A 121,896-nucleotide genomic window follows, 5' to 3' on the forward strand; every position below is an offset into this window, starting at 1 on the left:
TTCGGAATTCTTCCCATTTAATTGACTCACCACATTCACATGTAAGGGGATCACATAACTAAGAAAATATATGGACTAGTTCTCATGAGTTAATCTGATCTTAATAGAACATATTTTTTTCTTTTTATTATGTGAATGTCACATTAAAATTGCCCTTTGAACTGTTTACCACACACAATTTATTTAGCTACTTTTCAAATGCATTTTATGTATTGATTTAAATGTTGTGAAAGATAGCCTTTTAATCTTAAACTATGAAAATCCATCATTTAAAAAAAGGGAATTAGGGTGAATTCGGGTAAATTGGGACTGTTTTTTGCCAGTTATCCTGAATTAACAGGTTTAAAACTATGGTAATCTCAACAAAGAATGAAATTATATGTTTATAATAATTTGGAATTTGGACCCGAAACAGTTTTCTTACATCATGACTTAACAAGCGAGTTGACTGATTGATTGATTTTAAGGTATCTTTATTGCCGCCAGAAAGGGAAATTAATGGGTTAATCCAGTAATCTCTACAGATCATGAGAGCACTTTGAGTTTAAGCTCTCTTGACCATTTAACCTTGTTATACAAGTGTTGTGGTCACATCATCTGGATGAGGAAGCTGCTGTGACTCACGTTGAGGGACGAGGAGGACAATTTTCTGCTTTACTGCCCCTGACTATCCGCTAGCAATGAATAAATCTGCTGATGTCAAAACCTCAAATAGATTAGAGGGGAAATGATGTGGAAACTGTCGATTCTATTAATTTTCAATCTTTATTGTTTCAGCCTATTCAGTGTGATGGAATAGTGTGGTGATGGAATAGTGTGGTGGTGTAGTGTGTGGGTTCATCATGCCCACATTATCATCTGTTTCTAGCAAGCTGATGCCTATACAGGGGAACATGTACACTGTAAAAAATGATTTTATGTCAAAGTAAATAAAACAGGAAAAATCATGTATCTTTTGCTAAGAATAATTTTGTAAAAATGAAAACTTTAGTATATTAAGTAAATCCTAATTATATACTAATTTTTTACTTGTAAATATTAGACATCCAACAGACAAGTGAAATTGACTTCTGACTCTCTGGCATATTTACATGCATTAATTAAGTACTTGAAGCAAATTTTAAAAAATCAAGTAAAATTTAGTCCTTGAAGAAAGGAATCTGCGCATGCGCAGAAAGAAGAAAACACGCGATGATTGAGAGATTTCGAATCTCCACTCCAACGGCTCTCGACAGGTAAGCAACAGTAAAAAACTGCATTATATTACGGATTTATAATGATTTTTTGATTAATTCAACGATTGTCTTGTCATCACTTCATGCTATACATTTGAAAAGTTTAGTGTTCTTAAGTTTAGAGACGTGCTCCAGAAAAAAGTTAAGGGAGAGGCAGAGGCAGAAAGCACCCTGTTTATTTTCTTTATTTTACAAAAGCACAATGTTTTATTTCGATTGAAAGTGGAAAAAGTAGACATTTAACAGTTTATTTTTTTCATATTTCTTAAGTCTGTAATCTTTATGACCAAAAATGACGGAGTATAAGTCTAATTTGCTGCTACGCGCGGGCGCTTTTGCCGACTCAAGAGGGTTAATGACGAGTTAACTTTGTAGACGTTAGCCATATTTTTTTTCTCAGTTTTAAACTTTACGTTTTACACGATTTATCAGTAATTACGCCTAAAATCCATGAATATGTCACTTAAATCATGATCTTTTTGTTTAATATTTATTTTGTGTGCAATTTTCTTTATAGATGACAAATATTGGCCACGAATTAACAATAGGCCTAAGTGAGAAGGTTCTCGTTCCCTCATCGTGCACAATATAATTCATTTCCTCATTCATTTGCTAAATCGTGCATAGCCTACTATCTATTAAATGGTCCCTGCTTTTACTAAATCGTAACCACGTTGTAAATGACAATAATTCGTACTCCCAAATTCCTAATTCGTAGCCTTGATATCTGCTGTGTGTCACATGTTAGCATTAATGTGTGTAAATTGACTATGAGAGTAAGGTCATGCAGGATGTTTTTAATGATTTGGTTTAAATGAAATGAATAATGTGAATGCAAATTAATTAACTTTTAATTTAAAAGTATTAGCTGTTTACTGATTATTGTTTTTTTCTCTCTCTCTTTTCTTAATTTCAGGATATTTCTCAAATGCATTCAGCCCTTTGTGCCTCCGTTGCTGTAAACCGGTTGAGAGGGACAAAGAGAGAGACCGAACACACTGAATTGTTATTATTGTCATTATAGGTTTCTGTATATGCTTATTTCTTAATAAATTACTCTTAACTGCACATTGTCACAGTATTATTTTGTCACATTATAAGAGTAACATTTAATTTAATTTAAAATAATTAGCAGCACTGCATAAAACAAGTAAAATGTATTTAAAATATCAAGTGGTTTTACTTAATTATATTAATTATATCAGATTTGTAAGTAAAAATTACTCAATATAATTTAACAGGCCAAGTTATATGTACTTATTCACTTTGTGAATTTTACTCGGCTTAGTTAAGTAGATTTACTTAATTTCCATCAATGTGAAATTTACTTGAAAAAAATTTGTGCAAAAACTTGCCTTATAAAAATTGAGTAAATTCTACTTATTGTTTTTCTCAGTGTAGGAGACAAAAGGGTTAGATGTCAAATTGAAAAATCTCGCTAAAGTTATTTCTTAAAGTTATAAGTAAATATAAAGCTTTGATTCAAAAGTCATATTAAAATAAAGTACCATTAAAGTAAAGTATGTTTGCCATAGTTTTTGAGTAAAAAGGGTTAAAAACACAAAATAATAAAAACATACTGCAATACATTTTGACAAGAAGCAGCTATATAATGAAGTTATATTTTACATGAAAGGTTGAAAAAATTGAATTTTTCATAAATTGATATTTTTATTTTATGAGTGGTCACATGTTTCAGTTTGTACAATTTTGCCCAAAAAAAGTTTATTTAATATTTTTGCACATTACCTTTTACATGTTAGCTTTTCTAAAATAATTAAAACTTTGCTGTATTAGCAATTTGATGATTTGTTCATTTAATGGACAAATTACACATATTGTGTGACAACAAGCCCTGCTTGTCAGGGGTTTGTGTTGATAATCCAATAATAGAGATGCCGTGAAGCAGAATGAATTAAGAAATATCTTTTAATAAACACCAGGAATGAAAGAAAACTAAACAAATGAATAACAAACACAAGACCCAGAGGAGAACTGAAGGCTTAAATACACTGGAGGAAGGCAATCAACAGGGAACAGGTAAGAACTAATGAGAAACAAAGACAACTAATGAATGACATGAGCTGTGTTCTAAATCGCCCTCTATACCCTCATTTACTATTCCCTATATAGTAATAGTCCACTAATACTCCACTAGTGCACTTTAAGAACTTAATGAAAATGTAATTGCACCATAGTTGGTGCTTGCTGTTTAATAATCATTTGAAACTTAGCAAACTGGCAGCTCCAATAATAATGAAAATATTAATCTTGAACTCTGTCATGGAAACTATAGCAAGTATAGACCTTAAATAAACTATTTAATAATCAGTTACAAAGGAATTTATACGATATTACGCTGTAGCACGGATGGGTGATGAAAATGGATGGGTGGATGATTCACCAGCGGGCGCTATTTTCTGGTGAGAAGTGGAAATTCATTCGACTTGACCCTCACAGTGCATTATGGGTATTCTCTAACGGTTGAGCGCATACGATAATGTCTACTATGGTTTCGGACACCACTACAAATGGCTGTCCCCTCAAACAGTGCAAATAGCTGTCCCCTCAAACAGCCTACTCAAATGGTGACAATGAAAATTATGACTAGGAAGAAACTTGGCAATGCTAATGTGTAAACATTGTGCACTGTAGCGTCTGGATAAAATCATGATGACTTGTTCATTCTAAGCTTCAGAAAGCTTTTAACCTCTTGGACTCATTCTTGTAAATTACAGGCCTAGCGCAGATGAGTCTGGATCAAATTGCCCCATTGTCACTTTAGTGGCATGGCAGAGGTTAAACAGAAACACCTCCAAACTCCATCTTGAGCTTCAAAAAGATATGAAAGCTTGACCGTAGTTCTGCCGGGAAGACTCAATTGTTACGTCACTTATTACCTTCTCATCTATCCAATCATGTTCTAATACTTGTTGTATAAAAGATCAGTACTTACACATGTCTGAGTTCGCAGATGCTGACGCCTACATTCCCCTCCATCCTCCCCACCACCACCAGGATGGCCTTTCCCATACCTCCCAGGGGGTCGGCTGCGCCCCTGCCTTCGTCTTCAAGCAGGAAATGCAGATTCCGTACCCTTGGGTTGCGAGTTATGGTCACCAAAAGAACTTTATATCATAATATTGCTTGCTGGGCTGTTAATAAATGTAAACTTGTTTCGGTATTTTGCCTCCCGAATCTTTCTGGTAGAACTTTATCAACTCAACTCCCCTCCCGCTGCAGGCACTGAGGCAAGGTGGCATGGATAGACATGCACCAATATACATACACAAACCTTCTTACACAAACTCATGATATGTCATTCCAAAATGCATAATATTCCTGTGTGTATGTATGTTTCCCACCTCATTTATGACTTTCTATTTGTGTTAGTTGAACTCTAAGGGCTTATAATCAAGTGTAAGAATGTATCTCTACTTTTGTATCTTCCAGCCATAGTAGATTACGATAAACTATGTTTGCCATCCTTTGGAGTAAAAATCATAGACAGTATATAAACTGGACACAGCGACCCCATAGGTTTCAACGGAGAAAAGTGAAGCAAATTAGAAACACTCACTTCCTGATGGCTGAGCGTACTGCGCAGACTCAAACTGAGCTTGACGACGTAGATGTGACGTGAGCAACCTGTCTGACAGTTGTAAGTCTTCTAGTAGCTGTGCCAAGAGAAATCTGAATCATTCCCTTCCGAATCTTACAGAGACGGAGAGCGTGAGTAGGAGGTGTCCATGAGCTAGGAGCAGGAGCAACTTTATGACTCTCTATGGGCTTCTCCCTTGACTTTATGCCTCCACTTCCCCCCGATTGACTGCGAGCTTCTCTTCCTGTCTCTACGGTAATTTCCAGAGAGTCATGTGGTTATGACGCAATCGTTAGCCTATTTTTACAAAAACTGCTTCTACGGGGACATAACGTAAGATACAAGGTAATGGAGCCTTTTATACATTGTCGTGTTTCTTTAGAAATAAACAATGGACAAATGGAGTCTTTAAACGCCTCAGATGTAAAGTTATTCGCTGTCAAAGTGACGCCAAAATGAATGGGAGTCAATGGAATTGCTTACAGCAGGTGATGGCTTGTTAGCCAATGGCGGAACCCGGGGATGGTACGGAATTCGAGAGCTCGATTACCCCCCTGGTAAAAATGGGGGTTAATCGTTAAACCATCATAAAACATGCAAATCAGGCTGTCAGAAGGAGGCAAAGAAACTCTCTCCCGCTAAAAGTTTGACAACAACTATTGGTCAGTTCACCCAAAATAGGTGTGGACTAAGTTTTTCCTAAAAGGATGATGACGATGTCTTAGTTTTATGTTCTTAGTCTTATTCTGTAATCTCTCGTTCTTTTGTGTTTTATTCTTAGTCTCGTGCTCATTCATTTCTATTTTTCACATTATAGTGAATTTCGTGAAAATTCTACCGCACTGATAATGGAAATGTTCAATATATACTCTATTGATATGTTATGTAGTAGGCTACAACTACTTTAGATCCTGCAGTGCATCTCATCCTCATGGACTGATTTGTCAGCTGTTGCTGTGAGATGTTACTCCACTCTTCCACCAAGGCATTTGCAAGTTCTTGAACACATCTGTGGGGGGACTCATGGTTACACATGGTTTGGCACTGCAAGGACGACCAGCTGTCCTTCCCTTGTTCACATCTGCAGTCCTCATGTCTCCTGCAGCAGGACTGTGGCATGTTCATGTTGTGATCGAGACCCTGGCCATCTTTCTCCTGGTGTTTATCAGAGTCAGTAGAAAGCTCTCTTTAGTGTCCCACGTTATTGTAACTGGGACCATACACTGTAAAAAAAAAATTACATCCCCAAGTCAAAAATTTCAAGTGACCGATAACATCTAAATTTTTCAATTAGTCTGACGTATTATTTCTCATTGAGCCAATGTTAACAGACTATTGCAACAAGAATTTCACTTGGGCCAATTGAAAAATTTAGATGTTATCGGTCACTTGAAATTTTTGATTTGGGAGGGTTAGAAATTTTTTACAGTGTAATTGTTCACCGCCTGTAAACTGTTAGTGTCTTAAGGACTGGTCCACAGGTGCATGTCCAATAATTGTTTATGGTTCATTGAACAAGCATGAAAACAATTGTTTAAACACTTTCCAATGAAGATCTGTAAAACGTACGTGGATTTTACAAAATCATCTTTAAAATACAGTATCCTGAAAAAGGGACATTTCTTATTTTGCTAAGTGTGTATTCAAAATGTCAAAATATAGCCCCAGTCTCCCCCACATGAATGGCAAATTACTAAACCCCAACTGAAGCTGAGCTTTGAGCTTTGACATTTGCGCAGGTGACGTTCAATTTGACTCTCTTTCAAAATAATAATTGAAAATGTTAACCGAATTTACATAAGAATTCGGACTCATCTGAGCTAAACTGTTCATTTTAAATAATTCATGCGGAAAACATGCGGAAGACAGCCCATATGCCGTTTGTCAAAGTAGCACTGAATAATTCTCCAATCGTGAGCAAATAGATTCTTCTCGGATGATCACTTGGCTAATACTGTCCCTGTCACATCGCAATTCGGAAGCTGGTCAGGAGGATTGAGGGCACAAAGAACTGAGCCAAAACAGACAGGCACTTGAGGAAAACTTCCTCCAGAGCCAACTATAGACGTCAGAAGTCCTTCAGCTAAACAACAAGCCCTGCCACACAGAGTTTCAAATGCTGAACCACTTATAGATGCCCAGCAAAAGCCTGAACTTGAACCTTTCTATTTTAAGACATTTAGCACATACTCATTGGACAAAACTTGTTTAGGACTTTAGGTCTATAGCAAAATTAAACATGATTGTACAATAAAGCTGCTGGGCTCAATTACAGTGACCATAGTAATATATTCACATATCTGTTGAGCTGTGAAGAGATCCTGGAAAGCTTGCTTTGTGTCCAACATGAAATAAATGTCTCTCTCAAAAGTGACCTCTCAAAGCACTAGGTTTTCCTTTGCTTGTGCTGAAGTGCTGGAGAGTTTCCAAAACACTGTCAGCCTAACAAGCTTCCTTTTAGGGTTATTAAACACCATAAAGATTGCTCCATTTTGTTGTAACGAACTTTGAGCGATGTGCCGTCAATTATTATTGCAGACAAGGTGAGTTTCTTTTTCCTGCATTCAAAATTTGATTATTTATTCATTTATTCAACTGATTCTTTCTTCTCCTTGTGAAAAAGAAATGCACTTTAGCATACTTTTAAGTAACGTATTATGGTAGCCTACTTATTATGGAAATTATAGTAGAGTATACTTAAGTGCAAACTGAATGTAATGTTTTATTAAATGTATATTACATTGAAATTAGTTGAACATAAGACTGAAATTAGACTGCACATTGAAAGGTGTTTGGATTAGGTTTGTTTTAAAACTGGACAAAAAGAAACGTTTTAGGTTTTTGAAGAAGCAAAAATGAAAGCAAAGACAAGTTAAACGAAGAAGAAATAATCAAGGTTCTATCTATCTGGGGCTGCAGTGGCTCAGTGGTTCATGTAGGTTGTCTACAAACCGGAAAGGTGGTTCAATCCCCGGTTCCACCTGACCAAGTGTCGAGGTGTCCATGAGCAAGACACCTAACCCCAGCTGCTCCCGACGACCTGGATGGCGCCTTGCATGGCTGACACCGCTGTTGGTGTATGAATGAGTGAGTGAATGGGTGAATGTGAGGCTATATGTAAAGCGCTTTGGTGGCCATAGGTCTGTGAAAGCGCTATATAAATGCAGTCCATTTACCATTTATCTACACTATTTTCTAGGTCACTAATCAAATGTAAGCAAATTTGTGACATTGAGCGTGTGAACTCCTTTGAACAAAAAATAGATTTCCTTTCTTCTTTGGAGCATTTTCAGATCATGCTGGAATCATGCATGGATCATCATGCATGGATCATCAGGTTTTGTACAAACTTGTGGAGTCTCATGCAAGTTTAAAGGATGCTGTCATTAATTAAAGGCGCAATAGGCGATTCTTTACAGAAACATTTTTTGTTATGCTGGTTGAAAGTCTACTCATATCCTGATAGCAATATATGTTAAGCAGTCTAAATGTATTTTTATGATGTCCTCTCTGTGGAAGGTGTAGGACCATAAAATGTTCGTTTAGTCATTGCACAGTCCGAATGAAATGATAACATGTGTTCCCTGTCAGTTAATGTGTGTTTACATACCACTGAACAGCCTGCAGTGTTCACGCAGACATCATACGTCATCAGCGCGTTCACGTACACTGTGCAGACAAAGCAAGAATGGCAGGCCACAGGCAAACATTTGTTTACATTCATTATTGTAGTACTGTTACGCATTGTACTGTAAAGTCTTCTCACAGTAAACGACACATGATGTAATCCAATAATGTTGTCTCTGGTCGACTCGCTTCTGGTCTGTGCTCGTTCACCTGTTTTGGAGGAGGCGTGGCTTTGGACGGCGATTTGTAGGGAGGGTGGGATTGTATGCTTTCAATGCTAGCAGGCTAAAGTTAGCATTACCCAGATCACCTATTGCACCTTTAAAGTAATAGTTGGACATAAAAAATACTAAGATTAGTTAGTTCCCCAATTAAAATAAAGCATTACATTTAAAAAAAATAACTAGGGCATGAATTAAAGGGATAGTTCACCCAAAAGAGAAAATTACCCCATGATTTACTCACCCTCAAGCCATCCTATGTGTATATGACGTTCTTCTTTCTGACAAATACAATTTGGAGTTATATTAAAAATTGTCCTGGCTAGCGTAAGCTTTGACGCTCTCGTAGTTCAAACAAACAGGGCTGGGCAACAAACTCAAGCTCCTCTGACATTTCACTTTAAAAATTCTCGTTGACTTCTAATTCGTGAATGGTGTTTTGTTTTGCTCTTTCCTCTGCGCTTCCGCGTTCGTCATTACGTTGTGCATCAGGTCAAGGGTTACTCTTTCGGCGTAAATCAATGCGTATGGGCATCTGCCGGCTGCTAGTTATTTTAGACGATAAAAATATGGATATTTTTCTTACACAAACGCATCGCTTCGCTTCAGAAGGCCTTTATTAACCCCCCAGAGCCGTGTGGAGCACTTTTATCATGGATGGATGCACTTTGATGAACTTCAAAACAGAAAGCGTCCATTCACTGCCATTATAAAGCTTGGAAGAGCCAAGATGTTTTTTAATATAATTCCGATTGTATTTGTCTGAAAGAAGAATGTCATTTACACATGATGGCTTGAGGATGAGTAAATCATGGAGCTAATTTTCATTTTTGGGTGAACTATCCCTTTAAAGTAGACTATTGTTCTTGCCGGTGAACGACTACGTAGTGCGATTGCATTAATAGTGAAATATTACACACTGACAGTTCCAGTTATAGTGCATAGAGAAAAGACTGTGACGGTACTTTAAAGGTCATCCATCTCACTATAAGTAGGAGGGGATTGTGTGGAGAGAGTTAGGAGAGAGAATCTGTATATGTAGTATTTCTCTTCATTGCTTTATAGTCAGATTGCTCCACGCCACCACATCTGCTGGAGAAGGAGGAACTGAGAGGCAGGACAGTCATGAGTAGCCTACCAGTCCTTTAGGAATACCCCTCTGAGATACACTTTCAACAAGATTTTGCTCAGGTATGTTTGCTTTTCTTTCATCTTGTCTATCCAAGAATGACATATAATTTCTAGACATTGTTTGTTATTGCAAAAAATAAAGGTGCAGTTTTTCTATAACGTACATAACACTAACGCAGACATTTAAAAAAAAAAAAAAATCCAAGATTCTCATTTTGGCTAAAATGTAAACATTACATTGTAAATAGAAATGTTACAATTTTTACTCAGAATTAACTGTGCTTTAGACTGCAGTTGTTTGTTATTGTAAGAAGCTTTTTGTCATACAAATGACTAATATTAATATAAGTTGTATTAAGTTGTATCTGCTCATCTTATTTGTTTATTAATCCTAGTTTATTGATATATAAATTAGACAGTTGTGATTTATTTACTATAAGTGTCAACTACTGCAATTCTTATTAGATTATTAACTACATTAATTATAGATGTGATAACAATAACATTTAAACATCTGCCACCAAAAGTGTTTATCTAGGCTCATGTATTACCAATCAATTTATTTACAACATAAAAATGCATTCCTGCTTAGGGGAGTCTCTCTATTTTTTTAATCATATTATTCAAACACTTTTTCTAATGACTTATCATTGGTTATTCTACGGTATTACAAATGCTGTTTAATATGTTTAATAATTGTTGTGTGTATGCATTTATTGATAGATCTTTGTGTTCTGTTCTGCACTAGTTGTACTCCTACAACATAAAGTTGAAAGTGACATTATGTTTTCTAAGAAGCAAAATATCAAATAATGTAAAATGATACAAACTGAAAACAAAGGAAGAAAAAGGTTGACTTTAAAGGTTTTTCAGCCTACAATCAAAACTTCTAAAGACTATTAAACAATAATAACCTTAACGTCTCCAGCAGTGGTCCTGAAAACCTCTTAGACAGACTGTCTTAATTATTACAGTGATAACCAGAAAAACAAACATCTTTAAGCAGCAGCCTGAACAAACTAAAAGTGTGTAAGACTGAATTATGGAAATTAGATCTCCAGAAGCACCACAGATTAAACATCTCATACCATGAATTAATATGTTTATTCCGTTTTGTTTGGGTCTGTTTACTGTTCTTTTAAATGAAAAGTACACAAGAGACATAGTTGTTACTGTTCAGAATATACACAGTTAGAGTGGGCGACACTATCGCACAGCTGTAGCGTACATGCTGTGGAACAACGGTATTCACTCCAAAGACACGCAGGACTGGGGTCTGACTGACTCTGTGAAACTCTATCAATTTGCTGTGTTTTATGTTCACATTAACTGACCTCCCAATCAAATGGTAGACTTTTAGAGGTGGGTTATAGTGGGTTTCAGAGATTAGAGAATATAAATTATAATATTAAATATATAAACAATGTGTGTGTTATTTACAGTTGTAATCAAAATTATTCAACGCCCATTGCAAATCAGGTTTATTGGCAAAATTGTCAGACTTTCAGCTGTTTGCAATGAACAAATCAATTATTTAAATAGCTCAGTGTTTCCCCAAATTCAACTGAAAATGCAACTTTTAATGACTTCTGCAGTCTCAAAATTATTCAACCCCCTGAATAAAGTCCCTCAGAATGGCACAAATCTGCAAAACAGGTGTTGTCTCAAGCACACCTGATGCAACTAATCAAGGGCTTCATTAGTTGCACCAGGTGTGCTTGAGCTAGAACACATTAAATATCTGAACTAGCTAGGTTTGTTGAGTGTCATGTTTGGCTGCATGTTAGAAATATGGCTATATATATATAGAAATAAGTCAAAATAATGGTCCAAAAAGTAAAGAGAAGATATCATCGCCCTTCACAAGCAAGGAACAGGATACAAAAAAATAGCGAAGGCACTAAAAGTTCCTAGAGACACTATTGGAAGCATAGTTCGCAAGATTAAAGTTAAAGGAACAGTGGTTACACTACCTGGACGGGGCAGATAAAGGAAGCTATTAAACGGCTAATGTGTTGCCAAAGCGCATACCAGAGCTCCAAGAGGTACACCACTACTGACCCAAAAGCACAAGAAAAGTACTCAAAATCATATAAATAAGCCACAGAAGTTTTGGGATTCTGTTCTGTGGAACGATGAAACAAAACTGGAACTTTTCAGCCCTATGGATCAGCTGTATGTCAGGAGGAAGAAGAATGAAGCATATGCTGAAAAGAACACTCTGTCTACAGTTAAGCATGGTGGGGCTCGGTGATGCTCTGGGGCTGCTTTGCATCCTCTGGCACTGGAAACCTGCAGCGTGTGGAAGGCAAGATGGATTTATTGAAGTATCGGGAAATCCTAGGAGAAAAAAATCATGCCGTCAGTGAGGAAGCTGAAGCTTGGGCATCATTGGACCTTCCAACGGGATGTAACGACTGAGACAAGTCAGACACAAGTATTTGTTATAGGTTAACAAATGATACTTAGGACTCACTCTGGGATCTGTGGCCCCATCCCCCCAAACAGGGCAAGAAGGTCTTAGTTACCATGACCACGATCAGATAAGTTGGTTTTATGACTCTTAGCAATGTGAACAAGGCCCCTGCTCACAAGAAATACAGACATCAGAACAGACTTTCCTGCATTCATTTATCGATGAACTGATTAACATGAAATTAACATGCATTCCAGAACATTTTGTGAATGATTTACTGTCTTGTGTTGTGTCTTTTAATACTATTATCTGTTGATACTATTATCTCTTTGATACTATGTATTTTATTATAGAATACATCAGTCAACGTAACCTCACGTATACCATGTTTGGTCTCTATAAATTGGTACTTTGAAGATCGAAATGATTGTGTAAACATGTATCTAATTTTCCTTTTATGTGGTTTGGCTTTTGTATTCTTGTAAACTCTATTGGGTTAATGTTTCAGACTTTGTTGCATACTATGGTTAACCAAAATCATCATATGTGTGGCATGTTTGGTCTCTATAAACTCCAATCTTCGTCCCCGATTTGTTAATTTACATTACATTTTGCTAACTTTGTGACACATTAGTATTATAAGAATCTTGAAGATTCTTTTCTTAAACACCCAATGAAATTACATTGCTTAGAACAAAATGGGTCGTAAAATTTCCCTCCAAAGGGAAATCTCCTCATTGGCTCACACACCTCCAGAGGGTGTGACATCTTCACGCTTTAAAAATCACAAGATCAGCCTCTTAGCTCTCTTTTCTTCTGGCCTCAACTGCTGCTTCTTCAGGTTGATCCTGTGGGGACTCCCCCCACGGGGGCCCAAGGACCCCAGCAGGCCGTGAACACCACCTGCCATCCTTTCACTCTCCCAAAAGGGAGTCAGACTGCCTTTTCTTAAATCCAACCAAGAAGAAAACTATAACCTTACCATCACTTTTGCAACGATCAACTCTTGGCTTCTTGGCACGTTCAAGATGCCGTGCTGTCCAGCGTGGCCTCAGCAGGCCCCCGGGCAGCAGGCTTCGACTCACAACAGCCATGTGCTCACTCAGGAGAGAGAGGACTCTCTCAACCACAACAGCATCAAGGACAACCTCAGGAGTTCAATGTCTTCATTCAATGCGGACGAAGTCCATCGCAACTCCCGCCATTTGCTCTGCTGTGTCCTGCCGGCCCAGAGCCTGCAGGCCACAATCTGCCCTCCAGCCATGAGAACAGCGTCGAAATAACCATGCAAGTTCATCATATCTTCTCCATCCAGCAGAGAAGAAAACGATTGCAACTTGTACAGTGACATTTGACACTCACGGACCCATCAACGAACAAAATTTTCAACCACTTCAAGAATTGTCCACTGCACAGACCATGCAAGTATCAATTTAATGAGGTGCTCTGAAAATGATAAGCTGATGGTTATTTTCATAGTTAAATAGATCTTTTCCATAGTTCCATTTCCTGCTTCCGGTTCCATATCACTCACCATTTTACCTATGCATGTATTTATGTATGTGTGTTTGTTTAGTTTAGTTATGTTTGTGATTTAGTTAATACAACTTGTGCACAATATGTATTTGGTTCTGATTCTCTGCTTGCAACAAAGTCCATTTTACGATCTTGATCTTGTTACATGCTCTAAGCGCTGTACATGCTAAGAAATAATTATTTTTCGGTGGCCATGAAAGATATGCTTTTCTTAGAATAAATGAATAATCAAAAGAGTTCGTTGGAACTGATTAATTGATTGTAATATTAATTTAGCTACCTTAATCCAATTAACTGACCCAAATATTAATAATTAATCATAACTGACAATTATGAGTTATTATTCATATTTCCCCTTTGAGCTAACTTGTTACAGGGATGAGGAACCCAATCATACCTTAAATTCCACCAAGGTTTGGTTTCAGAAGAAGTCCTGGTAGATTGTACAGTGGCCATCACAGTCACAGTCACCTGACTTGAACCAAAATCTCTGGTGGATTTGAAGAAGGCGGTTGCAGCAGGTTAACACAAGAATATTACTGGACTGGAGGCCATTGCTTATGAGGAATAGGCTAAGATTCCTCAGAAACGCTGCTGGTGTCTGGTTATACATCTCATTTGCAGCAGGTCATAAAAACAATAGGGTGTCCTACTAAGTAAAGATGCTTGCCAAGAAGGGGTTGAATAATTTTGAGACTGCAAAAGTCCTTAAAGTTACATTTTTAGTTGAATTTGGGGAAAACACTTGAAACATTTGTTTTGTTGAGCTATTTCAATTACTTTTGTTTGATTGATTCATTGCAAACAGCTGAAAGTCTGTAAATGTTGCCAATAAACCTGATTTGCAATGGGGGTTGAATAATTTTTATTACAACTATTATATTTAATAATGTATAATTAATAAATGATTAATACCTTTAATAATTTGATAAGGTATTAATGACTTTAAAAAATATATTACTTGACCTTTTTCTTTGGTTTTAGTGAGAAACAGCCACAGTGGATGTGAGATGAATGAATACACAGCAACACACACACTCACACACACACTGGGGCCTTAATGCTGTTATGCTCACAAACATATACAGTATTCATCCAAACAACCAGCAAGTACACATAAACACATCCACAAACACAAAGACACATATATTGTACTCAGATTCACCCACTACAACCAACAAAAAGTATCAAACGTTTATTTTTTGACATTTCATATAATCTTACCATTTTTCTACATTATTATTGCATTGCTCATTCTTACAGAATGTGTGTTTTTTTATTTATTTTTCAATCTTCAACACTATTTCAACACTAGTTTACAAATTCAAATTCATAAGTATGGTTAAAATATGAGGATTTTTCTGTTGCTTCAGTAATGGTAGGCTATCCATTGCAGTGAACATATAAATAAATGAGTTGGCAAAAATGTTGTTTTTTAGATTCATTTCTAAGTAAGTAAGTAAGTAAACTTTATTTATATAGCACCTATCACAGATAAAATCACAAAGTGCTTTACATATAGCAAGTTAACAAATTTAACAATTAAGAAACATCATACAAACCATAAAACGTAATAGCTCAGTCAACTGAAAGCTTGACTGAATAGAAGTGTCTTCAGCTGTTTTTTAAAAGAATCAACAGAATCGGCACACGCAGCGACAGTGGCAGGGCATTCCACAGTTTGGGAGCAACTGCTTGAAAGGAGCGGTCTCCCCGAGTTTTAAGGCGGGTTTTAGGGACAATCAGGAGATTTTGACCTGAGGAACGAAGAGTGCGGAAGGAAGAATAAGGGGTCAACATGTCTGCGATATATTGAGGGGTCTGTCCATGTAGTGCTCTAAAAGTTAAAACTAAAATTTTATAATCAATTCTAAATTTTACTGCAAGCCAGTGGAGAATAAATAAAATCGGAGTAATGTGTGCCCTTCTGTTGGTTCCTGTTAATAGCCTGGCTGCTGCGTTTTGCACCAGTTGGAGACGGTTCAGAGAAACTTTGTTAAAACAAGTAAAAAGAGAATTACAATAATCTAACCTTGAAGAAAAAAAAGCATGAATGATCATCTCCATGGTAGCTTTGGGCAGTATTGTTCTCAGTTTAGAGATATTTCTCAAATGATAAAAACAGTTTCTGACCAACTGTCTAGAATGACCATCCAGAGACAACGATTGGTCGAACAAAACGTCAAGGTTTCTTAGGCTCAACTGGACGGATGAGTCCAAGGAACAGAGGTGTTGTTTAATTTGGGGGATTTTTTGTTCTGGAGCAATGATCAAAGTTTCAGTTTTTTTTGTATTCAGTTGTAAATAATTGTTGTATAACCAAGTCTTAATGCATGACAGGCATTCCAATAAATCAGTTAATTTACCTAACTCTGACTCTTTGAATGAGCAGTACTGAAAGTCATCAGCATAAAAGTGATAAGACACATTATTAAAATTACGAATAATTTCACCAAGAGGGCTAATATAAAATAAAAACAAAATAGGACCTAAAACCGAACCCTGAGGAACTCCATATGACAGAGGGGTCATTTCTGACCAAATGTTATTAATAGACACACAAAATGATCTATCACTCAAGTAAGAGGTGAACCATTTTAGAACAGACCCAGAGAACCCCATTTCATTACGTAGCCGATTTATCAATACTGTATGGTCCAATGTATCAAATGCAGACGATAGGTCAAGTAAAATCAATACAGTGTAGAGTGTACTGTCCAGAGTCAGCAGCCATCAAAATGTAACTTGATACTTTAAGAAGCGCAGTCTCAGTTGAATGGCATTTGCGAAAACCTGACTGAAATTTATCAAACACATTTTTTCCATCAAGAAATGAAGTCAGCTGCCCCGCCACCACTCTCTCTAGGATTTAAGATAAAATAGGCAGTTTAGATATAGGCCTGTAGTTAGTTGGTTCAAAAGAATCCAAATTAGGTTTCTTCAGTATGGGGCTGACAACTGCTTGTTTAAAATGGCTAGGCACAGAACCGGTTAAAAGGGAAAGGTTAATCAGTCTAACAACATACGGTCCGACTAAATCAAACACATTTAGTAGCAATGAAGTCGGCAATACATCAAGCGGGCTTGAGGATGGTTTCACTTTACTTAATAAACCCTTAATATCCTCGCAAGTGACAGGTGAAAAAGTATCCCAAGAGTATGAGGAAGCTAAACCATAGGATATAGTCTCAAGAGATGGGTTTATAGTAGCTCTAATATCTTGCACCTTGTTTACAAAAGCGTGTAAAAACCTGTTACAATCCGACTTTGAGTGCACAGGCACTTGGGGAGCAAGGGGAGAGACAATCTTAGATATAGTATCAAACAGGATTTTAGGATTTTTCTTGTTCAGAGTTACAAGATTAGCAAAATAGTCTGACCTGGCCTGTTTTATCATAACATTAAGCAATGTGTTAAGCTCCTTCAAATGCAGTCTATGTACTTCCAGACTTGTGGATTTCCACAAACGTTGAACTTTACGGCAGTTTCTCCTGAAAGACATTATTTCTTCATTCACCCAAGGGCAAGGATTCTTAGGGAATGTGCTTTTACTTTTCGGGGAGCAACATTATTTAAAACAGACAGACAATGATTGTTAAAAGACTGAAGAAAAGATTCAGCATCACTACAATCAATAAAAGAACTAGGGTCAAATGACTCAGAAAATTTCTCAGCTGTAGTTTGACTAATAATGCGTCTTAGCAATGTTGCAAAGACAGTCAACATTAGAAGACAGGTTGAAAAATATGCAACTGTGGTCTGTCACATTTATGTCCATAACACTCAATTGGTCAATGTTCAGGCCTAAAGAAAAAACAAGGTCCAGAGTATGGCCTTTTATATGTGTAGGACCAGAAACACACTGTTTAAAATGAAATGATTCAGTGAGTGTTAAGAACTCAGATGCCTCAGTACATGAAGAGTCATCAATATGGAAGTTAAAATCCTCGAGTATCAGAACATTTTCAAACTTCACAAGTAGCACAGGTATATTTGTGGCAATAGCCAACAATCCATTGTATGGGTCAAAATTATCGGATGATTTTTCAGATTTTCAGACTTTCATGTATAAATCTCATGTGACTGGTTTTGTGGTCCAGGGTCACAAATATCATGAAGAAGGTTAAAAAATTTGCTCAGTGGAAAAAATTCAGGTCTGAGGGGGTTAACCCTGTCTGTCTTTGTTGTAACCTCTGCAGGTGATTTCCTCCTGGTAACCAATGATCCAGTTCAACTGCTCCTCTCCAGACTCCCTCTACGCGGCTGTGAATGCATCATGGTGCTCCGCCAAAGAGGAAGAATGTCAAAACAGAACAGTGAACCAGTCAGACCTCTGTCTGAGCCTCGCCGCTTACCTGGAGGAGAAACTCGGCCCTTGCCGTTCACCCTTCTTCCTGCCCATGTGTGTCACCTACATGCTCATCTTCCTAGTTGGCGTGCTGGGCAACGGTCTGACTTGTATTGTCATTGCCCGTCACCGTGTTATGCGCACAACGACAAACTACTACCTGTTCAGCTTGGCCATTTCTGACCTCCTCGTGCTGTTGCTCGGCCTCCCTCTGGAGCTTTACGAGCTCTGGAGCAACTACCCTTTTCTGTTAGGCGTTGCTGGCTGCTACTTCAAAACCTGCCTGTTTGAGACGGTCTGCTTTGCCTCTGTGCTCAACGTGACTGCTTTGAGTGCTGAGCGCTACAGAGCAGTGGTGCATCCCCTGCAAGCCAAACACACGGCCACGCATGCTCATGCCAAGCGCGTTATCCTCGTGTTATGGGCCGTCTCTCTGTTGTGTGCCTTGCCCAATACCAGTCTGCATGGCGTGAAGACGTTAGGGCCCCTTTTTGGACTCACTTTCCCAGATTCGGGGGTGTGTACCCTGGTGCATGATAGATGGATCTACAACTTGCTGGTGCAAGTGACAGCGCTGCTGTTCTTCGTGCTGCCAATGCTGACCATCACTGTGCTGTATGTGCTGATCGGCCTGCAGCTGCATCGGGAAAGGGAGTGTTTCGATTCTAAGATTGGGCTCAATCAGGATGGGGTGAATCAGAGGGCACGTCATCGGCAAGTCACAAAAATGCTCTGTGAGTCCCGTGCCAGTGCTTACCTCTGCTGTTGGTATCTGTATGCCAGTAACAGTTAGATTCAACACGAAACAGCATTCACAGTTTTCATAATGTGACATGTTTCCAAATGAAAAAGGATATTCTTTCTGAAACAAAATCTAGGGAACTTGAATTATGATTTTATAGATTTGGGCTTGATTGGATGATGAAAAGTTGGGATGAAGTAAGAAAGGATTGAAAAGTACAGTGTAAAAAGTGTAAACATGTAATTGTTACCTTGAGGAGCTACTTATTGTACCTTATATAACTCAATTACATTTGTTGGTATAATCACTTATTCTCAACCTGGAGGCCAGTGCCCACAAGGGGGCATCAGAAAACTTCCACAGGGCATCAAGATTAACTAAAATTATGTAAAATAAGACTAAACTAACATTAAAATATGCTAAAGCCATGGTATTTGTTAATTCAAATTTTTAATTTAGTTCAAAAACTATTTTATGGAACTAGAGTTCCCCCAGTATTGGAAAACCTTGATGTCTAAGGTAGCATTGTGTAATATATAAATAATCACAATAAGACCAGGAATATGTATTAGGAAGGTTACAAGGGTCAATTTTGAAGCCACTTTTAACCCTGGGTTGAGGAACATCTTGAATTTGGGTTAGATAATATAGCGTGTCACGTATCATGCAAGGTTTGACGTAAATAAATTCGCAGTTGCTTTTGACCTATTTACATAGCACATATTTTCCTTTAAAATATTTAAAGTAAATTTATTTTGCAGGTTCATCACACATTCTTGTCCAGTCAGTGTTATTCCGTGTTGGGGGTAACTCATTACAAGTAATGAGTTACGTAATCAGATTACTTTTTTTCGAAAGTAACTAGTAAAGTAACCTGTTAATTTTAAACAAAATTAATCTTACAACAAAATATCTTTTTCAAATAAGTAACGCAACTTTGTTTTCCGATTTATTGACTGACAGCTCTTCTGAGAGAAATCATGAGTAAGATGCAGAGGTGTTGTGAGTAAACATGATGGTTATTGAGTTATATGTCAATGTCAGAATATTACGCAAATCTGTAACATAAATAACACAGATATATAGGATACTTTATGTATTTAATCTCACTTTATTACCCAATGACCTTCAATGATCCAACACAACCATATAGACAAAAATGACTTTAGTTAAACATCACATTTGTTTAATTTTTGATATTTGTTTTTATTGCTGAAGTAAGAGTGTTGAACTTCTGCGTGAGAAAAGGTAATGCAAAAGGAACGTAACATTGCTTTCCATAAAAAGTAGCAAAATTAGTTTAAGTTTTTTTTAGGAAGAAACACAATATTGTAACACATTACTTTTGAAAGTAACTTTCCCCAATGCTGATGTTATTGATATTGTATGAAAAATTAATGTTAACCAAGGGTTTACAAATCACAAAATTCATCAGTGTTGGCAGTGAAAGATTGTTAATAAGAAAGTTCCAGAGTTCATTATTCAAACTGAAAAACTCAAGTATTCTTTTCTAAATATTATTTTTATAAAACGAAAGAAATAGTCAAATCCTGCTCTTTTAGCCATGGCACATTCTTGTCCTGTGCGTAGGGTTTTACAGTTGAGGAATCCTCATGGGCCTTTGTTGAGAATAATTTGTCCTGATAAACAGAAAATACTCATCTGTGTTTTTTCAGCCTCTTGTCATGTTATTGTAAATACAAAGGGGATCTGATTTAGGAATAGCGTCAGTCTACATCTGGCTTATTGTAATTGCTGGTCAGCACTTGCTCTGTGTGGCCATCCTCAAAAAATGTCAACATATACTTTGATACTGAGATACAAACAAAATACTCCAGATTTAGTCAAGAACATAAATACTGTTAGTAGCACAGACGCGTGCCAAGAGTAACAGTTTGTTTTATAGATTTAAACACATTCTAAGTGTATCTGGACACTTCAAATGTGCGAATGACATTGCTTAATAGATGACAATAGTGTGCAAACAGTGAAATTTTCTCAGAACTAACGTCACTTTCCATATTAACTGGTGTTTTGGTGATTTTTGGTGGATGTATGAAGTCAATTCTCCTCAAGTTCACACACACTGATAAAAATTATTCTGTGGTGAAGTAAATACTACAGAAAAAACATGTAATATATACTGAATAAGTTCAGGCAAGAATTTAAAAAACAAAGTCAATTCTACATTAGTACTCATTTGAAGCTTGTCATAAATATTTTTATAAAATTAAATTTGTAAAACCTACTCAACTTTCTGATGTTCCCATCATGCACTGGGGCATGAATAATTAATAATGTTGCATTTTTCACAGTTTTCCAGCTGTTTTTTCAGTTGCTACTCAAAATGACACATTCATACTCAAAAATTATCCAACGAAAGTTACCGTTATTGTGTATTGTGTTCCAATTATTGAGGTCTCTGTGTTCGGGTGGGTACCACATTACTTCTAGATGTGTTGTCTATACTCTACACAATATCTACAGTATATTTTGGATGTTTTAAGTAACATACACTGTACACTGTTATATTGTTTACTGGAACAGAATTTTGCAAAGTAAACTTCAACTAAGTAGAAAATTAAATTACTCAACAAACTTTAACTGGTCAAGTTAAAGTTACCTTTTTTCTGTTTTAATTTAACTTAACTCAGTTAAGTAGATTTTACTTAATTCCATAATGTGAAATTTACATTAAAAATGTGCGTGCAAAAGAAAAACTAAGTAAATTTTACTTTTTTTTCGTGCAGGTAAAGTTCATCGCATTAACTAAAATGATCCACTAACGTTTGAGAGCCACAATATATTATAATGCAATGTAATGTAATATAATTAAACTATAATAATAATTTATAATACTTAATGCGTTCTCTGTTTTAATATCTCACAGGTGCATTGGTGATTGTGTTTGGAATCTGCTGGGCTCCTTTTCACATTGATCGTGTCATGTGGAGCTTCATTAATAACTGGACTGCAGAGAACCACCATGTCTTTGAGTATGTGCATCTTCTCTCTGGTGTCTTCTTCTACTTGAGTTCAGTGGTCAATCCCATCCTCTATAACCTCATGTCTTCACGCTTCAGAGAAATGTTCCGTGAGGTGGTGTGTCAAAAAGAGCATCGTCGGCTCTCAATAAGTAAGGTCACATTACGTAGTGTTGTTTCTGCCTCTTTTTCTGCCTCCAATTCTGTTTCATATTCTGTAAAATTCAATCCTCGTGGGCAGCCACAGACTCTCTAGAAAATACAGGGGATTCTGTTCAAGTTATTTGATCCAAATACTATATTGGTTGCGCTGTCAAAGTATTCAATAGTCTATTTTGTAATAAAAACATAAAGCAGCAATAACATTAGTGAGTGCATTTACACGCTAAATTGCTTACACTAACTATGCCTTATAACCTGACAGCATGAAAAATCATGTACACTATATCGTTCAAAGATTTGGGGTTAGATTTTTTCAGTTTTTGAAAGAAGTCTCTTATGTTCACCAAAGCTGCATTATAGTTTGATCAAAAATACAGTAAAAACAGTAAGATTAAACAGATTAAATAAGATTAACAGTAAGATAAAATATTATTACAATTTAAAAGAACTGTTTTCTGTTTTAAAATGTAATTTATTCCTGAATTTTCAGCATCATTACTCCAGTCTTCAGTGTCACATGATTCTTCAGAAATCAAACTATGATGATTTGCTGCTCAAGAAAAATGTATTGTTATTATCATGGTTGAAAACAGTTGTGCTGCTTAATATTAATTGTGGAAACCTTTTTTCAGGATTCTTTGATAAACAGAATGTTCAAAAGAACAGAATTTATTGGAAATAGAAATATTTTCCTAACATTATTCCTGTACTGACTTTTGATCAATTTAATGCATTGTTGAATAAATGTAGGCTATTCATTTCTTTCAACAACAACAATAAAAAAAATCTTTCAGGCCCCAAATTTTTTGAAAAACTAGATTACAAAACAGTATAATTTCAAATCTCATATAAAACATATTTTCTTGCATTGCTGAATTTTTTGAAGAAGCAGATTTTTGAATGTTATCAGTGTTTCGTTGTGTAAGTAAACTCACTTTGTGACAACATCAAATATAATCTGATTTAATGTAAAAAGGAAAAAAGGAGAAAAAAAAGTTATTTATATTGAGTAACTCACAGTTTTTCACAAGAAATTGGTAATGAAAGTAGTCAGTGCTGTAGTTGCTATAGATGCCGCTGTGTCTCTCGAGACTAAACTGAGTTTGAGTCTTGGCTCACGGTCCTCTTGCTTTCTCAATGTTTCCTGTCTCTCCTCCTTCTGTCCTGTCTTATAGAAGCCAAAAATATAACTTTAAAATAAATTGGTCAGTTAGTGCGTATATTTCTTCTCCGGCAACGAAAATAGTTGCAAAAGAAGCCAACGCATCAAGTTTTGCGTGTCACCAGGCAACAGCACAAAAACTGAAAGCCGGACTGGAAACACGTATACGAGTGATTGATTGATTGATTGATTGATTAATTATGTTTATTTCATTCATGGATATTTTTCCAACAAAACTTACTTCATCATCCTCATATATATAATTTATAAAACCATGATGAAAAGGAGGCAGGGTGAAGAATATCTTATATTTCCTGCCCCCTCAACAAAAATAAAATAAAATAAATAAATAAACATATCAAAAAACTCAACATATCAAGTCCCCATCAATGCATCAGTGGAGCGGAGTGAAGTGAGATTGCCCATTTCCCACTGAAAAACACTGATACTCTGACTTCCAAATAAAATGGCTGCTGGCTCCAGTGAAATGTGCACTTGCACAAAGAGGCTGGAACACTGTGGAATAGTGACACACTGTCATACTCACTAATCTTGGAGTGACACACATAATTGCCAGTCAAATTTAAGGACTGGAACTGTATAAATGACAGAATTTTAAATTAACCAACGTTTCTATATAGATATAAAGTTGGTAGATGAAGTTACACCACATTCTATATATATATATATATATATATTTTCTTTTTTTTTTTTTTTTTTCAAGGATTCTTTGAATAATACAAGGTTCAAAACAAACTGCATTTCTGTCATGGCAACTCTCTGAGTGTTTGGCATGGTAATGGATATGACAATGTTGATATGTTGTTATGATATGGCTGCTGCTGTACAATATAGCGTACATGAATTACCTGTAGCAGATCTATACAGGTGGAGCTGGGGAAGGTGGAGGGAGGGTTTCTGAAAGCGCGCTGCACTCATTGGCTCATTGCCTATACTGATACAGCAGGAACCAATCAGCTGTGCCCTATAGAGATGATGTGATTGCAAGCAGAGTTAAGAAGCCCGAGCCATGCAGAACTTTATATATATTTGAAATATAAATATTTTGTAACACTATAAATGTCATTTTTTTATCAATTGAATGCATCCTTATAAAATAATAAATCATGTCTTGTTAAATACAGCTGCATATGATGCAGACAGCATTTGTAAATCTTGAATGATTCCAGTAACTAAGTAAGTTTCCAAACATTTTTACTGATACAAATCTACTTTACATTATTTTGGACTTTGGAATGTATTATGACGGTAGATTGTCCAACACTGTGGTGATGTGGTGAGGTTTTCATCATAGCCTATATGTTTATATTTCTTATAAGTTGTGTTCTACAACTTCTGTTCTGTAGGAATATAGTAATGATGTGAAATATTCAAAATATATTCTATAAATGAATGATTTACTAAAAATGAGCTATAGATTCATTTATAGCGATAGATTGTGATTTCGCAGATGTCTGTACAGTGAGTTGTTGTATGTGCATGAGGTAACGTGTCTTTACTCAAGGGTGAACTGCTGAAACCTTCACCTTTACTTTACCATCTTTATCTATATGCTTCTACACAGAGCCCAATACATCAGCTGTCAAATCTAAGATGATAAAAAGTGCTTGTATTTCATTGATTGTAGTCCCCAGAGACTTTGTCAATTGCATAATGTGCTAAATAATATTTTTGGGGGAAGCTACATATTCCAAATAGCCAAATCTGGAGGGCAAGTTCAAAATACTTTGGATCATGTGTCATTATAGTTGATTTCATAGGCTGTTGTTTAGTTCCTGATTGTACATGCTTTTTCATATTGTTTTCAATGTCCTTTGCCTTTTTATTAAATAAATATAAATTCACTTGTATTCCAACATGGAATCCAAATGTATATTTTAATGCTTTTTAATTATTCCCGTAAATACTTGTTTCTATTCATTTCAGTTTAACTTCATGTTGAACTTTTGGCTAAAACACTTTCTAAGAATATGGGTGACACTTTACAATAAGGTTTCATTTGTTAACATTAGTTAGTTAACATGAACTAGCAATGAACAATACTTCTACAGCATTTATTAATATTACTTAATGTTAATCTCAACATTTACTAACACATTACTGAGATCGAAAGTTGTATCTGGTAAGTTCATGTTGTGAACTAAACATTTTATTTTACTGCATTTATTTAATCAAAAATACAGTAAAAACAGAAGCATTTATTAACAAATGTTCATGTTAGTTAATGCATTAACTAATGTTAACAAATGAGACCTTATTGTAAAGTGTTAAAATATGTATAAAAAAATATCAGAACTAGCATTTTAATGGCATGCTCCTTTAAAAATCATTGAAAAGCTGACAGTGTCACTCTGATCGTATTAAAATGTTTATATTGTTTACATGGAGTTTCTTCATTTTTATAACATGCTATGAAATATGAAATATCTGTCTGACATTCCATATAGGATAGTTAAATCAAGATTGTAATTCGATACATCTGAATGGATACATTGCAAGTATAATTCATCCATTTAAAATATCTATAGTCTTATTACAAATACCTTCATTTCACCATTGATGGCGACAAAACGGAAATAAAGAAACGGGACGTGTCTTCAAATTAAATTATAAATTTCTCCTGGTTTGAAAGTTGTTGGAAACAGTCGGGATAATGCAAGTACACAACTAAAAAATATATATAACATAGATATAGTGATTTTTGCTATTTTTAAAGCAAAAAAGTTACATATTGTGCCTTTAAAGAAATTGCTCTTCTGGCATTTTGTTGTTATTGAAATTATATATATATAAAAAAAAATTACTGTAGGCTACATCTTGATTTTTTTTTTTTTAGTTAGATTTTTTAAATCTAAATCAATTGAAATCATTTTAAAGCGTCCTATGGCCCTCTTAGAAGTGCGCTGATGCCCCCTAGTGAGACGTTTGTTGATAACCACTGTTTTAGATGCTCAATGTGAGCTTAAAAGGCACAGTATTGTAGCACAATATCAGAGATATTTGTAAGAAAAAAATAATGTTTTATTGTTGGGTGGAATTATTCTTCTACCACTTCACATAAAAAGGTACAATGTCTGTACACTGCATTTCTGAAGTCTACGATGCATCACCCTACAGCACATACAGCCACAGTTGTAGGTCCACTGATCAGAAGTAATACAAGTAAACACAAGACTTAAAACAATAGCCCTTAAACCACCAAACCAAATAACAAATATAGCATCTTATTAATAAACTTCACCTCACTAGAGAAATTTTTTTTGCCAGAAAACCTTTAAAGCAGAAATTTGAGTAGAATTGAATTACACAGATGTCTTGGTGTCTTTTTTGGAGATCTCCTTTATAGCAGCGTACTTCCTCTCAAACTGCGCCACATCAAACTTCCTCTTGCAGCCAGCATAGTTCATAAAGCGAATTTTCCCAAAGATGGGCCTCTCTGCCCAGCCCTGGTCATGGATGCCACAGATGGACCACATGCATCCTGTGAAGAATATTAAAGAACAATTCATTTATATAATTACGTATGAAGACATTTTGGAAAGAATAATGACCCTGTTGAAAAATAGGTTAGTGTTTTTGAGAGAAGAGTCTCTAATGCTCATCAAAGCTGCATTTATTTAATCAAAAAAACAGTAAAAACAGTAATACTGTGAAATATTATTATAATTCAAAATAACTAATATATTTTATTCCTGTGACGCAAAACTGAATTTTCAGCATCATTACTCTCTTCAGTGTCACATGATCCTTCAGAAATCATTCTGATATGATGATTTCCTGCTCAAGAAACATTTATTAATATTATCAATGTTGAAAACAGTTGTGCTGCTTAATATTTAAAGGAACACTCCACCGTTTTTTGAAATAGGGCTTATTCACCTTCTTTCCTACATTTAGATAGGTGGGCAAATGTATTTTTGTCTCAGTGCATGCATTGTTTTAGTTTGAAAGGGTCGGCGCTAGCTTAGCTTAGCAAAATGAATGGAATCCTTTGTTGCCAGCTAGCATGTCCTGAGTAAAAGTGATATAAAAAATAAAAAAACCCATCTAATTACTTCTTGTGGCCTGCGTATTCACAACGAGTACAAATAGCGATGCAGATTAACACTAGGCGATTTCCTAGGCAGATATTGACTTATATATTAAGGACTATATTAGGGGGAAGCACAGGCGAAGCACTGATACTTGGGCGTGCATGCACTGAGACAAAAATGCATTTGCTACATGCATTTTAAACTACATCTAAATGTAGGAAAGAAGGTGAATAAGCCCTATTTCAAAAAACGGTGGAGTGTTCCTTTAAGTGGAAACCGTGATACTTTGTTTTAAGGATTATTTGATGTATAGAAAGTAATAATAAAAAAATGCATTTATTTGAATGCTGAATAAAAATCTTTTGTGGCATTATAAAAGTCTTTACTGTCGGTTTTGATTCATTAAAAACTTTTGAACAGTAGTGTACTTTTTCCATATTCATATGCATTAATGCCTATATAATTTATTGCAAGACAATATTTGATGCAGCTAGAGCAAACAAAACATCATTATGCCGCTCACCCACGTATCCATTGGGATCGCAGCCGTCTAAAGATAAACGGTCATTCAGATATATAGCGATAGAGAGGGCTTCTTCAGGGGATGCAGTCCATTCCAGGATCTTCTTTGCCCAGTACATGCGCAGGAACCCATGCATCTTCCCTTCTGACACCAGCTGACACTACAACAGACCAGCAACATTCACTGGTTTTGCCATTTCAACAGTGATTATAAAACAAACAAAAAAGGTACTTGAGTTAAAGTGTAGAGTAAAACTGTTGTTTAGTTACCTGAGCGGCGTTCCACAGCGGATCGTGGGTCTTGCCGTTCTCCAGCTGCTCTTTTGTGTAAAGGTACTGTCTGCTGTCCTTAGAGTGCTCCTGCAAAGTCTTCTTCGCCCAATCGTACGCACCTGTGCAGAGAAGTATTTAAACAAAGCAAAGGCCAAGACAGTCTTGATATCTGTATGACTGAAGCGAGTGACGGAGCAGCACTCACCTGAAACATCATCGTATTTGTGGTTGTAGAAGCAGAAGTTGTCGGCGAGCTCCCTGCGCACCACCAGTTCCTCAGTAAAAGACGCCACGGACTCGCTGGCGTTCTTTTCTCGCTTGACCTGCCTCACGACGCGCTGAGCAGACAGCTGACCTTCAGGAGAAAACATGCCATACACACTCATTATAACCTCTTAACTGCATCTAGATGACATTGGAAGCCATTTACTTTAATTGCATAAACAAAAGAAAACACACAGACTGACCGGTGTGGAGCCAGGGGGAGAGATGGCTGAGGGCGTCACAGTTGGGATTGTTCCTGTGGGTGGCAAAGAAACGCAGGCGTTGATCAATGAAGGACTCCAACATGGCCATGCCAGCAGAGGTGCCAGGCTGAGCCCAGTCCACCTCGCCAACACCACGGTCCACCTCAAGAGACGACAGCACCTCCTCCCAGTCTATCGGCTGAAACAGAGGGATTTTGACATGAAGAGGATGGGAAACACCCTGATAAGTAGAATGAGGATTTACTGTCGTCATGCATATGAGAATGGCAACAATAAACAATTCACACACACACACACACACACACACAAAAAAGGAAAACCTGATTTCCCCCATTAAGTTTGACTATACAACAACAACAACAACAGTAACATAAAAAAGAATATTATTGTTGTTTTTGTTATTATCGTTTTATATATATATATATAAAATTATAATATGTGGTGTTATTCTGATCAGTTTAATTATTAATAATAAATGCAATATTAATATTAATATTTAAATTATAATTACACAAATGAAAGATTATATTACCACTGTTTATATTTTAGTGTAAAATAAATATTATATAAAAAATGTAAAATTATTATTGTTGTTGTTATTGAAATAATTATTATTCATAATAATTGCATTAATAATAATACAGTAGTCATCATTTGAAGTGAATCAAAACCTTTCATCAAAGTTATACATGAATTTTGAACAATACCTGTTCTTGTCTTAGGATAACTTTGATTAACTTTTTTGATCCACTTCAAATGGTAGAATACAGTAATAATAACCAGTAACACCAGTTAACAATCATATTTATTATTATTATTCAAAATAATATTTGCATTATTATTTAAATTATAAACAAATGTGTCAAATAAAAAATGAGTATTAAATAATAATAACAATTATTATTATTATTACTACTACTATTGCATGTATTTCACATTTATTAAATACATGTATTTTTCCTCAGATTTACGCAATTCACGTAGGTCATAATTCATGTCAGAAAATCCAGAAATTCATATAAATATGGAAAAATCACATCTCTGCTACAACTACTATAAAATTCTTCATCAAACCTTTGCTGTTTGAGAAGCGGCGTGTGGATGTGTGTCCACGAGCGGAATCTCTGTGAGGAATTCTGGGAGAAGTTTAGTGATTTTGCCCCTTATTGTCCTGGCTCCATATTCCAGCTTCTCAGACGCTTCCCAGCACGGCACCACATTATGTGCATCAACCTGGATTTGAAGTGGCATGAAAAAGTAACGTGGTTTCAAATCAGTGTGCACTGAGAGAAATAAGCATTACAGTAGTGATGATGACACGGCATGCAAGTGCACAAGACTGTAAAGCTAAAGATGATTGGCACACCTGAATGAAAGGGATGTCAGACGGAAGGTGTTTCTTAACAGTCTCAGTCCACTGGAGGGGGATCCTGAGAGGGTTGAAGTCAGTGACAACTGCTCCAAAGTTAAATTTTTTAACAAAGGTTGGCAGATTTTGCCCAGGTTCCCCTGACAGCAGATGGAACTGAATATCCAGGCTTTTGCATTCCTGTAACAAGAGACAATACATTACATTTGATTAAAATACCACACATTAAAGGGGACATATCATGCCAAATGCACTTTTTTAGCCCTTAAATGCATTTTGTTGTATATTTGGAGTGTTTAGAAGTACAGAAAATATGAAATTATTCTCTTCAGGTGCTTCGTTGATATCTTTATATTCTGTTTTGGTCATATTTTTCAACCTGTTCCGATTTTTCTGTTATCTATGACGTTTTTTGAACTATTACGTCACAGTATTTGCGGCGGAACTGCCAAATAAGGACATTGACTTCCGGCCCATCACTTCGAGCCATTTTTATTTCTCGCTGCAATTTTGTAGTCCAAGCTAAAGGATGCAGAAGTTACGAGAGGGTAAGTTAAAATGTTCGGTTGTTGGATGTAGTAACCCACACGCTTCATTACACCGTTTAATGTAGATGAACTGCTGCGCGTGACAGGGCGCATGTTTAACTGAAAGAACGAGCAGAGAGAGAGACCCGGTCGCGCGCGCGCACTCCCTCTCTTCAGAGCCAGGCGAAAGTGTAAACAAGACATCACCGTCTCCAAACTAGACGCTGTCTTGCTCTCTCTCCCTCGCACATATTAATCAAAATAAATCGACACGGTGGTAAAAGGTCGGAAGACCAAAGTTTCATGTGTAAATACAGTACACACCATTGCGATACATCCATATGAAGACGTTGTTCTACAGGTTCGTCGTCTTCATTTTCATCTCGCTCCGGCTCCGACTCTGGCTCGAACATGTAAGGCTGGCTGGACAAGTCTTCCGTTGTTGACATTTTGTTAATAACGTGTGAATAAAAAGTTTCTGTGCCGCTAGATAATCGTATCTCTGCTATCAAACTACAAAAATGGCCGAACGGGGTGGAGTTGAACCGAGTGTGGGCGGGGTATGTATTTAAAGAGACCGCACCAAAACGAGTTGCTCTCAGACGCACATCAGAAAAGGGGTAGAAAAGGGGACTGTGGAGCTATAATAATGAGGAATTCATACCCAAGCATTGCAGTTCCGCTTTATATAGACTACAAATGTATGATTTATATGTAAAAAGGAACAATTTAAAAGCATGATATGTCTCCTTTAAATCTCACTACTACCAAGGTGTGCGTCCCCAGCCAATCAGAAACTTTTTAACAAATAACGCCTTTCCCAAGCCAGAAACTCCATGACAGACCCAGACAAATGCAAATGATGTCTCTAATTTGAGTCATGATGCAATATATTTGTACCTTTGACACTTCTTGCAGTCCTTTTAGCATAAAGGCGTACTGTCTGTACGCTGCATCCAAATACCGAGGCACCAAGCAGAAGCAGATGTGCAGAGGAAGTTTCTCAGCCAAGGCCAGCAGCTGAGCATAGATCAGTGCCCAGTTATCTGCAACACAAACAGCATAAGTGTGTACACTACTGCTCAAAAGTTTGGGGTCAAATTAATGCTTTTATTCAGCAGAGATGCATTAAACTGATCAAAAGTGACAGTAAAGACTTTATCATGTTATAAAAGATTTCTATTTTAAATGAATTTCTAAAAAATAAACTCATGGTTTCCAGAAAAATATTAAGCAGCACAACCGTTTTCAAAATAGACAATAATAAGAAATGTTTCTTGAGCAGCAGCAAATCATCATATCAGAATGATTTCTGAAGAATCACGACACTGAAGACTGGAGTAATGATGCTGAAAATTCAGCTTTGCCATTACAGGAATACATTACATATATTAAAATATGAAACAGTTCTTTTACATTGTAATAATATTTCACATTACGTTTTACTGTATTCTGGTCAAATAAATGCCTTCGTGAGAATAAGAGACTTTCAAAAACATTAGACCTCTAGGCTATCTTTTGAACGGTAGTGTAACTGACTCTTTCTCGGTGTATTTTACCTTGGACTCTTTGGTCGCGAGACATCCAGTAGAGGAGCCCATCGGAGCCCTGTTTGATTTTCTGGGTGCTTGATAGGTAGCGGAGGCGCTTTTTGTTGAACTCGCACCCCTTTGCGTCTCTGCGGAGCTCAGACACTTCCTCCAGCAGCCAGCCGGACTCTCTCCCTCTCTCCCCTGCGGGCTTCGGCTGTTTCCCACCGGACTCTCTCCCTCTCTCCCCTGCGGGCTTCGGCTGTTTCCCACCGGACTCTTTCCCTCTCTCCCCTGCGGGCTTCGGCTGTTTCGCCCCGGCGCTCGCGGACTCTCTCTGGCGCTTCAGGCTGCGCTTGTTTGCAGACATGCTGCTGATGTAATGTTGTGGAGTTGTGTTTGACTCGCTGATGGCTCGGAGCAGCGCTATTCTGCTGTATCTGATCGACAAGCACGTAGAAAACAAACTACACATACATACACAGAGAGACGTCAGGTAAAAACAGCAAGGTAATTTGCATGTGATGGACGATGCATTACGAAAATAGAACCTAACAGAAAAATCGAACAAATGAAACAATCGGCAATTTCTGAAGCCTGCACCCTTTCCCTCACGTGTAGATAGTTTTGTAACACCAGAAACACCGCTCATTGACCAATGACTGTCATTGGGGCGGGGCTTACGCGTCTGCATTTCCAACCATTCATTTTTAGTTGGGTAACATTAGCATTACGAAAATAAAAATATGTATGTATTATGTATGTATATTGATATATTGGTGCATATATAATATACAAAATATATATTATTGTACTGTTTAAATATATATATATATATATATATATATATATATATATATATATATATATATATATATATATATATATATATTTAAACAATACAATAATATATATAATCGAAAATAAAGTAGGCCTACTGTTTTTGCCATATTTTACAAAAAATACAAGTATTCATCATATGTGGAAAGTATTGCTCCACTTTATTCTACATGAAAACAAGTCCTTGGTATTTCCAGAATAAACTCCATTTCCCAAGAGCCTCAGCTCTAAGTGCGTAGATCGGCGCATGCGCAGACGTTTTGAGCGCTCAGTGAAAGCTGGCTAATTTGCTAGGCTCAGTTTGTTCACCTGGGCTGTTTGGATCGTGAAGGCAGTGTGTAGTTTGTTTCTTCGTATCTAATCGAGCGAACGGCATTATTATGAGCAAATCTAGTTTTCAATCGTTTGGCGGCGGAAGTACAGATGGTCCCGATAAGGTTGACATGTCTTTAGGTAATGCCACAGATAAAACTAGCCTAGCGTGTTTAGCATTTTGATATTTTACATTTTATTTATCACAGCTTGATTCGGCGTTAACATAGCGATAACGTTACACCTTTGTCAATATTTTATTGAATCATAACCACGTTTTGAGTGATAGCTTGACTGCGATTAGCTACATTTCCTGAGTATAGTTTAACCAGAATGCTAATTAGCTGCTAGTGTTTTTTCAATACATATTCAATGAATGTTTTATTGAATTCATCTTCTTGTATCATAATTGTGTGGGTTTTTTTATATGTGCTGCTTACTGTTATTTTTAGTGTTAAATTGAACAACCCAACACTTTGCATGATGTGACTTATATAGTTTGCTTTGCTCAGATTTATTGCTTCTTATTCCACAGATGATATTATCAGGCTGAATAAGAAGCAGAAACAAATCCAGTCCCAGAAGGCAAAGCACAGACTCCCTGTGAAAGGCCGCTTCACCCAGGGGAAGAAAACCGTGTCAAGACCCGGAGTGCCATCTAAAAGAGGTCAGAATGTGACACTGTATTTTATTGCTTTATCACAGTCTAATTTTATGGAAGCTTATTTCCGGCATGTAATAAAAAAAATCTTGCAATTGCAAGAAAAGAAGTCAGAATTGTGATATAAAAAGTACAACTACCTTTTTGTTTAAAACATTTCTGTTGAAACAAGATTCCTTAATATCAGTTCTGCCAAATCTGATTGAGCATTTGCAACTTTTGTTTTGGCCAGTTGTTGGAGGTGTGGCGAACAAACGTTTTGGTCAAAACCGCAAGCTTCCGCCCGCGGTGGCCAGGCGTCGTGGGCAGGGGGTCATCACTGGTTTAGCAGCGAGAAAAAATGCTGCTCTTTTTAAAGGGATCAGTCCGCTCAACCGACCTGCCCAGAACAGACCAGCTCAGAACCGGCCCATGCCGAACCGGCCCATGCCCAACCATGCAGCTTTTAACCAGGTGTGGAAACTGATCTTGCACTGGAGGGTGATAATGGGAATTAGTTTGGAGATGGTCACACTTTGGGCTTAGAAGGTGTTTTTGTTTTCCCTTGTCTCAGAGGTCTCAGCCATTTGTCCAGCGGCGTGACACCCAGCGGCGACAGATGCCGTTTCAGAGGAGACCAAACAGACAGATGGACTCCCAGAAGCCTCAGGGCCCAGTTCCTCACAGACCTTTTCAGCTTCGCAGAAAATGGTGAGTTTTTTTTTTTCTTCTTTTTTTTTTTCTTTTTTTCTTTTTTTTTTCTGAGAGAAAATCTGTGGAAGCTGTGTGGTTGCTATGTGCAGTGCTTATGAAAGCAGACGTGAAAACATGGTGCATAAGAAGCCACAACTCCATGTGAAAAGGCACATCTTGAATTTACCATAAATATGTAGCTCATAAACGGCTTGGGGTTTTTTCTTTTCTTTTTTTCTCCTCAAAATTAACAATTTAAATAATGAGTCAATACATCATCAATCCTTCTTCCAAAACGTGATTTTTGTTTTACCCTGATTCACTATGGTAAGCCTATTATATGTGTTTATATATTAGCCCCTTTTCGTGGGAAATTGTGTACATTCGTCATTCGCCTGTTCGTGTCTCGTCATATCTGTAAATAGAGAAACGTTTCTCCGGCTACTTTGACGTGTGTTGGTGTAGAAGTGTCATAGGTTAGTTGTCACAACGAGTGAGAAAGATAGACATGGAGCAGCTAAATCTCCAACTTCTGGGAATCACCCGTTTTAAACAAACGCCGAACAGAGAGAGTCTGCTTGCACAAAGAGAACGCGACAGAGCTCGTAATAAAACAAGAATCAACATCGGCTTGGCTTTTTGAGGGTGGCGAGAACTGAGGGATTTGAAATGTTGTGAAAGAGACGCGGAGATGCAGTTTTTATTACTCAACAGATAAATTGCCATTATTGTAGCTCTCTAACAGAGTTCATTGTAAAGCATCATTTATTCTGAAGGGTCATATTCCAGAGCCGAAGCACAACCAAAATAATGTTCTTCTGTTTTTAACCATTAGAGGGCCAAAAGTCACATAGTGGTCCTTTTAAATTATAGCTTCTGAAACATGCATGAAATAAAAAATAAAATGGGTGAAATGTCAATGTTAGATTTGTAATTCATTGAAACTAAGAATTTCAAGTGAACAAAATCCACAATGCTTGCATGATGTGATGTTATTCTTATTGATTACCATGCTTTACTTAGAAAAAAAGTAAGTAAAGGTGGGACTTAATATCATAGGAAATTGTGACATTGTGGGAAGGGTTGAATAATGATGTCATTCCTTCATTCATGGTCTTTTCTTTTTTTCTCCAAGTTGCCTCAGTGATGTGTAAATGTTTGTCTTCTGTTGATCATCTGCTCTCTACAGGAATGCTCCATCTGCCCAGCAAACACAGAGAGAAGCACGACAGGCCACCTTCCTCTTCAGAAGAGGACTTAAAGTAAGAAGCAAATTATCTTCCGGCTCAGATCTCTCAGAAGCTGTTAACTTGATCATTTGTTGTCACTAGTGCATGCATGGAAAAATTCCTTCTGGCAAAAAGCTGAATAAATGGTTTCTGATCATGTGACCTCTTCAAATTTTAAAGAGCCTTTTGTTTCACTTAAATGTGTAACATATGTTAAGCCTGTATGCAAACCGTTTAAGGACAAGTACTCAATAACGGTTGCTATGTTTATGCATTTATACATGTGTGTTCACAAAATGATGTGTAGCTTTGAACTCATTTTCTTTGCACCTGTCAGCTTAAGTGTATCTGTAACACATTGGCTCTTGGGACTGCCGGGTCACACTCACATCTCACTGTAACATGTTTAAATTAGAAACTGGTCCTTAGAGTTTGTGTATTAATTGAATAACAATTTAATGAGTATTTAATGAATCACACATGCACATTAAACTCACAGGCTATCATTTCAAATCAGTCTGACAAATCCTTCACTGAATAAACTCTCTGTATCAAAGTCTCATTGAATTGTTAGTTCAGAGTTGTAAGTTGTTGTTTTTTAGTGACATTACTGATTCGATGTTCATAAAGAAATGTAGGTAAAATACTCATTTTAATTCTGAATTAAAACTCAAGATGGGATTGTACTGGTTTGACTCCCTCTTTCATACAATTTTACCTTTTTTTTTTTTTTAATAGGTTCATGCACAAGTTCAGAAGACACAATCTGCTCCACCCACACAGAGAACTCGCTCGTGAGTAAACACCATTCTTCAAGTTTGATTTTTTTTATTTTTTTTCTACGCAATCACTTTTCAGTGATATTGCTGCTTAATTATATTTTATAAATATTGCTGCAGTTGTTACACTATTATTTTATTGGGTCCAATTATCATGTTAGAATGATTTCTGAAGGATCAAGTGACACTGAAGACTTGAGTAATGATGCTGAAAATTCAGCTTTGCAATCACAGGAATAAATTACACTTTGAATGGAAAATGGTTATTTAGAATTGCAATAATATTTAACAATATTAGTTTTTTTTCTGTGTTTTTACTGATCAAATAAATGCAGCTGAGCAAAAGTTACTTCTTTCAAAAGTCCCTTACTGATTTCTGCCCACCTTTTCCACCAGGTGGCGCACTCCTACAAACAACAGTGGCATCCTCACAGTGTCAATAGAAAACCCCACAGCTAGAACACAGCCTGAGTATGATTACATTTTATTACACTCGGATGCAGAATTTCATAACGCATACACCATTTGTCATTCAGATATTTTGATGTGTTTTTGTTTTTGAAATGATACTCCTTAAAGGGTTAGTTCACCCAAAAATGAAAATTCTGTCAGTAATTACTCACCCTCATGTTGTTCCAACCCTGTAAGACTTTCGTTCTTCTTCAGAACACAAATTAAGATATTTTTGATTAAATCTGACAGCTGGATCACTCCTCCATAGGCTTCTAAGGCACTATAACTTGCTGGCCCAGAAAATGTATTAAGGAGATCGTTAATGTAGTCCAAGTGACTACAGTGGCTCAATCTTAAGTTTATAAAGCGACCAGAATACTTTTTGTGCGCAAAAAACAACCAAAATAACGACTTATTCAACCATCTCTTAGTGAGCCTACATTCTGACGTACAACCCAGAAGCGTTACACTACGTGAACTCACTCAGGCCCACACAGAAGAAAATGTATAGTTGAATAAAGTCGTTGTTTTTTGCGCACAAAAAGTGTTCTCGTCACTCAATAAACTTAAGGTTGAGCCACTTTAGTCACTTGGACTATTTTAACAATGTCTTTACTAACTTTTCTGGGCTCTCAGATTTCATCAAAAATATCTTAATTTGTGTTCTGAAGAAGAACGAAGGCCTTACGGGGTTGGAACGACATGAGGGTGAGTAATTACTGACAGAATTTTCATTTTTGGGTGAACTAACCCTTGAAGATGTTCAGCTGTCTATTTTCTTTAACAAGCCCCACATATTTCAAAACCACATCCATTAGTTTTGTCTTGTCATTTTAGTTTGACCGGTTTAACTTTTGAGGCTCTTTTTGGCATGTTGTGAATGCTTTGAAGAGTTTTGAAGCGCATAACTAATGATGTTCGTTCTTTCCCCCCCGTTGCAGACCTGCTCAGTCCTGGTCGCTGCACCCCGTGACTTCAACAAGCTCGTCACCTCCACCTAAAGAAGAGCCGGAGAGGAAACCTCCCAAAGGTGTCGCCCTGCAGTTTGATATCAACAGTGTTGGAAAGCAGGTGGGACAAATCACAATTATATTTATTGTCGAGCCACTGAAACACTAAACTAATATAAGATAACCCTGTTGTAATGCCTATTTTTGCATAGTTCAGTCAGTAAATTTTCACTTAATTGTTTACTGAAACCAAAATGATTACCTCACTTGATTGCGTTCCCAAACAACAGGAATCTGAGCACAAGATAACATGACCGTTTATTGCGTTTCGTCTGCATGCTTTGAGACGTCATTCATGATGTTTGGACTGCGTCCAAAATCGCAGTCACTTGAATAGGTACGTACTTTGAACAAGTAATTACTTCACAGCCGCAAAAAAAGTACGTTCTATATGTGCATGTGTGTAGTATGAATGTAATCCGGACATACTTCATTCGCCATGTTGTCATTATCATGTGACCTACCCGTGTCAGTTACATCACTTCACTGTGATTCACAAATCCTCTCCCGTGGCCTCATGGGATAGTAAAGTGTCCATCATATGCCATAGCTGCCAACTTTTGAGTTTTGCTTGGAGTGAGATTTATGGGGGTGGGGGGCAAAAATGATTGCATCACAACAAGTGTATTGTGATTGTCAAAACATTTTAGTAACTAAACTGAAATTTTATTAGGTTTAGTGACATGTTACAATGTTTATATGGCACAATTTCTGGTAAGCTACGCTTTTTTATTATTTCAATTCAATTCAATTATTGTGATTTGATTTAATATTGACTCATTTGGATAAATATTAGGTAGGCTACACAAGATAGGCGTTATTTTTTCTCAAGAAAAAAACAACTCACCTAATGCTGTAAACATACAGAGATATATAATGCGTTTTTTTATTATAATAACAACTTTATTTAATGATACAAGTAAAAATATAATAAATATGCTATATAGTACACATATTTAGCAAAATACTCTCTATAGCTCTTTTTTTCTAGCCAACTAACCTGCTATAATAGCCTATATATTATGGTCATCAAATGGCTTTCCTGAGGTAAATGTTATGTGACATAATTGTTCTCCAGCTGTTTTATTGACCCATTTGTTTGATTGATTGGTCGATATTATGTATGAGGAATATACATTTCGGTAAGTTGCACTGTATCTTTCAACATTGTTCATTCGGGTTTAATTTACTAGCTAGAGATGATCGGTTCACGTGCCGTTAGGGATCTGTCACGTCACATTTACGCCAAGCGCCAAAACGGTATTTATTGTTTGAATTTCGTAATAAAAGTGACAGAATCTGAGAGCTGAGAGCTTTTTTTTATATATATTATGTAACCTGCTCTGTCTAGTCTGTCGGTCTCCGTGTCCTCTTTGCTTCGATTTTTCTGTGCGCGAGAAAATGGATGTGTGGCGTGTGAAAAGTGTCAATTGCATGTGTCTCACGGTGAATGCGTGAGAGTTGGCAGCCCTGTATGCACACTTCAGAATCTCACCGGGAGTAGTAGATCATCCGGATACTTGTCTACTTTTTAATGAGTACTGTGAATTCGGACGTACTGCTTTTGTCACACACTGTTTTTCGCCTACTAAATAGAAGGAAAGGATGCGATTTTGGATGCAGCCATATTAGCTTCCCCGATTGCAGGGGAAGCCATTTCTATTACAGATATTTTGCACCAACTTCCCTGAAAATCACAATTTTGTTCTCTTGAACACACGGGATGAAAACAATGCTTTATTTGCAAGTGTTTTATGCTATATTCCAGTTCCAGTTATCCATAACTTTGGTTGGAAACAGCTAAAGTCTAATTTGTCAGTTTTTTTTTTATCTCTATGGTTTTGTTGATCTAATCCACAAAACGGATCTGAATTATTCATTGATGAATAAGACTGATCCAGTTCACTAGTTCAAATCATTTATATCCACTTAAGAAATCTGCTTATAACCTGAATTATTCCACTAAATCCTGAGCTGTAATCTGTGTTTTGCTTTCCTATTAGGAGAAAAAGCAGTCTGTTCCCAAACAGCTCCTGGAAACGCATTTACATCCCGTTATACCAAGATCAATTCTGGTAAACCCGATGGTCACCTTGATTGTTCTGCTTTCCTTTATCAGACCGGAATGACCCTCAACGAGCGGTTTCGCATTCTGAAGGACCAGCGTGTGGCGGCAGCGGAGCAGAGCAGCAAAGGGGGCCGATTCGTCACTGTGGCCTAGAGCTGAACTCAGAGACACTGCTCACGTGTCTCTATTCCTGATCTCACTGAACAGTCCTTCAGGACAGAACAGGCAAACAAGGACCTGAGCTGAACTAACACCGTTCATGAACTCGCATGAAATACCTCTGATGGAAGAGACTTCATCAGAAAGTGGATGCGCTGGCTTTTTTTGGGAAAGTGACTTTTTTTGTTTTTGTTTATTTTTCTAAAAAAAAATGTTCTGTCCTTACAAAGCAAGCGTAAATGTCCTTGAACTTCAGTTAAGTTGTGTCGTCTCATGAACTGCCCTTGATATTTGATGGCGTCCTGTTTTTTTTTATATAATTCTGTTGCAGTTTGAATAATTTAAACGTTTCTGGATAGACTGTTTTTCATAAAGCGGTTGTATGAAGCAGAACACATTCTTTTTGTAGAGCAAAAAAAGAGATGGTTTTAAGATGTTTTATAATATTTCAATTAAAAAACATTGTGCAACAAATGTCTCATTTTTGATCTGTTTGCAGATGATGAATATAAACACTGTTAAATGCTTTCTTTGTAAAAGCCATTTTTAAAACAAATAATATTTTTTTGTACATTATGCACTAAATTAATTTCAGCGTTTGAAACTAAGGGTACGTTTACACGATAACGATATGCTTAAAACGGAGAGAGTTTTCCACGTACAGGCAACACCATTGTCAAAACGATGCCCGTTCACACGGATCCGCGAAAATGCCTAAAAACGCTGTATTCTGCTGCCAGGACATTAGATGGCGATGAAACACTATAGACTGAACATGTAAATACGCAAATGCGTGATGTCATCTTCTTCAGAGATTCGCGTTTTTGTTGTTTACACAGAGATCGTTTTCAAAAACTTACACTTGTTACCCATTTTCAAAAGTTGTCTTTTTTTAAAAACGTTTTTAGTTGAAAGCGGTGACGTGTAAATAGCCCCTAAGGGTACGTTTACACGACAATGATATACTAAAAACGGAGAAGATTTTACTTTTTGTTTATCGTGTACAGACAACTTTATTGTCAGAGGAGCGTTGCCCAAACTGCTGTATTATTCATGCCAGGCCAGTAGTTGGCGATGTCACTTTGTAAAGAACACATTACACACCTTAGACTATTTCAAGGAGATAACAAATGTGTTGCAATGCTACTGCGCATGTCTGGTTTTCACAAATTTGTGTTTCAGTAGTTCACATGGAGATAAGGGTGTTGTTTTCAAAAACTTTGAATCCCATTTTCAAAAGTTTGCATTTTTTAGGCCCCAAAAACACAGTTGTCATGTAAATGAACGGCCAAAACGCTTTCCCTTTTTAGTTGAAACCGGTGTCGTGAAAACGGACCTTAGAATTTTAATATCGGTTCATCTTTAAGTGAGAAGTACTTTATGAAAAAAAAAAAAATACAACCACAATACAATCAACTAATGGTAGAACAGGTTAAATATTACTTGTTCTTGACTGGTTTCATGTGATTCATGGGGGGTCATATCCAGGTCCACCTCAAAATCAAAAAGTCATGAATTTTTGGGTGTGGTGGAAAATTTTCTAAATATGTAAAGAAGTTGCAGAAATTTGTATCCTGCTGTTTTATAGCGAGGCATACACAATCCATGAAGTGCAAACACATTAATCAGATGATGGCTAAAACCTTTCTTGATCTTTTTCTTTATTCAATTTACCCTTCTCAATTAATATGTGGGTCTTTTTTGAGCCTGAAATGTTATATGCTGTATACTTCAACTTCAACAAGTGGTGTGTATCAGCAACCCACACATCAAGGTAAACCCATCAGTCACTGCCTACAGTGCTGTCATGTGAGACTTAAACTGTGAAAATAATCATCATGGTTCATGAAGCATCGCAGACAATTTAACCACCTGTTTATACCAAAATATGCATCAATACAAATATTCCTAAGCACTTTTGTAATTTGAATATTGCATTTATTTAAATACATTAAAATTTGCAATGTAACAAAACTATTGGCATATGAAATTCAAACACCATTTAAATGAACAAAACATGGCTCACTTCATTTTCTGTGGCTAGTGCGTTACACACACTAGTTCATTTTTTTTCTCCTCACCATCACCTCCATATCTCCTTCCACCGCTGACACCATTCACAGACTACTTACAATATGAGTGCCCAATACAAATATGAGGTAAGAAAGTGGTTTGACATTTACAGATAACAGATCATGCAGAACATGCCTAAAAGCAACAAAAAGATTTGTTGTGAGGAACATTTAAAAAAAAAAAGAAAAAAAAAAAAAGTACATAGTGCGCATAACAAAAGAAAAAGAAAAAAATAATTACACAGCTTTGCATCTTTGGTTACAAAGAAGGTTGAACAATTTCACAGTTTTTTTCTTCTTTTAAATCCCCTTCCCAACCCCAAAAACATGAGACATCAGGGTAGCGGGCAGGAGAATATGGCAACTGATTTTTTCCAACATACTAGCAACAGAACTGAAGCATTCTTCATCAGGGTAGATCATTGAGGATTCAGTTTAGATCTTCACCTGTACAAACTTGTTACGCTCTTTTTACTCTTTATACTATACAAAATGTACATTCACGCCAGGTTCACATTCTTTATCCACAGAGAAACTTCGCTGTTAGTGTTTGAACTCTACACACTGTTTATGGTTGCATTGATGATTGATATTGTAAGACTGCTTGCTTGGATTTATGACCAATTACTGTCGGATTTATGAATCGAAAAGGTTCCTCTCGAACTTATCGGCTTCTGTGACATTGTTCCTCTCTGAAAATAGCAGCCCTATAATAAATAACAAACAGTACAATTTAACTTGACAGGTGAATCGAAATCATGTGAAGTACGGTGGCTCTGAAAATAGACTCTCGCTTCTTACAACATGAAAACTGCAATGCTAAAAAATACACCGCTTTCATGGCTGGATTCTCTTTATTAAAAAAATAACTCTCTTCACAAACTCTCCACCTCGTCCAGGGGGGAATGGGCCTTACGGGAGCCCCGATCGAGACCGTGGTCCACAGGCATGCTAGCATGTTGCGCCCGAGCAGAAAACGCCGACATCATGCGCGCTCAGCGAAGTAGTGAACGAGTGCTGTTGTAATGAAATATGCGTCACTCGCACAGGCTTCAGGCGGAGGTGACGTTGGGCTGTGGTTGTCGCGGCATGGAGTCCAGGGTCGTATTGCCGTCTAGCTGAAGGTAAGGCTGAAGTTGGGGCTGGGCTTGGGCCTGGGCCTGGGCCTGACCCGGGACGGACCCGAGCTGGGAGGGAGAGTTGGATGGGTTGGAGTTGGGCTGGACGGTGAGTTGGGAAAGTTGCTCGCTGTTGGCTAGAGATTTGAGCACAGCGTTCTCTCGCTCCAGCACAGAGTTTCTCTCAAAGAGCTCCTTTATCTGCTCCTTCAACACCTCCACCTCCTCCCGCACGGCATACATCAGATGACTTTTCACTAAATCCTAGAGCCAAACATGACATCATTTCAGCATCAGAGCCCATTCAAAAATTGACAAACTATTATTACAGCGAACCTATTATGCCCTTTTACAGTCTTGATTTTGTTTTGGGGTCTACTTGAATAGGTTAATGCTTAAACGTTAAAAAAAAAACATTTTTTTTTACATGTTTGATATTGTTGCACCTCATACAGCACCTCTCTTCCCAGTCTGTCAGTAACACTGTGTTTAGTTCTCTATGTCTCTATGAAGCCCCTCCTTCTGAAAAGCACAGTGTGCTCTGATTGGCCAGTTGGATCAGTAAGGGCTTTCGCACCGGGTAGTTCAAGGAACTTAGTTCTAGGAACTAGCCACCAGGAGGGTTCCCCGAGAGCTAATGGTTCACCTAGGAACATTTTCCTGTTGCATTCGCACCGCCAGTAGGAACTCTGAAGTGACGTAAGCCGCGCTTGTTGTTGGGACTTTTATTTTGGCGACGCTTGAGAACACCAGAGTCTGAGCACACAGTGCTCGCATTCTCCGTGTTCATTAGTTTACGAATTGTCTAACAGTCCTGTCTAATACGTTATTGGATAGAACTGTTATACATAGAAAGTAGAGAGTAAGTTATATGAAAAGTTATTAGTGTATGCAGTGTTGTTAATGTCCAGTGTTGCTAACTGAGTTGCTTTTGCTTGGTCTCCTCAAAGTTGCGTTGGATTTTCTCCTCAGCGTAAAGGTTAAAAGGCCCATCTATCACTGTTTTCCATGTTTGTAGAGTTAGTTTCTGGAGTAAATATATAGGCTATAATCTGTGTGCTTACACAGCTTTTTTTTTTAAATGGCGGGTGCTGGTGTTTCGTGTGTGTTTGGTCAATCAGCGTACACTAACGTCACGGATAGTTCCTATAGTGCTGGTTTAGACCCGACTCTGAAGTAGGAGCTAAATTAGTTCCTCCAAAAAGAGTTCCTAGAAGAAAAATCGTTCCTAGTTCCTGCGGTGAGAACACGCCAAAATCCGGGTAGTTCTGCCAATAGTTCTAGGAACTATGAAAAGGTTCCTCCGGTGTGAAAGGCCCTAGTGTTTTGTGATTGGTCAACCGTTGACCAATTGGTCGAGCAGGTTTCAGAAATGTCAGAAACCGCGAGTTTCAACACACTACTAACGCAACTCAACCAGACTTTGTCCTTTTGTTTTGCATATGTAAATGAAGGATATTGTGTGAGGCGTACTTTCCCGGAAGAAAACTCAAGAACACAATGGAGGCGTTTCAGGGAGTTCAGAAACAGTTAGTAATAGAGAGAATAACTATCTCTGGAGTGACTGTTTTGTAACTTTGCAGACCTTTTTCATTCTCAAACAGCAACATTACATGAAAACTGAAAATGTATCTTTAATCTCTTATGAAATAATATTTTTATTTATATTTTTATATATATAAATAAATGAAAAACTTACCATTGCTTGCTCTATTTTATTATCAATGGCGACCACACTTGCTCCAGAGGCACTGCAATTGGAAAAAAAGTCTTATTTAAAACATCTGCTGCATAAAAACATCATAACCATTTTGCAGACGTTTAAAGCCTGTACATTAAAGAATAACAAACTGCTCCTGTTGCTGCTTCCCTCTCCAAACATAGTGTTGCGTTTCTTCATGTTATATTGTGCCACATGCACACACACATCAATCTTCCAACAAATCGTGCTAAAATCATGAAAATCGAGCCGCTCGTGGAGCAGCCCCTCATAATGACAACTAACCACCGCAAACACCTCTAACAGTAAAGAAGAGTACAAGTGCTATGTGGGCGGCAGCCTCCATCTGATACTCAAACAGAGTTTTGTCCAAAGAGGGTGGAGTGTTAAGATAACTCAGTTAAGACACATGCACAAGAAAACAATCACGTCACTGAACACTGTACACTTTACACAATTACAGTCGATGGATGGATGGATGGATGGATGGATGGATGGATGGATGGATGGATGGATGGATGGATGGATGGATGGATGGATGGATGGATGGATGGATGGATGGATGGATGGATGGATGGATGGATGGATGGATGGATGGATGGATGGATGGATGGATGGATGGATGGATGGATGGATGGATGGATGGATGGATGGATGGATGGATGGATGGATGGATGGATGGATGGATGGATGGATGGATTTTTTTTTAACTGTCTATACATAAAAGAATCCTGAAAAGCTCAACTTTTTCAAATATGAATAATATTTGAATAAATAATATTTGAATATGAATTTGAATAATATTTGCTAATAATATGAATTGCATCTTGTGCATCACATTAGAATTACATTAGAATGATTTCAGAAGGATCATGTGACACTGAAGTCTGGAAGTAATGAAAGTAATGATGCGGAAAATTCAGTTTTACCATCACAGAAATAAATACCATTTTAAAATATATTAAAATAGAAAATAATAATAAGACTAATTTGGAACTATTGTGTCTTATTAATAACAATGTTCTATTTTCGACTGTATATTAGTTAACATTTTTTGTATACATGCTGCCGTTGTTTTTTTGAACCCATCAATCCATCCAATACACTGAAGCAGATCACATGTGTAGAAAGTCAAGACAAGCAATGATGACACTGATTCAGAGACATTCTGTACTTTTCCCTACAATTTACTTTCACAGGAAAAGCAGATTAGCATCAACCATAAAAGGTCCATTTAAGAGACACAATTTGGGAGACTAAATGGCTCTCCATGTTGTTGTAATGATAGTTTTCACAAGCACGTACACATGCATACGTAATTGTTGGAGAAATATACAATCTCAAAAGTAAAGAAAAGTTAAAAAGTGACAAAAAAATGACACGTGGTCAGTGCTGTCTTGCAGTTTCAAGTCGCACAAACATGTACAATGCATCTCATCCTCTCTAATGTCACAGAGTCAAAATATTGACCAAAGATTATTTTAAGCAGAATCTGCACTTAAAAGAAACAGTATGTTGGGGAACTTGTTCGACTGATGAATTAGATCCAGTCTTGCAACATATCCAAGACCACAGCAAAGGCTGCTGATAACCTTGAGCCAAGCAAAGGTATTTAAAGGCTCTCATAAAGCTTTTGCAGGCTTGTCCATACAAACAAAGGATCGCTTGTCTTATGCAACTACTTATTCTTGTCTTTAAAAACAAGATGTCGTGAGTTGAGAATGTAAGCTTAGTGTCGAAAAACCAGGCTGACACAAATAGCCATATTATAGGCAGGGTAGGTGATTTGTTCCAGAATTTTTTTTTGTTATGCTGCTTGAAAGTCTCTTCACATCCTGATAGCGATCACTAGGTGAAGTGGTCTAAATGTATTTATATGTATATATACGTTGACATCACGCCATCAGCGCGTTTCATGCTATGCAGAGTTAGACAGACGTCAGTCACAGAGCACCGCAACCGAAACAGCAGCCGCCTTTTACAGTTCCTCCTGATCCAAAACAACCAGCTTATGCTGCGTTCACGCCATAACTACTGTAATTTGGAAGAGATGTAAACCTGTGACGTTAAACTCGGAGCGGTTCGTGACTTGAATTTATGCGTTTCAGTGGGACAACACTATCAACGCTGAAATGAATCTGCAGCAGTCAGGTGGTACAGGTCAGCGCTCTTTAAGATGTTTATGTTCATTATTACCTTGAATATTAGTACATTTTAGTAAAAGACTACAGTAGTGATATATTTCTGTCATAATTTCTTCAAGTTAAAATTAACTTATTTTGATGGTTTTTATTTTTATTTATGAGTTTCAGTGTGTATTAGTCGATAGTTTATCACAAATGAAACTGTGAAAAGCTTGTGAAGTGACTCTCAAAGCAGCTCTTGAGATGAAGTTCATGTGTTCATGTCCTCGTATATTGAGACGGCAGACGCTGAAAACACTGAGCCTCACGTGTGTGAGTGTGTATCAGACGAAACAGTGCCGCTCATTCACACAGAGACACGCAGAAATCGCTTATCGACATGCACTGACTGCCTGTTGTTGCGTTTATTTCTGCTGAATTTCTGCTTACACCCAGCACTACGGTCAACCACGACTTATGGTAGGCCAGGTTGGGCAACCAGTCGTTGAACAACTGGCTAGTAAATTTAAGGTCTTTAGCTGTGGTGCATTTAATTGGAGATGCTCAAGTCCAGTCAACTAGATGTTCAGAAACTAACCGACTAGCCCAATTATGAACATTTTTGCTTTTGCACATTCCTAAAAACAACAAATTATACTATTGGCATAAATCCTTATCTGCAACTCAACACTGGCTTCAGCTAATTAATTGTGTTAATGGAAAGCAATGCGTTTGAAACACGATTCAGCATCCCATTTTCCCATAGGATTTTCGCCCACATTGATTAATATTGCAATTTGCATATGAGCATTATGAGGTTATGTTTGCGCTGAGCTCCACTGCAGAGAGCACCATTTAAGCCTCAAAGCCATGCCCGCCCCATGCAGCACACTTCAAACGTCATTTGCGTCACACCAGGGTCTGTCCCATTACTGTACCTATCACAGGTCATCTTTGAGTCCTTCAGCCTACTGCCAGACTGGAAAGCTTGGTAGAAAGCTGTGGAGGGATTCCTGCACTCCATCCAGCAGAAAGAGAGAAATAGAAAAAGTTACGTGAGAAATGAAAAGTTCAGGCCAAAGAGGAAATCAAAGGAGGGTTGATTTGTAGTCTGCTCAGACTGTAGTAAAAACATCCAAAAGAACAACTGAGGTTAACTGGGAAATATATCAGATGTTCACTAAATATTTGTTCACTACTGCAAATTAAGCAACATGATTGCAATGATTTTTGTGACCATTAGGTTTCATGATCATGTCATCAGATTAGTTTGAAAATCAATCCTTGTCTCGCCACTTGCAAGTACGAGAACACTAAGATAGGCGTTTTGATTGCATCTCTTATAATCAAAAGTTTGGGGTCAGAGTTCGATTTTTTTTTTTAAATTAGTCTCTTACTATGTTCTCTGATCATTTATATATTTATATATATATATAATATAACTGAATATTTTCAGCAGCATCACTCTAGTCTTCAGTGTCACATGATCCTTCAGAATTTCTAATATGATGATTTGACTAGAAATATTTCATAACACCTGTGCTGCTTAGGCTAATTTTTGTGGGAACCATGAAACTTTTTTGTGATTCTTTGATGAATAGAAAGTTTTTAAAAAACAGCATTTATCTCTCAGCATTTAAGTCTTTATAACATTATAAGTCTTCACTGTAACATAATTAGTCTTTACTGTAACATAATTAGTCTTTACTGTAACATAATTTTATGCATCCTTGCTGAATAAAAGTGCTCCAAATGTTTGAACTGTAGTGTACGTCACTAGATTTTATCTTTAGCTTTAATTATCGCACTATATAGGCTACTTTAAAAAATAATTTGCAGCAATTCTCAAAGTTCCTATTTAAAGACATTTTAGAACAAATACATAAAGATATATATGAAATCTAAATGACAATAAAAATGCAGATACAGATTTTTTATCTATATTGCCAAATAATAGGTAAACAGCATGTATTATAACTTTAAAAAATCTCAATGACACTTAAAGATACAATTATGAATCCTAAGCATCTAAATAAAGATTGGTCACTTCTTGTGATGTCTCGGTGAGGTAGGGGACCACAGACGGCAACCATTAACTCTAAAGTAAAAGGACAGAATGTTCTATATCAGGATGGGAGGGCTACAGCAGTTAGGGAGGAGGAGACCCTCCTCTCCATATAGCCCTCTATATAGGAATGGGAGGGGACAGGAGTAGATTTACCACATGTGTGAATATCTGGACTCTGAGCAAACAGCTTTTCCTAGAATCCGTGGAACACTGGCTGCTCTCCGGTGGGGGCCGAGACCCCACCACCACACTCCTCCAAAGGGCTCTTTTTCTTCTTACTATGCATGTAACCTCATGGGGACGGCAGATTATATCTGGATCCAATAAACATCAGTATCGTTGCTTAGAAAGCATTCAACTACAGCTACGTGTTGAGACAAATATGCATTTTCTGTAGATTCCAACTGTATGGTTAATGTTACACATGAGGTAATCTAAGAAACGAAAAACACACTATATACATGCATCTTGTAAGTTAGGGTAACCATAACAGTGGTTTTAAAAAAAAAAACTGGGTTTCAAGCAAATATTATAATTTCATCACTGAGGTCAGTGTAATAGTACATTTATACCTCTGAAGTGGAACAGAGAAAATGCATTTTCAATTAGAACATGTGAAATGGTTTGAAGAGGAAGATAGACAAGTTGAATCATGACACTGACAACCAAAACAAGGCATTTCAAAAGTCCATCCAATATCGATCTGCCTAAAGGGACGGTCTCACAAGACTGAGATGAGTGAGCACCCTACATAAGCAGCATATTCTGGCTTCATTAGCCGCTTTTCCACTGTCAATCCAGGGCTAACAACGTGTTGGGCGGGGCCAATAGCCTCACAAAATCAAGTTGCGTTCCACTGTCGGGCCAGTAGCCCCGCAGCGCAACCCTCAGACCCACCCTTCACACCTCCATAGATAGCTCGATTATGGCACGAAAAAAAAAAAAAAAAAAAAATCACGATTATTTAACAAGACTATTGGTGGGTGATGTGATCAATGTCTTTAAATTTTGTAATTTTAAATGTCAGTGAAATTTCACAATTATCGATACTTCAGCAAAAACCAATACTAGGTTAATGTAAGTAAAAAGTCCTCAAAACAGTTACAGAAGACAAGTAAACAGTCAGCAATACAATAAGAACAGATTACAATAATTACAAACAAAACAAAAATACAAATGAAATGAACAGTGCTTTAGGTTTTTCAGGAAGATGTACTAACAGTGGTATTCAGATAAGTAATAGCCTACAACAGAAATTGAATATAGTAATCAAATGTAAAATAACACTGCTGCATGTTACATATACACGAATCCTTATTAAAACTACAAAAGTTAACATTCAAGAGCAGTGAGTGATTTTATCTGTGTCTTTTGTTGTTTGATTAACAATAGTGACTGCAGCAGATTTATTAGGCTGCTGTCACTTTAAGAGCTGCACGAATCTAGGCTACACAGTTGCACACAGTAAACGACAACGTGACCACACCTTTAGTCTGCCTGGGCCGTTGTTTCACAGTCAAAAAATTAATTGAGTGGACGGAACAAGAAGAAGAAGAAACGGAGATCACTGGAGGAGCGGACTGAAAGATACTCATCTGGAACTAGAATTCAATTACTAAACTTCTATACTTTAAACCCCCGATGAAAAAGAATGAAATACACAAGGGTGTTGTGCACACACAATCTCTCTTCTCTTTGTCTGCTAAACATTAATAAACTAATAAAGAAAAAAACAGTACTTGTATCGAATTTGCATCAGTATCGGCAGATACTCAAGGTTGCCGTATCGGTATACTTGAAAAAAGGTATTGATATCGATCCATTCTTACAAAAAGTATTTATGACGTATTCAAAATTTGAGTGTGCTGTGTATTTTTTATGCTTAGAGTTTTGTGATGTTAGCTTGGCGAACTTTTGCTCAGTTAGTGCACTTAATATAAGTAGTGCTATTTGTATGATACATGGGGCTGCTGCATACCCAGTGTGCCAAATCAGTCACTTATAAGTGTGACATATTTTGCATGCTTAAAGATTTAGTGCGACTGCCGCTCGCACAACATGAAAGCAGCAGCTTTTATTCTCAAGACAAAACGGAGATCGGAGCTCTACATGAGCAAAGGCCTACAGAAGTTCCCCCACAGGAAGTACATGAAGAGCGTGTTCTGAAGACTGAAGACAGATTGTGAACTGCTTTACAGTCAGCTGTGTTACCTGGGATGGAGGTGTTGAGAGTTTTAAAAGAAAGAGGAAGGGATGCTTGCCAAATACAAAGACGCTTTAAGATTAGAGATTGAGAGAATGGCAAGATTGTGTGAAAGGTACATTCTGACCTGCGCTGGTGTTGAAAGATTGAAACACAGTTGCACAAATAAATCACTGTATGACACATGACAAATGATCTGTACTTACTTATGACTAGTAAAGTAGGTCAAACAATTGTTTTGATCAACAAACAATACTAACGGAGCCCTGAAAGCTGAAGGTAATGCCAACTAAAGGCCGGCTTTAACTTTTTAATGCTAGTCTTCATGTTCAATTGGTCTGCCTTACATAACTGGTTATTTGCCAGGGATGTTATATGCCAGCGCTCATCATCATATCTCAAAAAGGCGGCAAAAGCAGAAGAGGTTCCACATTCTCACCAGCAGATGGGGCAAAATCTGATCTCTTGTTGCACAATGAGCTAATTCATGGAAAACACTTTCAGATGTTAGATTTATAATCCCAAGACTTAGAATGTCAAAACAACATCACATTTGGGACAAAATAATAACCAACTGTTACTTTGGTCTATGTTGTGAATGATCATGTGACACAATCAGTGTATTGTTAGTTGAAACTGATTGGGTGGATTTCACAACACACGTCCATGTCATATTTCACTCCAAAAAAAAAAAAGAAAAGAAAAAAAGTTATATTTTGCTTAAGGAAAATAAAAATGAAAACCTCTATTAAAGCAATGAGAATTGGTGCAAGACATGTTTAACTGTCATGTCATGTCAGGTTCTAAAAAAAATAATTGTGCAAAGTTTAGAGTAGTTTAAAATAAGTCTCTTTTGCTCACCAAGGTTACATTTATCAGTTCAAAAATACAGTAAAAACAATTTTACAATTTAAAAAATGTTTTCTTTTTTTAATGCATTTTGAAACATTATTTATTCCTGTGATTTTCAGCATCATTACTCCAGTCTTCAGTGTCACATTATCCCTCTAATCGTTCTAATATGCTGATTTGATTACTAGAAATGCTTATTATCAAGGTTGCACTGCTTAATATTTTTGTGAAAATGTAAAATTTTTTCAGAATTCTTTGATGAATAGAATTTAAAAGAACAGCATTTATTTACAATATTTTGTAACATTCTAAATGTCTTCACTGCCACTTTTGAGCAACTTAATGTATCCTTGCTGAATAAAAGTAATAATTTCTTTCCAAAAAAAAAAAAAAAAACATATCGACCCCAAACTTTTACTAATTTCTTAAATTTTATTTTTGATTGTAAGATATTGACTGATGTTTAACAAAATTTCTATACATTATTTAAATTAGGGATGCACCAATATGAAAATTTTGGCCGATACCGATAACTCTGTATTTGAAAGCCGATAACCGATATATTGGTCGATACATTTTTTTTTTTTGTTATAATTTTTGAGAGCCTGATAAAAAATTTTAAAAAAAGTCTCACCATTAAAATCCATGACCCAAGCACACAATTTTATGTAGCCTATATGACAGGCTTATGTTGCACTAACCACATTTTCCTTTTTGAAGTGATTTCAATCATATTTCAAGCAATTCAAAAACGTCATAGCGAACCGTGCACACCTGAAGTGTCTCAGCTGAAGGAAATAATTTATTATTTATCGGCCCGATAACATTAAAAATGAACATATATTGGCCGATACCGATATGGTGGCCGATATATTGTGCATCCCTCCCTAATTTAAATCTATAATCAATCTCCAAAAAATTACAAAAACCTAGGCCTAACCTGTGAAGGTGTGAGCTGAGCCAACCAAACCATATTTACAAAGTATAAATCTAACTGCATTAGGCAACTAAAGGAAAACAATAACAGCATCTGCTAGGTGAACGATTTTTAAATACTTTCATGGAGTTTGTTCCCTCAAATATGCAAATATACATGCATGGCATCCACAAAATATTTCAGTAACTCCTGAACAGGAATGCTGTCTTGTGGAAATCACTCGACATGTTATCTGAACAACTGCCTGTCAGATGACCCTTGTGCCCCTATACATTCAGTAAATAATGTGAAAACCATGTCTTTAGAGTCATAAATGAGGAGTGATGGCTGTCTCTGTCTTTCAAAAGAGCAATAAAGAACAGTTTTTAACCATGTAGTAGAGCAACCTTATCTCTGCAAGTAAAACATAGGGGGAGGTCTACTGTTCGCTACGTGATAGGCCTTCGCTATCACAGACCCCCCCTTTGCATATCAGCTACAAAAGGTGTCACCATTTAGTGACAAGCGTCTTTACCCCGCCGGGCTGGGCGAGTGACAGGCACGTAGGAGGCATCAAGCCCTTGAGTTTAAAGGCCACTGCCTGCTCACACTATACTTTGACTAGTACATAAGCTGAAGCCACAGAGTCTTCTAATGCACTTGACAGTTCACCATTTCCTCTCGTGTATGCCAACAAGTTGATATATTGTGTACAAGTTGCAAGGCTGGAACTGAAAGTCGAGCATCTAAGAGGAAGCCAAGCAGCGACACTTCTCAACTGAAACTGTGTCACCAGATATGCACAGTCCCCTTTTTCAATTGAGAAAGCACTGCCATTTCTGGCATTCTTGTGACATCCGGAAGCAAACAAGAAACATTTTTGTTTGCATGCTTGTTTGAGTTCTGTCATACTTGTCATGCTTGTAAACATATCTTTTCTAAATATCAGTAAACGTACAAGCTCACTGTACATTCAAAACAACATCAACCCATGTCTTACATATACACTACTGTTTGGGGGTCAGTACTTTTTTTTTTTCTTTTTTTTTAAAGAAATTTATACTTTTATTCAACAAGGACACATTAAATTGATCAAAAGTAACAGGTAAAATATTCACAATGTTTCAAATAAATTCTGATCTTTTGAACTTCCTCTTCATCAAAGAATCCTGGAAATTAAGCAGCACAACTGTGTTCAACATTGATAAGAAGATATGTTTCTTGAGCAGCAAATCATATCAGAACGATTTCTGGAGGATCATGTGACACTTCAGACTGGAGTAATGATGATGAAAATCCAGCTTTGATCACAGGAAAATACATTTTAAAATATATTCAAATAAAGAGTTATTTTAAATTGTAATATTTCACAACATTACTGTTTTTCTGTATTTTTGATCAAGTAAATGCAGCCTTAAAACCATAATAGTCTTTTTTCAAAAACATTTGAAAAAACATTACTGACCCCAAACATAGTGTATATTAAACTAAATCGACTTCATTACCAACAAATAAAAAAAGAAAAAGAAAAATTAATCAAAATGTTAAATCAACGATTGTGTCCATTGTAAACTACCTGATAAAAAGCATCACAACACATCCTACCGATCAAGTGAATGGTGAAACATTAACGAAATTTTTAAATGGATGCGTCAAGCAGCCGACAAGTGTCCAGCACACAAACTCCTTTAAAAGTTTCTGAATAGCAGGATGTTCCTCATGAAGATGTGATTTCACTAAATAATCCCATTATTTGAATGACTTTTGCTGTTATTCGAAAATGAGAAAAGCTGTAATAATAAAAACGTGGGTGTGTCCAAACGTTTGACTGGCAGTGGAATAGCAAGAGATGGAATAGCAACCCTAATGAGAACAACCACACATCTATCACATGTCACTGCATTCCTCACAACACAACCATTTGCACATTAACGCTAAGCACACTGCATGGAAATTTACCAGGATGAAATGACTAAAGCCTGTTCTCATTGCTTGATTTAAAATCTATGCTACATTTCTTTTCTTCTATCAAACATTTGTTGACACCATTCCCATAACAGGGATAGCTCAACCAAAAATTAAAATTCTGTCATCATTTACTCACCCTCAAGTTGTTCCAAACCTGTATGAGTTTCTTTCTTCTGCTGAACACAAAAGAAGATATTTTGAAGAATGTTGGTAACCAAACAGCTGATGAACCCCATTGACTTTCATTGTATGGGAAAAAAATACTATGGAAGTCAATGGGGTCCATCAACTGTTTGGTTACAACACGGACATTCTTCAAAATATCTTCTTTTGTGTTCAACAGAAAACAAAATTCAAACAGGTTTGGAACAACTTCAGGCCAGGGTGAGTAAATGATGGGTGAACTATCCCTTTATCATCAAACAATCCTTGAAATATTACCTGAGCCTGTGTATGCAATAAAAAAATCAATAAAATAAAAACACTCTCTGGGAAATATAACCTAATAAAACGAAATCAAGATAAAAGGGTTCCCACACCTTTTTACCAAATTCAAAGCTGGTTTTAAGTTTTTTTTTTTATTATTATTAATTTTTATATAAAGATGGCATTCACACAGACTAATTTCTATCTCATGAATTATTGAATTCACTACATAATAATTTGAATGATTTTTCCAGGCCTGGAAATCAATTTTAAAATCCCTTGACATTTCCAGGTCTTCCATGACTGTGGGAACCCTGCATATAAAGTGAAAGTTTAGGCAGTCAAATCCCTTAAATCGCTCAGAACATGAATGGCACCTCACCTGTCCTCCTCCCCATCAATGGGAATAGATATTCCGAAAAGACTGTTGACAGACGGACTGGACAACTGCAGGCCTTCTGTGATTAAGGGCTTCATCATGTCTGTACTGTGAATCTGTGCCGATGCATCAGACATCCTCCGGCTCTCATCCGTCTGACTGAAACCCATGGCAGGAGAGCCGATGCCCACTGCCGTCCCGCTGCGAGGAACCTGGCTGTGTGCAGAGGTATTAAGGTTGGGTACTGTTGCAGACCCTGGCAGAGCAGTGAGCAAACTCGAGGCTGGCACGCCGCCTACTCCGACCGTCCCTGGTGCTGTGGGCATGTTCTGAGTGCTTTGCGGCGGCGTCGACAAGCCTGAGGCCTGGTATTGTCCGGGCACTGGTGATTGCTGAATTGATATAGGGCTGATGCTGCTCAACAGCCCAACATGCTGCACCAGGTTTGGGACCGACGACACCGGCTGGCTCCCTAAGGGAACACCTCCAGGGACTCCGGGGCTTTCTACTGTACCCAGAACCTGCATCCCTCCAGCGGATGGGGTCGGAACGGGGGACGACCCCTGACTGACGGCATGTCCGACAGAAAGGCTTGCTCCGGGGTGAGTCTGGGTGACTGTAGGCATGTTACGCTGGGTGTATTCAGGCTGACCGGCTGATATCAGAGCCGGTTGGCTTTGCAGGTGGTGTGCACTAGACTGGGGTTGATAAAGTTGAGGAGGAGGGATGCTGGGAGATTTCTGAAGGTGGGCTGCCGGGTGTCCTCCATCATGATGGAGACTGTGAGGAACAGCGACATGAGAGTTTCCCAGCACCTGCTGCTGAGAAGACGGAGGCACCGGCTTATTACTAAAGGTCTCGGGTGAACCGGAACCCGGGCCGGTGAAAGATGACCCGTCGCTACCTGCGTCAGGTGCCACCTGAGCCATTACGGAGCCGACGGTGGCCCCGAGACCACTGTCCCTATCCGCTGAGGGCTCCGTCACATTGGTGTGCCTTATACTATCCACAGTCCTGCTCATCACAGAGCCATCCAGGTCTTTCTCATAATACTCCATACAGGTCCACCGGCCCCTCCTGAAGGGCTCTCCGGTGCCATGATCAAGCTTAATGACCCTGAAGCGTGAACTGCAGCTGGTTACGGTCGTCGCGCTTGATGAATTTGAGACTTGAGACGTGCCCGCGGCTTGAGCACTAGAGGCCTGGATGCCCTGGTGACCCAGGTTGTTGCGCGGGACAAACCCACCGTTCATGGGGGCAACAGCGGGCAATTGCCCCTCTGATTCACACACATTATTCAGAGTCTCCTCCGAGGAGCTTATGTCACAGACCTCAGGCTCATAGTCAGTCCTGGACATGTCAAATATCTCGGAGGACACGTCCTCTGTCCGGGACTCATCCGGGTCGTCCAGGCTCTCGGTGTCGTCGGTCGCGCTGTTGGCCGCGACTTGAGCCTGAGTCACACTCGTGATCTGAAAGCAACTCTTCTTCTTGGCCGGCATCTTCGACATGCTGAACAGCTTTTTATGACACCGAGACCCCTTAAAGACGCTGTTGACTTCACAAAACAGCAGATTGTTGCGGCACCGGACCCGAAATTTCAGAGTTTTCCGAGATGATCGTGCGTCATCGGTCTTCCTCTTCTCTCCTGTTGCATTTTCGACGCGTGAACGGCGGACGAAAACAACCTCCACAAGCGGTGTATGAAAGAGGACGTGTTGGTTATTAACTTATCCTCATATGCTGGTGATCCAGAAGGGCGGTGTGTGTGTAAGGCCGCTGTCGTAGATTCAGCTGCGTTCACTCCCCCTGCTGCCTCTCACTTCTCTACCTACATATAAGTATCAAACACATCCTGAACGAGCGCTTTGAAACCCCGCCTCCTATGGCACTAAACTCAGCGACTAAATTCGGGCATACTAACAAAACAACTGCGAAAACGGTTAGAAAATAAAGTGTATGGCTAACTAACTGGCAGACTTCGGAAACAGAAAATCTAAAAATTTCACCTCCCGACAAGATGGCTATATAAATTCGAGATGCATGCTGGGAAACGAGCGCAACAGGCATGACGCGTAAACGGATCGTGAATACGGCTTCCTACGCTCAAACTAACGGCGCAAGTTCATTTACCCTTTCGTTCTAAATATATGCACATTAAAACGGGAAAATAACGAGGTTTGCGTCTCGTTGGGGTAACCAGTCTTTACAACAATTTTAGCATTTAAGATTACATTGAATTTTCACATCACATTCTACACAACATACAGCCTACCCAACAACAATAAGCAAGTTAAAGAAAAGGGAAAAGGGAAAAAAATGTTTTATGAAAGTCATTCTTGCCTACATAAAAGCTACTGGAAGTTTTCACTACTGTCCTGGGAAAATAATAATATTAATATGAATTATAATAATAAGATTTTCACTACATGCTGTAGGCTAAGTTAAGTTACAATGGGAGCCTGTTATGAAATAAACTATTATATTTTAAATTCATATAGGCTACTATATAAAATTACAACACATAAAACACATTTTGACATTCCAGGCATTTATGAGAAAAAATGCTGACTGTTATAGTTGATTCTTGCTTGAATTCATTGTTTTTATTGTGTTCACTTATAGCCAAAATTTTAGGGGTAAAAAATCACACACAAAAATATTCTAATTTACGAGAGAACAGTGAAACCAGTTTAAAGGCTTTAGTGCAACTTGACTGTGTGGCCACAGACTCTCAGTCGCAAAGTGATGTTCAGTTGTTCTATGAAATGCATATATTCTTCTGTATATTTATCCTGAAACTATTTCCACTCTTCCTGCTGCAGTTGTACAGTGCTGTTATCAAATTGATGAATGGGTTTTTATTACACTTATTGTGTAGAATATCAGCTATGACCAGTAGAGGGAGCAATTGCATTCTGCACACACACACACACACACACACACTTCTGATTAGCTTGAACCTTCTGGAATCCTCTATTATTGGCGGTGTTTTATCTGTCTTTTCGGTTCAAAATATATAATAATTGCGTTTTCTACATGCCAAGTGCAATATAGAAATAACACACAGTAAATTCACACGACCATTAACCTACTTTGAGGAAAAGCTTTAGTTCGGCAGTGAGGAGGAGACACCCCTCTGGTGGATTTTTCACAGATTTATTTTATAATAAGTTCTTAAATCTCTAGTTAAACGTTTTGGAAAATTGTGTTCCACAAAGAGTGTAGCAAAATCAGTTTGGTCGTTTTTATGTATATAGGCCTATTATATTCTCTTCAACCACTTTTTTAGTCGTGTATAAAAGCAACTAATCCAAATAATGCAACAATCTTTTTATGTTTTACTATGTTTTATCTTAAGTTGTCTGTTGGATGTAGGGGAGTGACAGGTGATTAGAATAATATTTCTTGGCTTTGTCAAATAAAATTAGTTGAGATAACATAACCATAGTCATGGGCGTGCCTCCCCAATGACTGGCCTGTAAATGTCATGGTTTTGTTGTGTGTCTTGTGTCATTGTTTGCCACACGATCTGTCTTGACATTAATGACAATGGATGTAACCCAGCTGCTGAGATGACTGTAGAAGTCAATGGACTAGGCAAACAAAATTATTGTGGGATTTACATTTAATTTAGTTTGCAAACATATTGCCACAACTCATTTGATCTGAATCAGTCTTGATATATCTCACAAACACGATGTATAAAAATTTAGAAATATCATAGCTGACCGAATGGTCAGGGTTTTAGAACTACTTTCTCCACACTGGACCAACAAGTTACCTATCTGTTGTTCTTTGAATCATCATCCCATGTGTTAGCTCATTGTTTAGTAAGTTTGCCATTTAAAAATAAAAGGCTTCCTTTTTTCTTTCAAAATGGTTACAATGAAATGGGCTGCAGTTGAAGGAAGACAGGGTTGGTATTCAAAACAATTTAATGTGATTAACAAAATAAGTAGCCTGTACATTTAATAACAACATTTAATAACAACATAAATGAATGTACAAAACATATGTTTCCTAGTGTTACACAGGGGAGCCACTGGTTTCTGTGTCTCCTGTAGTTTATTGCCTTCACTGAAGGAAACTGCATTCCGGTTCCCTTCATCGCTGTTTTTTGACCAAGGCCCTGGTGTTACAGCAACCCACCCCACCTATACTATTATACCTCACTGTTGTTGTGGGGTGGGGTGTAACATGAGCACTATTTGTACTTGCCATATAACACCGTTTAGTTAATTGTAGATTTAAAAATGAGTTATTAAAGCAAAAAAAGTTTCTACCCTATATAGCTAAATATCTGTTAAATGATATAGCTTGCTGTTTACATTCTGAGTAAATATTAATTTGATGATATGATATTTAACATTTGCCATATGTAAAAATAAATATTCAAAGGTGAAACTAAATCGGCTTTTACTAGGGGTATAATAAAACAAAATCCCGTTTTCAAAGTGACAATTACTTCACATAAAACTTATGTGACTTAAAGTGATATTTCACCCAAAAATGAAAATCTTTCTTCTGTGGAAATTCAGTGGAATACAGTGTATTTTCCCCTCATGTTATTTCAGTATCATTGAGATATTATTATGCTTTTTATTAATATTGTGAAATAATTATATATTTTAATTTAAAGTTTTAGTACTTGTGTATTTTTGCCATTTTATTTTCAAGTTTAACTAAAGGAAAGTAAGAAATGTTGCATTGGCAACTAGATAAAAAAAGGTATAAGCTACTATTGTAACGGAAATGTTTTTATGGTTTTAGTTTTAGTTAACCAGAATTAGAAGTCATTGGTAGGCTAATCAAAACTGATTTGTTACCATCATTATTCAAAATATTTCATTAGGGCGAATAGCCTAAATTATGACAAAAGTTGTATTTTGGGGTGAACTATCCTTTCAGATAATTGAGACGTTCCTGATATCAGAAAACTTCATGTGGACAGATATGGTAACTAATTCATAAGCCATAAAGGGGGTGAGAAATAATCAATTTAGACATTTTCTGTTAAAAACCTAGCGTTGTGAAACTAATTACATCGTGATGGTCAGATTGAGCTGATGCGACCACATCAGAGGGGGCCTATTTTCGTGCAGCGTCGCAGTGGCGGTGGTGAGTCGTCTGCGCGGAGGGATATAGCACGGGACTACACCCAGGCGCTGTCTCAGTCCGTCGGCTTTCTTTCCTGCCCGAGCTGAGATTTCATACAAGCCAACGAGCCGGACAGCACAGGAGACGCCAAAACCCTTCATCCGTACGACCCTCGCTAGTCCTTCAGCACGTGTAGCGTTAAATCCACTCCAGTGGGTGTAGTACGTCCTATATATCCTTTCAAATCACAGAAAAATGTCTTGGCAAAGCTACGTGGATAACCTGATGGCCGATGGCAGCTGCCAGGATGCCGCCATTGTTGGCTACACGGACGCCAAATATGTTTGGGCATCGTCAGAGGGGGGTACTTTTAGCGGTATAACGGTAAGTTTTTGCTAGATTAGCACCCGCTGTGAGGTTAACACTTCGTTTTGATTTAATTTGGACGGTAATTTGTGTGTTAGGGCGAGCGGACGGATTCGGGTGTTAGCAAGCTAGTCAGCTTTAGCACGCGTGCACGGGGAGCCGGTCTCGTGCCTAGCGCGAGCTAACCATTTCAAGCATATTTTACAATAAAACGAGCTGTTGTTATCGTGTTTAGCATTAGCAAAACGGCAACGGTACACTTCAACCTCATTTTTTTTTCTCTTAAAATTGAAAGAGCGGGAGAGAATTGATGTGTTTCTACTGAATGGGTCGAGGCCCAGATGAAGGCACAGGGCTGTGGCCACGGCCTCTAGTCTTCATTACTCATATCACAATGAACCACTTTATGCTTATCTAAAGAACCTAGTTAAAGTGTAACCGCTGTACAGCCGAACCCATCTAGCACGCTTCCTTTGCATTTTTGAAGAGTGTTATTGGAAGTAAACGGGTCTGGCTCTGATTAAATCACACATTTCCTTTTGCATTATTCAGCATTATCGATTTCAACCATATCCACACGTTGTGCATTTTATTTTTCTATTTTGTAGGCCCTTTATGTGCAGAGATCCCCTCGCTAGATCGGCAATAACCCCGGGATTCATTCAGGGATCGGACTTTGTCTGATCAGTCTTGAGATAAGCTGCAGTCTTAGGCCATGAGAGGAGGAAGTTCAGACAGTGGCGCCTGTGCTTCAAGTTTTTTTCCCCTACAGGAACACAAAGATGGCGTCCTGTCGCCTGTGAATGCTCACTTTTCCCCGCATCTCACTGTTAGTATTAGAACTGGAACTATGCTATTGTCATTGTCATAAAAAAAAGTGGTTGAACCTAAACTGCATTTATTAAACTCCTAGAGTGGGTCAGATTGGCTTCACTCATGCTATGCTGGGAGATCAAATGATCCAATCAGGTTTTCTCCAAGGTTCCCTTAAAGTACAGTCCCTATTTGAATTATTTACAGCGGAGACCTGCATTTTACTAAATTTTAATTGAAGAGAAGACTTTTTTTAAAATATCGTTTTTTTTTCACACTTCATTTTTCAGCCTGATGAAATCGATGTCATTGTTGGCAAAGACCGAGAGGGCTTCTTCACCAGTGGGCTGACTTTAGGGAAAAAGAAGTGCTCTGTGATCAGAGACAGTCTTCCACTGGAAGGGGACTGGACAATGGACATCAGGACAAAGAGTCATAATGGAGAGCCGACATACAATGTTTCCATAGGCAGAGCTGGCAAAGGTAAACTGTACATGTCAAATGTTTAATTTATCCCACAGATATTTTAGGATCACCCCTGACAGGCTCTTTTTATTGATGATTGCCTTTTTATTAGGGTTATTGTGTCTGTTCAAAGTATTAGTGTAGATTATCCAAGCTGTATCTAATTCCTTACAATATTCATATTGTTTTTTTTCAGTAAAGAGTAAAAAGTAATAAAGAAATAAAGTTTTCCATAGCCATTTTAAAATGAATGACCCTTAATGCTAAGATGTGCCCACTCATACAGTCTGCCTTTGTGGTCCTCTTTTTGAATATAAGAAAAACAGACATGGAAGGTATGGTTTCAAACCAGTGCAATCTTCTGTCCCCTACCTCTCCTTTTCTGAAAAAAACAAAACACACACACCCAAGAGCTGGATTTCAGCGCTGTGCATGTACAAGCTTTTCTTGATCTAACAGTTTTCTTAAACCGCGTTTGAGATTTACTTTCACCTTGTCACTGTTTAATGAATTTGGTACTGGGCTATCAATCATCTGGTTATGCGGTAAACACCCCTCCACACCCTGTTATCTCTGCCTATATTAGATAAATCATCAGGGTGCAAGTTGAGTCTCATAGATGCTGATTATTTGCACAATCCTAGAGGTAAAGGTTAGGTTGCTAGTATTAAAGGGATAGTTCATCCAAAAATTACAATTCTGTCTTCATTTACTCTCCATGAAGTTGTTCCAAACCTGTGAGTTTTTCTTCTGCTGAACACAAAGGAAGATATTTTGAAGAATGTCAGTAACCAAACAGTTGATGGACTGACATGGGGGAAAAAATACTACGGAAGTCAGTGGGGTCCATCAACTGTCTGGTTACCAACATTCTTCAAAATATCTTCCTTTGTGTTAACCAGAAGAGAAACACTCCTACAGGTTTGGAACAACTCGAGGGTGAGTAAATGAAGACAGAATTAAACATTCCCTTTAAGCCCAGTGTGTTTAGCATGTCCAATAGACAAAATGTAAAAATGTGCAGATGTGATCCCATGAAAGTCTCTGAGAGATATCTTGGCAAGGTAACTCCATTTCAAAGGGATTTAGGGGGTGTGGAGTGGAGGGGGGGGGGGTCGAAGGTCCTTTGGAATGTGGCAGCGTCAAATTCCTCTTCCTATTTCCTCTTTCCTGTACGCTAAAATGTGTCACTACACAGCTCAAGCAACAAGCTTCAGACCTTATCAAATACTCTGAATCACTTTCCTGTACTTGGTTGCTTTCAATGGTGAAACGCATGTGCATGCAAACACTTCTGATTGCTATTGTGATTCTCTTTCTCCTCTGTTTCATAATGTTCCCTTTTTTTTTCCTTAACCACTGCACTTCTCAACTTTCCCCTTCTCTATTTCTTCTCTTTCAGTCTTGGTTCTTGTAATGGGCAAAGAAGGGGTCCATGGAGGCGGATTGAATAAGAAGGCATACTCAATGGCAAAATACTTGAGGGATTCAGGGTTCTAATGTAATTAAGCTTGTTTAGTTTCACTTGAGGGACAGAAAGAAGAAAGAAGTTTGCTGTTAAGCTTTCTCCTTCAAGCAGTTAATGTCTTGAAAAAATTTAATAGCAATCAAGGAAAGAATGGTGATTATATCCTATAATGTCCCCGTGTCATCGGGGGGAAAGACTTTTTTTTTCTTTTCTTTTTTTTTTTTTTTTCAGTTTTGTTCATTTGTCGTCTTTTTTTCTTTCCTTATGTACTCCAGTGTTGGTTGTAGTCATGGGAAAGGAAGGTACCCACGGAGGATCGCTCAACAAGAAAGCATTTAGCATGGCTGAGTACCTGAGGAAAGTTGGATACTAAAGCAGCCCCTTCCCATCCATCCACACAGCAGCTCACTTTAATACACCGCACCACACTACCCACCCACCCCTACCCTCATCCTTGCCCCCTTTTGTCAACTTGACAACACTACCAGAAACAGTTAGTAGATGCATTGTTGTCTCTCTCCAAATCTATCTGTCCATTTTTTTTATGAAGTTTTCCTTTTGTTTAATGCTCCATGTTCTTTAGTTTTCCAAATTCTGACATCTTTTTTGTGCCACAGTAAATCAAGCATGTTGGTTTTATGAAGGTTCAGTCACAAACACTACTGTACATACCATAGATGTAAAATGAAGAATTGAAGAATTGGACTGCCCAGAATTTGTGTAAGTTCACAAGTAAATTAAGTCACTACATTGTCCAATTTTGTTTCCTTAGGCACTGCTAATGAACCAGCTTAAGATAGATTATGCTTTGAGTCCTTGCTGAGCTCTCATGGTCTTCCTTGTATACAGCATGTCCAGGATGAAGAAAGTGCATGCATATCTTTTAGGTCAATATCATCGTTTTTCCAATAACTAACTACACCACCGTGTCTCAGCTTTGAGAATGAAGTGAACCAGTCACAGAACACTTTCTATTTTATTTTATCGGTTTGATCCTGAATTAATTTAGTAAGCACCTCTGCCCCTGCCCTTGTGAACCGCACCACCCTCGCGACCCAGCTGTACCTTACTTAGTTTTAATACCTTATATCAAATGCTTTTGCTGTTGTATTTGGATGTGGTCTTGTAAGTCATTGGTCTAATGTTGGAATATTTTGAGTGTGGTGGCAGATCAGCATTTACAAGGTTTGGGTTAAATTGTTCCCCAAGAGCCTTTGCATCCCGGACTCTGTATGGACATTCCATCGCTACAATAGCTCAGGCACTTATAATTGTTGTTTGCCAGCTCCTGTAAAATGTTTTTTTCTTTTATGTTTGTCCTTTTTTTTTTTTTTTTTTTTTTAAGACAAAAAGTGCTGCCATCCCAATGTACCTCCTGGTTCTGTCCATTTCACTTTGGGTTCTCCAATAGGACCAATTTTGTGTTGCATCCGAAGGGATTAACAGAATTGCTCCGAACTGTTGTTGTGAAGGATGACTGCTAGCTTCATCTGTTGCTGACTTTATAACACTAAATTTTCAACACCAAGTACACAATGTAACACAAGCTCATTTCTATTAAACACTATTACTGGCTTAACAGTTTGAAATAAAAACCAAGTGTATGATAACTACCTGAGAATTTCTCTCATGAATGTCTTGAATAGATGAAATGGCAGTCTTATTGTTAACATGTCACTTCAAAATTCTTAAACATTTTTGACTTTTAATCTGTTATTTTCAAGAATGAAACCATTTGGAAGTCATTGCCTTGTACACTACTTAATTGCGATGTATCAAACTGTCATAGCACGGTACAAATGCTTCATTAAATAGACAAAAAATATATATACTGAAGTAAACTGTGTACACTAACCTTTTCTGGGATATGGTGGTATTAGTTGGAAAAAGACCACTAGTCGAAGTCAGTTGTATTGTGGAAACTTGTTAAATAAAGCTGTGTATCCTGTGCCATAATGTAGATCTGATCTGTTGCTACTGTGAGATGGATTTTATCTGCTGCCTTGTGAGGAGTCAATTCTTTAGTGGCACCTTTGGGATATTTGGCATAAATTCAAACTCCAGGGCTTGTGGAAAATGTACAGATTAAAAAAAAAAAAAAAAAAAAATTGTCCAATTCTCACCCTTCTTACATCTGACCAGCTCAACTCAATTTGCGTGAAAGGAAAGAAAAAACAAATGCCATGATTTAACCACCTTGTTTACAGACAGATCAAATAAACCTATTCCAACCAGAAATTTCATTTTGTTCATGTGTTTGTCTTCAAGCATCTTTTTATATGTCGAAAATGAAGTCTACCAAAGACGGTGTAGTGCATGGTAGGTATCGGAAAAGGGATTTCCTGCTTGATTATTTTTTCCTTTCTCTCTTAAGATTTTCTATTCAATATGTGAACTACTATGTTGATATTAAAGTGAGCACTTGAAGGAAAAATATACTATGCCTCATTGGTTTGTATTTGACATGGATAAGCCTGAAGAGGTCGCTATAATCACAAACATACAGGTGTTGTACGCAACCTCCGGTTTCGCAGACCAGGCTTAAGCCTAGTCCCAGACTAAAATGCATGTTTTAACTGAAAGCATCTTGCACTGACATCTTAAAATATGCCCTTGTTTTGTTTTTTTCTAAGGAAGGTTTATAAAAGATACTAAAGGGATAGTTCACCCAAAAAATAATAATTTCATCATTTACTCTCCCTCAAGTTGTTCCAAACCTGCATGTATTTATTCTGCTGAACACCAAATATATTTTGAAGAATTGTACGTATGAAGGGCCCCATTGACTTCCATAGATTTTTTTTTCCCCATACAATGGAAGTTAAGGGGTTCTTGGGCCTGTTTGGTTGCCCACATTCTTCAAAATATCTTCATTTGTGTTCAGCAAAGGAAAGAAATTCATACAAGTTTGGAATAACATGAGGGTGAGTATTTTTTTCAATTTTGGGTGAACCATCCCTTTAAATGTCCACTGTAAAAAATGCCTAACCTCAACTCAACATTTTCTAGTGACCTGGTCACATCTAAATTTTTCAGTTGGCCCAAGTGAAATTCTGTAAATTCTAAAATTACATTTACAGAATTTCACTTGGGCCAATTGAAAAATTTAGATGTGACCAGGTCACTAGAAAATGTTGAGTTGAGGAGGTTAGAAATGTTTTACAGTGTCCTAATTGAACTAATACTGACTTAATCAAAGCCCTCTCTGTTGAATCATGCAGGCCTTTGTTTAATTTTATTTCCAGAATTAGCTTGTCTGATGTGAAGAGTTGCAATAGCCTATAGGCTACTATATGTAGCTACATATAATTTGACATGCCATCTAGGGCTGGCAGAGTATAACTAGTAGCCTAAATGTGCCTACTCTCTCACACACACATTCACTCTACTTAAGCTTAGACCAGGGGTAGCCAACGTCAGTCCTGCAGAGTTTGGCTCCAACCCTGAAAAAAACTCACCTTTCTCCTGAAGACATTGATTAGCTTGTTCAGGTGTGTTTGATCAGGATTGGAGCTGCACATCGGCTCTCCTGGACCGACGTTGCCTTGCCTACCTCACATGTGATAGGCTACTCATCCACAACCCTTAATTTCTCTCTCTAGTCTAGGGTGCCTAACAGGTGTCTGATTTGTTGGACGTGCACTAATTGTAGACATAAGATTTTATATATTTTCGGTGCTTGAAAAAAGACGCGTTTTTGCGACACACTACATTGGTGTACCGCGGAGTGTGTGCGCAAAATTGTCATGTCGAATGGCGTTTAAAGGGAAACCGATCCTGAAGTTTTTTCTGTTTATTTGGCTTAGCTTTATTAAAGTTAGTGGTTTTGTGGTATTTAATGAGGTAAAGAAACCTTTTTCACTGGGCTCTTTTCACAATAACGCACGGACAAAGGAGTCATTTGATCGAGGAGACGAGAAGCCGAAATCTGGAGAACCAGTTGGACGCCTTCTCATTTTGCAAGACCAAGCTCCAAAGTCTCATGGTGATGGTAGTGACCGTTTTTCTTCGGATCTCGATCTCGGTCGAGCCGATGACAATTCATACCAGTCAGATGATCCAGGTAAACGATGTACCCGTGATTTATTGAATGCATTTGTAAGGATGATTTAAATCACTAAAAATACTTTTTGATTTTTTTCACTGAGCAAAACAAACAAACAAAAAATGGATAAATGAGTCTTAAAACAAGATTTGTGCAAACTCCATGATTGGATTTGTTTTATTATTAGGCCTATTAGACAATTGATACCCAGAGGCCAGTTGTATAAGCAGCCATTATGATAGTAGCCTACTAAGTTTTTAGTACTAGTATGAACAACTTGCAATTAGTCAAGGGGCAATCAGTCTTACTTTTTGGTTTCAAATTATACCAATCTACGTTTTTATGTAACTGACTTAAAGCAGTTATGAATTATCAGAAAAAGTGATGAATAACTTGAAAGACTAATCTTAGCAGTTTATGCAACCGGCAACTGAATTGATAAAGTCATATTTTAAACTTAAAATACTTATGAACGAGTGTTTAAACCGTATATGAACTAGCATTGAACATATTGAAAGGAGAACACAGGCTACTGTAAGAATGAGCATGGCAATGCAATAAAAATGTAGAAAAAAGGTCAATGATAGGATCAAGTCTCCAAGAACTTGATTGATTATTTTTATTGGTTGCAATAGATGTTTCTGAGTATGTGTGCATGTCTGTGAGTGTCTGTGTGTGCTTGCTGGTTTTGATAGATAAATGATTGTGTGCATAGCATATATGTGTTTGGAGTGTGTGCGTGAGTTGCTGTGTATTCATTCATTTCAGATTTGTTTTTTGCAGTTTTTCACTAAAACTAATGAAAAGCTTAATGATATTTGATGAAACATAAACATAAAATCATATTAATAATATTAGTAATTTTGTCCATTGCGATGGATGTCAATGTTCCACAGCTCTGAAAGATCTTCAAATTACTTTGAATATCACATGATAAATCGAAGAAGGTAAAGGAGCTCCTCTACCTCCTGTCTTGGTGGGTAGCCATGCATGTCTTATTTGATGCCTGAATTTCAATCAGATTAAGTTATGGGCCATATTTTTGTTGTGATTGGTTGATCAGGGACCAATCAGTGATCAGGCAGTATCATATTAAAGAAAACCATTAAAATCTTAGGCTATAGGTTTAACCAAAAAGTGATGTCCATTCCAATGGTCGCAGGGTCTGAAGGGGTTATTTATTGCACCTCCATGCAAAAGCATTTAGTTTTTGTTTGCATGGTGTTAAAGTTGGACTTGTCTTCCAGTTGACCCTGTTTGTATCTTCTGTCAAAAGGCGGGATGAAGTTGCAACCTCTTTGGGGACAGGTTTATGGTCTGAAGACCCTGTATACTCCAACAGTAGAAAGGCTACTTGATATGAAACCCCAAGTAGATTGTGTTGGAGATTTGATGAAACTGACCGTTCATGGACGAGAGGCTTCTTTTGGATCCAGCTTTCTTATTGATCGAGGTTTGCCTCTCCATTGACACTTATTTAAGGCTTCAAACTTTAGCTTTTTGCTTCCCAAAAATGTATTTTTGTCCGTTTGTAGGAAGCAGTCCACCACTTCCATTGTCACAGTTGCCCTCAGAATGTGGTCATAGATTTCTGAGAACATGGAGAGACTTTGTTTTCATTATACCAAATGATGGATGTTACGTATCACATGAGGTTTGCATTTAGATTTCAATGTAAATAGAATTATAGCTTTTATTATCCCTTCTGACCTTACTCCTTGTTCTTTTCAGAGACACACTTTTGTTCTTCCCCTACTTTGGTTTGGATTGCCTGTGAAAATGTCTTGTTCCTCACCAACCTCAGCACAGAGAGCTCCAACTGTCTCCTGCTACACGAATGGCATGATTGTGAAGCTGTATAAAGGAGTCTCTGAGAACCTGAAGATCAAAGGTAACAAGTCCATGTTTGTTTGCATAGGTTGATGTGAGTGTTACAGGTCTAAATTTTGTTAATTATGCTCATAACTTAGTAATGAATGAGTGGGAGCCTCTACTGAAAGCGTCAGCTAGATGTGGATACAGCTTGGTGTCACATGCAGAAAGTGTGGTCCTCCATGCCCCGTACATGCCATGCACTGAGCCAAAGGTATGCAATATACAGTATTTCACATTTGACTAATTTCAGCCAGTTTCTCATCTTGAATAAACTAATCTGCTGCCTTTTACAGGATGGGATGTTCACTCTCAGCATGGCAATGGAGAGCGAGTTTAATCTGTCCTGTCCAGCATTGTCGCTTAATCTTCCTATGAGTCTGCCTGATCTTGCACCTAAAAATTATACACTGACCCAGGCTATCATTTCATCAACAGTCCCTCCCACCACCATTACTACTACCACTAAAACCACTCAGCCAACAAGGGATCCAAGTTTAACGACCTCCACAAGTTCAACAGTTCAGAAGTTGCCTACTCCTCCCCTTCCTTATTACATCCCGGGCCAGCCAAATTTTAAACCTGTTCCTCCTAATTACCCTTTTCTACATTTTCCTCCAAACATACCACCAGAGCTTGTTCCTCTAGATCCCAAAATGATGGGTCTCCCAACTGCTATCACTCAGCAGCCACAAGCACCAGTTTACATAAAACCTCCTCAAACTTGGTACCCTTGGATCCCTAAGCCCAGCTTGGGTCTCACCCCTGTCCCCAGTCTGAATGCAGCTTTGCCATATCCAAGAGAACCTTTGTTGCCTCCTACCAAGGCTCTTAAAATCCCTCTCGCTCCCCTACTAAAACCCACAAGCAGTCCTCAAGATAAGTTGACATCTACAATGCCCATTGTCCCTCCTGTGCAATTGGCACCTATGTTTCCTCCCAGAAACTTAGTGTATCCTTTATATCCTGGAAAACCCGGATTTGCTGATCCCTCCTCAACAGTTTTCCCACTAGACCCATACTGGCCTAATTCCCAAAACCAACCAAGACCCTCTAAACCACATGTTCCACCAAAACCAGAGTCTGCACCACCACCACCTGCCCCTACAAGAAGGGCAGGGCCACAGCTAATGCCTCCTGTTCCTATAAAAGTCTTCCAGAATAATACAGTTTCCACCTCTGGAGCTGTTGCTTCCAGATTAACCACATCAGTTAAGGGTCCTTCTAAGAGCCTAGAGTTTGATTTTGCCCCAAGCCCTGATCCTAGCCCTGATCCTACCCCTTCACTCCCCAAATTTCCTGAAGTTGTTTACACCCCAGCCCCCATAAATGCTTGCCTCACTCCAATTTGTTTGTCACATGCATGTTCTTTTCACTGTCCAACTTTCTGCCCTGGCCCACCTTCAATATCCTACCACCACCACAACAATCACTATTTTGGTTGTCCTCTGTCTAGTTTTGACATTTCTAGTCGGACTAAATTTACAGGCCAAGAACTGTCATCTCCCTTTATATCTGCAGGTTCAACCCCACTTCCTCTTGTTCATGGCATGGGTTATAATTATGGCCCACTTTCTTCACAAGGGGCAATTGTACCACCAGCTTCAGATAGTACAGCAATGCAATATTTGGCGGAGAATCCCACCGTTAAGGGTATCCATGTCCCTCATACTTCAAAGCTTTTGACGGGACCTATTATGAGTCCCTCCATTTTTAGGAATTTGGAGTCACATACTGGCTCTTCATGGCCTACAGTGAAACCTGCAAATGTTGCTCCTGTTCTACACCATTTGGGACCTTCTAAGCTGCCTTTTGGACGCTTACAAAATGGACCAGTTGCTGAGTCTGTTGTCTATTCAAACCAAAGCCCAAAACCTGCAGTTTACCAGGCTGAGAGGGAACAGTATGTTCCACCATGGGGACATCACACGCAGCCAATGTTAGTTGCTCCAAATAATGTTCCCTTTTTTGAGAAAATGGTCCAATCTGACATTCCTTCAAAACCTACAGCTCATGGCAAAAATGTGCATATGAATCCCTGGTATCAAGCTACTTATTCAAATGCTAAGGTCCCAATATCTGACTCTCCAACAAAAGACTCATTTCCTCAGCCATCCAATAATCACAAATCATTTGAACCCTCAACCACGCCACCTCAACCAGAGCAAACTAGTGGTGATAATCTTCCAGTAATGAACCCACAGCAGTATAACTCTCAAAGTGGAGAATCTGTGGTTCCTGATTTTAGGGGCACATATTGGGTTCCTGCTGTTCAATCTAACCAGGATGCATTACTCTCCAATTATCATTTAGATGGTAAGTGAATCAGTTCTGTGAACAAAAATGGTACAGCATAACTACTGTTGAATGTGTGTGTATATAAAATATGCTTTTTTTTTTCTTTTCTTTTTTTTACACATTTAAGGGTTACGAGGCGTCCATCCACAGTAGACCAAGGAATTCGGAGAGCTGGAAACTAACTAATAAAACTGTTTAAGTGACAACTGTTATTGGTTTTTCTTCAAAGAATGTCTGTCCTGCATTGTCCGTTTAGTTAAATTTACAATTTGTATGGAGTTCATGTGAGTCTTTGATTAGGGTAATATAGTTTGTCTTTTACACAAGTTTATAATCTGCTGGTCCTTATGTTCACTTGATTTGTGCTAAATGCAGGATGTCACAACAGTATACAGACTGCAGTTAATTTGGCATCACTCACTTAGAACAAGTGTTTGTTGGGTGGGTGGGCTGTCTAATCCAGTTCGTGCAGAATCCCCTTCCAGCAGAGTTTAGGTCTAGCCCTAATTAAACATGCCAGAGCCAGCTAATCAAGGTCTTCAAGAGTTGTGCTTTGGAGCTAAACTCTGCAGGATGGTGACGTATATAAAATATCCTGTGTCCTTGCCACCATTACCAGAAATCCAAAAGTAAACTTGATTTGATCAAGTTGACAGGTGAGCTAGTTATAGAAAGAATCATTTACATGTACATACTTCCACTTGCCCTACAGTGTTCAGCTGTTTCGTTGTAAAATGACTGGTAATTTTAACTCCCAAACAATAAGAAACCTTACACCATAAAAACTCAAGATAAGAATGTTTATCAAAAATGTGAAGCACAAAATCCCTTTGGAAATGCAGCATTTATAACAAACATTAGATAATCTCTGTCCCACTTATGTCATTGTCATCAATATTTAATGACATCTTGTCAAGGTAAACATTTTATTACAGCACCACAGAATAACAGGAATATCCTTGAATTGTTTTTCTTAACAAGAAGGCTTTTGTTAATACATGTACCGGTTTTGTTAAAAAACATTTACTCCTGACTGATTGCAGTTATAAGTTTGGTGGCAATCTCAGAACTCAACAGGACAAGTCTGGAGACCAAAACAAGTGTGATTTAATCTTATCTACAGTAGTCAACATTTGAAGTGGATCAAAAATGTTTATCAAAGTTATCCTAAGACAAGAATGGGTATTGTTCAAAATTCATGTATAACTTTGATGAAAGGTTTTGATCAACTTCAAATGATGACTACTTTATATGGGTTGGTTTCATGAAATGGGAACAAGTCAGAAATGTTTCTTTTTTCCTGGACAGATCGGAGGGAGGAGGATTTTTGGCACTACTGCTGCATCTACTGCTGGCCCTTCTGGCACTACTGCAGCATCTACTGCTGGCACTACTGCTGGCCCTTCTGGCACTACTGCAGCATCTACTGCTGGCCCTGCTGTCCCTTCTGGCACTACTGCTGCATCTACTGCTGGCCCTTCTGGTGCAGAAACCTCCCTCTTTACAACAGGAGCTTCCTTTGGCGGCACAGTCATCACTACCTCAGCTGATTCTGCAGATTCTGCAGAGAGCAGGCCGCTTGCCGCAGGGTCATGAAGTGCTGTCAGCTTGTGAAGTCTGAGGTCATGGATGGTCGGGTGATGGATGGGTCCAAAGGTGTGTGCATGCAGAAGTTTTTGGATTTGCACTGTGGCATTGCTCGCCGGGTCAACATTTTGGGTCTGTCATGAAAAAAAAAATAGGTCTATTTAAATTCCTCTAATCTCTGCTTGGGGGGAAGGGGGGATGGGGGGATGGGGGGAAGGGGGGATGGGGGGAAGGGGGGATGGGGGGATGGGGGGATGGGGGGATGGGGGGAAGGGGGGACATGAAACCGATTTTATGTTTTGGTGTCACACATGGAACATAAATTACACACTTCACACTTTTTTTTTCAAGATTACATTTTAACAACTTAGTTTGCATTCATTTAACTTGTCCTAATCATTTGTCATGTCTACAAGAAAAATGCTTCACTAAAACTTTAACTAAAATTATATATATATATATATATATATATATACGTTATTAAAAAGTCTCAATTATACAAAAATAACATTAGATTAAAGGCAGCCATTGAAATGACAAGTGTAAAATAAAGAGGTATTTACTGGGCCGAAGATTTTGCAGTCAACATCATTCAGATTGGCAGAACCTTCAGCTAGACAGAGGCCATGAATCTAAAAATAGCCACAAATATGGATTAGACACTTTGAAGTCAACATGAAAGACTGTTCAACCCATTTTGCTTCAGTAATCTGATGTGATTTCTGAGCAAAACAGGATATTCAACAAGAAAGAAATGTAGGACGAGACTTTTATCTGTGGGATTTGACGGGATCATGAAAAGAGGGCATGAAGAATAGAGCCAGGCAGTTTGACTGAGTGGGATTTGAAAAGAGGGCTTAGTGAAATCATCTGAAAAGTAAAGTCGCTTCAAAGGTGGAGCACCAATGTCTTATGCACAATAGATCAGGAAGGTGTGTTAGGTTAATAGGGTCATTTCTGGCTTCATGTTGACTCTTAGTACAAACATTTACACCTGCCAAGCTGAACACTAGCCAAACTCTCTCTCTCTCTCTCAAGATATTTAAATATTCTTACAGCAACAGTGTGATTCTGAGGGAAGCATATATCATCATCATAACTCGTGCAGTTAGTCCCAATAATGGCATATTCTGCAAAGTATTTGGGTCCACTGCTGACAATCTGAAAAAAGTAGAAAACAGTACCATATTATCTATAGGGAGCTTTATTTTCCAATAATAATTTCTAATATTCCATTTACATTACCTGGGATGCCATTCGTCCAATTTCAAGGAGTGCAAACTTAGTGCTTAGCGTATTTTTTTTATTGAAACTATCTAAAGAGTTTTCAATGAGTTTGAGGCCATCTGTGTCATTAAATGGAACGAGGCTAGGGCAGCCTATGCAGTCTTCCTCTGATTCTAGATACAACAACAACAAAAACAAAGGGTCTCCTTTCCAGATCAGATGACAAAAACTGCTTTTGTTTTAACAATGATTTTTTTTTTGTGTGTCCTCTTACCTGTTTCGGTTTTACACTTGAATGCCACAACAGACAGACCTTGAGCTGTATTTGTCAGGGCAAAATCACAATCTGCCTCAACAGCCTAGACGAGGACCAGGTCCTTTTAGATAAATGCAATATACAACATATTTACAATAAAGTTAACTGAACAGATCTCACCACAGTAGGCTTTTGTCTGACTGGACACAGGCTCACTGGTGTTGGATCCAAGACATGACATGTAGTTTCCAGAAAGTCCAACTCCAGAAGATATGTGTCTGTGTGACCTGACTACAAAGAGACTTTTAAATCTTAAAACCCTATTGATACCTGTAATAAAATGTGATATTGACATCCCAAGCGTGCAACAAATAAATATTTATGTTAAACATTTCCAAAAATATCATGGAACTGCACAGGTCTCTTATTCTTAAAAAAGCTCAGTGGATCATGATCATCCATTGACTTACCTTGGAGAGGATCTTGATTTTATCAATTTGATTCAGGGCATATTTGTAACCGTGGGTGTGCTGAGTGTTGAGGAAATCCTGTGCCACCAGAGCCGCTGCTTCAGCCTCCGGGGAATCACAGGGAGGAAAGCTGAAAGTGGGCATCACCCCCTGTGCCCATGAGCCCATTACCAGGAGCCCAAGAACAGCCACTGTAACCCAGAGCTGCATGCTGAACAGCAATAACCTGAACTCCTGAATCAAAGACAATATGCAGATAGAAGGTGGCAGAGTTTGGTTTGTTGTGTATATATATATATATATATACACGCTGTACTTTAGTCTTGACGACATTCCGACTTCAGTTACATAAATGACACCAGTGAACCATCTTTGAGTGCCAATATAAACATAACTGTGCAATTCGAGTGGGTGTTCAAATTAAAGTTTGGTTTGGGGAAGCAGGGGTGCTTTTAAACTTTGATCATGTCCTTGGTGATAAAACTCACATGACCGAAGTCAGTCCAGTCAGCTTCACATCCAGTCACATCCAGAATCCACACCACATGTGCCATGTAAAAAATATAATCAGAAAAGCAAAAGCCTTCTGTTTGACTCACATTTTTGCAAAAGTTTAAATGTCAGATTTCAAGCATTTTTAAAAAGATGCCTCCAAGTGTGTTTTTTGCTGTTTTCTGGTGCTTATCGAACACCCAGCAATGAAAAGCAAACATAACTTAATGTAAACTTGTTTTTCTGAAGTGCCTCTATTTGCCTGAGTATTGCAGAAATCCAGATCAACTACCAGTGGTCAGCAATATGAGGGATGCTTGCAAACACTTTGATCTAGTGAGTAGAAGATTTACTAATATGTTATTTAATGGCCAATGTTGGCCCTTCATTTCCTTTTAAGAAAGATCTTCAAACCATTAACAGTCTCTGTTAATCTCTGTGATATTCTGGTCTCAAAAAAATAAAAAAATAAAATAACAGCCATTCAACAATCAACACAGACATTTAAATACTTTAAATTTATGTTTGAAACCTGTTGTCAATCACGGATTCATAAGCAAAACCAAAACTATAATATACACAGCTGCTGCATAGAAACAACTAAATATTGAATGCTCTTATTTTTGTGATTAGTTTATTAGATTTCAAAACTAAATCTGCTAAATGGGGTAAAACAATGGAAAGCTAATGCAGTCATTTAATCATGGAGATATAAAAGGCTAGGATTGCATATTTACTTCAAAAATAACATTACACATCAAAATAAATTCATAAATCAGAACACCAGTTGATAAAAAAAAAATCATTTAATGATGGAATTAAAAATCATATATTGGTTTTCTCACTAATTGGTTCTTAAACTACATTTGATTCAGAAAACAGACTCATAATGACCTCTAATAATATTTAAAGGGGAGCTATTATGACCATTTTGAAATGCATGATTTTGTTTTTGGTGTCTACTAAAATACGATTTCATGATTGATAAAAAAAATATATATATTTCCACATATTTGACATTGTTGCAGCACCTCTCTTCACAATCTGTCAGTAATGCTCTGGTGCATTTCCCAAAAGCATCGTTAGCCAACTATGTTCGCAAGTTCCGTCATTATCAGCATAGTTCAACGAGTCGGTGTTTCCCGAAACCATAGTTCCAACGAACATTCGCAAACAGCATCGCAAAGTTGTGTGGTTGGAACGACAGCTCTCGACCTGTGGTTAGAAGCATAGTTTCATGTTTTCATGACATGTGGACTCAATCCATATCTTGAGCAAAATAAGCAAGCTGACATTCAGTACAACCCGTGTTTTTTATTTAGAATACATACAAATATCATTTACGTCTTTTAGTTTGTCAAGAGATTTAAAGTAAGAGACTTTACTATGTAAGAACAAGCCTATGATTGAGTCTGGAAATAAAGCAAAATACCTGAGAAAAATGAGAAATACTCCTCAGATGCCATGTATGTAATTTATATCAAAACATCTAGCGTTAATTCGATCTCAAACAGTTTCATTAAAAGAAGTTATTACTCCACCACATGCGCGACGTCATAAACCACCACTTTGCGACAATATGGTTTCGGGAAAGAGTCGTGACTAGCTAGTTGATTTCTCCAACGATGCATCAAACTATGGTAGTGAACCAGCGAGTTACGTCATTGTACGGGAAACGCACCCCAGTTCAGTTCCTGTCTCTATGAAGCCCCTCCTTCTGAAAAGCACAATGTGCTGTGATTGGTGGGCTGGAACAGTGTGTTGTGGTTGGTCAACCGCTTAGAGTGTGTTTCGCAAATGTCACACACCTTACCATAACCACTAGTTTCAAAACACAAGTAAGGCAACAGGCCACCCCCCAATTGTTTTATTTTTTTGCTTATACTGTACCTTGGCCAGAAATTATTTAAATGAGGAATATTGTGAGGTGTACTTTCCCGTAAGAAAACTCAAGACTACAATGGAGGCGTTTCAGGGATTTCAGAAACAGTGCGCACTGATACAGAGAATAACTCCCTTTGGAGTGACTTTGTGTTTTGTAACTTTTCAGACCTTTTTCATTCTCAAACAGCAACATTACACACTAGAAAGTTGAAAATAAAGAAGCATACTAGGACCCCTTTAAAGGCCTTCGCGTATTTGTGTCCATTCAACATCACGCCACATCTTCCTCAAGAGTCCTCAGAGTGCCTGAGAAGGAACTGTTTTTAGTCCTAGTCATCATTGGCTGCGTTCCATTCAACCTCTGGGTCATCATCTAAACGCAAAATGAGGTATGACAACAGCTGGAAGATATTCTGCCACAGGAGCAGGAACACATAGACGTAGAAGTCACTGACGTCAATCTGACAGTGGTCACCTGCAAAGCTCATCTCGCACACACACTGGAACCTGTTGATCAGGTTACGGCAGAAGCCTCCGTTAAGGCAGGGGTCAGATGCACATTCATCCACCTCCAGCTCGCACCTGTCAAAGAAAATCAGTCATCTCAGATGGAGAGATTGACACAGTGAAGAGCCATCTTATGGCACATTATAAACAGTAGGTTTGCCATTAAGTATGATCGCTGAGAGAAAAAAATAGCACACTTCTCATCAATAGGTTTTCACCCATTCACGTGCTATCACATAAATTGAACCTCTGTGGTTTAATATTTTTACCATTGTCCAGCGAATCCAGGTAGACATTCACAAGTATCCTCTACAGAGGAGCAATTCCCACCATTGAAGCAACTGTAGTTCCATCTCTCATTCCCACAGAAAGACACAGGAAGTTTAGGGTATCTAGAGAAAAATATGATAAAAGGATGAGGCTTGGTACATACTTCATTTTTGACTTACTACAGTTCTGTTCTATTAATACTCCAGGCCCGTTCACACCAAGAATGATAACTATAAAGATAACTGTATTAGCATCCAAACCAACGCACAATATTATTATAAGTGCACGCTGCAGTTAAGTTGTCTGCCTCTTTAAATGCTCAAGCTCTTTAAAGCAGAATGGATTCTGAATGGCTGATCAATGTTTTTATCTTTTTAATCAACTGGAACATATTGCTGTGAAAGTGATTCCAACAATATTGTTACTCTGTGCCATTATTGTTATAGGACTCTGCTATACTTTTACATTTAGAGAGATGAGTGATTTTGAAACTATCATTCACCCGATCATTCACCTGGTGCAAAGTGGCGCCAGGCGCGACGCAAGTGTTTTTTGCTAGTTTCAGCCCGACGCAGTTATCATTTTCACGTCCTGCGCCACGTTGTTTAAATAGCAAATGCATTTGCGCCCATTTGTGCTATTTTTAGGCAACTGAAATAGACTGCATCATTGACCAACAAAAACCTGGTCTAAAGTCAATAGTAGTATTTATTTTTTTGTTATTTATCCTCGCGCGCGAGCAGATCCGTTTCCTCTCTGGAGACGCGTTCAGTTTTTCCGCTTGCAAATTCCGCCATGTAAATAGTGAATCCGCCATGGCGTAAGCACAACTGGCTTTTAAAGGGAATGGGAGATGAGACTCTGATTGGTTTATTTCACGTTACGCCCAAACACACCCATTGCTCATTAGGTGAATAGGGACAACGCTTTTAGACCATGCGCCGGGCGCACCGACCATTTTTCCCGTCGTTAAACTAGCAAAAGTGGATTCGGACACGCCCTAAGTGCACTTGCACCCTGCGCTTTAGACCAGGGATGGGCAACTTCGGTCCTGGAGGGCCAGTGTCCTACAGAGTTTAGCTTCAACCTTATTCAAACACACCTGAACAAGCTAATCAAGGTCCTCAGGATTACTAGAAAATTACAGGCAGGTGATTTTTTCAGCGTTGGAGCTAAACTCTGTAGGACAGTGGCCCTCCAGGACCAAAGTTGCCCATCCCTGCTTTAGACCATACGCTTAGATCGTTAAAATAGGGCCCTATATTTCTAAAGATAAGTCAAAAAGTAACAATTTTGAGCAGCCAACCTTAACATATAGCCTACTCTAATTGTTTATTTTAATTTACACATTAAACTAGCAGACACATCACTGAAATAGATGTGTTAAATAGAAAACTGTGAATGCAAAAAAATAGAGTCAGAATTTTTTTTCTAGCCAATCAGAAACGCCCTCTGTCGTCAATACTTTGCTTTTTCGGGCTGGCTAATATTGGTTGGCTGGGGTTTTCAAACGTGAATGCCAAGGACCTCAAATATGATCACTCCCTTGTGAAGGACCATTTCTAACATGTAAAGGCTTTGGCTTACAGCACCTTTAATGCATATTGTAAGAAGTCAAACTCACGGAAACCTGTCGATATACCATGGAAGTTCTGGAACTCTCTCCCTGAAATAGAAATGGAATTTAACACGCAAATATCTAAGAATGTCAAAATTTCAAGACATTGCAGAAGAACTTGTGTGTCGAGAGATGCATTGGAGGGGTGAGCATGGGAAACATCTTCACCTGCAGAAAGGTCCAGTCGTGTTTCTCGGACAGAGACATGCGTAGCGTTTCAGTCCTCTTAGGCATATTCCACCATTGCTGCACTTGTGGTTGGCGCATACGTCCACCACCATTTCACAGTGTCGGCCGGTGTAGCCCACATCACACGAGCACTCGTATCCTGCTGACACCCTTCTGCAGGCTCCGTGGACACAAGGGTTTGAGGCACAAGTGTCTAGAGTCAGTTCACAGAGTTGGCCATCCCAATCAGATGGGCAAATGCACTTGAAAAGGTCGAACAGATCTTCACAAACCCCACCATTTTGGCATGGGTCAGGCTCACAGACATTAGATCCCCAGCAGCCAAAGTAGGGAGTGGCAGAGGTTCTCAGAAAGTGCTCTTCCTGGGGCCTGGGAAGGTTCATCTCCATGTCGCTGTAATATGGCAATGCAAGGCCACCAATCTCCACCAAACCAAGACAGCCAGCGAAATTGCCCTCCGAATTGGGTCCCAACCCCCCCAAGATGATGTCCACATCTTCTCTCAGGAAATCCAGATCTTCTGAGGCTGTAATTGAGATGGAGGGTTTCTCCCAGTGCTCATCCAGAACCAGTCTCCATCTGGATGACTGTAAGGCTGGGTTGTCCATGCTGAAGTCTGCCCTGTGCCACTGTCCATCACTAACCAGGTCCAGACTGTGTATATACGAAGATTGTTCTTCTCCCTGCAGCTCTAAAACCACGTGTCCGTCTTGGATAGAAATGGTAATAAATTGAGCATCCCGCTCAGCATGTAGTAGAGTCGCGTTCTGTTGCCTGGTACGGAAATGTATTGAAATGCTGCTGAGATATCGCTTTATTTTTCCATTGCCACGATAGGTGATTATGTGGCTGTCACTTCGGAGGCTGACATTGACCACACCTGCAAAACGAGCAGGAAAGAAGCATCAATCAACTCTTTACTAAAGATTATCTATTTCTCCAAAACTCTTTTATTGCAAATATATAAATATATTTAACCAGAATTTACATATACATCCATAATTATGTTTCCATAAGCGACTACATATCTTATTTGCCTTTAGAAGCTGTTTACAGTGTTTCACACTTTTTACATTAATGTTTACTTACTTTAAAATGGATTAAACAACTTTTTTTGGCAATGTTTTGTCTAGCAATAGCAATTTAGACAGTACCAGTGTTATTTTAGTATCATTAAGATACTATCATTGTTTATATACAGTATATATATATATATAAATATATATATATATATATATATATATATATATATATATATATATACACAATTTTGTTTTATTTTATTTCAGTAAATGTTAATTCTATTTCAAGTAAGGTTTTCATTAACATATATAATTATTATTATTAGCAGTATTATTATTACTACTACTACTAATAATAATTGTATAAAATCAAATATAACAAAACTGAATATTTCTAAATAGTTATAATTATTAATATTATTGTTGTTGTTGTTGTTAATGATAACAATAATAATAATAATAACAATATCAAATAAAATAGCTGAACAACAAGCTGTAACAAAACAAAACAATATATATATAAAGTTTTCATAGTTTCTTTATGGGAATACTTATAAAGAATATACATTAAGTTATGCCAAGCCCTAAAATACTTTATCTAGTAGAAATTATGTGAGTAAAAATATATAAAAAACAATCTTTATCCTTAATCCTCATATTAAATCACAAAACAATAGAAAAGCCATGGGACCTTTGATTATTGTTGTAAAAAAAGACAATGGGGGTCCTGGAGCCAGAACGACTTGTCTATAATTATAATTCTTTTATTTTACCTCCAAAGTGTAAGCCCTCAGCACCATATTTAATTTCTGTGAGATCATGTGTGCATGTCATTAACACGCTTCATGCAATGCCTCAGGGCAGACACATATGGCTTGGCAAATCTAACAAAGGATAATCTTTCAAGGCTTTCATAAATCCTCTAGTATATCTACTAGGGGTGCAACAGTTTATCGTGTCACAACATATTGGAATACAAAAATGCAACAATATGTATCGTGGATAGTGACAATGTGTATTGTGAAACCAAAAATGAAAATTACTGTGTGACAAAAAAAAATTAAGTTTACAGAGTTTTGGTGTCAGTAATACATTAAAGTACTATATATAATGTTGAATATAACGTATAATAATGCAATGGGGGAATATTTGTGGGTCCTGATAATGCCAAATGTCTGATGTTACCAGTAAAAAGTGGCCTACATTATTTTCAATATATCTAGTCAGTGACAGAGTGCAAGCATATTCGTCTAAAATAATTCTGTTTTCAGCTTCAGAATCATGAACATTTTTATTCTGGTGTCACCATTGTGTGCATTGGGTATCCAGTCCAAGCCTATTCATTTATACCCCCAATGTAACACCAAGTTGAGCATTTTAATCAACAGTAAATTTTTTGTTAACCTTTTACCATTTGTCTTGGAGTATCGCAATAATATATTGTGAGTTCAGTATCGTGATATGTATCGAATCGTGACATGATGGTATCGTTACACCCCTATCAGCTACACATGACAATTATCAATTATATAACTGAACTTGAGGATATGTTCCATAGATGTATTAATGCTTTTTTCCTTACCGCTTTTACTCAGAAAAACAGTTCAGATAAGGACAACTGCTCTTGGAACATTTACATATTCATACTTACATTCAAAACCCTGAGTGTGTGCTTGACACATGGCAGCGGCGGGACATGGAGACAGCTCACACCACTTGACTTCCTCACAGCGTCGCCCTGCTGTATTAGGTGGACAACTGCATGTGAAATCATCCCACATGGAGTAGCACACACCTCCATTCAAGCAGGGATTGATCTAGAAGAGATACTCACAATCATTCATTACAGTACATACTGTCCTTTTAAACGATCAAGATTCATTCACATGTTAAATCTTGAAGAAGACTCTGCTGTGCTGTCCTTCAATTTCACTTAATAGTCGTTTGCTTTTTTTTCTCAAACTGCTGTCCACAGGCCTTTGGGGTCTGTCTCAAACAGCAAAATGGTCTAAAGCATCTTCCTGAATTACAAACACTGTGATTGAATTATGTAATAATTCATAACATATGAATATTTATCAAAGGATTCATCATATTTGATGTTTACAAAATAGTCAAACATATTTCGAAAGTTAAGCCAATTTCTATAAAGGTTTGGATCAAGCAAAGCATAATTATTCCAGAATTACGAAAATTCTGAATGATGTGATCATTCATAATACTACATGAACATTTTTATAGGATTCATAATATTTGAAGTTTACAAAATAGTCACGCATTTTAAGTGTATAAAAGTATAACCTTATTCCAGAATTGTGAACATTGTGAATGATGTAACAATTCATAATACAAGAATATTTATAAAATGATTCATAATTATGAATAAAGTTGACAAAATATCAAAACTATTTAACATATTTAGGATGTTTAGCATCTTTCTAAAAAGATTTGGTTGAAGTCAAGTATCATTATTCCAGATTTTTAAATATTGTGAATGGTGTGATCATTCATATTACCTGAATATTTATGAAAGTTTTGCATACTTCTAAATGTGCACAAATTCTTGATATGGTTCGAGCATTAGTATTCCAGAACAGTGAACACTGTAAATGATGTAAATATTCATCATATTTGAATATTCATTAAATCATTCATAATAGATACAAAATATTTAAACAAATATTGTTGCTGATAATGCGAAATTCTAAGTGCTAATTCTGATAATTGTTTCTGCTATGAAACTGTCTGAATATGTTTTTTTTTTCCCAAGCCCGTCCATTATAGTATCACCCAGATAAAAGCAAAATATGCCATTACTGGTCACTTTTCTATGAAGGACTAAAAATGACAGAACGAAAAATAAATAAATAAATAAATAAATAAAAGTAGAAATAAATAAATAAATGCAGAAATAATAGTGAAAATAAATACATTTTGGTAATATAAATGGCTATTTCTGTATTTTTACATGTATTTATTTATTAATTTATGCATTTCTATATGTATTTATTTATGTATTTATACATTTATTTATATATTTATGTATTTATATATTTATTTATTTATATATTTATATATGTATTTATTTATACATTTATTTATTCCTACATTTATTTATTTCTGTATTTCCACATTTCTACATTTATTTATTTCTGTATTTCCACATTTCTACATTTATTTTTCCCTGGGCATGTATGCTAATTGACCAATGGCTAAGCCACGCCCCCAAACGCGATGAGCCAATCACAGTACGCATAGCTAACCCAATACACTCGGACATTCTCTGGTTCCTTCCTCGTCCATTGCAATGCATTGCGGTTATCAGTTTTCATTCGTTTTTATGTTTTTTCTTGTCATTTTGGCTTTTAAACAGCGTGTCTGTGTGATTTTGGTTGGGTGACAGTTGTAGGTTACAGTCTGACAAGAGTTTACAGTTTGACAAAAGATAAATAAATGTATAAATAAATACATATATAAATAAATAAATATATAAATACATAAATATATAAATAAATGTATAAATACATAAATAAATACATATAAAAATGCATAAATAAATAAATAAATACATGTAAAAATACAGAAATAGCCATTTATATTACCAAAATGTATTTATGTTCACTATTATTTCTGCATTTATTTATTTATTTCTACTTTTTTTTATTTTTTATTTTATTTTTCGTTCTGTCATTTTTAGTCCTTCATACTTTTCATGTCGACCACATCAACCTTTCCTGTCAGTTGGATATCTTCTTGTCCAGAATAAATTGCAAATTTGGACCACACTTTATAGCAGCACCGTAATAGATCTGTAAACGTCTCTTACACTGCAGGAGTCGTCGCCAGTACAGCCGCGTGTGACTTCCAGCAAACTCTGGAGCCTGTAGGAGCTCACCGGGACACTGACTGGGTAGAACTGCAGGCGTCTGCTATTCATACGGAGGTCTTGGATACAGCCCTTAAAGTATCCCCCAAAGGCTAGCGATGCACGGCGATCCGGTAAGCCTCCCACATGTACTGCGTCCCCAGCATGGACCAGCACACGACGGATCGGGACGCGACCCTGGCTCTTAGCAGACATAAACAGGGACAGGGATTCGGGTTCCACAAGCACAGTTATGAGATGAAAGTGGCCATCGTTGACCATTTCCCTTCCTAGCAGGCTTTCAAAGTTGTTGATTTGAACTTTGACCTTTCCATCCTCCAGCCAGACACGGAGGTACTGACTGGTGCTGTTGGAGAGGACGAGGAGCAGGCCCTGTGAGCGGCGCGTGCGGACGAACATGGACACGGTAGTGCTGTCACCTGGGTCGTCTTCATCCACCCTGAACAGAGCGTGGCTCTCCAAATCTTCATTGCCAAACCTCGCAGCTACATACTCTACAAAATCAAATAGATCAAAATGAGTGCATGTTATAATAATATGTAACAAACAAAATGGGACATTTCTAAATATTAAGATATAATTATTAACATTATTCAAAATAGATAATTATTATTATTATTTGCAATTTTATTATAATTATAATTATGATATCAAATCAAATATAACAAAATTGAATATTTCTAAAGAGTTATAATTATTAATACTATTTAATAATAAATATATTATTGTTGTTGTTGTTGTACAAAATTATAATTTGTAATATTATTTCAAATATAGTGTTGATAATAATAACAAAAATAATAATAACAATAATGTTGTTAATAACAACAACAACTATAATAATCTAAATAAAATGTGACAGTCAAATTTAACAAAATGGATTATTATGATAAATACATTAATTATTATTATTATTGTAATAATAATAAGACAAACAGTCAAATATAACAAAATTGAATATTTCTAAATGTAGTAATAATTATTCATATTATTCAAAATATTTTTTTATTATATAAATGTTAATATTATTCCAAATATGTTTCTATTATTATTGTTATTAATTCTGCTAAAAATAATAACAATAATAATAATCAAAATAAAATGTAACAGTAAAATGGAAATAATTGTTTATTGTAAAAAATTAACTACAACAAAAAATGATTACAACAACCACAACAATAATAATAGAAATATATGTATAATAATTAACAATACATAAATTATTATACATATATTTTTCTTATTGTTGTGGTGGTTGTAATAATAATAATAACAATAATAATAATAAGAAAATTATGACTAAATGGAATGTTTCCAAAAATAGAGTTCGATAAATATGTTCTGTCGCATACCTGTTCCTCACACAGAAAAAATTGTTTTTCTCACTGACAAAGTTTTAAATTAATCATTGACGGCAGCTTTCTTAGCAGGAAATTTAAAGTTAGCATGGATTAAACGTGCCTGTTTATATCACGTTTCTATAATCCACAGTTCAGGTGTGGCTGATTTTAACCTTCCCTTGGCAGTCCTTCTGCTTTGGCATGTTTACGTCTCGGTGTTTGTAGATGGCTGTTTCATTTAGCGCTCTAATCTCATTCTATGTCTTGGGACTAAATTTGACCCTCTGAGGGGTGCTAAATTTAGATTCTTTGCTAAGCAGTGACGTTGTTGTAGAGATAAATGGTGATCAGGAAAGATGAACTTTTTAAATTATTTAAAATTGTATCTAGGTTTAAGCAGAAATAGGCTACTTTAAATAGTATTCAAATTTGTAGCTCAAACTACAGTATTTGCATATTTAAAGGCATAGTTCACCCAAAAATGGAAATTCTGTCATCATTTACTCCATCTCATGTCGTTCCAAACCTGTATGAGTTTCTTTCTTCTGTTGAACACAAAAGAAGATATTTTGAAGAATGTCTGTAATCAAACAGTTGATGGACAACAACAACTATATTGTTGTATATAGTCAACAACTATATTGCTGACATTCTTTAAAATATTCTTTTGTGTTCAGCAGAAGAAAGAAACTCTTGGTTTGGAACGTCACTTAAGCCACACTTAAAAATGTGTAAATGTCATTGCATATATCAAAATAAATGACAATTATTGAGCTCAAGCACACTTCTCTTTGCACAACATTTAACAAAGAAGTTTGTGTCGTTTTAAATGATACATTTTCAAACTAACACTTTCAGGTTTCAACATTAAAGGATCATAAGTGATAAACTACACTCTGTTAGGGCAACTGTGTGTACATTCTTACATTTAAAATGTGATTTATGCCCTTTTACAAAGTCTTGATTTTGTTTTTGGGGTCTACTAGAATAGGATTTCATGCTTTATAGTCACTTCATTCACAGTCTGTCAGTAACACTCTGTTTAGTTCCTGTCTCTATGAAGCCACTCCTTCTGAAAAGCACAATGTGCTCTGATTGGTCGGCTGGACCAGTGTGTTGTGATTGGTCAACTGCTTAGAGCGTGTTTGGGAAATATCACGCCCCTTACAATAACTGTGGTTGGGCGGGAATTATTTAAATGAGGAATATTGTGAGATATACTTTCTCGCAAAAAACTCGAGACTGCAATGGAGGCGTTTCAGGGATTTCAGAAACAGTGCGCACTGATACAATAACTCCCTTTGGAGTGACTTTGTGTTTTGCAACTTTGCAGACCTTTTTCATTCTCAAACAGCAACATTACACACTAAAGTAAGTTGCAAATGCGAAAAAAGCACAATAGGTCCTGTTTAAGTATCTAAATCCACAATTGTGTCTATTCTACATGAAGTCCAACCCATAGCTTGTTTACAAGTAAACTGGAGTAGGATTAAAAAAAAAGATCATACCCTCTAAACAGTTCTTGCCCTCATAAGGCCGATGGCATTCACAGCTAAAACTCCTCCATCCTGTCTTGACACATCTGCCTCTGTTCTGGCATGGGTTTTCCTTGCATTGGTCCCAGTCACCGCAGTCCTGTTTCACATTAAATTGCTTAATGGGAGCCTGCGGTCCCAATCCAGGCACCACTATGTGTGAATCCAACCACACATCCCGCATACATCCCAGAAAGCTTGAACCAGCCCCTTGCTCTCCTCTTCCACCAATGTAGAGATTCTGTATCACAGTCAACTCTGATAGACCTGAACCCAGTTCGGGCTCTGCTTGATCTATCTGCACTTCCATGTCACAGGTGTCTCCAGGACAAGACGGGTCTCTAAGACTCAGCCCAAACATGCTGTTGTGCAGCGAGGCCTTCGCCGTGTGCCAGCGGCCATCGGAAACCCTCGCTGGGAGCTCTAGAAGAATGCTTTCCGTGTCCTGGGCTCTCTGCAATGTATGCCGTAGTTTTCCATCCACTAACTCCAGCGTAAGAAGCTGATCTTCAACTTGGCACTGGAGCAGAGTGGCCACTTCCTGGAATGTGCGAAAACTCAGAGTGGCATTCAAGGGCTCAAAAGCGTTAGTGAGGATGGTCTGGACCTGGATAAATCCACTTTCTTCAAAAGAGAAGGTGGTGGACGTCTGGCACTTTGTTCCAACTAAGCCCTCAGGGCAGATGCAGCTGTATCGATGTCGTCCTTTGTCCAGGTATGGATGGCAAGTGGCGCCGTTCGGGCACCAATGACGCTCACAGCCTAGCAGGACTACCATGCAGTTCGGCCCCCCATAGAGGTGTCCATTATAGCTCTCTTGGGAACACTGACATTTGAATTGTCCATCCTGATTCACGCACACACCACCATTCATGCACGGGTTTGTTTCACACCCACTGGAGATTCCTGAGGCAGAGAAGAAACAAGTTTCAAGACTTTGCATGAACATAATCAATACTGGTTGACTTCATATCTGACTTGGAGATATCACATTCACTCAAAAAATGGAAATTATGTTGTCATTTACTCATCTTTCATGTCGTTCCAAACCTGTATGACTTTGTTCTGTGGAACACATCAGAAGAATGAAAAAATTTGCAGCTGTTTGAAAGTCACTGGTGTCCTGTGATGTTTTGGACCCCATTGACTTTCATTATATGGATGAAAAACACAGACATTTTTTGAACTATCATCTTCATGAGTCATGCATGTTTGGACCGACATGAGGATGAGTAAGTGATAAACAGGATTTTTGTTTTTAGCCCTTACCCCTTTAAAACATGTTTTCCCGTAACGCATTATGTTTCTGGGCATGACAATTTGAGAGAAAAATCAACAAGAATTTCAGATTTTTGTAGTATTTGGTATGTTCTTTTGCTAATGACAGCATCACTGTAAAAAACAACTTTCATTTTGTCAGACAAACACTATTTTAGGCTGATTGAACTATTGAATTTAGAAAAAGTTAAAAACTTAAAGTATGACCAACTTAAAATATTAAATAGCATGTGTTTTTGCTCAAAGCATGGGGACTTATTATGACATAAAGATTTCAATTAGTATACAAAATAAAAATGTTCTACATCAGTATTATCTAATGTTAATGCTCAGCTTAACTTAAAATGATTATTGAACTTGGATTCACCAGTAAAAAACTTTTTTTTTTAGTTTATCAAAATTATTGTATTATGTTTGATAAAAGAACAGACCAACTTTAATTGTTAAGTTTATACAACAATAAGTATAGGCCTAATCAAAAAGGGTTTTTTAATGATTTTTTACAGCTTTCATGCTGCATGAACTGCAAAAGTTCAACAACAAAAAAAATCATGTTCTTCAGCATGATTTGAAAATCATCCAGAAAGCATCTTGAGCTTTGATGGAAGCAAGCCAATCACAATCCCCAAGACTGTTAAACTGTGAGGATTGATGCAAGAAAAGCATTATGCATTCTTAGACTTATTTATTCCACAATGTTATTAACATGCCTATAACAATAACCTTCTACAAAAAGTACAAACAAGCAGGTTTCGATAATGTAATCCAGAACTATCCCACAAGATAAAATTGTTATTACCTGCATACAGCAATATCATCCAGAAAGATATGGCCGCACTTGACATGATTTTAGTTTAGAGACCTAAAACAAGCTCTGAAGAAGACAGGGCAGCTTCGTAAAACACCATTACCGCCAGAGACGTCCTTAGCTCGTCTTCATTCATCTGTGTTTAGGACTGACTGGCTTCAGTGGGTTCACAGCAAGCCTTAGGATTATGGTAATGCACTTACATGTGTAATGAACTGGTGTGAAGCCAGGGACGGGACAGGTCCCAAAGGCTAATCTGAGAGACTCACGCATACACACCTTATGGACTTCAAATGCTCTGATAAGACAGATCTAAATGCAGTTATTAACTAATCTTAAGGCATCTTTCTTTACACAGCTGAGTTAAGGTTGCTCTGTGCCTGCTCAAAATTCTGAGTAAAGATGAAATACAGCATAAAAGACAGACTAAATTATGCCTGCTCTGACCCGCCTAAACAATAGGCTATACAGATAAAATGGCTGTGTAAATGCATTTATGCCACCTCTGAGCAGCATTAAACAGTGTGTGTAAAGACACCTAATTGCCTTCTGTGCTGCCACCTTTGCAGAGTAAATTTGCCATTTGACAGTAGAACTTATAAAGCCATCATCCACTATTTAGATTTGAATGAAGATTATTTTCAAATGATGAGTTGGTGAACGCGGTGAACGCTCCAATCAGAAAAAAAAGTTAGCCTATTAAGTTTATTTTATGGTTTGAGGTAGGCCCACAGAATGTTATTTTGCAACAAAACGGTTTACTGGCACATAGGGTGGATATTCTTAATCACCCTTTTACCTGCTGCGACAAAGTTGGAATTAGAAGCGTGTTAGAAAGAAATAGCCTTGAAAGCCGGTTCGTGACTCGCGAGACAGAATCCATACTGTAAAGAAAAAGATAACATTTGGTCACTGTATAGCCTAAATAACATAGGCTACATATTTACATTGAAAACATCATATTTAATAAATATTAATAATTCAATTAAATATGATGTATATAATCATTAATAAATAATAACTGTACTTGTGTGTGCATTGTTGAACTTGAAGCAGGGATTTCCATTCACCAAATAGGCAACTACATTACCCATAATGCTACGCGTCTTATGGACAACGTCGTTGCGCGTTCATTGTTATTAATATAATCATTATTATTTATAAATGAAAATAATACATTATTAAGTTTCATTAAATTACAAGTTATACATAGGAGTTATTTTCGTAGGATGAGTTCGTTTTATATGTAAACCAATGAAACAGGAAGACCTTTCGCCTTTAGCCAATGACAAAACAGCTTGTTGAGACGTCGGAGCCCTGGACGATGGAAAAAGGACACACTACGCGTCTTATAACCTTATAATTTTGTTTGTTTGTATACAAAGGCAAAACAAGACACCTCTTCAAAACACCACCGCATGTTTAATCTTTTTAAAGGTAAGACTGGAACTGAGAAACAAGTCGCTCTTCGCAGTTTGCCACGGGCCATTTTAGGGTCGTTTGTCAACGCACTCCTGTTGTGGAGGGGCCCTGTGGGAGCATGACATAATGGGGGGCCGTAAGGGGTAGTTCACTTCAGATTTGCATTGTTCTCATTTGCATTGCTCTAGATTTAGTAATGTATGTACAATGTAATGCATGCTGACAGTGTTGTAATGTGTTTGTTTCGTTTGTGTAATTTTCCTCACCCAGTGCAAGACTGCAAGCAAAACGTCCTGATATATTGACGCTGTCAATGCTTCGTTCTGTCTGAAGTTACTAACTCTCCACATATAGGCTCGGCGTGTGACATGATTACATTATTTTGACAACTGAAAGCACTGGTAAATGCATAATAAACTATAATCGTTTATTCTAAATTTGCTCCAGTATGGGACAAAATATGCCCCATAGTTTTTCTAGTTATAAGATTTTTGTTGTTGTTGGTGGTGTTTCCACTTTGAAATGAACCAGAGATGATCTCTAGGATTTACTTAACACAATTGTACCATTTATTTGTGTTTAAAATGTTTTTTTTGTTTTTTTTTTGACATTTATATTTCCATTATAATATATGTGAAAGTTTAAATAAATAATAGTATGTATTTTTAAATATATGGGTTTCAATAGATGGAGGCGATGTGAAACCATCATATATTGTTAATTTGTTCTTATGAGTCATTCTGAATGACTAGATTTAGCAATATTCATAATGAATGCCATGACAGCACACATTTTTTAAATTGTAATACATAAATTGGCATACATACAAAAAGCAGAAGGTTGTACTCCAATGTAATATAATACCTATAAACAGATTAATGCAAAATAGTTCAATACATAAATTTTTTTTTTTTACCCCAGTTTGGCCCAAGTACTAAAGAATCAGTGTTTGTGCATTGTAAGTCTGTTTTTCAGCTCTAAAAATGGACGTTTTGTGTTGAAAGCCCTAAACATGAAGAAGAAAGTCAGTCCATCCCAGCAGTCAAAAGTGAAGGATATCAGTAGCACAGAAACACAGGAGACAACATGTGATGGACCAACGGCGTGTGATGCCAGCAGCGATGTTGACCTGGCCAATAAAGATTCTTCGCAGGAAAAGAAGCATCTGCAAATATCCCAAAGTGATGGCTGTTTCCTGAAGTTCTTGAACGAAGACCGTCAGAAACTGCCATCATTCTGTGACATAACTCTCATGGTCAGTGGGAAGACGTATCATGCCCACAAGGTGGTTTTGGCTTTTGGCAGTGGCTATTTTCATGCCAAATTCAGTGAAAACCCCGAATTGCACCATGTTACCATTGATAACATAGAGGGCTCCACCTTTGGACACTTGCTCAACTTCCTGTACACGTCTGAATTTGAAGTTTCAGAAAGCCAGATTCCTGCTCTGACCGAGGCGGCCTGTTTTCTGGATATGATGGAAGCTGTAAATCTTTTATCAAAGTGGGTGACACCAGCTCATACTGATGAAGACCGTGATGTTCAGCGGGTTCCCCAGGAGACCCCAGATGTCCCGCATGTCCAAACTTCAGTAGGAGCCAAGTGCTCCTTTTGCAGTCGCACGTTCTGCTACAAGAAGTCTCTGGAGAATCACCTGGCCAAGACGCACAGCGCTGATTGCCATGTTGAGGAAGAACAAAACATGGCAAGCTCATCCGCGGTCACTACCCGCCGATCTGGCCGTCAGAGGAGGACCCCTGCTAAATTTGAGAGCCAGGAGAGCGGAAATGCCCACGCCCTGTCTGGAAAACCCAGTCAAAAAACTCCAAAGGATGACGATGCTACGTTTGAGGAGCAGGAGGAAGAGGATGACGAAAGTGAGGAAGAGCAACAGAATGAGCAGGGAGAGCAAAGTAGTAAGGAGGGGCTAGAAGAAACCTCCAGTGCTGTGGAGGTCGAGGAGGCAGACCGTGAAGACGGTGAGAAGCGAGAGGAGGAGCGTGTGGCTGAACTCAGTGAGGCCGGAGAGCAGACCGAGACCCAGAAGGAGGCCGAACCGAGATCCACTCGTGCTGTTGAGGAGCAAAGCCAAGCGACGGAGGTCACCGCTCATGTCTTCCCAGAGGGACTGGCTCCCGTTGTGGTCCAGAGCGCTAACAAAAAGACTCTGAAGTGCCCCAAATGTGACAAGACCTTTGATCGCATAGGTGAGAATCGTAAAGGCTGACGGATGTAATCGGTGACTTCTCTTAATTTATTTAACAATACATTAATAATGTAGTTCAAATATATTAAAACTATAAAATATTATTACAGTTTAAAACTTAATTCAATAACTATTTTCAGTTACACTAGTTTAGGGTCCAATTCTCACTATTAACTATTTGCTTATTAGCATGCATATTACTAGGATATTGGCTGTTTATTAGTATGTATAAATCACATATTAATACCTTATTCTGCATGACCATATTCTACATCCCTTAATCCCAATAACTAAACTGAACAACTACCGTACTAACTATTAATAAGCAGGAATTAGGAGTTTATTGAGGCAAAAGTTGTAGTTAATAGTTAGTTAATAGTGTGAATTGAACCCTAAACTAAAGTGTGACCCTATTTTATATTATAATATGTTTTAAAATTTAATTTATTCCTGTGACGGCAAAGCTGAATTTTCATTTATTATTATTATCAATGATGAATACAGTCGAGCTGCTTAATGTTTTTGTGAAAACTGTGATATTTATCACTTTTTATCAATTTAATTAAGTTTTTTTTTTTAAATGTTACCGACCCCAAACTTTTGAACGTCTGTGTGCATACTATGATGTGAATATGCCTCTTCTATGATGAGCAAGTTTTTAGTTTATTAATTAAAATGTATATTTCATATTTTGACCATAAAGTCAAAAATGTCAGGGTAATACATCTGACTGTCCTGATATCATAAGGAAGGAAGCAGTTTGCATTTCTTTTTTTATTATTTGAATAAAAAATGTAAAAAGAAAGATTAATGCCATTTTGTTGTTAATGCTTTGTCTGAATCACTGCTTTGCTTTTCCTCATTTTGTAGGTAAATACGAGAGTCACACCAGAGTACACACCGGAGAAAAACCTTTCCAGTGTGACATCTGTCTTCAGTGCTACTCCACCAAATCAAACCTCACTGTGCACAAGAAGAAACATGACAGTGATACGCCCGTCCAGAGGAAAGAGCACAAATGTCCCTTCTGCAACAAGCTTCATGCCAGCAGGAAGACTCTCAGCAGACACGTGAAGAGGTGAGTGGGGATCCCGTCCCAATCCCGGATTTCACTGAATCAGAATCAGAAGAAAGAAGTTATTATTTTGCATGAAGAAAGTCAAGCCTATTTCATAACCATTAAGATTGTTTTTGCACTGTGACCATTTCTAAGCCACAATTTCTTCCAGTAAGCTTTTCAAATTAAAACATATTTTGGTATCCACATATGTATGTATGCCTTTGGTGTGCAGCTGAATAAAACAAAAAACAAAATCTGAATAACTGATTAAATCTTGGGTAGGTTCATAGAGAAATCCTAAAACGGCCTGGACAGTTTTATTGGCACCTTCTAGAAGTAGTTAAAAATTATTCCATTTCAAGCAAGTGATTCTGGTTCACAGTCGCTGATTCAGCCAGTTTGAATAATAGAGAAAATGAATCATTCTCCTGTTTTGTGTCACTATTTGTAACGCAACGAGAATGGACAAAAAAGAAAGAAAACCAGAGGATTATGTGAAGCGGTCAGACACAAGATTATAGCCAAGCATGGACAATCTCAAGGTTGCAGGCACATCTCCATAGACCTTGATGTTCCTGTTTTCACCACCCATAATGTTATTAAAGGAGAACTCCGGTCAATTTTAACATTGAGCTCATTTTTTTGTACATTTGGAGTGCTGTCAGTACAGAGAACAACGACAAAAATCGGTGTTGCCTACACCGTGTTATCCTCTTTTTAAAATAGCACCCTGTTGACTTAAATGGGGCAAGTTTTAAACCTGCTTTTAGCCTCTTAACATCCTTGATGTGTCATTACAAGTGCACAGCCATTGTGAGTGATCCCTTCAGAGTGAACACGGTGAATCTGACTGCAGTAGATGTGAAAGATATGAATAAAAATGATGTTAATTCAGCCAGCGCACATACCTGTATTTACATCCTGTTTTCGGTCGAAGTCCACAGTAGTCGATTGTCGAGTTCACGCGCGTGATCATAGGTAACTAAGCAACAGTGGAGAACTCGACAATCGACTACTGTGGACTTCGACCGAAAACAGGATGTAAATACAGGTATGTGCGCTGGCTGAATTAACAATTCAAACAATTCTAAGGAAAAAAGTCAGAATTGCGTGATAAAAAGTCGCAATTAGTTTTTTTATTTATTTATTCAGTGGTGGAAACAAGCTTCCATTAATGGGCTTCATTTTCTTCATGTAAAATATCATTTGATATCATGAAATGTGACTTAAATCAGAACAAGAAGTTGGTTCATACCATCTTTTCTTCTGCAGAATACAAAGGAAGATATTTTGAGGAATGCTGGTAACCAAACCGTTATAACCATTATATGTTTTGACCATACAATGGAAGTCAATGGGACCAACATTCTTCAAAATATCTTATTTTGTGTTGAAAATGAAACTCATACAGGTTTGTAACGACTTGAGGTTGAGTAAATGATGACAGAATTTTCATTTTTGGGTGAACAATCCCTTTAATAGATGGCAGTTATGTATTCTGTGTCTACAAAGTGAAATAAATGCATTTCCACAGTTATTAACATTGTAAACTTAGAAAATCTTTAGCTGAAGGAGTAACTGTGAATTTGACGTCTTTCTCTCTTTCTGACTGCTGCATTTCACTTCTCTATATTTTGTCCTCTTTTGGAAAGTTGTGGAAACGCTATCATGGATTTTTTCTTTTCCTACTGAAGAATCATGTTTGCTGTAGTCACACATTTACCACTTTACAAATTCACCCATCTATGATGACTTCCTCTTCTGAGAATCCTGGAAATTGGCTGCATTATCTTTCCTGTTCAGTTTATTCAGTCATCTATTGGAGAAATGTGTTTTGCTGTCACTTGCTGTAGTTTCCAGCACATCTTCTGAACTGTTGTTTTGGTGATGAAATGCTTTGTTACCAACACCTTGTCTGCTTACAGATTTCACCCTGACCACCTCCAGGAGTTTCTCACTCAGAAGAAGAAGAAGAGTGAAGGCTGGAAATGTGACGTGAGTCATTTGCCTTATTTATTTTTATACACTACATTCAAATGACCACAAAAAGCTGACGTGAAATTCTGTTCGCAAACAATTTTACAGTTGCCTGTATCATTTCTTTAACATGGCAGATCTGTCACAAGTCCTTCAGTCGTCGTCCCCATCTGGAGGAGCACATGATCTTACATTCACAGGACAAACCCTTCAAGTGTGCCTACTGTGACGAGTACTTCAAGTCACGATTTGCCCGGTTGAAGCACCAAGAAAAGTTCCATTTGGGTAAAACTTTACCTTTCTTTTTTGTGCTAATGAACAGCACCAAAAGCGTTTAACTTGTATTGGACCCAGAGAATTCCTTTAATGTTGACAAAATGTCCAATATCCAGGACCCTTTCCTTGTGACATCTGTGGTCGTCAGTTTAATGACACAGGGAACCGCAAACGTCACATCGAGTGCACACATGGGGGGAAGAGGAAATGGACCTGCTTTCTGTGTGGCAAATCGGTTCGAGAGAGGTAAGAAGCTGCTGTAATGCTCAAAACACTGATATTACCAAAACTGTATGCCAGTGCGATAATGGTTGGATGTTTTATTCAAAAACAAGCTCTCTCAGCTTATCTTTGAACATATTTTCAGGACAACCCTCAGAGAGCATCTGAGGATCCATAGCGGGGAAAAACCTCACCTGTGCAGCATCTGCGGACAAAGTTTCCGTCACGGGAGCTCCTACAGGTCTGTGAGAGTGCCGAAATACTACATACACGAAACATGGTTCACATTAGAAAAAAAAAACTAATTCTGAGAAAATATTTGCAGTTAAGCAAGCCTCTATGAAAATATTGAACTTTAATTACGCATATGCACATCTTGTTTTTGATGGAAGTCTCTTATGCTTACCAAGGCTGCAAAAATACAGTAAAAACTACAATATTGTGAAATATTATTACAATTTATAATAACTGTTTTAATATATTTTAAAATGTAATTTATTCTTGCAATTCAAAGCTGAATTTTCAGCATCATTACTCCAGTCTTCGGTGTCACATGATCCTTTAGAAATCATTATAATGTGCTGATTTTATGCTCAAAAAACATTTCTTATTATCATCAATGTTAATATTAAGCAGTTGTGCTGCTTAAGATTTTTGTGGAAACCATGATTACATTTTTTAATAAATGGAAAGTGCATTTATTATGTTAAGTATAATGCATCATTGCTGAATAAAAGTATTACTTTTTGTTTAAAAAAAATGTACTAACCCCAAATAATTAAGTAATTGGATAGGACATTAAATGTGATAGATTTATTTATCACCAGTGTTGTTACCTGTTGTTTTGTCTATATTTTAGGCTTCACCTTCGTGTTCATCATGAGGACAAGCGCTATGAATGCGAGGAATGTGGCAAAACCTTCATTCGCCATGATCATCTAAAGAAACACAAAAAAATTCATACAGGTATTTTTCAAATTCAGTCAAATGGATGTCAGCCATAATGTGATGCCTTAAATGTCTAGATGGATGACTCACTAGGATTTAAAACTGTCGACCCCCCCAAAAAATGATCACCCTCATGTCTTTCCACACCTGTTTGACTTTCTTTCTTCTGTGGAACATAAAAGAAGATACTTTGAGGAATATTGGTAACCAAAGAAACTCTCTCGGCTCCCATTAACTTCCATTGTATGGTCAAAAAATATAATGGAAATCAATTGGAACTGAAACTGGGAACCAAAATGTTAATTTCTGGATGCCCCTCATTTTGGACTATCCCTTTAAGGCCAAAAACAGTGAAATCCACCTTAAAACTATTAAACTAACCATATTAGTTTCTTCATCCTGCTCATGGATGCTTTATGTGCTCTATAAGCGTGTATTGTAGGATTATAGTCTTGTAACATTTGTTTTGTGTAGGCGAGAGAGCGCACCAGTGTGAAGAGTGTGGAAAATGCTTCCGGCGTGCCGATCACCTGACTGTCCATTATAAAAGCATTCACCTGGGAGAGAAGATCTGGCGAAGGCATGTGAACTCACACACACACACACACACACACACACACACACACACACACACACACACACACACACCGATTTCAGAAACAAAAACATTGTTTTTGTGACGATATATGCGGTCTTTGTTATGCAATACAAAATAATGCCTGCAGTTGATGTTGGTTGTGTGAGATCTGTGATGTCATGATCATGTACTGTAATTTGACAGGTATAAAGCAGTGTTGCATCAGTGTCAGGTGTGCAAGAAAGAGTTCAGGGGGAAGACCAACCTCATGTCACATTTCAGAACACATTCAGGTAAAATACGCTACCATGAAAAAGATTGTTTTAGGAAAGAAATTACTACTTTTATTCAGCAAGGATGCATTAAAAATAGTGACAGTAAAGACATTTATAATGTTAAAAAAGATTTCTGTTCTTTTGGAAAAAAAATGTATCACGGTTTCCACAAAACATGATAAGATGATAAGAAATGTTTCTTGAGCAGCAAATCATCATATTAGAATGATTTCTGAAGGATCATGTGACACTGAAGACTGGAGTAATGATGCTGAAAATTCAGCTTTGTCATTACAGGAATAAAACATCAAACAGTTATCATAAACTGTTAAAAAAAAAAAAAACTTTACAATAGGTTTTTACTGTCCTTTTGAGCAAAAAATGCAGCCTTGGTGAGCATAATAGACTTCTTTCAAAAAGATTTCAAATTCTTACTGACTGAACTGTGAATCTTTAATGGCAAATTCGTGGCATTTCTGCTACACAGTTTTTTCTGATCCGATATTTCGCTGTCCTCAGGTGAGAAACCCCATCGGTGTGTGATCTGTAACCAGACCTTCCGCATCAAGAAGACTTTGACCAAACACATGGTCATTCACTCAGATGTACGTCCTTTCAACTGCCCGCACTGCAGTGCTACCTTCAAGCGCAAGGACAAGCTGAAGTACCACGTGGACCACGTTCACAGCGCCCGCCTGCTCGACCAGCAACAGCAGAACATGCCTGTGCCCGCCGCCAGCAAGCTGACCGAGCCGTTGCCGTCAAACGAAACACCAAAACCATACCACACCGCGTCTAAGACTGTGCTGCAGAGTGTGGCGGCTGACGTCTGCGTTCCCGTGACACTCGTCCCCGTCCAGATGACTGAGGACACGGTGCACGGGGCGCCACATGGCGTCCAGCAACAGCAGACAGGCTACCAGTCCGCCACTGACCTAGTGTTCTTAGAGAAGTACACCCTCACGCCTCAGCCCACCAACATAGTGCACCCAGTGCGGCCGGACCAGATGATGGACCCTCGGGAGCAGTCGTACTTGGGCACACTATTGGGACTGGACTCGGCTTCATCTGTACAAAATATGTCTAGTGCTGAACATACTCATTAATTCAGTGCTATTACATACACGTTGTTCTTCACATCACATGAATTCCTTTTGGTCTCGTTGTGCTGTTCTCAAAGACATGGTTCACTCTAAAATGCATTCACTATTGTAATTCAAAGCAGAAAATAGTTTGGAACGACATGACGGAGAATAAATAATGACAGAATTAAAAATGTTCCTACCTTTGATATTGAAGTGAACAGCTAATAATGAATTGAGGATTCTATCATCCACATCCACTATAAACTTTGACTCTAAATGGAATCTGTATGTAAATGTCTCCTTTATAAGCCGATTGTGTTCATATATCTGACAGATAACTGCAGCGCTGATGAGTTATTATATTTGTGTCAAATCTTCTCAAGTAATTCACCACCCCTAACCAAAGTTAATCATGAAATCAGCGCACAGCTCTTTTGCTTGTGTTCTTGTAAATAAAGCATCCTGGAACTCTTGAGTTCAGGAAGTGATTTTATACTGCTTGTTCTAGTCGTTTGTTTTTTGTCTGGCTGTTCAGTCACATGGTGGGATGTTGGAAAAAAGTTTTAGAGACAACAATTATGACCACTTTCTTTGGGAAACCAGTTTTATACTGTTTGCTGTATGAATCGTTATATCTGTTTAAACCTGCACAGCCTGAAATAATAGTCTGAAAAAAAACATCTTTCTTTTTAATAGAATAGTTTATTGAACCTTTCGACAAAATCTAAAAAAAACAACAACTTAAGTTTGCATATGTGTTTTATGTTGAGTATCATATTAATACTTCAGGCTTTTATTGCTCATGCAGTAGGATTTAGTAAGAAATGCAGCTCATACTTGAGGAGGAAAAAATATGCAATTGGTGCTGTTGCTGATATTTATGTGGCCACAAAATAAGAGGAAAGTCTGATAACTTGTAATGTAAATAAATTAATCTTTATAACAGTCCAGCAGACTACTGACACAATATCAGCTAACACTCTATATCTCCCAATAATTTCTTAGTTAGATGATATTTGTTCTGCAATTATTTAGTTTTCCAACAGCATTTCCTGTCCACAGTTTGGACATATTCATGCAGCTCTCCATTTGTCCATTCACGATTCACTGCGCAGGAAATCAGCTCAAACACATGGATAAGATTACAACTAAACCTAAATGTGGCACACAAAAATGAATACATAGTTGACAGAGTTGCAAAGTGTCACTTGCACAGTAAAGTCAGCAGTAGACCAGATCTAATGTGCTACATGTTGTAGGTACAGTATTTGCCCATTTCAGTCTTTCGAGTCACACTGCCTCCCTGTGGTCAAATATCAGCAGTTCTCTTGTTCAACAGTTTAAAGTTCAAAGCCTTTATTGTCATATGCACAGTTCCCTGTACAATTAATTTATTCTGCTTTCCACAAGAATAAAGTATTAAGATTAGAAGTAACATATAAATTACAAGTATAAATATACAAGTATATAAATTATAAATATGCAAATATAGTACAGTAGCCTATAGTTGTGTAGTCTGAACAGGTCGCGTGCGTCAATGCCCGCGGTCTGGAATATGAATGTATGCGACGACAGTAGCCTAAGTCTTAAGATGAGGAGTCCGTGTTGAAATATTTTTCGGTAATATCAGGGTGATGTCAGGGTCAATGAATGTTTGACCCATTTAACACTCTGGTGGCTGTTGGATAAAAACTATTTCTTAGACGTCCTGCATTTTATATGTAGGCCTACCTTTTGCCAGTTTGTGTTGGGGTGGGAAGAGTCTTTAATAGCGGAACTGGCTTTTCTGTGGAGGTAGCTAGATGTTCTGCAAGGAGGGTAAAGGTATCTAATGATGCTCTCAGCAGTCTTTACCACTCTCTGCAGGCACTTACGGTCCATTTCTGTGGTAGGCTACTACCGTACCACACTGGTCAGGATGCTCTCAGTAACGCTGTGAATCATCAGATCCTTCTGTCCACCCTCTCATCACTGGGCATCATAGGAACTCCACTTGACTGGTTTAAATCCTTTCTAACAGGAAGGTATTTCAGGGTTGTCTGGAGAGGGGAGGAATCCAAAGCACATCAACAGATCATGGGAGTTCCTCAGGGTTCAGTTCTTGGGTTGTAGTTCTTTTCCAAATACACTACATCACTGGGATCCATCATACAGGCACATGGTTTCTCCTACCATTGCTATGCTGATGACATGCAGCTGTACCTTTCATTTCAACCAGATGATCCCACAGTAGTTGCACAGATCTCAAGTGGTCTGGCGAACATTACCAGCAGCTCAGCCTGGCAAAGACTGAGCCACTCTGTCTCTATTTCACCATCCAGCTAGATGCATCATCAATTACCCTATCATTTTTTCATGATTACATGTAATCTCACAGTGGCATTAAATTATATATAATTGATTCTCTCTAATACTTCTTTTCATCTTTTACATTTTTCTTTCTATAAAAGTCTAGTGCTTATATCCGAATTATTATTTGAATTATCACTCAATGACTCATTTAATCGTGTATTAGTTTCTTTGGAGGGCTTTTGTCTTTCAAACACATTAAAATGTACAAATACACATTTCATATTTGCATGCAATGCAGGGATAATTTCTTTTTGTATTTTTATATCAATATTGTACAAGATCATCCTATTCAAATCAATGTTATTAATAAGTTAGGTCAAAAGTAATCAAAAAGTAGTCTGATTATATTACCTTAAATGTGCAATGTAATGGATTACGTTACGAACTACAATTTGTGTCATGTAATTTGGAATCAGTACTGACTACAATTTGTGAGTAATCTAGTACCCCCATGATGGACAACTGGTAGGATTTGTTGATCCAAAGCAACTCTGAAGTTAATCTTTTTCACATTTGACAAATGTTTTTGTGTCTACTGTTATTTCTTTGGTTCCCAATCTGGTGCTTGATTAAAAGTGTGTGTCTCTGCCTGAAAGTTGGCATCAAGAACACTGAGGCAAAGCACATACCCATGATGATCTTATAGCAAGATTTTTTTTCATACATGAAACAAATCTGAAGTCCATCAGTTGCCAAATATCCACCAGAAACATCTCCAGATGCTCCTTTAAGAGTGTTTTTACTAAGTTTTCTGATCTGACGTGGGAAATTACATTCATGTGCATGTTTTGTCTGCACGTTATTTGTCTGTATATTATTTCTGTTCTTTGGATCTGAAGTTAAAATGATTCATTCACAGGTTATGAGCCTACTTGCTTTGCTATCCTAATGCTGCACAATTATTAAATCTAGTTAGTTAACAACCACTATTGTAGGTAGTTAATGCAGAAACTGAACATACTCATATACTACTACTAAACACCTGTAACTTACTGTCATACTTTATATTCGCATTCAGTGGCTACTTTTATGGACTTCCAAACCAGACTGTACCAAAACAATACCAACACTATGATTCAATACTTCAGAGATTATCTTTTTAAGCTTTGAAAAACGCTGAAGTACGGAGAACCTCAGAATATTAGCCGAAAAACAATAAAAGCAGACGGACACACAAACCCAGAAACATCTGGATTCCAGATGAGGACAGCCTTCACATTCCTCAAGCTGAACCCATAAAACACACACAAGACACATATGTACTCCAAGCATGTCACAATAAAACTATATTTATAAATTAAAAAAAGAAATCTCCTTAACATGGTTCTTCAAAAAATTCTCCCAATACAATATTGCTGACGAACACTGAAAAATATATTCTCAGTAAAAACAATTTCTGTGAATAATGAAATATCTTCAAGAGACATTTACTGAGAGTAAAAATGTAAAAAAGGACAAAAAAAAAAAAAAAAGTTACGAACCTCCTAATATGCGCTAAAACAGGGCAGATGACAACAGGCATTTCTCTTCAAACTTTGACATTTACGTCCTTGGTTGGACTACATTCACCTTGAAACCTCACACCCATATAGTGTTGTAACTAAATCCCATTCAATTATTGCTATTTCTCTCAAAATCTCTTTTTTTTGTCCATCCATAAGAGGAAATCTTTCCATTTTCTCCAATAACACGTTTCCCAACTATTTTGAGGTGATTTTGCTCAACATTTAGTAAAAAAAAAAGTCTTAATCTGTCCTTGTAAGCAGGAACTGATGTTTTCCTATGCTTTAGTAGACTAATCTCTAAGACCTAAGTATTGTTGGGGCTCACAAGCTATTGATTTTTAGGTCAGCACTAATCCTAATTCTAATCGGTTGCACTAGTAGGCCACATTTTTTTTGTAATCCATAAGGCAAAAAACTGTTTGGGCACTTCTGCTTGTAAGTCACATGATGTCGACGAAGAACTCCCCGTTGGCTGTGTTGCAGGAGCGGCGGGAGCCCGTGAGTTCGGGGGGAATGCTGCCGAGAAGGCGGGAGGACGGCGACCCCGGGCCGGCTCGTGCGGATCCCTGCTTCAGGCTGTAGCTGTGAGATCGTGAGCTTCGCACGCTGCCCTCGCTGGGTGCCGCCGCCGAGCGCTCGCTGGGGGCTCTGTCTCTGCGGAAGTCAAACTCATGAGCGTCGCCCATTTCGCCTCCGCCTCCTATCCTGAAGTCTCCAGCTGCGGTTTTCCCCTCAGTCCTGCTCCAGCTGCAGTTTGAACCACTGCTCCCTATGGACAGCAACGTTAAGGAAAGTGAGCTACTCGCGCTACTTAAATGAGTTGGGGCCGCACAATATTGAAAAAAAACCTGACATTGTGATATTTAGTTTTTCTGCAATGTATGTTGTGACATGAAAAAATACAGGAAGCTTCATCAGATGACTTGAAAAGCTCGATTTGGAAAATAATGAATCATTCTAGAATGATTGGGCTGATTTTTGGGGAGAATGCATCAAAATCAAAAAGCTGAAAAATTACTTTTTACTCTAAAGACTTTAGGTGCGAAACCCTTTAAGTGCTGAACGATTTGAGAAAAACTTATATTTCCAGTATATTTCAAGTTTTCATAGGCCACATTCACACTGTTTTTGACCAATTCAATTTGACTATATTGATCATAATTATAGTTTTATTGAGATTATTCAATATATTAAACAAAAAAGAAATCCATACATCCACACATAGATCTTAATTTCATTTTTAAACAGTATACCATCAAGCTTTCATCATCAAGCATACCAACATACTTTGTTTAACCTGGAACATTCCTGTCTGAAAATTTGGTCGTAACCATATCCCTACCCCTAAACCTATCGCAACCAATATCTTATCCCTAAAATCAAGGGAAATGATATGTGAATTACACTGATGTAGAAGCACCTAACCTTGGTTGTAAGCCTTCACAAACTGTAAACTTGTCCTTCATATCTGATTGGTTGATTGGAATGTTGTTCCAGGACCAACAAAGATGCTGATCCAGGAACATGTTGTACTTGGTCAAATCAAGTACATGAAGTACCATAAAGAATCCGAGCCGTTCTGAGACTCGACTTTAATCACATAAATGTGTTCAAAAGTTAAAAAGTTGTTCAACCCCTAGTATTTACTTACTAAAACCGCAGGCTGCAGGGTTGATCAAATTGCACTAAACTGTATGGCAAAAACTATTTTATTTCAATATGTCGTGCAGCGTGATTTGAGGTTACTCACCTTCACTGTGCTGGCTGCCAGCGCTGCCTCCACCGGCTTCAGAGTAGCTGTGAGCGGCGTCCGCATGGGAATGGGCTGTTGGGTACTGGTAAGGGAACGCGGCGGGCCAGGGAGCTTCAGCGGGGTGAAGCAATGGAGCAAGAGTGTCCTGATCAGATGCCCCGCTGGAGCCGTCATGGTCATTCAGAGAGAGATGGGCCATGTCTACAACAAAACACGGTCACGTTGATAGAGTGTCGACACAATGAAAACCTGAATGTACAGTGAAGGCAACTTTCACTGGGACAGATGGAAGTGCTGAGCCATGAATAGCTGGAGCCTGAAATAGAATTTTCCCTCGTACTGACAAGCCTACACTAAACATAGCAGTAGAATATTTATATAGCTACATAATCAAACAGAAAATTCATAAATTCAACATCTGGAATAATAACAACTCAAATCCAAATAGTGGTTTAAAATCCCCTACTAGCTTACAATGAAAATGCATTTGTTTTATTTAAATATACAATGGGCAGGAACCATATGCAAACTGTGATATTTCGTTATGTTAAAGGGTTAAAGGGTTAGCTCAGCCCGACATTTTGTCTTTACTTAATATACAGGATATAAATAATGTTCATCCGAACCCAAATGACTCTTTCTTCTGTGGAGCACAAAAGGACACGTTTAGACGAATCTCCGAACAGCTCTTCTCCATAAAATGAATGCATATTGAAGCCGCCAAGCCATGTGACTTGTGTTGCAACTTGCTTGAGGCCTGTTGAATCTGACAGTGAGAGATCACTCTGATCTCAGCACAGACTTCTGCGGGGGGCAGGGGTGAAATCACGTTTCCCCCATGGTAGAAATCGCATTCTGGGGGGTGAGGGTCCCCCACGGTACACTTTCACGATTAAAAGTTCTATATAGTATGAATGTTTGTAGTATGAAAGTAATCCGAACATCACCTACCAGCATCAGTTGCGTCGCTTCACATGCTATATAGTAGGGAAGTATTCGATTTTGGACGCAGCGCTAGTATCAATTTCCCTTTTTGAATGACAAATCAGGCTGCGTTGCAGTCCACTTTTAGACACGCACTTGCGAACTTCCCTAAGCACTTCCCCTCGGGGGAATCCCTGGCCCTGCCGCCATTTTGAAGTGCGTTCCACTTCGTGAAGTGGACGAGGGAAGTTTATATGGACAGACCCACGCTCCCTCGATTTTGACTGAGGGAGCGAGTCTACTTCATATGTACACTTCAGGCAGCTCCATATACCATAATGCAACACGATTGTGACGTCAACGCATATTGCGTTTAATTTACCCCACCACAAACAACTCTATGATATATTAATTATAAAATAAAAAAACACACCTATATACATATAGAATGCTGCATTAAACAAAAACAATAAATCAACCCCATAGTGGATTCTAAGTGATCAAGGGCTTGGCACGATCCAATTCAGCCTATTGCAAAGGTTCCGCCAGTAGTGGGCACTCACTCATGCAACGACGTACATGCGAGTGAACGAGAGTCTCGGAGGGAAGTTAGCGAGTGAAGGGCATGACAATTTTGGACTGGAACGCAGCCCCAATTTCCCTTTTTGAATGACAAATATAAACTTACTGCCACCTGCTGGTATGGAGAGTTATGGAGAGCTAGTTGACAGTTGTCTTTGACGTGTGTTGAAGTGCAATGTTTTGGCCTAGCTGCAGGCAACGCGAGTCGACACCACAGTCGGTTTTGCCTGCGCTAATAACCTGCAAAAAGATCCAGACAGGATCTGGCTATGCCATATGATGGCATTGTGAGAGGATTGAAATTTAAAGCAAAAGCTCTCTGATGGCAAGTCACATGCCACATTCAAACCATAGGACCACTTTAACTTTTGCTTTTTCATCCATTTCAGATCTTGACAGCCCCTGGTCACGGTATGGTTCTACAATCTGGTAAAGAACAGCTCAGAGATCCATATTTTATGATCTGGTCCACAGAAGAATGAAAGTCATACAGGTTTGGAACAACACAAGGGTGAGTAAATGACAGAAATCTCATAAAAGTACTTACTGCCAGAAAGATCTCCAAAGATGTAGTAGCACTGCTCGGAGAAGGTGATTTTGTTGACAGTGTGGCGGATGAAGCCAGCCTTCAACAGGTTGCTGGCGTACTTGCGTGCTTCGCGGCGATCTGCAAAGCCCTCCACGTGATGAAACAGCCAGTCAACCACATCAGAGCCTAAAAACCAACATATGCACCAATCATTATATACAGCAGCTCCATGGAGTAGTTTGCTGATGTTTATTTTAAAGTTGTGATAAAATGGAAGTAGCAGATATTTTTCTCTTATATTGTGACATACATCCGAGTATTAGAAATATTACTGAAAAAGAAAAAAAAATTAGGGCAGGGACTTGATTCTATGCATCGGTTGTTGACTGGATTCGAGATGTGGGTTCTGCACTAAAAAATGATTACAAGCTTGCAGTTGATTGTGGAGGGACAGGCTTCAAACAGAATATTGCGGTGTTTATCTTGTTGCTATGTACACTTTAAGAAACAATTATTATTTCTGTTATGGAATATTGCAGTGTTTATGATAAATGATTTATCCGTGCACATCTTTAATCAATAACACTAACTTCTTCTCCCCATCACAACATCTCTACTGTCGCACTGGTGCGAGGGCGGGTCAATAACATCTGTTTCAGCAACCTGCCACTCACATGACATCACAGCAATTAGCAAACGACAGCGATCAAATGATCCGATCAATTCCTAATGGACGAAATAAAGTCCCGCCTGAATTTTTTCTTCTCGTTTGAAAAGTGGTTTCACAAGAAAGAGCGTCAAAGTAGCGAAGAAAAGTCAATCAAAAAATCTGTTTCGTGCTGACTTGAATATTGGTACAATTACAGGTAAAACTATAAGGATGAACTACTACAATCTATCATTTAAATAAAGTGTGTCTTGACCTATGAAAGCATTGGCTATAGTGATCTTCAGCCACATTCTGTCTCGAACTTCCAGTCCTGAGTCAGGACAGGCCATTGCTTTTGCAACTGTTGCCATGTCGCTGTGGACAGACAGGTGGTAGTCATCAAATCCTGCGAGGAGAACAACACACAGTTTACAAAAGAATCTGCCTGGTGGCGAGAAATCAGGACCTCCCACCATCTATGTTGCTTCACAGTTGTTAAGGTGTTTATTTTTTTTAATGCCATATCAGCATCAAAGGTTATACTCAATGCAAAAATAAAACAATTAACAATTATATTTATATACAATTAAACATTTTACAACATTACAAAAACTACATGAAATATTACACTTTAATTTTTCACCCGTTTTGTCATTTGCAAGTTAGAACTAGTAAGTCTGATCTCAAGAAAATTAACAGTACAACTCTCCTCAACAAACCGCATAATTTGAGGTATCATTCATGTCTGTAACAAACGTTGTGGGATGAATTACATACCTTATAGGAAAAGACTTATAGGGATAGTTCACCCAAAAATGAAAATTCTGGAATCATTTACTCACCCTCATGTCACTCCAAACCCGTAAGACTTTCGTTCATCTTCTGAACACAAATGTTCGATGTACAATCTTTTTGATAAAATCTGAGAGCTTTCTGTCCCTCCATTGACCGTCTATGCAACTACCACTTAGACGCTTCAAAAAGTTCATAAAGAGATCGTAAAACTAATCCATATGAATTGAGCAGTTCACAGTGACACAATCACTTCATATAATGAACAGATTCAATTTAGGCTTTTATTCAGATATAAACATTCATCAACTGAGGTTCATTCTCATGTTACGCAGCACGTTTGAACCAATGAGGTTTGTTCTCATGCGCCAAGCAGGTTTGGATGAGCTTCTGTTTATGTTCGCTGATCAATGTTTAAATGTGAATAAAAGACTAAATTATATCTGTCCATCATTTAAAGCGATCGAGTGACTTTAAACTTTTTGAGGCGTGAAAGTGGTAGTTGCGCAGCTGTCAATGGAGGGACAGAAAGCTCTCAGATTTCATCAAAAATATATGAATTTGTGTTCAGAAGATGAACGAAAGTCTTGCGGGTTTGGAAAGACATTAGGGTTAGTAATTAATGACAGAATTTTCATTTTTGGGTGAACTAAACTTTTAAAGATTTCCAAGCTGTGTGCAATAACATCTGGAGGAGAGTGAACAGCAGATGTCTTACTCTCAGTCTCTGGGATGGAGCTGGAGATGGAGGAGCTGGTGGAGGTGACTGTGCTCATGGAAGGACTTATGCCGTAGGCAGGATAGACACCCGTCATGGCTGCCGTATGGGACACCCAGGCTGCAGGGTCAATGGGCCGGATGGGTTCACCTGGGACAGAGGGCAACAAGTACTCAACAAAGCTATACAAAACAAGTGAGTTTGCGTTTTCACCACAACAAGTTTTACAAACCTCCTTAAAATACAAGATGAACAATGACAGAGAACTATTCAAACCTTATTGTTAAAACTACCACAATACATTGTAATGATTGTACATATAGTTCACCAAAGCTGTTTTTTTTTTTTTTTTTATCAAAAATGCAGTTAAATCTAATACTGTCAAATATTATTACATAGTTACATTACAGTTATTTTCTATTTTAGTATATTTTAAAATTTAATTTATTCCTGTGATGCAAAGCTGAATTTACTGAATTACTCCAGTCTTCAGTGTCACATGATCCTTCAGAAATCATTCTATTAAGATGATTTGCTGCTCAAGAAACATTTATTATCATGATCAATGTTGTGATATGTTGTGCTACTCAATATTTTTGGTGGAAACTGTGATTTTTTTTTTTTTCAGGATTCTTTGATGAATAGAAAGTTCAAAAGAACAGCATTTATTTGAAATAGAAATATTTTGTAACAATATAAATTAATTTGCCACTTTTGATCAATTTATTGCATCAATTTAATGCATCCCTTGCTGAATAAAATTATTAATTTCTTTTAAAACGAAAATTATGGTGCATTTGTGTGTAAATGAGTGTGTGAGAGGGACAAATTGAACACTCACTCCTCGGCAAAGCAAAGCAACTGTTAGGGTTTGGGTCCCAGCATTTGGCCACAGTAAGCGACACGGGCCTGCAAAAAAAAAAAAGTGCAGTTGTTAACACACTTTTGTTGATCAGCTAAACATAAACGAGAATGTTTTGTAATATGACTCACCCAGGCTTATGCACGATCTCCCTCAGCACTCGTACGGCATCATCGTTGCACATGTTCTCAAAGTTGATGTCGTTCACCTGTGAGAGGAAACGGTAATGTGAACTGATACAATCAGATTCCTAACCTGAACAGGTCTCCATCCAAGCCTCACCTGCAGCAGCATGTCACCAGGCTCGATCCGCCCATCGGCCGCCACCGCTCCGCCCTTCATTATAGAGCCGATGTAGATGCCTCCGTCGCCTCGCTCGTTGCTCTGACCGACGATACTGATGCCCAGGAAGTTATACTTCTCTAAATGAGGTCAAGCGAGAGAGGTTTCAGGCAACTAGTTGACTTTAATAATATGTTGCACATCTATAATATTAATTAGCTTATATATCGGGGGCTTTGTCTTTGGGCAGGAAAATTAATTTGCTTAATAAAATAAAGAAAAAAAATGCCCTTAAAGGGATAGTTCACCCAAAAATGAAAATTAGCCCATGATTTACTCACCCTCAAGTCATCCTAGGTGTATATGACATTCATCTTTCAGACGAATACAATCAGAGTTATATTAAAAAATGTCCTGGCTCTTCCCAGCTTTGGGTGAACTATCCCTTTAATATTTTTAAGGCACTCAAGGCTGCTGTACTGTGAATACATTCAGAGTTTAATTAAAAAGGAATAAAACCATATAATGCAAACTCACCCATATTTAAAGTGACAGTGATGATATTCAGCGACATGGTGGAGTCAGTGATGCTACTGAAAGAAGACGACTGTGGAGAGACAAAGTCATTTTTAATATATAATGTTTTGTATACATGTTATTTGACACTTAACTCTTTCCCCGCCAGTGTTTTTTTTTTTTTTTACATTTTGCCAGCCAATTTTTTTTTTAATCAACATTCTCACAAAACTTTCAAGGCCCCTAGAATATTTTGTTGTATGAATATCTGAACATTCAACGTGTATTCTACCTTTTCTTTTTTGCATTCTTTTTCTATTAACACCTGAATGTGGGCAAGTTTCATTAAAAAACAAAAAACTTTTGAACAAAAAAGCTGAGAAAATCGAGCTTTTGTCTAAGACTACAATCCGACAGTAGAGTAGATCCAGTCCATCAACAACCCCAAAGCTTGACCAGTCCTTTACCTTGTCCAGGGTCGACATTTCATTCGGTAACAGTTTTGATTTATTAACAGTTTTGATGACTGCATTATTTTACATGTCCATAAGCAATGCTTTCATCACTTGTTTCTGCTTCTTCGCCTGTGTTTTGATCCGCAGATTCTCTACTCTTTCATAAGATGTGTAATATCGCCCCCTACTGTATAACAGTGAAAAAACATGGATTGCCGGAAAATTCCGTCAATGGCGGGGAAAGAGTTAAGAGCTCTGTCCACTGTCTCACCCTGTCCATTTGCTGGGCTTTGGGTCTGCGCCTCCGCCGTCGATGTCGTCTCAACAGCTTGGACGAGCCACTTTGCTCCGTAACACTGCTAAAACTGAGAAACAAGTGTCACCGAGTTTACATGAGCATTTCATTCTGTTTCAAGTCAATAGTAATGTGAAACAGATGTGAAGAAGATACTAAGGAACTGTGAAGACTATAAAGGGTTAGTTTACCCAAAAATGTCATTTCTGTCATTTATTTCTCTTGTCGTTTGTTCCTAGACATTCGTTCATCTTCGAAAGACAAATGAAGACATTTTTAATGAAACCTGAGATTTCTCTGATTCCATTGAAAGGCCACCAAATATTTGAAATTCCCCAAAATCCATAAAGAGATTGTAATAGTAGTCAATATGAATTGAGCAGTTTAATCCAAGTCTTCTGAAGAAACACGATTGCTTTATATGATGATGAGATTTCTTTTAGGCTTTTATTCATATTTAAACATTGATCAACGCACATCATTCTAATATTGTAAATGGAAGCTCAAACATGATAACTGAGGGGCAAGAACTGACCTAACCTGACCTGTCAAGCAAGTTTTATGTAGTTTTATTTTATTTCTGCTTTAATTCAATTAGCAAAAACAATTTTTCCATGCTGTGCAAGCATATTTAAGCTTCTACAAGAACCAACTAGGTTTGTTCTTGAACGTCCAGTAAGTACAATTTAGTTGCCGTTTATCATATTTGATGTTATTAGTTTTTGTGGAATGGACTTGCAATGGAGGGACAGAAATCACTCAATATTTCACTGAAAATTTTGAGGATGAATGAAAGTCTTACAGGTTTGAAATGACATGACGGTGGGTAAAAGATGACTGAATTTTCATTTTTTAATAAACTATCCCTCTAACTGATTCTTTCTGATCGATTGTTCTTTTAGTACTTTTCAGGGAGCAACCAATCAATTTATACTACACATTTTATTATTATTATTATTATTAAAAGTACATTTATTACCACAAAACAACTTCTTCAGCTGGTTCCTCCCTATCGACAGCATTAATCTACATTTACTTTAAACAATTTCCCAAATCTCCACAAACTATATGTATGATTGCCCACATATGCCATCAAGTCTGAGCTCTGACAAACCATTGGGGCTCGCTGTGATCGTGATCATATTGAGCGCATTGGTTTGGGAACGAACAAATGCTGCGAGACCCACCGGCTGGTGGAGCCGTCATCCGAGTCAAAACAGCTGCTTGATTCCAGTTCACTGCTCATGAGGGAAGAACGGCTGTCACAGACGTCATAACCTCCCAGATCCACGCCTCTGCCTCCCCGTGAGTAGCCATTCTGCCTTCCTCCTACAGAGACCAACATTAATTATCACTGATTCAAGTGTGGATTTGTCTTTAAATTCTTAAATAGGAATAATTATTACTATTAAATATGAACCTTTTACTGATACAAACCATGGCAGGTCTCACAAAGCACAAGACATGCAGTGAGAAGTGAGGTGACACATACCAGAGTGCTCATGTGAGTGTTTCCTGCGCGATCTGTCCCTCTCCCTCCGGTGTGACACCACTGAATCCGTCTCCGTCTCATCGTCCACACCATGCCGGCTGCCTGCAGCCTTTGGACTGTGTGGGAGAGAAGGTTAAAGATTACAGAAACAAAAAGACTGTGAGAACATGTTCCTTATTTTGAGTTTTACTGCCAACTTGTTATATGATCTGATCATTTGTACAACACACACACACACACAAAAAAAAAAACATACTGGAAGGACGGGGGTCTGGAATCTCCAATGCCTTGGCTTCTCTCGTGAGATGGCGGCCGCTCGGACTGACTCTCTGCCACTGAACATCCATCTGAGTGGGAGCCGTCTGAGGACACCAGCTATTAACATACACAAAAGAACAAATATTGTCAAGAGCAGTTCACACTGTAACCTGAAGTGGTTATGAACCAAGGCATGGTTAAAAATGGTTTCTGCTTATCAGAATTGCTTCAGTTCAATACTCCTATACTAGGATCTCTAAATATAAAAACAGATTACAATACCCTAAACTTCATATATGGCTTATAATATGGTTCCAGATCCCAAGAGAACTTTTTCTATGGCTGGACAGCGCAATAAGAACAGCAAATTGAATTGAATGTAAAGTGGGAAAGGAAAGAAAAAGCTTTTTAAAAATCTAGTTAAGACACATGTGCCAAGATCTTAGTGTATTCTTTGCATTCCTGTTGATCTCATATGGTTTTGAATTGTTTTGTGCAATTTCCAACAAAAAGTTTAAATTTAATGACAGTCTGCTATGGATACGCTTGACCAGTGTCAAATACAGACTCTTGCTTTAGTAGGAAATACTTCTAAGCAAACTTTTATTCATAATGGTGTCAACATCAAGAATTCAAAGAGTAAACATTTAGCAGGAGTGAGTTATTTTCGGGGAAGGATCTAGTGCGTTGTAGACACTGCTGACTACAAACACTGAGATTATTCATATTTTCCGGCACATTCCAAACTGAATGATAACGAACACAGTGTTTTAGGCCAACCGGTGGGGAAAAACTGAGAGAAACTGCCATTCGCATGCAAGTAAAGCTGTTGCCATAGTGTTACATTTTTACCATAACGCAGTTTAAAGAGTAGACCAAGTACGAAACAATTTCAATGATAAACCTTCTCTTACAATAAATGTTCTGTTAATAACCCTCTGTCGATCTGACTGTCCGTGTGCAGGGATACAAAAATGCGGAAATCATTTTGCTGACAAATAAACTTGAATTTGAATGAGTAAACATTCTTCATTCACATATACTACCAACATTGTAACAAAAGCGGGCTGAAGACCAGTGAATTTTCACTTTAAATATAAATGTGAAGCTCATAAAACAGAGCCTATGCAGCGTACCAAAGTCTTTGATTAGCTGCATCACACCGAAGTGAACCTTAAGCAGGAATGACTGGCAGCCTCTTTGAAAAATACAAATACAGCAGTGTCAGCACTCAAGAGAACCGGGAATGGGCTGAATTAAAAGGCTGATCTATTATGCAAGGAGCACCAGGGAATTAAGATGCAAGGCTGGACGGGATGTGTGTGTGTGTGTGTGTTTCTGTTCTCACCCAGCAAATCACACGGCCATTGTAACAGGGAAGCTTTGCATTGTCGTCAGTGATTTCCTCCTTGACCACCCTGCAGAAACACAAGAAACAGAGAAACACAATCAGAACAGACAGGTCTTATTTTCCAACCACAGTCTGTGTGTGAAGTGTAAAATAACTGAAGATCAGCTTTAGAGATCCCCAGAATGTCTGGGAATAAATTAGAATACGTAAATGAGACTGCCATTAGATGAAAGAAAGGACGGGTTGGATCAGAAACGCATTAATCAGATAAGCATTGCACACACGTGCTCACAAAACACACAAAGGACTGAAGAACAAATGGAAGAGCTGAGGGAGGCTCCACCAGATACGATTCAAAACTCATGAAATCAAAGTTATTTCAGATATTCAATGAAATTTACCACTAGGATGTTACGTCTGCAAGCCTGTATGAAAAAAAAACCCTGGTTTGTTCGAATGCAAGCTCACATTATGCTCACAACCAACAAAACTGTAATATGACACTCTAAATCAAATCAATTATAATTTAGAATCAGTTCGCCCAGCAATGCTTGAAATTAAAAGATTTAAACAATTACACGTATTTGCGTCACACTTATTTGTGTAAAACAAAAAAGTCTGAGATTTTGAGCCAACATCTAGAACATAACCAGATAAATTTATAATCACTGAAGTAATTTCCTCGACTTTTTCATTACTTTTCCAGGGCTGTGTTTCCCAAAAGCACCGTGAGCCTAAGTAGATCATACAACCATTGCCACCAATGGTCTCTATGATCAACTTAGCTCACAATGCTTTTGAGAAATACAGCCCTGGCCTGAAAAAATAAAATAAAATTCCCAACTTTTAGCCTGCATATTCAAAAGCACCATATATACATTTCCACGTAGACTCTGAATTAATATTATATACACTATTGTTCAAAACTTTGGAGTCACTAAGTTTTTTTGAGATAGAAAATTTAGAAATTAATATTTTATTTTTAATCAGCAAGGAAGCATTGCATTTATCAAAATGAACGGAACGGCTTTTACATTGACACAAAAGATTTCTATTTCAAATAAATTCTGTTCTATTAAACTTTCTATCAAAGAATCTTGAAAAGATTTATCACACACAAAAAAGCTGCACAACTTTTCAACACTGATGTTTCTTGAGAATCAAATCATCATATTAGACTGATTTCTGAAGGATCATGCGACACTGAAGTAATGATGCTGAAAATTCAGATTTGCATCACAGGAATAAGGTAATTTTTTTAAATATATTGAAACAGAAATACATTATTTTAAATTGTAATAATATTTATTTATTTTATTTTTTTATTTATTTATTTATTTGAATGGGACAATGCATATGAATGAACATAGCTTTTCAGCGACGTACATATGCCAAAGTTAGCCCCCAGGCTATTTTACATTTGTAGTCCCAAGTGAGGTCAACAACAATACCTAGTGACACAGCTAAACAACTAATTTAAACATGATTCGACTTAATTTAAAAGACACTACAATTAACAACCACATATAAGAAATGCCGCAACTAGCAGACAGGGCATCTAATAGGGCAAACTCATACGAACACACACATATACACATACACAATAAAGTGCTACTCAAAGTGCATTAAGTGCATTATCAATTTCTTAAAGTGCTACTAGATGCTACAAAAGTGCTGGATCTAGTTTGGTATACATACATACATGAATAAAATTATACAATGAACCGTACCCATTTATCTAAATTACAACAATTATCATTAGTGGGCACATACTTGATTTATTTTAAGCCATTGTTTAAGTTGGTTCTTAAAACTGGGGAAAGTCGGACTTTCTCTCACAGCAACCGGTAATTTGTTCCAGATCTCTGTCCCCTTAATTGATAGTACATATTGTCCGAATACTGTACGTCTGTAAGGCACCACACAATCACCTCTCGTGCAGGCCCTGGTTACACTTCTGCCTCCGCCCGTTGTTTTCACTTTAATGTAATCACTTAGTGGGGGTGGGGCAAGACCATGTAGGATCTTATATATAGCACATGCATATTTGAGCTTTAAGAAATTTGCAAAGCTTAGTAGGTTATATTTTTGTAATATTAAACAGTGATGATATGAAAGTGGTTTCCGGTCTAAAACCTTTAGAGCTTGTTTGAAGAGTGACTCCATTTTTTTGAGCGTTGTGGCGTTTGTGAGTGACCAGTTTGTAAAACCATATTCAATATGAGAAAGGATCATAGAGTGAAGGAACATTTTGGCTACTTTATGTGACAGAGATGGTCTGATATATCTAAAGTTTGCTAGATTAAATTTAACAATTTTTGATAAGTTTTTTATATGATTTTTAAAAGACAGTGTTGGATCTAATACAATGCCAAGGTATTTGAATTCGTATACAATCTGTAGTTCTTCTCGGTTTAAAAATATATTTGAGCGAGTCATATTAATCTGCCGCTTAGAAAACATCATACAAACAGTTTTTTTAGGGTTCAGTAGTAGACATGATTTAATGAGCCATTCCTGTACACGGCTCAGTGCAGATGTAAGTGACTGAGAAGCTTCTTGAACAGTTTTTGCATGTGTAAAAATTACTGCGTCATCTGCATACATTAAAATATTGATGTTTTGGCATACTGTAGGCAGGTCGTTAATGTATAAAGAAAAAAGAATAGGTGCAAGTATGGAGCCTTGAGGAACACCTACTGGACATTCTAAATAAGGAGATTTCACAGTATTAGTGTTTTTTTGTTGTTTTTTTACTGTTTTTCTGATCTAAATAAAAGCAAACATATCAATGCTGGTGGTGTATAGTTACTATTAATAATAATTGTATTAGAGAGTACAGTTTGTCACAGCACAAGACAAACTTCCCAAAAGTGAACCATCTTCTACAAACTGTGGGACAAATCAAAATGATTGTCCGTGGTGTTGAATTAAATGCTTAAATCCAGACTATTTATTAATTCTATACTACTGCTTTGTAACAAACTACCTGTAGGCTACTGATGACGTGCATACAGAAAAAATCTTTCATTCATTCACAAACACTCCAATCCAATAATAACATTTACAAATGTGTAAAAAGCCTCTTTGTTGCGTTGACAGACATGTAAAACATCAATTGAGACATATTCAATTGAGCTATTCCTTTCCATTTGGCAGAAATCGGAGCCTGCCCTTCAACGATGAACATCTTTAAGCTTTTAATGAACTTAGTTGAAGGGGAGTTAAAGGGAGGGGAATGGGACGATAGCCTATTTCACTGGAAAAGGCTGTAAAGCTGCCAGTGCTGAAGCGATCAGGGCATTCCACAGCGAGCCTGCAGTTGTTCCAAGTCAACATTCTTTCGGCTAATGAAACAGACAGACAGGACAAGAACACTAGCCAGGTCTCCAAATGTGACTGATTCACAAGCTAGTTAAAAGATACAGGCAACACTTTATACAATGCTTAACAGACAGAACTCATGCACTTTTAAAGGCATGGTTCACCCAAAAAAGGAAATTCGGTAATCATTTACTCACCCTCATGTTGTTCCAAACCTGTATGAGTTTATTTCTTCTGCTGAACACAAAAGAAGATATTTTGAAGAATATCAGTAACCAAACAGTTGATGAACCCCATTGACTTCCATAGTGTTTTGTTTGTTTGTTTGTTTCCTACTATGGAAGTCAATGGGGTCCATCAACTGGTCGATTACCAAAATTCTTTAAAATATCTTCTTTTGTGTTCAACAGAAGAAATAAACTCATTCAGGTTTGGAACAACATGAGGGTAAGTAAATGATGACAGAATATTCATTTTTGGGTGAACTATCCCTTTAAATCTGGGCACAGGCTTAGTAAAAAATAATAATAAAGCAAAGTTTCATGCCGTTTTCAACTACTTCAACATACATAAAAGTGATCTGTTAAACACTATATATTGTAATAATGCCGAGATATAACGAAAACGTCCAATAAGACATTTCACACACTGCCTTTTAATCAATACAAGCACTCACAAAGAGAATTTTCTAACCAATGATATATTTAATTTACCCTTAATTAATTTCCAGGACTTTTCATGCCTGTACATCACTTCTATTTGACCATTCTGGCACCTGATATACAGGTCCAAATATGAACATGCCCGCTTTTTGGTGACCATGTTAATGAAGGCCCAAATAAGTCAAAGAGTTCACAGCTAACGTTACTTCAAAGGCCTTTAAGTGATGGAAACGTTGAGAAAAGTGTGGCTAACGACCAAGATCATAATATAATCCGTTAAGCGCATCCAAAAGTCCATATAGCCTAAACGCACCTCGAATGTTTTGGTCAAAAAAATAATTTGGGGTGCATATGGCCGTTGAACCGCGCATGCGCTCTGCACATTCAAATAGATTCTACTGTACTACTCTTGAATCGGGGTGGAAAATTCCTCAAAGTGTTAGTTAAACGGGTTGGTTTCGGCGATACTCGCTCTCGAATGTTCTGACACGAAGGTGCTTTGAGGAAAAAAAGAAAATACTTTAGGAACCGGATCTGAGCACAATAAGCGTAAAGAAACACCAAAACCACGAGTGCTTTTTGTGTAGTCATGGCAATTTAGACTGACGCTGGAGAACATTTAAGGAGGACGGATCCTGAACAACTCCCTCCTGTGAGACTCTGACTGTGCTCTTCGACTCCAATCATTCACATAACTATAACTACACCCAAGATCGTGCCGTCAGGCCAAAAGCCATATTTGAGAGTAATCCAGTCTTAAAATGGATGCCGTCGACAAATGAACAGGACCCAACATTCACCCCTGCTGAACTCCGCGCGCGCGCGCACACACACGCACACACACACTGTACAATTTGACTAATTTCACACACAAGCGCGTCCAACGGAATTAATGAGGGATAACGTTACATTATATCAGCCTGGATCATGGCAGTCGATCCCTGATCCAAACAAGAGGAGAAAGCGTGTGAGGAGCTGGAATTGTATGTAAACCCCGAGAAAACATGCACAAGTGCTAAGAAAACTAATGTAACGTTACGGTAGGCTCACCCAAAGTCATCGTCCATAGATTTAAAGAAAAACTTGTAGTTTGGTTTCTTGAGAGCATTTTTCAGGTCCAAAAGAGTGACCCTTTCGGCAGGGATGGGCAGTTTGACCAGGTATGGAGTTTCCTGGTCGTCGAGATGGTAGATAACTTTAGTCTCCCCCATTGCAGACCGCTGGGGAGAAGTAATCGGCGGTCATCCAGCGCAGGGGGTTCCCCTGATGCCCCTCCAGAATGGGCTTTTGCTCGCTTACACCCGCCAGTTGACTTTTTTTTGTTGCTAATCCCGTTCTTTCTCCTCCGGAGTTCCCAGGAATCTTCGATATCAGCGCAAATATTCCATGAGCTGACTGGTTTAAAGGGCGATTACTGATCCATACTCTTATTTCACTCTATCCCGCCAGTTGAGAACTGAGAATAATCCGTGAAATGTGTGATAAAGAAGCTTATTTTGGTCAGGAATGCCGAGGCTACTCGGAGAGCTTCCCTGTGCTCTCCTTACAGAGGAATTGTATTGCTTTCATTGACGCCGACTGCCCGGGGAAACGCGCTCCCTCTAGCGGAGAGGGGTGGTAGGTGTGAAAACAGTTACGTGGGGTCATTCTGCTAAACAGATGCCATTTAGAGAGTGGGGTAAGTTGAGCCGCTTTTCTAAGTTGGCCTATTGGCAAGTAGAAATGAGAAGAAGCCTAATTGTGGATATCTAATATTAACTGGAATCACATACAGCCATAAAAACTCGACTGAAAA

General features: G+C 37.8%; 10 protein-coding genes across 16 annotated transcripts; 5 read left to right on the forward strand and 5 right to left on the reverse strand.

Annotated features, from left to right (window-relative positions):
* Positions 1-9,735: 9,735 nt before the first annotated feature.
* Positions 9,736-22,097, forward strand: LOC311087166 (neuromedin-U receptor 1-like; the record flags this gene model as incomplete). Its single annotated transcript, XM_084120439.1, has 3 exons — positions 9,736-9,875; positions 17,967-18,849; positions 21,748-22,097. Exons 2-3 carry the CDS (start codon positions 17,988-17,990, stop codon positions 22,095-22,097), a joined length of 1,212 nt encoding a protein of 403 aa, XP_083976565.1. The 5' UTR covers positions 9,736-9,875; positions 17,967-17,987.
* cpdp (CPD photolyase) lies at positions 21,957-32,538 on the reverse strand. 2 transcript variants are annotated; one of them, XM_084120438.1, is made up of 11 exons: positions 31,959-32,538; positions 31,300-31,445; positions 29,870-30,052; positions 29,578-29,736; positions 28,483-28,681; positions 28,221-28,370; positions 28,013-28,134; positions 27,744-27,903; positions 24,035-26,667; positions 23,022-23,171; positions 21,957-22,093 (listed from the first exon to the last, which is right to left on the reverse strand). In XM_084120438.1, the coding sequence occupies exons 1-9, from the start codon at positions 32,401-32,403 to the stop codon at positions 26,489-26,491; spliced, it is 1,743 nt and encodes a 580-aa protein (XP_083976564.1). In that variant the 5' UTR covers positions 32,404-32,538; the 3' UTR covers positions 21,957-22,093; positions 23,022-23,171; positions 24,035-26,488. The 2 variants fall into 2 exon arrangements, with proteins under 2 accessions (XP_083976564.1, XP_083976563.1); XM_084120437.1 differs by lacking the exons at positions 21,957-22,093; positions 23,022-23,171 and having other exon boundaries at positions 23,926-26,667; positions 28,221-28,365; positions 28,475-28,681.
* Positions 32,539-33,005: 467 nt separating this feature from the next.
* Positions 33,006-40,585, forward strand: LOC311087167 (UAP56-interacting factor-like). Its single transcript, XM_084120440.1, has 9 exons — positions 33,006-33,221; positions 33,616-33,747; positions 33,974-34,194; positions 34,295-34,431; positions 35,603-35,675; positions 36,381-36,436; positions 36,818-36,892; positions 37,816-37,945; positions 40,004-40,585. The coding sequence occupies exons 1-9, from the start codon at positions 33,149-33,151 to the stop codon at positions 40,103-40,105; spliced, it is 999 nt and encodes a 332-aa protein (XP_083976566.1). The 5' UTR covers positions 33,006-33,148; the 3' UTR covers positions 40,106-40,585.
* A 1,764-nt stretch (positions 40,586-42,349) lies between these two features.
* On the reverse strand, positions 42,350-57,997 carry LOC311087244 (TSC22 domain family protein 2-like). Of its 2 annotated transcripts, XM_084120537.1 has the most exons (4): positions 55,960-57,992; positions 48,083-48,157; positions 45,001-45,052; positions 42,350-43,565 (listed from the first exon to the last, which is right to left on the reverse strand). In XM_084120537.1, the coding sequence occupies exons 1-4, from the start codon at positions 57,465-57,467 to the stop codon at positions 43,236-43,238; spliced, it is 1,965 nt and encodes a 654-aa protein (XP_083976663.1). In that variant the 5' UTR covers positions 57,468-57,992; the 3' UTR covers positions 42,350-43,235. The 2 variants fall into 2 exon arrangements, with proteins under 2 accessions (XP_083976663.1, XP_083976664.1); XM_084120538.1 differs by lacking the exon at positions 48,083-48,157 and having other exon boundaries at positions 55,960-57,997.
* Positions 57,998-61,100: 3,103 nt separating this feature from the next.
* Positions 61,101-66,406, forward strand: pfn2a (profilin 2a). 2 transcript variants are annotated; one of them, XM_084120801.1, is made up of 3 exons: positions 61,101-61,440; positions 62,526-62,718; positions 64,444-66,406. In XM_084120801.1, exons 1-3 carry the CDS (start codon positions 61,312-61,314, stop codon positions 64,539-64,541), a joined length of 420 nt encoding a protein of 139 aa, XP_083976927.1. In that variant the 5' UTR covers positions 61,101-61,311; the 3' UTR covers positions 64,542-66,406. The 2 variants fall into 2 exon arrangements, with proteins under 2 accessions (XP_083976927.1, XP_083976928.1); XM_084120802.1 differs by having other exon boundaries at positions 61,110-61,440; positions 64,103-66,406.
* A 3,652-nt stretch (positions 66,407-70,058) lies between these two features.
* Positions 70,059-72,665, forward strand: LOC311086098 (uncharacterized protein). 2 transcript variants are annotated; one of them, XM_084118814.1, is made up of 3 exons: positions 70,059-70,299; positions 70,382-72,401; positions 72,511-72,665. In XM_084118814.1, the coding sequence occupies exons 1-3, from the start codon at positions 70,186-70,188 to the stop codon at positions 72,534-72,536; spliced, it is 2,160 nt and encodes a 719-aa protein (XP_083974940.1). In that variant the 5' UTR covers positions 70,059-70,185; the 3' UTR covers positions 72,537-72,665. The 2 variants fall into 2 exon arrangements, with proteins under 2 accessions (XP_083974940.1, XP_083974939.1); XM_084118813.1 differs by having other exon boundaries at positions 70,159-72,401.
* A 504-nt stretch (positions 72,666-73,169) lies between these two features.
* On the reverse strand, positions 73,170-76,190 carry ahsg2 (alpha-2-HS-glycoprotein 2). Its single transcript, XM_084118815.1, has 7 exons — positions 75,924-76,190; positions 75,634-75,744; positions 75,472-75,556; positions 75,216-75,370; positions 75,027-75,131; positions 74,534-74,602; positions 73,170-74,104 (listed from the first exon to the last, which is right to left on the reverse strand). Exons 1-7 carry the CDS (start codon positions 76,131-76,133, stop codon positions 73,664-73,666), a joined length of 1,176 nt encoding a protein of 391 aa, XP_083974941.1. The 5' UTR covers positions 76,134-76,190; the 3' UTR covers positions 73,170-73,663.
* Positions 76,191-77,202: 1,012 nt separating this feature from the next.
* LOC311086214 (protein crumbs homolog 1-like) lies at positions 77,203-90,906 on the reverse strand. 2 transcript variants are annotated; one of them, XM_084118979.1, is made up of 9 exons: positions 90,744-90,906; positions 88,640-89,572; positions 85,732-86,285; positions 83,557-83,722; positions 80,863-81,763; positions 80,701-80,742; positions 79,076-79,198; positions 78,775-78,881; positions 77,203-78,672 (listed from the first exon to the last, which is right to left on the reverse strand). In XM_084118979.1, exons 1-9 carry the CDS (start codon positions 90,787-90,789, stop codon positions 78,629-78,631), a joined length of 2,916 nt encoding a protein of 971 aa, XP_083975105.1. In that variant the 5' UTR covers positions 90,790-90,906; the 3' UTR covers positions 77,203-78,628. The 2 variants fall into 2 exon arrangements, with proteins under 2 accessions (XP_083975105.1, XP_083975104.1); XM_084118978.1 differs by having other exon boundaries at positions 77,203-78,881.
* Positions 90,907-92,055: 1,149 nt separating this feature from the next.
* On the forward strand, positions 92,056-101,293 carry zbtb41 (zinc finger and BTB domain containing 41). Of its 2 annotated transcripts, XM_084119198.1 has the most exons (12): positions 92,056-92,189; positions 92,445-92,575; positions 93,138-94,381; positions 95,251-95,458; positions 97,366-97,435; positions 97,555-97,702; positions 97,810-97,939; positions 98,061-98,156; positions 98,775-98,881; positions 99,338-99,443; positions 99,645-99,733; positions 100,235-101,293. In XM_084119198.1, exons 3-12 carry the CDS (start codon positions 93,187-93,189, stop codon positions 100,819-100,821), a joined length of 2,736 nt encoding a protein of 911 aa, XP_083975324.1. In that variant the 5' UTR covers positions 92,056-92,189; positions 92,445-92,575; positions 93,138-93,186; the 3' UTR covers positions 100,822-101,293. The 2 variants fall into 2 exon arrangements, with proteins under 2 accessions (XP_083975324.1, XP_083975325.1); XM_084119199.1 differs by lacking the exon at positions 92,445-92,575.
* Positions 101,294-104,421: 3,128 nt separating this feature from the next.
* On the reverse strand, positions 104,422-121,671 carry dvl3a (dishevelled segment polarity protein 3a). Its single transcript, XM_084120164.1, has 15 exons — positions 121,152-121,671; positions 116,113-116,182; positions 114,763-114,881; positions 114,507-114,622; positions 114,202-114,343; positions 112,991-113,084; positions 112,286-112,355; positions 111,749-111,888; positions 111,598-111,674; positions 111,446-111,513; positions 110,605-110,754; positions 109,369-109,500; positions 108,464-108,631; positions 106,408-106,611; positions 104,422-105,426 (listed from the first exon to the last, which is right to left on the reverse strand). The coding sequence occupies exons 1-15, from the start codon at positions 121,310-121,312 to the stop codon at positions 105,098-105,100; spliced, it is 2,040 nt and encodes a 679-aa protein (XP_083976290.1). The 5' UTR covers positions 121,313-121,671; the 3' UTR covers positions 104,422-105,097.
* Positions 121,672-121,896: the final 225 nt, after the last annotated feature.

The sequence above is a fragment of the Abramis brama genome (genome assembly GCF_963993115.1).
Source record: "Abramis brama genome assembly, chromosome: 7".
Lineage (NCBI taxonomy): Eukaryota > Metazoa > Chordata > Actinopteri > Cypriniformes > Leuciscidae > Abramis > Abramis brama.

Bases quoted from the DNA above. Each gene is read 5' to 3' on its own strand.
- cpdp (XM_084120437.1), bottom strand. From the start codon at position 32,403: ATGTGTAGTTTGTTTTCTACGTGCTTGTCGATCAGATACAGCAGAATA. The intron at 31,446-31,958 runs GTAAAATACACC...TTTGTGTTGCAG, and splicing joins TCGCGACCAAAGAGTCCAAG to ATAACTGGGCACTGATCTAT. The intron at 29,737-29,869 runs GTGTGCCAATCA...CTTCAAATCCAG, and splicing joins CTGACATCCCTTTCATTCAG to GTTGATGCACATAATGTGGT.
- LOC311087167 (XM_084120440.1), top strand. From the start codon at position 33,149: ATGAGCAAATCTAGTTTTCAATCGTTTGGCGGCGGAAGTACAGATGGT. The intron at 34,432-35,602 runs GTGAGTTTTTTT...TGCTCTCTACAG, and splicing joins TTTCAGCTTCGCAGAAAATG to GAATGCTCCATCTGCCCAGC. The intron at 36,437-36,817 runs GTGAGTAAACAC...CTTTTCCACCAG, and splicing joins CCCACACAGAGAACTCGCTC to GTGGCGCACTCCTACAAACA.
- LOC311087244 (XM_084120537.1), bottom strand. From the start codon at position 57,467: ATGTCGAAGATGCCGGCCAAGAAGAAGAGTTGCTTTCAGATCACGAGT. The intron at 45,053-48,082 runs GTACAGTAATGG...TTCCAATTGCAG, and splicing joins TCAAAGATGACCTGTGATAG to TGCCTCTGGAGCAAGTGTGG. The intron at 43,566-45,000 runs GTAAGTTTTTCA...GTTTGGCTCTAG, and splicing joins ATAAAATAGAGCAAGCAATG to GATTTAGTGAAAAGTCATCT.
- pfn2a (XM_084120801.1), top strand. From the start codon at position 61,312: ATGTCTTGGCAAAGCTACGTGGATAACCTGATGGCCGATGGCAGCTGC. The intron at 61,441-62,525 runs GTAAGTTTTTGC...TTCATTTTTCAG, and splicing joins GTACTTTTAGCGGTATAACG to CCTGATGAAATCGATGTCAT. The intron at 62,719-64,443 runs GTAAACTGTACA...TATGTACTCCAG, and splicing joins CATAGGCAGAGCTGGCAAAG to TGTTGGTTGTAGTCATGGGA.
- LOC311086098 (XM_084118813.1), top strand. From the start codon at position 70,247: ATGCAGAAAGTGTGGTCCTCCATGCCCCGTACATGCCATGCACTGAGC. The intron at 72,402-72,510 runs GTAAGTGAATCA...TACACATTTAAG, and splicing joins CTCCAATTATCATTTAGATG to GGTTACGAGGCGTCCATCCA.
- ahsg2 (XM_084118815.1), bottom strand. From the start codon at position 76,133: ATGCAGCTCTGGGTTACAGTGGCTGTTCTTGGGCTCCTGGTAATGGGC. The intron at 75,132-75,215 runs GTAATGTAAATG...TACTTTTTTCAG, and splicing joins TTGGACGAATGGCATCCCAG to ATTGTCAGCAGTGGACCCAA. The intron at 74,105-74,533 runs GTAAATACCTCT...TTTTCATGACAG, and splicing joins ACTGCAAAATCTTCGGCCCA to ACCCAAAATGTTGACCCGGC.
- LOC311086214 (XM_084118978.1), bottom strand. From the start codon at position 90,789: ATGTCAAGTGCGGCCATATCTTTCTGGATGATATTGCTGTATGCAG. The intron at 79,199-80,700 runs GTGAGTTTGACT...ATTTTTCTCTAG, and splicing joins TGGTATATCGACAGGTTTCC to ATACCCTAAACTTCCTGTGT. The intron at 78,882-79,075 runs GTAAAAATATTA...TTTCTTTGACAG, and splicing joins CCTGGATTCGCTGGACAATG to GTGCGAGCTGGAGGTGGATG.
- zbtb41 (XM_084119198.1), top strand. From the start codon at position 93,187: ATGAAGAAGAAAGTCAGTCCATCCCAGCAGTCAAAAGTGAAGGATATC. The intron at 98,157-98,774 runs GTCTGTGAGAGT...TCTATATTTTAG, and splicing joins CGTCACGGGAGCTCCTACAG to GCTTCACCTTCGTGTTCATC. The intron at 99,444-99,644 runs GCATGTGAACTC...GTAATTTGACAG, and splicing joins GGAGAGAAGATCTGGCGAAG to GTATAAAGCAGTGTTGCATC.
- dvl3a (XM_084120164.1), bottom strand. From the start codon at position 121,312: ATGGGGGAGACTAAAGTTATCTACCATCTCGACGACCAGGAAACTCCA. The intron at 112,356-112,990 runs GTGAGACAGTGG...GTCTCTCCACAG, and splicing joins AAGCCCAGCAAATGGACAGG to TCGTCTTCTTTCAGTAGCAT. The intron at 106,612-108,463 runs GTAAGTACTTTT...GTTTTGTTGTAG, and splicing joins CTTTGGAGATCTTTCTGGCA to ACATGGCCCATCTCTCTCTG.